At 32.0% G+C, this 125,956-nt stretch overlaps 7 protein-coding genes and 1 pseudogene across 9 annotated transcripts; 3 read left to right on the forward strand and 5 right to left on the reverse strand.

The window, feature by feature from the left end:
* Positions 1 to 21,767: 21,767 nt before the first annotated feature.
* LOC7493893 (septin and tuftelin-interacting protein 1 homolog 1) lies at positions 21,768 to 25,076 on the reverse strand. 2 transcript variants are annotated; one of them, XM_024583655.2, is made up of 3 exons: positions 24,910 to 25,076; positions 24,518 to 24,780; positions 21,768 to 24,421 (listed from the first exon to the last, which is right to left on the reverse strand). In XM_024583655.2, exons 2-3 carry the CDS (start codon positions 24,762 to 24,764, stop codon positions 22,068 to 22,070), a joined length of 2,601 nt encoding a protein of 866 aa, XP_024439423.1. In that variant the 5' UTR covers positions 24,765 to 24,780; positions 24,910 to 25,076; the 3' UTR covers positions 21,768 to 22,067. The 2 variants fall into 2 exon arrangements, with proteins under 2 accessions (XP_024439423.1, XP_024439424.1); XM_024583656.2 differs by having other exon boundaries at positions 24,518 to 24,794; positions 24,910 to 25,050.
* Positions 25,077 to 35,197: 10,121 nt separating this feature from the next.
* LOC7465619 (maltose excess protein 1, chloroplastic) lies at positions 35,198 to 38,944 on the forward strand. The gene is made up of 9 exons (XM_002319203.4): positions 35,198 to 35,528; positions 35,622 to 35,804; positions 36,037 to 36,327; positions 36,492 to 36,581; positions 37,048 to 37,149; positions 37,242 to 37,360; positions 38,092 to 38,154; positions 38,250 to 38,311; positions 38,489 to 38,944. The coding sequence occupies exons 1-9, from the start codon at positions 35,298 to 35,300 to the stop codon at positions 38,569 to 38,571; spliced, it is 1,224 nt and encodes a 407-aa protein (XP_002319239.4). The 5' UTR covers positions 35,198 to 35,297; the 3' UTR covers positions 38,572 to 38,944.
* Positions 38,945 to 48,691: 9,747 nt separating this feature from the next.
* LOC7493894 (uncharacterized) lies at positions 48,692 to 53,107 on the forward strand. Of its 2 annotated transcripts, XM_052446651.1 has the most exons (9): positions 48,692 to 49,289; positions 49,396 to 49,970; positions 50,348 to 50,398; positions 50,485 to 50,592; positions 51,971 to 52,066; positions 52,174 to 52,272; positions 52,358 to 52,417; positions 52,530 to 52,607; positions 53,069 to 53,107. In XM_052446651.1, exons 1-8 carry the CDS (start codon positions 48,788 to 48,790, stop codon positions 52,593 to 52,595), a joined length of 1,557 nt encoding a protein of 518 aa, XP_052302611.1. In that variant the 5' UTR covers positions 48,692 to 48,787; the 3' UTR covers positions 52,596 to 52,607; positions 53,069 to 53,107. The 2 variants fall into 2 exon arrangements, with proteins under 2 accessions (XP_052302611.1, XP_002319240.1); XM_002319204.4 differs by lacking the exon at positions 53,069 to 53,107 and having other exon boundaries at positions 48,693 to 49,289; positions 52,530 to 52,893.
* A 4,984-nt stretch (positions 53,108 to 58,091) lies between these two features.
* Positions 58,092 to 61,256, forward strand: LOC7493895 (probable folate-biopterin transporter 7). Its single transcript, XM_002319205.4, has 2 exons — positions 58,092 to 58,460; positions 60,014 to 61,256. The coding sequence occupies exons 1-2, from the start codon at positions 58,184 to 58,186 to the stop codon at positions 61,072 to 61,074; spliced, it is 1,338 nt and encodes a 445-aa protein (XP_002319241.3). The 5' UTR covers positions 58,092 to 58,183; the 3' UTR covers positions 61,075 to 61,256.
* A 977-nt stretch (positions 61,257 to 62,233) lies between these two features.
* Positions 62,234 to 63,158, reverse strand: LOC7493896 (DNA polymerase delta subunit 4). Its single transcript, XM_002319736.4, has 2 exons — positions 62,875 to 63,158; positions 62,234 to 62,579 (listed from the first exon to the last, which is right to left on the reverse strand). Exons 1-2 carry the CDS (start codon positions 63,047 to 63,049, stop codon positions 62,386 to 62,388), a joined length of 369 nt encoding a protein of 122 aa, XP_002319772.2. The 5' UTR covers positions 63,050 to 63,158; the 3' UTR covers positions 62,234 to 62,385.
* A 5,582-nt stretch (positions 63,159 to 68,740) lies between these two features.
* On the reverse strand, positions 68,741 to 70,520 carry LOC112326139 (cytochrome P450 89A2-like; annotated as a pseudogene).
* Positions 70,521 to 101,523: 31,003 nt separating this feature from the next.
* On the reverse strand, positions 101,524 to 103,261 carry LOC7465621 (cytochrome P450 89A2). The gene has a single exon (XM_002319738.4). It carries the CDS (start codon positions 103,199 to 103,201, stop codon positions 101,660 to 101,662), a length of 1,542 nt encoding a protein of 513 aa, XP_002319774.2. The 5' UTR covers positions 103,202 to 103,261; the 3' UTR covers positions 101,524 to 101,659.
* A 7,604-nt stretch (positions 103,262 to 110,865) lies between these two features.
* LOC7465622 (cytochrome P450 89A2) lies at positions 110,866 to 112,464 on the reverse strand. Its single transcript, XM_002319739.4, has one exon. The coding sequence runs from the start codon at positions 112,419 to 112,421 to the stop codon at positions 111,084 to 111,086; it is 1,338 nt and encodes a 445-aa protein (XP_002319775.2). The 5' UTR covers positions 112,422 to 112,464; the 3' UTR covers positions 110,866 to 111,083.
* Positions 112,465 to 125,956: the final 13,492 nt, after the last annotated feature.

Consider the following 125,956-nt stretch of genomic DNA (forward strand, 5'->3'; position numbering starts at 1 on the left):
TTTTATAGAATTATTCAAAAGTAAAAAAATGATCAGATCTTCAGGTAATAAATCCTCAAACAACTCTAAATCTATCTAATAGGATCCTAAAGAGTCTCAAATAATTTTATCTTATTATTGTCAATGTATGTATGATATTTAGAAACCCAGCAGTGCTATCAGAGCCATTTTTAGAAAATTATGGTTGTTGATTGTATGTTTTAATTTTTATTGGTGTTAATTTAGAATTCATTTTATGATACAAACCTCGTGATCACGTGGTCAAACAACCCACAATCAAGATTAAGATCTGATCCCGAAAAGTCAAAAGAGATCTGATAGGAGTGTGACATAATGGAAACATGTTTCAAGGCACCAATACTATTGGAATAAAGTTGAATGACACTATGAAGCCAGTTAATCTTTAATAAGTCAGATTCAGTTCGTTCAGAAACCAAAAAATATAAGAAGCTCTCTCACACGTTAAAACTAAAAATTTCAAAAGTATTATTCTTCTATGGCTCCTGAAATTTAGGCTTACATGTGTTTAAATAGTTCTAAAAAATTAACCCTAATGGATCTACCCTTATGGGTTGAATTGATCCACTTACAAAAACTAATCAAAAACCTTTAATAGTAAGCCCAAACCCTAATCCAAACAAGCTTTGGATCCTAGCTGAAAACAAAGTATTAATTAAGCTCAAACAAGCTTTGGGTTATAGCTAACAAAATAAAAATGAAGCCTATAAGTCCTAAGTCTTTATCTGTCATGAGAAGAAAAGAAAAAAAAACATTGTAGGTCTGATATAAAACTTATTTATAGCTTATAATGCTGCCTAATAATCTTAGGAACCAAAAGGAGAAGTTGTCGCCTTTTTAGTTTCCAAGTTAGAATAAGATTCTGATCTCTGCCTTGTATTTATCCTTCTTTCTGGAGGAAAAGAATGCTACATTTAATGTTCCTCTTTGCCACCTTTTGGTATCTTTTTATTATTAGGGAATATAATTAAGTTATTGAATTATTCTTCTTGCACAACAAGAAGACTATGTCAACCATGTGTTTCCTAAGTCAGCTTGGATTCCTTTGTTTCCCTTGCTATGTTTTCTCTTCACCCAACAAGAAAATAAAATAAAAATAATAAATCATAATATTTAAAGAAAATAATCAATGTTCCCATATATAATGGAAAATCCAATACTAGTTAGGACTCCAAAGAACACATGGAAATATCACATAACAAGGCTGGCCAAAACTAATACAAAATTGGCAACCTTATTGTCAAAACTCCATGGCCCAAATAAGGGTGGATTGGGCCCCTCTTGAATTAAATGTACTAAGACCTCCTCTTGATGCTTCAAAGGATCCTCAAGTTCAGCCTTGACTAAAACTTACACAATCGGTTAATTTGGTGCTTCTTTCAACGCCTTTGTTTTGGACATTGTGATGGGCCAATTTGGAACATGTAATGGGTCTTTGGTGTTCACAAGCTGATCCACATCATTCCTTCTCTCCTCAAAAGGAATTAACCTCAAATTAAAACATGTGTCAAACAAGTAAGATCAGCAACATTAAAGGTAGCAGTAACACCATACTCACCTGTAAGATTAACTTTGTAGGCATTATCATTGATCCTCTCTAAAACTTGTAATGGACCATAACCACGAGGTTGTAACTTTGATTTTCTATGGTTAGGAAATCATTCCTTATGCATGTGTACCCAAACTCAATCAACGGCTTGGAAAACAATATGTTTATGCCCTTTATTTGCTTTAGAAGCGTTAAACCTATTTCTTTTTTCTATTTGCATTCGAAATCCCTCATTGAATTGTCTCACCATCTTTGCCTTCTTCTCATCATCTTTTCCTTCTTTTCACCATCTGAACTTACTATTTCTTTCAAAGGTAAAGGAATTAAGTCTATAAGTGTTAATGGATTAAACCTATAAATAATTTCAAAAGAAGAAAAGTCAATGGTCAAATGTATAGTTCTATTATAAGCAAACTCAACAAAATGCAAGCATTCTTCCCAACTTTTTAAATTTTTTTGAATAACAACACGCAAAAGTTGGGATAAAGTTCTATTAACTACCTTAGTTTGCTCATCTATTTGAGGATGACAAGTTGTCAAAAATAAGAGTTTAATTCTCAACTTTCCTCACAAAGTCTTCTAAAAGTAGCTAAGGAACTTAACATCTTGATCTGAAACTATACTCCTAGGAATGCCATGCAAACATACAATCTCTCTAAAGAACAAGTTTGCAATATGAGATGCATCATAAGTCTTATAGCATACAATGAAATGCACCTTCTTAGAAAACCTATCAACCATAATAAAAATAAAGTATTTATCTTTCTTTGACCTAGGTAAACCTAAAACAAAGTCCATAGAGATATCTACTCAATGTTCAGTGGGTACAGACAATGGTGTATACAATCCATGTAGTTGTACTCTAGATTTTATCTTTCTACAAGTAATGCATTGTTCACAGATTTGTTGCACATCCCTTTTTCATCTTTGGCCAATAAAAATATTCATACAATACATCTAAAGTTTTTGAAACCCTAAAATGACCCATTAAACCATCCTCGTGTGCTTCACAAATAAGTAATCCATGCAAAGAACTAGTAAGAATACATAATCGATTCTCTTTGAACAAATAATCATCCTTCAAATAAAACTTACCAAAAGTTGAAGGTCCACATGCATTATATATTTTGGAAAAGTCAAAATCATTAGCATATAATGCCTTCACATATTCAAATCCTAGCAATCCAATACTCATAGTGTTTATAAGAACATACATACGCGAAAGAGCATCGACCACTATGTTCTTTTTTATATATATACTTGATTATATAAGGAAAAGTCTCAATAAATTAACCTATTTTTCATGTCTCTTATTCAACTTACCTTGTCCTTTCTGATGTTTCAAATACTCATGATCTGAATGGATTACAAACTCATTTGGCCTCAAGTAATGTTGTCATGTCTCAAGTGTTCTTACTAAAGCATACATTCTTTATTATAAGTGGTACAGTTCAAAGTCACTCCACTTAACTTCTCATTAAAATAAGTAATGGGTCTTCGATCCTACATAAACATAACTCATTTCTGATCCGAATCTCGAACCCTAAGAAATTAATGCTTGAATGAGTTGAGAATTTATAATTGATGTATTCCCACCCCAAATAACCATAATATGAAATTTGAGTCAATTCTGAGGTGTTTTGATAGGCTAACATGAAACAGACTTTATAAAAATTGAGTTTGGTCCATTAAAATTTCAATCTTCTTGATTAAGCCCAAATTAGGCTCCTGAACTTAAGCTTTTATCGATTAAGTCCCTAATAAATTTAATTTAACCCACTAAAAGTATAATTATATCTTTGCACCTAATTAAATCTTTTAATTTGGCCTATGATTAAATCAAACTGACCTATTAAAAATCTAATTAAGTCACTAGACTTGATTTCTATGCAGATTCATCCAACAATCATTTAATTTGACCTTGAATCATCATTGTCTCTTCAATCTTGAGTACAATATGATATGATTAGGCTCACAATTTTATCCAAAACTCCAACTTGATTCTTCTGCATATTTGAAACCCTCATCAACCTGATTTTACCAAGTTACCATTCTTCTTGTTATTATACTTTTATTTTTATTTTTTTAAAATGGAAAAAGGTAAATTTGGGGGGAAGAACCCAAAAATAGGTTATGACACTTAGGATGGAAGAGAAGTAGTAAAGTTAAGGAAGATGGATATCCAGGTGGATATAGGACCTGAAGGGTCGTTATTAGCTCAACTTAAATTACAATCTGTACTAAAAAATAAAGTATTAGAAGCTCAATTAAAGGAAGTAAAAATGAGAAAGATAGTGAAAAAGAAAAAGGAATGGATTGAGGTTCCCTTTTTCAATTTGCAGAGGATGGAATGGTAGCAATAGGAAGACGAGTGTATTTGCTTAATGATAAGAACCTCAAGGGTGAAGTGATGAGCGAGGCTCTTGAATCCAAACTTGCGATGCATCTTGGTAGTACTAAGATGTATCATTATTTGAAGAAGTTTTATTAGTGGAGAAACATAAAAAGAGAAATTGCAGAATATGTGGCTAAATGTGAGGTATGTCAACTAATGAAAATAGAGCATCAAAAGGCTATTGGACAGCTATAACCACTCTTGATACTTGAGTGGAAATGAGAGAATATTACAATGGATTTTTTCTAGATTACCTAGAGAAAAAAGGGTGATGATGCCATATGGGTTATTGTAGATCGGTTAACAAAATGTGTTTTATTCTTTCCTATAAAGATGACAGATTCAGTTGACAAACTGGCAAGAATGTATATGAATGAAGTAGTAAGATTACATAATGTTCTAGTATCTATAGTGTCCGATCGAGACCCTCGGTTTACATCATGATTGTGGCCAAGTATCTAGCGTTCTCTAAGAACAAAGTTGAATCTAAGTACTGCATTTTATTCCCAAACAGATGAACAATCAGAAAGATTTATTTAGACCTTGGAAGATTTGTTAAGGTCATGTGTATTGGAGTTTAGAGGAAACTAGGAGGATCACCTACCATTAGTGGAGTTCACCTATAATAACAGCTACCATATTACCGTGGGCATGGCTCCCTATGAAGCCTTGTGTAGAATAAAGTGTCGAACTCCGGTTTGTTAGGAAGGAGTCAGTGATAAGAAATTAATTGGCCCAGAATTAGTACAAATTACCATAGAAAAGATGAAGATTATAAAAGATAGAATGAAAACAGCTCAGGATAGAAAGAAAAGTTATGTAGATAAAAGGCGAAGGCCATACTTGAGTGTTGCCACAAGTTTCACTAGAGATAAAGCAGGACTTGACTTTAAAAATACATCTAATTTTGATATTAGACAAAAGTGAGAAGGAACTCCAAAATAAAAGAATTCTCATGGTAAAGATACTTTGGAAAAGTTCTCAAATCAAAGAGATAATGTGGGAACAAAAGTCAGAGATAAAGAAAATATATCTAGAGTTATTTCTAGATACATGTATGAATTAAATTTCAAGGATGAAATTTTGGTGAGAGGGAAAAATGTAAACCCCAGGATAAATAAAAAATAATAATATAATAGAAATTGAGGTGTAATGTAATTAAATAAGAAAAAGAAAAGGAGTTAAGAAGATAAAAGAATAAGAATTTATGGCTGAAAATGCATATTTTTTCATTAGCTAATATAGTCTAGCCATTTTTAAAACGGCTAGACTAATTTACAATTGGTAAGACCATTTTGGCTATTGTCCCTGTTATAACCCAATGATATGCAGCAAGAGAGGAAAGGGCCATTTCATTTCTTCTTCATTTATTTCATTTAAAAGGGCTAGAAAGTAAGGTTTAGGACTGAAAAGAGAGGGTTTTGGGAAACTCTTTATGGGTCGACTTTCAAAAAAAATTTGGAACCAGGTTAGATGTTTGGAAACCATCTATATTAATTTGAATAAGATTTAGTAGATTTTGAACAAAAAATAGCAAAAGTTGAATTAAGGTTCTTGAGATGAAATTGGGGAAACAAAGATTTCTTTGAAATTGAGCTTCTAGGACCTTTGTAGGTTGTTATAGGAGTGAAATCATAAAAGGATGATGAAGAAAAGTGATAGGTAAGAAGCCTATAGGGGCTGACCATATAAAGAATTAAATAGGAAATTATGCATTTATGATATTGTCCATTCATTGTGCTATAAATGTGTGTATTGATTCATTGTGCTATAAATTCTATGAATATTGATTTTGATTGAGTTGAAGTAATGAAATGATAAAATATTGAGTAATTGAATGGTTGGGCCTATAAGGATGAAATTGCAAAATTTTAGAGAAATTGTAATTTTTGCAATTTCATGGAATTGTGTAAAGTTGGTAAGAGTGGAAGGAATCGTGAAATTTTTTGTAATTAAGTTGATTTTCTTGTGTATTTAATGATCAAAAATATGGATGAAAAACTCGAATATAATTATAATGAATGCTACAATGAATAAGGAGTATGTTTTTATGTGAAAATAATGATTAATTGAAAAACATGTCAATACAGGGGAGATCGTTGGGGTGATTTAACACGCTGGTGGAGCCGCTCATAGTCAAACTGCAGGTAGGTACTCGGTACCTTGTAGAATTTCTTCTTTAAATTTTTTTTGCTACTTTTATGTGTAAAATTAGTTGATCTAAAAAAAAATGGATTGTGATATTGTTAGTAGACATAGAAAGATATATATACATGAAGTAAGGATTGATTGGCAACCAAAATGGATTGACCGGATTGATTGGTATTTGTTAAGAAATACTAAATTATTGGCTTTCGAATGAGAACGCTGAATTGATTTGCAACCAAGATGGGTTGATCGGATTGATTGGTATTTGTTAAGGAATACCAGATTATTGGCTTTTGAATGGGAATGTCGTATTGATTTGCAACCAAGATGGGTTAACTGAATTGATTGGTATTCATTAAGGAATACCGAATTATTGGTTTCTAAATGGAAATGCCAGATTGACTGATAACCAAGATGGGTTAACCAGATTGATCGGTATTCGTTAAAGAATACTAAATTATTGGCTTCCGAATGGGAACGCCGGATTGATTGGCAACCAAAATAGGTTGACTGAATTGATTGATATTCATTAAGAAATACCGGATTATTGGCTTCCGAATGGTAATATCGGATTAATTAGTAACCAGTATGGGTTATTGGAGTAATTGATGGTCATGAAAGAATACTGGATTGTTGGTTTTCATACGGGGATACCTAGATTATTAATTTTGTAATGAACCTTATGAGATTGTTTGGGGAATGAATGAGTAAATGTAATGAGAAGTGTTGCTACCCAATTTTTGACCTATGTTTTAATAATTTTTCAAAAATAAAAAATAAAAAAATAGAAATAGAAATAAAAAATAAGGGTTTACATGTGGCGATAACATAGAGCATCATGGCTAATATCAAGGAAGCAATATGTCAAGGAGATAATTATTGAATCATATATAATTACTGCAATATAAAATAATATATATATATATATATATATATATATATATATATATATATATGATTTGATTCGTGCTGGTTATGGAAAATAATCACTGCAATATAAGATACCATATATATATGATTTGTTGGTGCTGGTTATAGAAGACAATCTCTGCAATAATTATTGCAATATTTCCTTAAATATCACGTGTAGAGATTTTCTATATAAGTGAACATCCAGCCATATATACAGTGGGGGAGAAAAATTGAAAAGGAGAGCAATTTTTGTTAAGAGAAAATTAGGGTAACAAAAAAAAGACCTAAACCTAAAGCTATTTCTCCCTTCTCCGCCGACTCTCCCCAAAGACCAGCCGCTCAAGTCCCCCTAGTTTTTTTTTTTTCCAATCTTTTCCCGATCTTCTCCTCTCTCAGCCAAGATATTCCCCCTCACTCTCTTCAACCACAGCCGGCTACCCTATTTTCCTGTCATCTTCCCTCTCTCGGCAGTCTCTCCCCGCTGTCTGCCTCTCAATCTCTAAAATCAGAGCCACCCCCCCTTTAGCCGCCTTAGAGCATCCAGCCAAAACCAAAGAGAAGCCGCCGCTTCCCCCCCTTCTCTTGACAGAACAGAACCCCTTCACTCTCTTATCTCCATCGCCAGATCCCTCCCCACAGACAGTCGGCTCATCCTTCTCCTTCCCACGTTTCCCACTCACAGCCCCGTGTCTTGACCTCATTAGAATCTCCCTCTCTCGGCCAAGACCCTCAGCCGCTCCTCTTCAGTCCCTATCTTGGGCCAGCTCGTCAAGGCTGAAAGAAAACGGGTAGAGGGGTCCCCATTTCCCTCTCAACTGCAGACCTCGGCTTGCTTCATCGCCGACCAAAGAAGAAAGAGGGGTCGGAATCTATCCGTTCCAGCGGGTTTCTGAGGGCAGTCACTCCCTGATCTGCTTGCCCCTCTCTCGTCCTTCCCTCCTCTTTGTCACCAGCCATCTGAAGCAGAGGAGAAGAAGGTGAAACAAAAAAACGATCTGTAGTGAAACAAATCTAAAAGGAAAGAAGACCGAGAACATGTGTGCTTGCTGCGTTCCTTTTGTTTTGCAGGTCACCGCCGGCGAGAAAGAGAAGAAGGGAGGAAGCCAAGCCAGATCCCCCGTCCCCTGTTATTTCTTGTGGCGGCCGCGCGTGGAGAAGACGCGCTGCCCTGTTCCTGCAACTCCAGAATGCCTTCCTTGCAATTCCAGGACTGTTTTGGGTTTATTTGTAAATAATTAAATTGTTTAGTGTTTTGTTTGGTTTATTTTGAGTTCATATATTTTGTAAACATGTAATTATGGGTGTGAGTAAACATGGTAAAAAGTGAGGGATGTGTGTGTTTTAAATATGTTATTGAATTATAAAATCAAAAAGAAAAAAATGAATTTAATGTTTTAATTGGTATATAGTCAAGTATCTGAAGGACAAATAAAATCATGTTGTATTTCTCATGAAAATGTAAGAACACGTTTCTACATATATTCTGGGATTTAATAGCTGATTTATTAAAGCCTTAAGAATTTGACTAATATGACTTTAATTGTGATTAAATGTAATGTTTGTGTTTTTGATAAAGAAAAATATAAAAAAAATGTTTTTGTGTGTTGCATACGACCAATACCCTAACATCTTTTTGAATTTCCTCTTAAAAAAACAAAAACAAATATTTGAAGTTTTGAAAATGTTGTTTTCGCATGGATTTTTTAAACACAAAAATTATTTTCTTGCATTTTTGGATTTTACAACATGTTTGTAAAACTCCAAAGGGTGTTGGCCAATATTTCAAAAAATATAAAAATCTTATTTTGAGGGGAATTTATCTATTATTCACCGCTAATGTTTGGATAAAGAAATCCTTAAAGGACGAATATCCAAAATATTATTGGGAATAATTTATTATTATTCACTGTTAATATTTGGATAAAGAAACCCTAAGTGGTAAATATCCAAAATAATTTTCTAGGAATAATAAGTCATCACACATCCTTGAAAGAAGCCTCAATTATAATTGAGGACATTTCAACTTTTGACTCCACGGTTTACGAGCCGTGAAAGTATGAAATACTAAGGCAAAAAGAGGTTTTTAAAGCGCTCTGAATTTCCTTAGATTTCTAAATCTTCATCCTCCCTACTTGCGATTTACGAGTCATAAACTCTTGAAATACTAAGGGAAAAGATGAGCTTTTAAAGCACATGGAATCTCCTTGGATTTCTACCTTAATAAATTTAGTTTGAATCAAACTTAGAAAAACTGACGAGATTAGAAAGCACCAACACCATAGCTATTATAAGGCAAACCAAACACCAAGCAGCTTACCTTAGGTAGGGCGTATTAGGGGTGCTAATACCTTCCCTTTACGCAACCAGTCCCTTGCCTTAGAATCTCTGAAAGACCAGTTAGGTTTCCTAGTGACCATAATACTAGGTGGCGACTCCATTATTCAACAAAACCAAAAAGACCGCGAAATCAATCGAGGATCGTCGTGACGCCGCGCTCCGCTCGCGAGGGTGCGACAGGATGGCGACTCCACTGGGGACCGTTGGACTAAGCTTGGTAATTGTTTTTTTTATTATGCTATGTGTCGTTGTTTTTTACTATGAATGATAATTTGTTTAAAAGCTTTAGCATGCATCTTTACATTCTGTTATACATGATGTAGTCATTCATCACTTTATTATTATTTTCTTTTTGGAGAGCACACACATTAAATTTTAAGTTAAGTGGGGGACTAGCAGCTTGCCTTATGACTTGAGTCAAGGTTTAAGTTTGTGTAAACCCCAACTCTTTGCTGAGTGTTTAGACTGATAGTGATTGGTACATGTACCATCCCACTATCTACTGAACCCCCATATTGCCTTTACGAGGGTGATCACTAGGACAGCAAGAGACCCTCTTTAGAACCAAGTAGTAAACCAACCCTATGTCTCACATAAAGAAACTAGAACCTATCCTTAGGATGTATGCTCCATAATATCTTTTTGCATCCAAACAAGCCTAAGCTCAAAGCATCTTGAATCTCAAGACCTTCATTCAAAAGCTAGCCAAGAGAGAGATGTTCCAGAATTGGGAGACCCAAGAAGCTCCATTGGTGTTCAAAATTTAATCAACAATGCTTGTGTGATCATGATATTGTGTTGTTTGCCTTTTTCAACTTTTTAAACCGAGGTTTCAAATGTCAATGGGATTTTATCCTTGTTTTTTTAGCCAAACTTTTCCCTTTAATAAGATCATGCATTTTCAAAAGTTCATCTTGGTGTTTTTACACATCACTTTCCTTTTTCAAAGCGAATCTTCCATAACTACACCTGCACTTTACACTTAGAATGAATGGCCGGACTTTAAAGAATACATATTAGTTGTAAAAGAGGAAGAATGTTGGAAAATAACATTAGGGGATTCACAAAAATTAATAACACGAACAAGCTTGAAAACCCGCTAGAGAGGAGCTTGAAACCATAGATGTAGGCGATGAAGAAATCAAGAGAGAGTTGAAGATATAGACTTTGATCACCCCTAAAAAAAAAGAGTTGACTGCACTACTCCAAGATTATGTAGATTTTTTTTCCTGGTCCTACAAGGATATGCTTGGTTTGTATAAGGTACCACTAGTAGAAGGATGCAAATCGGTTAAGCAAAGGTTGAGAAGGACCAATCTGAATGTCTTGATCAAGGTAAAGACATAAATTGAAAAGCAGTGGAATGCTGACTTTCTAGAAATAGTCAAGTATCCGCAATGTGTGTCCAACATAATGATAGTACCCGAAGAGGAAGTTAAAATTAGAGTTTGTGTGGACTTTAGGGACTTAAACCGGACTAACCCTAAAGACAATTTTCCTCTATCACTCCTAGATATGCTGGTTGACAATGCAACTCGTAACCCCATATATTCCTTTATGGACCGGTTTTCGGGCTACAATAAGATAAAATGGCGCAAGAGGATAAGGAGAAGAAACCTTTGTAACACTATGGGGAACCTTTTGCTACAAGGTCATGTCATTTAGGTTAAAGAATGTCGGGGCCACCTACCAAAGGGCCATGATGGCTCTATTTCACGACATGATGCAAAAAGAGATTAAAGTATACGTGGATAACATGTTTGCTAAATCTAGAGAGAGAGAGAATCATGTCCAAATATTGAAGGAATTATTTGAAAGACTAAGGAAGTACAAGTTGAGGCTTAACCATGCAAGGTGTTCATTCGGGGTGAAATCTAGGAAGTTGTTGGGATTTATGATGAGTGAAAAAGGGATAGAAGTGGACCCTGGTTAAGTAAAGACTATTTAATCTATGCCAACTCCCAAGACTGAGAAGGATGTAAGGAGGTTCTTGGGAAGGTTGAATTACATTGCTCCGTTTATATCTCAATTAACCACGACTTATGACCTCATCTTTAATTGTTAAGGAAGAAGAATCTCGGAATTTGGAATAAGAGTGTGAAGAAGCTTTCGCGAAAATCAAGCAGTACCTACTCCACCCCTATCTATCAAGCTGAATTGCAAAATGGCAAGTTCTACTAGCTAAGTACGACATAGTATATATGACAAGAAAAGCCATGAAAGTCATTGCCGATCACCTAGCTGACCATGCTGTGGAAGATTATGAGCCGTTAAAATTTCATTTTTCTGATGAAGATGTGCTTTTAGTCAAGGAAGGGAAATTACATCGGTGGATTATGTACTTTGATGGTGTTGTGGTAACAGAGTGGGGGCAGTGCTAATCTCTCCTAATAAGAAACAATATCCGATTTTAGTTAAGTCGCAGTTTGGGTGCAATAACAACATAGGAATATGAAGCTTGCATTCTCGTTTTAGAGGTAGCATTGGAGCTGAATATCAGAAAGATAGATATGTATGGAGACTCGATTTTGGTTATTTGCCAAGTGAAAGGAAAATGGCAAACCAAGGACGAGAAGTTGAGACCTTACCAATAATACCTGTCTAAATTGGCTAGAGAATTTGAGGAAATAAAGTTCACCCATCTAGGAAGGGAAGGAAACCATTTTGCTGATGCTTTGGTCACGCTAACTTCTATGACTAGAATAGACTTTGGGCACAAGGTGCGGCCGGTACACATTGATACCAGAAATAACCCAGCTCATTGTTGCTCAGTTGAAAGAGAAATAGATGGAAACCCTTGGTACTATGATATCAAGAATTTCATCCAAAACCAGAAATATCCCATGGGGGCATCCAAAATCAATAAGAAGACTTTGAGGAGGTTGGTGATGGATTTCTATCTTGATGGGGAAACTTTGTATAAGAAATCATCTGACGAAACATTGTTGAGATTTGGATGTCGTGGAGGCAAAAGGTGGTAAAAAAATTTTGGAAAGAGATTTGATCTGTCGATATGGTCCACTAGAAAATATGATAACTAATAATGCCCAGAACTTCAATAGCAAGATGATAATAGAACTCTGTGCTAAATGGAAAGTCAAGCATTCCAATTCCTCGCTTTATAGGCCAAAGATGAATGGTTCGGTAGAAGCTTCTAAGGAAAATGTCAAAGAAGATTATTTCGAATATGGTAGTCACCTACAAGGATTGGCATGAGATGTTGCCATTTGCCCTTCATGCGTACCGCACCGCAATCCAAACTTCAACAGGAGCCACACCGTACACTTTGGTATATGGAATGGAGGCGGTGATGCCTTTAGAAGTGGAAACCCCCTCATTAAGAGTATTGGTAGAATTTGAGTTTAGAAGAGGTGGGATGGGTAAACGTTAGATATGAATAGTTGAATCTGATCAGTAAAAAGAGGATAGCTGCAATCTATCATCATCACGGATAACCAAATCATATGATAAGAAGGTCCCACCTCGAGGATTCCATGAAGGAGATTTTGTACTGAAGAAAATATAGCCTTTACCAGGAGAAGATCAGAGTAAATGGACGCAAAACAATATGGGCCTTTACATGGTAAAGAAAGCGTTATCGGGAGGAGATTTATTGTTATCTAGAATGGATTGAGAAGATCTAGTTAGACCTGTGAATGCTGACTCTATAAAGAAATACTATGCTTTCGGATCCATAAAATAAAGTTCGGCCATGAATTCTCTCTGTAAAAAACCTTTTCTTCATAAAGCGCATGATCTCATAGCATTCAAAATCTTTTACTAAAAAAACTGTTTTTACACATGACTAATAAGATGACTCCATCCATTCTCAAAATTGGAGGGATCCCAAACCAAATTTAAACTTGATAGGTTTTGTACACCACACTAGGGGGCAAAAAGTGCACATAGGGGTCTATTAGTGAACCAAAGCCCAAAGAGGTATCATTATAGAATTGTTGAAACACCTTTTATGAGAGTTGCTTAAAACAAAATATGATGATTGCATTAAAAGTTTCAGTTTTCATGAATAAAACCAGATCCTTGGAGTTTTCCTCTGAAAATAATTTCTTAAAAAATGGAAAAAGACGATTAAAACATCTGCAAAAGTATAATAAAAGACTATTCAATGGAGCAAGAAAGGGCCCCATAAGAAACTAGAGATCTCTTCACCAAGCATAAAAAGGATAGGACATATAGCGCATGGAGCATATTCCAGCTCAAGAGGATAGGTCGGGCAAACAAATGGAAACAGGAGCTCGAAGAAGGCTACAACGAAAAGGGGGACCTAGGTTTCCAAAAATAGGTAAACAAAAACATGCATGCTATATTATCATAACACTAACCTGTCAGGAAAGGTGTGACGAAAGCCAAATAGTTCCAAGTTTTGGGACTCGCTGAGATACGGAATCTCAAGTCAACGAAACTACGGAAAAGAATATGAATTGTGAACCAGCACTGCTTCATTCCTCGAGGTAAGATAATTTCTTTTGAAATTCAAAACGGGTAGGTCACCCATCATAATGAGACCATTATTTTTTCTGGGTAGGTCACCCATTAGAATGAGACCATTCTCCATTTTTTTTACCTGGGTAGGTCACCCATTATAATGAGGCCATTCATCCCCCTGGGTAGGTCACCCATAAGAATGAGACCACTCTTCCCCTTTTCCACCTGGGTAGGTCACCCATCACAATGAGACCATCATTTTTTCTGGGTAGGTCACCCATTAGAATGAGACCATTCTCCATTTTTTTTTTTTTTTTTTTTTTACCTGGGTAGGTCACCCATTATAATGAGGCCATTCTTCCCCCTGGGTAGGTCACCCATAAGAATGAGACCACTCTTTCCCTTTTCCACTTGGGTAGGTCACCCATCACAATGAGACCATTTTTTCTGGGTAGGTCACCCATTAGAATGAGACCATTCTCCATCTTTTTTTACCTGGGTAGGTCACCCATTATAATGAGGCCACTCTTCCCCCTGGGTAGGTCACCCATAAGAATGAGACCACTCTTCTCCCCTTTCCACTTGGGTAGGTCACCCATTAGAATGAGACCATTCTCCATCTTTCTTTTACTTGGGTAGGTCACCCATTATAATGAGGCCATTCTTCCCCTGGGTAGGTCACCCATAAGAATGAGACTACTCTTCCCTTCTCTCCACTTGGGTAGGTCACTCATCATAATGAGACCATCTTGCATTTGGGTAGGTCACCCATTAGAATGAGACCATTCTCCACCTTTTTTTTTTTTACTTGGGTAGGTCACCCATTATAATGAGGTCATTCTTCCCCTGGGTAGGTCACCCATAAGAATGAGACCACTCTTCCCTTCTCTCCACTTGGGTAGGTCACCCGTCAGAATGAGACCATCTTGCAATTGGGTAGGTCACCCGTCATAATGAGACCATCTTTCATTTTGGGGTAGGTCACCCGTCATAATAAGACCACACATACATTTTTGTATTGGTTTTAGTTAAAGGAGATTGCCAGATGGGATCTCAGGTTAACCCAACCACACACAGAGTTTAGCTTTGGTTAAAGGGAACCGCCAGATGGGATTTTAGGTTGAACGAGTTACACACCGACTTTGCTTCGGGTTAAAGGAGATCGCCAGATGGGATCTTAGGTTAACCCACTCAAAAGGGCAGGTCGTCCGTGAAAAAAGACCAGCGTGAGTATATGGGTAGGTCGCCCCTGAAAATAGACCATGTTTGAGTGTGTGTGGGCAGGTCGCCCGTAAAAATAAACCAATTTTTTTTAAAAAAAAAAAAAAAAGCAGGTCACCCATGATAACGACACCATTTTGTTTTAAAAATTGAAGTCCTTGGATGAGTGGATCACTTAGCAAGCAAGAAAGACCTTTTTTTTGTTCTTTTTCTTTACAAGCTTACTATGCAAAACATTGAGGCGTTTTGCTTCGTAAGCATTGTAAAGAGGGGGCATCTGTTGCTACCCAATTTTTGACCCATGTTTTAATAATTTTTCAAAAATAAAAAATAAAAAAATAGAAATAGAAATAAAAAATAAGGGTTTACATGTGGCGATAACATAGAGCATCATGGCTAATATCAAGGAAGCAATATGTCAAGGAGATAATTATTGAATCATATATAATTACTGCAATATAAAATAATATATATATATATATATATATGATTTGATTCGTGCTGGTTATGGAAAATAATCACTGCAATATAAGATACCATATATATATGATTTGTTGGTGCTGGTTATAGAAGACAATCTCTGCAATAATTATTGCAATATTTCCTTAAATATCACGTGTAGAGATTTTCTATATAAGTGAACATCCAGCCATATATACAGTGGGGGAGAAAAATTGAAAAGGAGAGCAATTTTTGTTAAGAGAAAATTAGGGTAACAAAAAAAAGACCTAAACCTAAAGCTATTTCTCCCTTCTCCGCCGACTCTCCCCAAAGACCAGCCGCTCAAGTCCCCCTAGTTTTTTTTTTTCCAATCTTTTCCCGATCTTCTCCTCTATCAGCCAAGATATTCCCCCTCACTCTCTTCAACCACAGTCGGCTACCCTATTTTCCTGTCATCTTCCCTCTCTCAGCAGTCTCTCCCCGTTGTCTGCCTCTCAATCTCTAAAATCAGAGCCACCCCCCCCCTTTAGCCGCCTTAGAGCATCCAGCCAAAACCAAAGAGAAGCCGCCGCTTCCCCCCCTTCTCTTGACAGAACAGAACCCCTTCACTCTCTTATCTCCATCGTCAGATCCCTCCCCACAGACAGCCGGCTCATCCTTCTCCTTCCCACGTTTCCCACTCACAGCCCCGTGTCTTGACCTCATTAGAATCTCCCTCTCTCGGCCAAGACCCTCAGCCGCTCCTCTTCAGTCCCTATCTTGGGCCAGCTCGTCAAGGCTGAAAGCAAACGGGTAGAGGGGTCCCCATTTCCCTCTCAACTGCAGACCTCGGCTTGCTTCATCGCCGACCAAAGAAGAAAGAGGGGTCGGAATCTATCCGTTCCAGCGGGTTTCTGAGGGCAGTCACTCCCTGATCTGCTTGCCCCTCTCTCGTCCTTCCCTCCTCTTTGTCGCCAGCCATCTGAAGCAGAGGAGAAGAAGGTGAAACAAAAAAACGATCTGTAGTGAAACAAATCTAAAAGGAAAGAAGACCGAGAACATGTGTGCTTGCTGCGTTCCTTTTGTTTTGCAGGTCACCGCCGGCGAGAAAGAGAAGAAGGGAGGAAGCCAAGCCAGATCCCCCGTCCCCTGTTATTTCTTGTGGCGGCCGCGCGTGGAGAAGACGCGCTGCCCTGTTCCTGCAACTCCAGAATGCCTTCCTTGCAATTCCAGGACTGTTTTGGGTTTATTTGTAAATAATTAAATTGTTTAGTGTTTTGTTTGGTTTATTTTGAGTTCATATATTTTGTAAACATGTAATTATGGGTGTGAGTAAACATGGTAAAAAGTGAGGGATGTGTGTGTTTTAAATATGTTATTGAATTATAAAATCAAAAAGAAAAAAATGAATTTAATGTTTTAATTGGTATATAGTCAAGTATCTGAAGGACAAATAAAATCATGTTGTATTTCTCGTGAAAATGTAAGAACACGTTTCTACATATATTCTGGGATTTAATAGCTGATTTATTAAAGCCTTAAGAATTTGACTAATATGACTTTAATTGTGATTAAATGTAATGTTTGTGTTTTTGATAAAGAAAAATATAAAAAAAATGTTTTTGTGTGTTGCATACGACCAATACCCTAACATCTTTTTGAATTTCCTCTTAAAAAAACAAAAACAAATATTTGAAGTTTTGAAAATGTTGTTTTCAGCATGGATTTTTTAAACACAAAAATTATTTTCTTGCATTTTTAGGATTTTACAACATGTTTGTAAAACTCCAAAGGGTGTTGGCCAATATTTCAAAAGATATAAAAATCTTATTTTGGGGGGAATTTATCTATTATTCACCGCTAATGTTTGGATAAAGAAATCCTTAAAGGACGAATATCCAAAATATTATTAGGGAATAATTTATTATTATTCACTGTTAATATTTGGATAAAGAAACCCTAAGTGGTAAATATCCAAAATAATTTTCTAGGAATAATAAGTCATCACACATCCTTGAAAGAAGCCTCAATTATAATTGAGGACATTTCAACTTTTGACTCCACGGTTTACGAGCCGTGAAAGTATGAAATACTAAGGCAAAAGGAGGTTTTTAAAGCGCTCTGAATTTCCTTAGATTTCTAAATCTTCATCCTCCCTACTTGCGATTTACGAGTCGTAAACTCTTGAAATACTAATGGGAAAGATGAGCTTTTAAAGCACATGGAATCTCCTTGGATTTCTACCTTAATAAATTTAGTTTGAATCAAACTTAGAAAAACTGACGAGATTAGAAAGCACCAACACCATAGCTATTATAAGGCAAACCAAACACCAAGCAGCTTACCTTAGGTAGGGCGTATTAGGGGTGCTAATACCTTCCCTTTACGCAACCAGTCCCTTGCCTTAGAATCTCTGAAAGACCAGGTAGGTTTCCTAGTGACCATAATACTAGGTGGCGACTCCATTATTCAACAAAACCAAAAAGACCGCGAAATCAATCGAGGATCGTCGTGACGCCGCGCTCCGCTCGCGAGGGTGCGACAAGAAGTTTAAAATGATCATAAGAATGGTTTAAAATATTGTATAGATGAAATTCCTTAATGTTCTGATAAACTTTAACTTGAGACTTAAATAATGACATTTATTTGTTACAAGTAATTCACATGCTCGTTAAGAATAGCTAATAGTTGCTACCTTGATTTAGATCTAGGAAATATGGACTGGCATGATGTATAATCTAACTTTTAGGGTTGTAATTATAGATATTTTACTTTATTATGTAACTAATTACCCGAAACTTGTAAAACTAAAGTTGTAAATGTATGTTATGCATGACATTGCATTTTGTGTAGAAATAATACAACTAATTTAACTTGTATATTGTTAATGTAAATTTTATTATAATCATCACGATGGTTTAGTAATATTATTGATAAAGTGAAGATTAATAGTTTTTAGTGGTATTGTGGATTAATTATACAGAGATCCAGGATGATTGGATCAGGAATAGGAATAGATTGATGGGTTTCGCATGAACATGCGGTTATCAAGTTTCTTTTTTTATTTTATTTTGTTTGATTGATGTTGACACTTGAAATGCCTAAAATACAAAGGAAACTCTGCCAAAATTTTGATAAAAATATTGTTAATTTGGCGTAATACCCAAGATAGATACTGATCAAAACTTAAGAGTAAGGTCCTGGTATATCCGGTCGACCAATTGAGTTTCCAAATAAAGTAGTTAAATGTTTTTTTAAGCAATGAAGAAAAATTACATTGTTTGTGGATTTATTATAAAAGAATTTGTACCTAAATGTTGGGGATGTTACAAAATAGGCTACCTAGCCATCTCTTTCAATAAGGACAAGCAACCTAGCCACGAAGAATCCTAACAGTTTTGTGTGAGGCAAACAAATCTCATGAGAATGTAAAAAGTCTCTTATTGGTAAGACAAACAACTCTCAAGTAAAAAAAACCTCTCACTAAAATCAAACCTTTCAGATCTTTGTATATTTAATACATAAAAACTTGTAGACTACTAATGGATCAACGTATTTTATACATGATTTGTTTGCTCAATAAGCCCATGATTGAAAGGGGGAAAGGCAGGGTGATAACCTAACATACCTGGGCTTGGCTACGCATTGACTCCAAGTATATGTGAGTTTGGCGTGCTGTTAAACCCAATACGTCTAAACTCAGCAACATGCTAAAGCCCAAATAGATATAGAGCTGATAATCTTTTTATGCCTCTTATTGGGCTATAAAACTTCATTTGTTTATTCTTATCATCATTAACATAAAATATTGAGGTAAAAAATGTTCATCTTTCAACACCTCTAAGTGTATAAAAATCTTTTAAAGACCTACCATATTTTCATTAGTAATAATGATGTGTAAGAGATATTTATCTCTCATTAATGATGTGTAAGAGATGTTTATCCCTTGTTAAATACTATTAGAGCAAAATAACACCTCAACCCCTCCTTTTCATAAAAAAATAAGACTCATGGGCTATAAATACCTCGTGAACCCTTTAGACGCAAAGTGGACAATCTCTTTATTCTCAATATTTTTTAGCATATATATTTTTAGAGTTTTTTCTCTTTAAAATATCATTGTATTTTTTCTCTCTAAAAAACAACACTTAAGCTCCTAAATTGCATTGATATTTTGGACATCATCACTATAAAATGAGACAACATTAACAACTAGCACCCTTCTCCTGTGTATACTGAAGATGCACCAAACAACTAAAAGCTTTATTTTCTGTCATGAAAAATCCATATTAATCAAAATCCTAATTAATCTTTCTGAGTTTTAATCTACATGTCATTTTCAGCGCTTATATGGCACAAGTTTCTGTTTTGGGAAATGAAATGAAAACTACTCCATTTCGGTAAATAAGAAATTATGAAATTTCAATATACCCTTATTTCTAATTGGTCGACGTAACTGCTTGAATTAGAAAAGAAAATTATATAAAAACAAAAGGTGGAAAATCTAAATTAATAAGAAAGAAGGCAGACTATTCTCTTTTCTTTTGGAATCTCGTGGGACAATTTAGCCATATAAAGAGGGAGATTGAGCTCTATTTTTATTTTATTTTATTTTTTACACCAGAAGAGGAAGAACACGAACTCTTTTTTAAGTTACAGAATCAGCTCAAAGCTTCTAAGATTATAACTGGATCTATATTATTTGCCAAGTGTAACGCTAGAAATTGAAATGACAAACCTATAAACAAGTGATCTAAAAAAGCAGCTCAAGAGAGTTGGCTTCTAATGTTCTACAGAACGCAAGCGAACTGGTATACCAAAATGTTTTAGAAAAAAAAAAGGGGGGGGCTTCCCGTGTATTTTTATAGAGTAAGGTGTAGCACTTTATTTTGGATTTGCATTGGCTTGTTAACACCCGCCGCCGCCAGCCGCAACCCCCCCCCGCGGGAAATTCTCGATCTTAGAGCCATGATTACAAAAAAAGGTGTTCGATCAATTGGTCACTAATATACCCAGAAGTCTGATATGAGCTCAGTAAAGTCAATCTGAAACCGGCACCTGCGCAAGTATATGTACGAAAAAAGAATCTGAAACCAAATTAGAGAGAGGCCAGGAGAACCAGCATAGGAATACAAAAACCGAACATGGATGATTCAAGTGATTTAAACTTGGAATTTCCCTCGTGGAGCTTCACGAATAAATCTTTGTTCCACTAAGGATCCCAATAGGAAGAAGAAATATATTCGTGAATCTTTTGGAGCTTCAAAACCCATTCGCTCCTTCCACTTCTACACATACTGCATTAGAAACCCTGTCATCAAATTCCTGCATCGTCTCTTCAACTGCCCATTCCTCATCAAAACCTCTAGAGAGTCGAACTACATGCATTCTAAAACATTCATCTGTCAAATTTAAACATATCTCAAGTTGCACACCAAGTCCACAACAAATAACCAATAATCGAAGTAAATAATGAAAAGCAGTTATAACCTCGAGGGAGAAAGTATAATCAGAGAGGAGAGACGACGACGAAACCAGATAATATATCGGCATGTTTTATGACATCATTGGAAGTTACTAAGTCCATATCATCTCCCTTAAAACTGTCCAAGGCTCATGCACCGAGACAAGAACAGTGTACCTTATAGAGACCAGAGCGATGGATGCTCCTTATTCCCTCTCCTTTATTCCAGTGACACAACAGTAGCCCCTCAGATGAAGCTTTCATATACACTTCATCCATGTTTCATGGTAGAGCTGAATCCCAATTCAGGCACCAGTGAAATATCTTCTTTTATATTCAAATGAGAATTCTGCATTCTATTCTATCTAGTTTATAAAAACACAAGTACAAAAACATAAGCAAGACAGTAAAAATAGAGCAGAAAAAAGATTCTGGAAAAGCTCGCATTACCAAGTATGTTAACATGAGACCTAGACTGTTAAATATTCCAACTGCTACTAAATGGTCCTCCTTTCCGGTTTAGGAAAACATGACAGCTCAAACAGCAGAATTTCCTCTCTAAACAATTTTCTCAAGCTCTACGCTTCAAAATATTTGTTCAAACCACAACACACTTCAAACTCACAAATGAGTCAAAAAAGTTACTATACAAGAACAATATCTTCCATCTATACATCTATTAACCCAAATTTGCATAAATTCAGGATTATAGATAAAAACAAAAAATGCCAACCCCCAAAACAACAAAGAAAAAGAAAAAAAAAAACAGAGATAAAGGAATGACAAAGAAATCCATGGGAAAAAGGTAAGAGGGGCTTAAAAAGCAAAGAAACAAAGAACATCCGCTGCAAGCTAAGTGAATAGAAAAGACCTATTATCATTAAGAGTATCATGGCTAAATATTTACAAGACCAGCTAACATGAAAATGCAACAGTTAAAATAAGTTAAGCAGTATTGCATCACAATAATGTCAGGAAAAAATGATATAATTTCTTACAACAAAGCCATCTCAGTCACCGACAAGCTCAAAGAATAAGAAATAGCTAACCTCTTCAATGCCTTTTATGCATAAAACATACAACCTATGAACTGAAGGAATGGCTACCCAGTCCGGCGTTAACCCCCACATCCTAACACATCTTCGAGGCTCTACTACTCACCGTCTCTTTTTAAGAGAATTATTATGCATCTCAAGCAAATTATCAAGGTTTGTCAGTAACCAATCTTCCTCCTTCTGGACATATAACCTTTCATGTATTGGATCCACATATATGCTCATGTTACCATACCCATATATCTGGTGACCATCATGCATCCTGCCAGGTTTTGGCTTAAAGAGCAAGCTGTGATGTTGTGCATGGGCCTCAACAACTTCTTTCAAAGTCATCTCAACTGCACCGCCACCAAAACCACCCATTTGCGTTGTGCTACCCATGCCAGCAGCAGTTTGATATTGAGAATGCATTGCAGCTCTTTGCTGGGCCTCAAACTGCCTCTGCTCCTGTGCCCTAATATAACTGAGGTTCTCCCTCAGACCAGGCTGGACCACTTCCATACCTTCAATAGCCCGATCAATCATGTTGAGTCCAAGAGTAAACTGATAACGAATATTTTCATGTGCCTGAAGCTCTTGTGGAAGAAGTCCCTTCCAACCAATGTACCATTTATGAACCTCTTGTAAGTTAGGATTTGAACAGAGCCAGTGATACAAAACCTGCAGCCATTTCGAAAAGAAAAACCTCTCCATCAAGTCAACCATGAGATGAATTGGAATAGCTGAAGCCCATGACATAACCCAATAGAACTGATCAAGCTTCTGATTAGCTGGGTTTATTTGGAACTCCTGCAATGCAACCTGCAACTTGGGAACTATAAATCTGCGCATAAGATTTTCCCAACTGGCTGCATCAAACACAGTTTTCCAAGGTGATAAGATGGTGTAAGCAGATGCGTCACTAGGGTGCCACGCATCAAGAACCATACTTAACTTCATTCGTATCATCTGGTACAAGCCCTCCAATTTCAATCCCAACTGCAGCAGCCATGGATGTACCCAAACATGAATGGGAACGGTTTCCCGACGTGGGTCCCATGAGTCCACAGCACTAGATAATTTTGGCATAACTATATTATCCAAGATGCTCTGAACAACTGCTGCAGGCAACAAATTCTCCCAAGACTCCAAAAATCTAAGCATGGGTTCAGGGTCCCTAGGCTCCCAAGTATTAATCCCAGATATTCTTACAGCAGGCAAAACTACTTCTGTTACTAACTGTGCATAAGGTGCAACTTCATCCCATATATCACTACTTTCCTCACCTTGCAGCACATTCTTCCATAATTCTACTACTTCCAATCCATGCAATGGATTTCTAAGAGGATCCCAGCCCTGAAATACTCTGATAAACAAAGGTAAAGCATATGAACAAGCAACGCAAGACAAGTTGCAAAGCTTATAATCTTCTGCAAATTTCCGCTTTATGTCTGTGAAATACTTTGCTAGTGAATCCAAGGTCAAAGTTCCTGAAGACTTCTGTTCCTCAATATGGCTCAGCACACCCATGATCTCCTCCACATTATCCAATTGCTTCTTCTGGCGTGCTGCCTCTGTTTCCAACTTCTCCTTCTCCTGCTGCAAGCTCATAGCAGTCTCCCTTTCATTCCTCAGATCTCTGTCAATCTTCTGTATATCAAGCTCTGCCAAATCCACGATCAACCTCACATTATGCTGAAGCTCTGGCATCGCAACATCATTCTCCTTCGCCTTCTCTTCTGCATTAAGATTCTCCAGATTTGTCAGCACCCTCACCTGCGGCCCTCGCATGTCAATCACCTTCTGAAAAACCTCAAAACCTTGTTCTTCCTTCTTTGCCAACAATTCATCTGCTGTTATATACTTCTCCTGCTTCTGCTTCTTCTTACCCTTCAACCATAGCTTCTCCTTCATTCTCCCCACCATCTGACCCTGGCTTTGGCTCACAGCTTCCTTCTCCTCAAATTGAGGCAACTTAGCTGATGTTTCTTTAAAATCATTGAACCCCATTCCCATATTTTTTGGCCTCATCTTTGCTTCAATTGGGGCTACAATTCCTTGCTGGTTCTTCCCCAATCCACCTCCCTTATAACCCATTTTCTCTAACAACTTCATCCCAATTCCTTTTACTGTATGCTTCTCAAACACCCCAACATCCCCATCTTTCACTTCCTTGTTTTTCCCCACTCCTTTTGCTTTCTTCTCCATTCTCTCCTGCTCTCTCCTTTCTGCCCCCTCCTTTATCCTTCTCCCAAACTCTGTTGGCAAAAAGTTATCTTCAGCCTCGTCACGACCATCATCCTCAAAATCCTCACTCTTTTTAACCCCATTAAAATCACCAAGCCCTGAATTAAACCCTAACCCAGTATTAAAACCAGACCCTATTCCAGGTCTGTTGTCATCAGCAGCAGCAAACATAACATCACTGTTCTTGTCTCTCAAATTCTTATCAATTTCTTGGTTAGGCATAACAGTACCTGCAAACAAACAAACAACTTTCATAAGCACATAATTTTCACCAACAAGCATTACAAGTCATTAAATTATCAGTAAGACATCTATCTCTACATTACCTGTGGAGACAAAATTGACAGGCTTAGTGAGATCAGCTTTTCGGGAGTCTTTTCTCCTCTTTCGCGAAGAGGAAACGTAATCATCATCGGAGTCATAATCCGCAAAGATACCATAAAGAACATCATCTTTGGATTGCTTTCGTTTTTCTTTCTGTTTTTTAAAGTAGAACTCTCCATTTATATATCGGCCGTCTTCGAAGTCATTCTCCATCCCAAATCTTTCCATTTCCTCCTGGTAATCATCCATCTTTGATTTTATGACTCTGTGAAACCAAATCTATCAGAGATTAAAATTCGAATGAGGAATGAAGAATTGCTTACCGATGAAATAATCTCTAGGGTTTTGCTCCAAATCAAATTTGCTAATGCTATAGAGATAACAATAAGCTTACCTTATACTGGAAATCGTAGCAATAGAAAACAGCAAACCCTAACGACCGATACTGTACTACAAAATCTTATAGGAACTCGGAATTTTTTTTAATGTTTATGATGATGATGGTCTACGATAGAAATCAGGAAGAGGTTCAGAACATGGACTTTTAAGGGCTTTGTTGAGCCCGGGATTATAATGGACCTAGGAGTTAGAGGCGCAGGCTTAAGTCCATTTTAATATGGTAAATTAAAAATTAACATTAAAAAAAAAATTCTCCTAGCTAATATTCATTGGAATGATGTAATTATGAAATTGCCTTTCAACTACGAAAACTTTGAATTAGATACCAAGATGGTTTTTTTTTATCATGATTCAATTATTATTTTTAAATTATATAGGTATAGAATAGTTTTTTTATTTTATATATCACAGTAAAAAGAATTTGTTATCCATGAAATTAAAGAATTAAAACTTGTAACGCACGCGCCGGTAAATAAATTACCGTCACACCTTTTAGGCAACACATATAGCCAACAATGCTCTGATTTTTTTAATTGATAAAACAAATTTAACTTACAACAAGCACACAAATCTAGTTTGTATTAATATGGAAAGTTTTGTCATATTAACAGTATTCATGGGTGATTTTTTTTTTGTTTAGATTTGAGATAAATCATGAAAAAAAACTCATTAAATTTTCTTTTAATGTATCAAATTGAGACAAAGGATGTGTTTTAAAATTGTTCAAAAAAAATTATTTTAAATTAATTAATGTATAAATTGTTCATGAGTACTCTTAACTTCAAAGGAAAAAAAAAAACTCAACATGAGACTTAAAAAAGATTTGAAATAATATTAATAATATATTTGCAACTATTAACAAAAATCTAAACAAGTTCAATGTTTCATTGTGGAGGCAAACACAAAACATTATGCATTGAAATATTATATTGATATGTTTGTTCTTCTAAAACAAAATCATTAAACTAGTTATTGGAAATAATACAATTTTTTTCTTTAAGGTCCATTAATCATTGTCATATTGATCGGGAATAGCTTGGTTTTTCGCATTTTTAAAAGTCGAGTTAAATGATTAAATTATCCTTAAAAGCAAAATTTATTTAAAAAGCAACTAGGGGCTTTTATGAATTTTTACTTTTTAATGCATAGTAAAATGACTAAATTACCCTTAAAAGTAAGATTTTTTGAATTGGCATCCAAAGGATTTTTTGTATTTTTATCCTGGTTTTTTAGTTATAATGAAGTGGACTGGGGCAATTTGATATTTTAATTAATATAAAATATTATTTAAAAACCAAAAATATTGCATGACCAGAAAGTGGAAGACGTATGCACTCTTTGAGTAGTGTGTGAGGTGTTAAGAGCATCTCGATGTCCTTTTCCTAGTGGTCAAACACATGTATATAGTAACATAATGGTTGAGCTATGGTGGAATTTTTTTCTTCTTCCTCCTCTTTTCTCTCTCTTCACCTTGGGTTTTGCATCTACTCTTCCAAAAATTAAATGTATCATGTCAGTTTGTATTTGTATCAATCTTGGTTCTTGTTCTTTTGATTGTTATTTATTTTGTTTTTTTAATTTTAGATGATTGAGAATTTTGCTTCATAATTTTTTTGTGTTTGCCTTTTATGGGGTAATCTAGGTCTCACGAATCAGGTAACTAGTTTCAAAGATTAGCTCAACTTGACTTTAGTTTTTTTTTAGATTATTTTTTAAAAAAGTGTTTATTTTTAATCTTATCCTTCAGTATTAGGTTATTAGGCTTTAAGCTTCGTGATTTCTTTTTATTTTTCTTTCTATGAGTTGTGAATTTGGGATGCTGACTTAAGTCAGGTTTTTTAGTTCTTTTTTAAAATTGATTTTTTCTTCAGTTCATCCTTCAGCGTTTGATTTGTTGGTAATTAAGCTTTGAATTCTTTTCATTTTTTTCTTTACAAGGTTATCTCGTTCTCATTCAATTTTTTCTTTATTATCAAATAAGATTGTTGAGACCTTTTACAAATATTTAGAGGGTATATTTTCGTAATACTAGCAAATATTTATTTTTTTTATTAGTCATTGTCATTTTTTTATCGTTTTCTTTTTTTATAATCATATTATTAAATTAACTCAGGTCCTAAATTTTTCTTCAACTTCAAAAATGATATCATCGTTTAGGCATCCTTTTTTAATGTTAGAAAAAATATAATCGGACCTACAGTTTAGTGCTGGCCACCGATTTGGTTTTGTACCTAAATAAGAATAAGAGTGAAGTTGTTTTAGGGTTCATTTGTGATTATGCTCAAAACTAGTGTTGTTTCTCTGGACAAAAAATATGACTCAATCAACAAATCACATCTAACTTGAGCATATTAACAAATAGAAGAGGAGAGGAACTCATTTTTCTTCTCTTCACAAAGTATTATTCCAAGTAAAATGTTTTTTTTTGTTTTTTTTTAATTTCATTCTTTAACATTGAATTTATTGAGAATTGAGCTTCATAATTTATTTTGATTTGCTTTCTATGGAGTTATCCAAGTCTCATGATTTGGATCACGAGTTTTGAAAGTTAACTCGGTTGACTCATGTTTTGTATCATTTTTTTAACTGATTCTTTTTCAATTGTCACCATTTCATCATTGGGTTCATTGGGAATAAGTTTCATAATTTATTTCGGTATGTTTTCTATGAAATTATCTCTGTCTCATAACTCGAGTCACGAGTTTGGTGGTTAACCACGGTTGACTTGATTTTTCTTTATATGTCAATTCCCCGCATCATAAGGTATTGTTCGTTGGAACAATACCTTTTTTTATTTTTTTTATTTTTTATTTTTTTTTTAATTTCATCCTTTAACATTGAATTTGATGGTGATTGAGCTTCATAATTTATTTTGATTTGCTTTATATGGGGTTATTTTAGTCTCATGATCCGGGTCACATGTTTTGTGGGTTAACTCGGTTGACTCAAGTTTTTTTGTTCTTTTTTTAATTGATTTTTTTAATTTTATCTTTTAGCGTTGGGTTGGTTAGAAATTAGACTTCATAATTTGTTTCAATATGCTTTCTATAAAGTTATTCTAGTCTTATAACCCGGGTTAGGGGTTTAATGGGTTACCCAAGTTGACTTGGATTATTTTTTTGTTTTTCTTTTTAATTGATTATTTTTCTTAATTTCATCATTCAACATTGGATTGATTAGGAATTGAGTTTCATAATTTATTTTGATTTGCTTTCTATGAGATTATCTTGGTGACTTAGGTTTGTCAAGTTAACCTAAATTGACTCCTTTTATTTTTTTGTCCTTTCTTTTAATTGATTTATTTTTAATTTTATCCTTAAATATTGGGTTGATTGAGAATTGAGCTTCATAATATTTTTTCATTTACTTTTTTTAGGTTATCACGATCTCATTATTCGAGTCATGAATTTGGTATGTTAACCTAGGTTGAGCCGGATCGATCTAGTATATTGTCGTCTCAATATTTTTTCTAAAAAAACATGTTGTCTTGAAATTTTATTGTGTCAAACTATGCTTTTTCTAGTTGTCCAAGTAGCCTTTGGACTTACCAAGTCGATCAGGTCAATCTTTACATATTTATTTTTGTATCTATTAGAATTAGCAATGATTGAACATTTTTTTTTACATTTAAAAAAAATTAATTTAACTTGTCATGTAGCGCGAGAAAATAATCTAGTATTTATCTAAACTTAAAAGAAAAGGATAAAACACAGCTTATGAGTTATCACCATGATACAGCAGTGTAGAGGCGATGCAAATTTGGCCATCCATTCCATAAGTCACATTTTAAAGAAAAACTTTGATTGTTTACCAATACTGAGATGCTGCTGAAAATTGGTTTCAATTAAACCCATCACCCACGACCATAATCTACATGGAAGCAATCAAGAAAATGAATGTTATGTTGATTCATTCATGACTGCAAAAAACTCAAATACTAGCAACCTCAATGATTTAAGGATAAAATAGAACTAACGAGGGATCCATGCAAAATATAGAAGCAATTTCCAGAAGCAAAGGTTAGAATGAATTATAAAACCAATAATCTAAATGTCTCTTTGGTCATAAGATAAGATTGGAACAACATAGATATTATATTCCCAAAACTGCTAGTATTGAGTACAATATAAATTGGTTAGCATGGTTTTATGGTTTTACTGCTCCTAAGCCCCCCTGATAGAATTTCCTTTTTAATGTTTTTGTTGTTTGAAAACATGAGTCCAATTATCAAAAAATCAATAAACATTTCTTTTTAATATCACATTATACTCGTAATCATAAAAAAAAAATGTGGTTTCAGAAAGAAACAAAGTGATGGAGAATATGGTAATTACAATATTATTATACCATCCAACAACCACAGTTCCCTTTAATAGCCTATCCTGCAAAGCCTTTGTTGTATCTCAGTTGATATCGTGACAATTAAAGAATGGTTTGTAATTTGAAAAATATAGGGAAAATGAGAGATTTAAAGTCACCACCTAGAAATTTGAGGGAAATAAGAATTCCAAAATTGACATTGATTCTAGAGATTTAGGCACTGAATTAGTTATACTTAAGAAAATAAAGACACTACCCTTAACACATCCTTTCGGACAAAGAGTTACCATTCCTTGTGTTTTCCTAAATTTATTCATGTGCTATTTATTAAGAGCTTGTTCACAATTTAAATGAGAATTGGGTTCTGAACCCACTTTGTCTTTCAGAACGTTCATGAAATTTAAGCCTGTGCAAGATCATGTCGACCCAGCCCGACTCACAGTGAAAAAAAATAAAAAAATATTTATAAACAAAAAAAATATATATTTGCATATAATGACAAAAAAAAGTATATTTTTTTTTATAGACAATAAAAATAAATGATGTCACAACACAAAAATTCATAATTAACAAAATCATGGTATATACATTTTTTTTTGTTTTTTTATGTAAGTCCAATGGGCTATTTTATTAGGACTAAGTTTTTAATAGGTTTGATAAACTTGTTATCGTGTCCAAAAACATGCAAATAAAAATAAAGATTTTTTTATACAAATGCTAAAAACACAAATATTTTTATGATGTTAAAACACATAAAATGATTTTTTTATGCTAAACATAATATTTAACAAAAATTAAATTATGCAAAAGATAAATTTTTATGCTTCTTCTTTTCCTTTTTTATGGTTGGCATTGATGCAAGTTTTTGAGAGAGAAAAGTTATGATATATTTTTTGTTTGTTTATTTATGTTATTTATTTCAACACATGCTAAAAATTAAAATCATGCATCTCTCTCTCTCTCTCTCACACACACACACACACTCATCTCCTTTACTAAATAACTCACACAACCTGCAATCATATATGTACAATTATCACAATTCCATAACAATCATAAAAAACACAAAATCATCCAAAATTTGAAGAACCCTTTCTAAAAAAAGGTTGGAATGGTCAGAGGAGATGTCGTTGTGCACTGAAGCTTCAAGAACAATAGCAGAACAATTATGGCACATGGTTTCAATGAGTCACTGCCACATTGGCACGTGAAATCACGAGTTGCCATTCATGGGAGGTCACCTAGTGGATTCGAATCGTCGTCTCCTCTTTTTTTCTCTCTAAGTCGGCAATAAGTGCCACGACTAGTTACAAAAGAAAACAAAATCACACAAGCACAATTAGTTTTTTTTTTTATCTCCTCTTCTCCCTAAATTTGTTTCTCTTAGTTTCATCCTCTCTATTATTGGTTAATGGATATTATGGTGGTGTTATTGTTCCCAACAATCAAAGCTAGAAAAGATGGCATGGTAAGGATTGAGCAATCATGGGTTTGTTGGAACTAAACTTGGTCGTAAGAAGGGTGGCTGTAAGGTCAACATATTACTTGTGAAAAGGAAGCGATGAGTTGTCGCTGCTAAGGGATTAATTGATGGTGGTTGTTGGTTTTAGGTTAAACATGTTGTGATAAACACTAAAAAGAACACTTAAGTCTAAGTCTTCACTTGCTATGTATCTTAGACATCTTCATTGATTTCTTTATGAAATCCTTTATGTTTGTTAATGTGATCTTCATATAGACATGTTTAAGACTTATTCTCAATCGCATGTATTTTTATTTTTATTTTTCATTTTATTGTTATCATCAAAATATATAAAAAACATAAATATGTGACTTAAAGGTCAACAATCCCCCTTTTTTTATGATGATAATAAATTGATAACTTAGATATGAAACAGTGTCTCCCTCTATCTTTTGCAATGCAATATATAGGAAACATTAATCAATTTTGCATTATCTAAGTAAATGTCAAAAGATTGTATCATATATGCATCATAATAGATTTCTTCTCCTAAATGTATGGATCTATTATTGAAACATATTTCTCTTTTTTGCAATGAAATTCATCAAACTTTATTTTCATATCTATTTCCTCCCCTTTTGGCATCAATAAAAAAAAATACCTGGTCGTTAATAATAAGAGAAAATAATCAATAATGAAAATCATAAAAGGAACAAAACATCCATGACACGATCTCTAAAAGAAAATATAATATTCATTACAACCATAAAGGAATAAAAGCATAAAAACATAAAAAGCGTAAAACAAAATACAAATGCTTTTGGTACAATCATCTGGGATGCTGGATATCGAAAGAGTAAATTGGTCATCATGCTCTTAATATCTTGCAAATCGCTGACTATATGGTCTTGTGTGTCTTGAAAATGACTTCCATTCGTCTTAATACATTGTAATCGATCTTCCATCCTTGATTGCCAAGAGCTTTAAGAAGCTGCTTCAGACGATGAAGCAAGCGATGATGATTTAAACATAGCTTTAATTTCATCACCACTATTTGTTTTCCCATTTGGTCTTAGATATCCAAAAACCATTTTTATTTAGAACATATCCCATCTTAGTAACAGATCTATTGTCTATCTCCATGTTTTTAGAATATGGTATCTTTTCCATACCCATCAACAATATCTCAAAATGGTTAAAGATGGAAGTTAGACACTAACCACAGGGAAAAGACTTATGTTTCTAGTCATGAGCCATTATCATGTTCCTCATCATAATATATGGTAGGTTTATAGGATGATCTCGTATCATGCAATCTATCTAGCACATGTTTGTGAATCTAACTTCATTATAATGCCCCTTTTTGGACAGAATATTGTGTGTAATGCTTCTATGCAACACTCTAGGTTGAAGCATTAAGTCCTGACTTTTACCCTTTACACCCGGTGCAAAGTCATGCTTACCAATATGTATGATCACATCCTCATCATACATAAAACCATTAATTGTTGGTATAACTTTGACTTCAAATACTATAGGTCCTTCATTAGATATACCTAATATCTTAGCTAAAGTTACACAGTCAAATTCGATATGTTTATTTTTCATATTAATCCTATGCTCCATATTTATTCTCATGTTTGCAAAAAACATCTAAACAAGCTTTACTTAAGTGGGGGTTTTCATGTGAAATAAAGTGCTCCAAGTTTTTGATAAAAAAAAAAATTGTCCCTAATTATGGTGCAAAGTCTAAAACTGAAGAAAAATGTCAACAAAAAAAGAATGAGATAGAGCTTCGAGAATTGAGATTAAGATGAGATCAATTAATGTCAAAATCAAGGCAGCAAGCTTAGAAGATCTCCATAAAGAAAGTGATTATATGTTTTAACACCCTTAAACACCATTCGAGCCTTATATATATCTCATTTTTTTCATAATCAGGTTTTCTAGCCCACATTACATGTTTTTAAAAGCTCTTTTTAATAATAATAAAAAAATAGTTTGTTTACGTTGATAAGTGTTAGCCTCTAAAGAGAGAAGAAAATGATTGTCAAGCAAAAATCATGACTTATTTATGGGCTGCATATCATCCTTTATGACATTGATTCATGAGTTTTCACTAATAAATGGACAAAATCAACACAACAAAAAGCAAGATGCTTTCCTTTTTAAAAAAAGTCAAAACTCTCCTTTGAAAACCAATTTGTTTCCTTACAACATAGCTTCATATTTATTGAAAAATCCATTCATGCCATTTCTAAAAAAATAGTCAGAAATTTAGGGATAACCTTTTCTCCATAAACCTATTTTCTCTTATTCCAACAAAAAATATCCAAAGTTGCATCTTAGCCTTTGAATGACATGTTTTGGGTTTTTTTACCAAAGAAACCTAAATGTCTATTTGTTAAAAATACTTTTAAATTTGTATCCCAATGATTTCATTTCAAAATTTAGATTTATATGAGCACAATCATTAGAATTTGCAGTTTGGTCTCGAAAACAAACAAAGAAAGATGATTTCATGAAAAATGTTTTACAATAAAATTCTCATTGATTGAATTTGTAAAATTCTTGGAAAAAATAGTGATGATGATGCAAGTATGCATGCCTTATGATGGTTACTGGAAGGATAAATACAACAAGATTAGTTGGGGATATTTTAGTTTAAAGAAACTTATGGCAACAACTATAGCTAGATGATGATTTGAAGAACTCCATCAGAAGTTGAAAGTAGTAGAGGCGGCAACTTCTTTATAGTGATGTTGAAAAATAAACAGTAATGAGAAGATACTCTCGTACTACACTTGGAGGGCAATGTCAAAAAGGAGTCAATATGGCCAAGATAATATGATGAATAGACCATACTTAATTAGTGAACAAATGACAAACTCATAAATAGCATTGGAGGAATTTTTTGTCACTTAAACAATTCAAGTAAGTTAGTATCTAGTTATTGATACTTATAAAATTGAAAGTCTTAAAAGGTGCAAATGACATTGAAAAAAAAGATTGGGCTTTCAAAATATGCAAAATTTATTTCCCTCTCAACCCTAGAAGGTATTATCTAAAAACAAAATCTAAATCAACCACTACTATCGAAAAGAAACTCAAGTCTCATGTTGAAGTTCTTGACTTACATTGCTTCAACAAGTTAAGGTTAGTCTGCTTGTTTAATATTATTTTTCAGTTTAATTTTTCATATTTTACAGGGGATCTTAAATAATATAAATAGGAATCGATTGACATATAAAAATTAAAATATAGAGAGCAAAAACCCGAAAGAGAAAGGAAAAAAACATAGCAATTCGATTTGTCCAGTAGAAGTAGCCTCATTCTAGACATTTTATCTCTCAGCTCCATTATGGAGGTGACCTCCACCACGAACACACTCATTTGCCTCCCCGACCTGGTGGTGCGGGCAACAAAGCTTCGAAAGCTAGGTGGTTGTTGCGCAAGTGCAGCCCACTCGTCAGGTCTGTTTTCCATCAATTTTCTTTTTATTCCAGCCAACTTTGACAGCTCATAAAGGTCAATTTAAATCACGCGACACAAGTTGCAACAAATGAAGAAAAGAAACAGTTCTTCGTCCCCCCATTTCCATTTCCATTTCCTATTTTGAGCGCATTGTGTTTAAATAGACTTCCTTTAATTTTATTTGATTTTAATTCCTTTTCCACCCTCATTCGGAGTGCTTCGTTCAAGATGTTGCGTGTCAACTGGTGCTTAATCTTTGTATTAAACAAATATTAATGAAATTAATTAATTTTTTATGGGTTTAAGAAGAAGAAAAGGAAGGTCAAAAATTCAATGCACATGTGAGCTGTGGCTGAAAGCAGCAGCAGCACCCATGCATGGCCGGAGATCCCATAAAAAAACCCATCATTTCTTCATTGAGATCCATCAATGGAGTCCCAGTCAACTCAACGAGGAGTAACTACCAAGAATCCTCCTTCCCAGTACCAGTTCTAGCTCAGAAAGACAAGATCCGATCCACCGCTGCTGGTCTCCTTTTCCTTTTCATTTGTTTACAGAAGAGGGTGAAAGAATATTTTGCTCTTTATTTTAAAAATAGTTCTAAAAAAATTAAAATATTTTTTTTAAATTTATTTTAATATACCATATTAAAAATAATTTTTTAAAAATAAAAAATATTATTTTAATATTAATTTCATGTAGCACTCTGTGCTATTTCTCTAGAACACCAATTATATGAATAGGCCGACACCCTATTTGCAGTAACTTTTAAAAAATTATTTTTTATATTAATATATTAAAATAATCTTATAAAATATAAAGATAATTTTAAATATAAAAATATCTCAAATTTTACCCCATCTCCCTTTGAGACACAGTACCAAGCAGGATTTTAATGTCAAGCATTACTCTCTTATTTACAAATAAAGAAAAGAAAGAAAAAAAGTATTTCATTATATAAAAAGTATTTCCCACCGTAAGGAAGGAGCCACATGTCACCTGGAGGTTCTTAAACACTCACCGCCCAATCTCAAGTCTCCACCTTGATTTTTTCCTTTTCCTTGTCTTTTTTAGTATATACAAGATTTTCCCTCTCTCAATCTCTGATTCTCCCCTCAAAAACGAAAATGGCAAATTCTCTGATACTAGCAGCAGCTGCTGCTAACAAGTCACTACTAGCAGCACCGTCTCACTGCCACTCTTTCTCATTACACTCAAATTGCCCTCCTCCTCACCACTCTCAATCACTTCCATACAAGCCCTTCCTCCATCTTCACTCACTCTCTCTGACTTCACTTCATCGCCGACTCATTCCAGTTCCTGCTCTTGACTCTGACGTCCCTCACCCTCTTGACCAGGTAATTTACTGCTCACTCTAAAACCTTCTGATTTGTGTTGATGGTGACGACTTTGTGTTGGATTAAGGATTTTGTTGTTTGTGTTTTGAAAAGGGTTCAGCAGTGAAGGTAAAGAATAATAGAAGTAAGGAAATTGAAGAATGGGACTCTTGGACAGCCAAATTCTCTGGAGGAGCAAATGTCCCTTTTTTGTTACTCCAAATGCCTCAAATCATTCTCAATGCAAAAAATCTTATGTCTGGAAATAAAACTGCCCTTTTGGCTGTACCATGGCTGGTAATTTTCTCCCTTTCCCCCTTCCTTTTCTTCTATTTATTTTACTCACTCATAGCTTCTTCATATGCCTGATTAATTGAGTGATACCCATAATTTCCCACCTTTTGTTTTATCTTTTTCCCTTTTATGATCAAATGGGATGATTGCTATCCCATGACCTGAAATGGGCATTTTGAGACGACTGTTTTATTAGCTGTATTGAAACGTGGAACTCTGAGTTTGCATAATGCAGGGGATGTTAACTGGGTTGCTTGGAAACCTTTCATTGCTTTCCTACTTTGCGAAAAAGAGGGAAACCGAGGTTATTGTGGTGCAGACACTGGGAGTGATTTCGATTTACGTTGTAATTGCCCAGCTTGCAATGGCAGAGGCCATGCCTCTGCCTTACTATATGGTCACTTCAGTTGTTGTAGCAACTGGCTTGCTATTAAATTTCTTGAATTACTTTGGAATGCTCAGTGCTGGAATCTGGCGCTTTTGGGAAGATTTTATCACTGTTTGTGGATTGTCGGTCCTCCCTCAGGTACCCCATTTTCTGTCTCACTTTTACACAACTCTAAATACCTATGCACCTATGCTTTTTCTCATCTTTATGTGTTCATCTTGGCTGTTGTGGGATTAAAAACATTGATACACTCTAAGTATTCATGGAATATTCTCTTAATGGTTTTGTAAATTTGAGTGCAGGTTATGTGGTCTACATTTGTCCCATATATACCAAACTCCATTTTGCCAGGGGTAATATCTTTTGTCACAGCAGTCGCAGCTGTTGTCATGGTAAGCTTTTCAGGTTTTATTCCGCCTTTGGTCATATTGATGTAATCACATGTCATGTTTGACTGTTAAAGATTAGCAAAGAGAAAGCATGTAGAAGTGGATGATTTAATTCTGTTTGAATGGACTTTGCTTCTAAGTTTACTAACTTAAGATCAAATGACGGGAGACGCTGTAAACACTCGTAAAGAGGACCGATTGAGCACAAATTTTATAGCTGATAGCAAATATGTGCACTGATTGGGTACCTGCATCCTACATGTCTATAATGGTTTTTAAGATTTTGGGCTTTTAATGAGTAATGACAATGAAATGATACTGAAGTAATCGCTCATGATGCCTAGCAAATCTGTTTGAAACTTGTGTTTAGATTTATAATTTTGCAATTTCCTTCCCCTTTCTTTGTTTTTCACAGGAAATCTTCCTTTTGATTCAGCACCCCTTTAGACTTACCTGCTAAGTTTTGCAGGCACGAACAGGAAAACTCTCTAAAGAAGGTGTAAAATTTGTTGGAGCAACATCTGGATGGACAGCAACACTTCTCTTCATGTGGATGCCAGTGTCACAAATGGTAATATATGTGGTCTTTCTCTGAGAATGTGGCTTATCGACTCAGGCATTTCATCTTTGCATCCCTGACCAAGACTCATGCTTCTTATTCAGTGGACAAATTTCCTGAATCCTGATAATATTAAAGGCTTATCGGCTTTCTCAATGCTGCTTGCTATGATTGGAAATGGACTTATGATCCCACGTGCCCTTTTTACTCGTGACTTAATGTGGTACTGCTTTTTACTCCTTCATTCTCTATCCCTCTCAATTTTCTACAGATAAGATATACCCATGTTTATGCTAAGCTTTCTAAAATTTCATAGTTATATGCAATCGCAGTTTGTCACTGTGATCATCTCACATTCTAACACCTTATTTCTAGAATAAGTATCGTTGATTTACTTCATTTTTAATACTCTCAACTCTTGAGAATTCTCAATATGCTTGCTTTTCTTGACTACAGAAGGAATCAGGAAAAGGGACTCCGACCAGTCTGCTACAATGTTTAGACATGTCTCAACATTGTATTTTATTTGACAAGAACTTTACTCATGAGTTGCGTATCACCACAATGCTTCATAACTGACAGCTGCTAACAGTAATTCATCACCAAGGAATACTAAAATGACATCAACACAAAAGTTTTTATTAAAAACCTGAAAAGACGGGTGGGGTTGCGGAAGAAAATGAGAGAAATGGCTTTTGTAGGTAAAGTTATTCTTTTTTCATAGTGAGAATAGTGAGGCGGCTGCTTTGTTGCCAGGTTAATAATGACACTTCTGATTTATAAATCTTAATCTATACACTCTAGGGGGGTACTAATCAAATTAAACACTTCTTAACCATGAGTTAGGATGATAATAAAAAATCTTCTTGATATGTCTTTGATATTTCAGTGCATTAGATTATCCATCTTCAGATTAATTTCCGTATCTGACAGATGCATGTTCACCTTTTGCAGGTTCACTGGTTCTACATGGGCTTCCCTTTTCTATGGTTATGGGAATATTTTATGCATGTACTAGTAAGTTATCTTCTGTTAGTGAATCTTCATCTGCAATTGCTAGCTATTTTTCTTTTTTCAGACTTGGCAACTGAAGAACTTCAATTATGATGCAGTTTCAACAGCGTTAGTGGGAAATTTCTTTTGGCAGCAACAGCTGGTTTGGTTTCATGGATAGGTAGCCCCTCTATCCTTGTGTAGCTTATGTTTGGAATTTAGCATAGATAACTCCCTGCTCTGCCTCTGCCCTTGCCCCGACCCCACATGCCCGGAAAATAGGGGGCAAGTAAGCAATATTCTACACTTATGCGGAGCTTGTGATAGCGCTGAACATAGAAGTTTCCCTTCATTACAGGTATGGCTCTATGGAGAGACACTGTAGTTTATGGATACAGCTCACCTCTTAGGTCTTTGAAAGAGTTGATTTTTGGCTCTTGAATTCCTAAGGCATGCTGCAATGGCGCTTAAATAAGATGAAGCAACCTGATCTAGCATCTTGACTGTTTTAAGTTTTATGAAAACTCATCTTCACCGATCACTGTTGAGATGCCAGTGCTCAGTTAAGATTACTACTCCAGCCCTTGGTTTACGTTTGCTACTAGTCTGGCTATGGAAATTTGAACTGGAGAGGATGCTGTATGGGAATCACATTCGTTTGCACTTTGAGATAAAAATTAGGATGAGTATGTTGTAATTGATATTGTAATAATACAAGATTATTGGTTGACCAATACCAAAGCGCATTGAAGTTACCTGAGAGGAGCAAATAATTCTTGCAAGTTAAATAAAATGTACAATTAATTTCAGATTATTGGTGGAGTGTTCTATCAAAGCTCCTACATGTATTTGTAATGTTATTGTTTCTTCAAATCCCAGGTTAGAGCAAGAGTGACGGCCTGCTACCCGAATACAAGCTGCTGATAATAACAGAGCTAACATCAAAAGCAGCAAATAGAATTAGCAATTGAATGCGTGGTGATCAGTAGTCATAAACTGAAGAATTGTTTGCCAAGTTCACTGAGCATGACCAATGGCTTCTGAAGGGAGACATTGGTTACAGATTTTGGCAAATATAGCTGCGGGTGATGGGCTTGAAACCGAATTGATGATGTTACTTCGAGGAACTAGGAAATAGACAGTAGTTCCAGGAGATTTAAGATACCGAAAGTAGAGTCCATAAAGGGCATCAGTTGAAGTGCTTCCTCCTCTACGTCAGAGAAATTATCCAAGGGAGGAGCCTAATAGTACTAGTAAATATGTGATATAGCATTGATTGATTTTATTTATGTAAAAAATATTTATTATTAATAATTTTTTTAATATTTATTTATATTGGACTAATGAATTTAATATTTAATTAATAATTTAGAGTAAAGTTAAAGTTCATATGATAAAAAAACTTTGTAAAGGAAATTATAAAGTTACAATTATAATATTCTTATTGTATTAAAGTATTGTTCTTAAATGTTCCTAACTAATGTTTAATTAAGATTGTATATTAATTAGAGTTATTGAGACTGATACATATTATGTTTCTTCTTTTATATATATAAAAAAAAACAGTTGCTTTCATAAACTAAAGTATGAAGGATATTTGAAACTAATATGTAAGTATTTGTCAAATGATATGTGCACTAAACTGACCCGCAAGAGAATTTCATATAGAAAGATCACCTATATCTATAGAAAAACTCACATGATATTACTAAGTTATCTTATATAGAGAATGTTATGCTTTGATTATGACCACATGTTGTCCTAATCAAGAGTAACAAATGGGTAGATATTGAGTATATCATAAATTATATGAAGATATTTAAGTAATTAAGAGATGATTTATCACCCTAGGTGAATTAGAGAAAATGTTTCATATGTTCTCAAGGTGGAATAAGTTTTGAAAAGAATTTTAAAATTTTATTCAAGGAATCATTGACTATAATGTTGAAAACTAACATGATTTAACAAAGCAAACATACTTCATGTTATAATATCTAAATCGAGACATTCATGATGAAAGGATAATCATTACATTGAGAAATTAGTCACTCAAAGGTTAAGTCAAATTACTTATGACTTTCTTAATATTTAGAGATAATGACAGGTAGTTAGACATTGTACTCGATCTTCAAATATAAATCAATTAATTGTTGAGTTGATAATAAATTAATTTGTTTAATTTATTTAATCTTATTTTATTTAGGTTTATGATTTATATCTGTTAGAGAATCTAATGGATTACATGTATAAAAATTATTAGTCAAAAATTAAGATGAGATGGTTAATCATGTGTGACTTGATTGTAAATAAATTTTAGAAAATAAGAACTAAAATGTAATGAAGAGTATAACAACTTTTCTTTTAAGTTGCTTATTCTGAACAAAATTATATAATTGTGAGAGTCCATAGGAGATATCAACATAGCAAATAAATAGTTGAATAAAAGAAAACATAAGAGGTGGAGTTGTTATTTATATATTTGTAATGTAGTCAATTTAGAAGTTTTAAGAAGTGTAGTGAGGTTCTTTTAATGAATTATCTTTATAAACCTCAATCAAAACCATTTGACTCGAGCTATTAAAGGGTAAATTTTGTTATAATCTTGCAGGTACAAAGGCAACAACCTAGTTGAAAAACTATGTGTCTAATAAAATCAGAGGTTTTTCTCAACTGTTTAGTTCAAAGAGAAAGTACTTGTAGCAATTAAACAAGACAATTCTCATATCTTGCATAAACTGACACGACCAAACAGCACTACAACAAGGAGAATGTGGAATCAATAACTTATCATGTTTTGTCATATATTTACATTTATTTTGGTTAGAATTTAGAGTGTAATCAATTGCATTTTCTTCATTTGCATCCCTTAATCTATAGATATAGGCTAAACTTTTATATCTAATAAGAAAGGGCATCTAGTAATTTTTCTAGGTCTTTCTATGAATTCTTTAGAGTTAAAATTAATGAGTTTCTATTTACCATATGAATCCTTGTAGTTAGAAGGTAAACATTCTCATAAAATGTCTAAAAAAGGGGCATCGACCTGAAAATAAAGAGATCACAAAAGAAATAAATAAATAAAAATATGGCATTCAAATATCATATCTCTGATACACTACGACATTCTAATTTTAGAATCTTATAGAAACTAAATTAAACAACAGAGTTCTTATTTCTTAACAAACCACCTTCTATCTAATTGCATGTTCTCACTGTTAGATCTATTACTAGTGCACAAGTGGTAACTACAATGCAATATGAAACTTCTCTGTGAACTTGCTGGTGATAGTTGAAAAAAAAGAGAAGTTATACATTAAAATGATAGTTAGCCTGAGAGATAATTACAATGCATGAAATTGTTTTCCAAAAATAATTATACTTGTATAAGGATGTTTAGTTTATCATAGCAAAAGCATTTAAAACATAGAAGATATTCTAAATTTTATAAAATTTTAAATCTATAAGCAAGTTAATTAAAAACTCATGGCAAACATGCTTTTAACACAAATATAATAATAAAATTCTAGCATACATACCAAGCATATATTCAAACTTGCAATTGATATCAAATCAAAGATGTAACATGCATACTAATAATATAATAGAATTCTAGCATACATGTGTGTGTGTGTGTGTGTGTGTGAAGTAAAACAAAGGTGATACAATCAAGACTGTACCGAAAGATCAATTACAATTTTCAATTAGGTTAATTACAGGATAAAAAGCAACGAAGCTCAAAGATGTATTAAATGTGTTTATTCAGAATATTTGGGCCTAGGTGGGTTTCATGGAAGATACATCAACAAGTGAATATAAGACATTAGTCAAATTAATTCATGCACAAGAAGGGTCCGATATATCTACTTCATGAGTTAATTAACTTCAGCAGTTCAAAGGCTTATTTTTTCTAATGTATAATTTTACTCTAACACACATAATTTTTTATTTGACCATTGTATTAGGCTAAAATTTTACCACAAGTTCTTAAAGGTCTTTTCTATATTATTTTAAAATTTCATTGCAATCAAATATCAGTAAGGCCTTATAATAAGATTGCTAAGCTACTGTATGATAATTGTATTAGTTTTTGTTGTTGATTTATGATTCTTTTTCTATTTTATTTAGAACTCTTTTATTATTTTTCTAGCATTATTTAGGATATTTTTGCATATTATAAATAGAATCATTTAGCTTGTATTTAGGTTTTTTTTTTTTAAGGAAAGACTTTGATTTCAACAATTATTATTGTGTGAGGTTTTGCTCATACTTTTCAATTCTTCATTTAACTACTCTGACTTATCAAATAATTAATCAAGCTTTATAATATTTTTTATACTTCTCGTTCACGTCTCTTTATAGGTTTTAGGTGAGGGTTCCGTTACTTATAGTATTGGTATCTAGGTATAAATTATTGTTGTGTCAAGCTCAATTACAAACTTGATCTTACCTTTTTTTGGAAGAGTTGATTTGATTGTGAGTTTTTGGATCTTTATATCCACGGGATTCTCATCACTTGGTATCAAAACAAGGCTCTAAATCAGGTTATATACCTTTTATCTTTGAGTTTTTCATATACTCCATTTTTGTCAAATTAGTTATCTTCTCTAAAAATTCGTTGTGGCATCTAGTTTTTTTTTTTAAAAATAGAAATTATTTGTAATCTTGGTTAAATAAAGTCTTATAAAAAAACAAAAAAAATCGCAAAAAAGAGATTTTTAGGGTATGCCTCAAATCTTGATTCTTGGGGTTTCTTAGAGTTAAATCTTGATTTGGGATATTTTATGTTTAATTAGATGGGTTTCTTGAAAATTACAACAACAATAACAAAAAACATATAGTTATTGCATCATTATTTTTTTTTTTGTGTAAGCCACCATATATATATATATATATAAAAAAATAATATATATATATATATATTATAAATATATAAAGTCTTATAAATATATATATATATATATATATATATATATATATATATATATATATATATATATGGTGGCTTACACAAAAAAATAATATTGATGCAATAACTACATGTTTTTTGTTATTGTTGTTGTAATTTTCAAGAAACCCATCTAATTAAACATAAAATATCCCAAATATATATTGTGTGTGTGTAAGTGCTTTTGTTATTTTGAGTCATTTAAATCTTATTCCATCAGTTTCTTAATTTTTGTAGTGTTTTTTTTTCTTTGTATTGTTCATATTTCACTTGAATTCGTATTGATACTCGTGTTTTTATATTTATAGTTTTATATTGATAGTTTTTAATCTTTATTAATTCTTGAGTCTTTACATTATTTAATTGTATCATTAAGATATTAATATTCGATTTGTTATGAGCTAGTTCTTTAAAGAACTGAAATCTTAAGAATTGAGTAGTAAAAGGCGAAGGAGAGCATATTAAAGTGAAAAGCTAAAACTTTATGTCAAACACGATATCAATTAAGAGTGTGTGTGTGTGTGTTGCTAGTAACTTAATTTTCAGCTTTTGACGATATCAATTAAGAGTAGATCATCACCACCAAAAAACAAGAATAATCTTGAATGAAGTTATTCGGTCATGCAATAATAATTAGAGTTGATGAACACAAGGTTTATCGAACTAATGAGTGGGATGATTGGTTTAAGAACCAAAATGGCTAGTTTTTTAGATGGGTCATACCATTGAGGTTTGGAAGGGAAAAAGGTTTGTGAGATGAGCTAATTCACCCTCAAAAGAATCTATAGTAATAAATATAGATGAGGAGGCCAAGGATTTTCATGATAACCATTGTGTTAGGTTTCGATCACATAGAAACCAAAAGCTTAAGGATGTGCATGTTAGGTTTCTGAATGTCATATATGTAGCGGATATAATAAAACAAAATTATTTGGGAGTCCCTAGGATCCCGTTAGATAGATCTAGAATTGTTTAGAGATTTATTATCTGAAGATCTGATCTTTTTCAGCTTTGAATTATTATTTTAAAGGTTAGGTTGTTGCAAACCACAAGCAGTCAAATTATTCGGCCTTCAACAGTAATTCACACGAACCACCAATGAGAAATCTTTTAAATCCCTATTTAGAAGAGAAGGATTGTTATACCTAGAGTGCTAGCTCTAATTTTGTGTTTGCATAATTTTTCTATCTAACTAACAACTCTTAAAAAATAACATGCACATCTTACTATTTATAGGAAAATCTAAAAAACCTTATAAATTGATAAAATATTAGTTTGCCCCTGAATAATATCCATATATTAATTCAGAACAATTTTAGAAATTAACTCAATCAAGTCTTTACTTAATTTTTTTTCTAGGTCTAGAAATATAAATTATATTTGAAGATGTTTTAATCAAGTCCCTCTGTTAATTATATTATAGTCCTTAATTTCTAAAATATATTTTAATTAAGTCATACTTAATCAAATCATCCAAATTTAATTTCTGACTAATGGTTCTTAATATGTGTGACCTATTAGGTTTCTAATATGTTAACCAAAATATAAATTATAATTATAATTAAATGAAATTAAATAAATTAAACAATTTAATTTCTTATCAATTCAACATTTGATTAATTTGTATTTGAAAATCAGGTATATCGTCTAACAACATGTCATGATCCCCCAAATATTACTTAATCTTTCAGTGACCGATTTCTTATTGTAATTAATATCTTTTTATCAACAATGTTCTTATTTAACATTAAAGCATGTAGTATGTCTACCATGTTAAATAATGTTTGTTCTATATATAATAGTTATTGATCGTTTGAATAAGATTTGAAACTCTTTTCAAATCTCATTCCATATTGGCCAATGATTTCTCAGTCAATACTATTTAAGAACAGATGATATATTTTTCTTAATTCACATAGGGTGATGAATTCTTTCTTGATCATTTAAGTACTTTTATATAGTTTATATTATACCCAATGTCTGCTTTTTCGTTACCTCAATTAAAATAACATGTAACAGGATCAAAACATAACATTATGTATACAAGATAATTTAATGATATTAAGTTTAAGGATCACTTACACAATCATTACGTAAGCTTTTTCATAGACATATATGATATCTCCATATTGAATTCTCATACGGTCAGTTCAGTATACATGTCTTATGACAAGCACCTACATATTAGTTCTAGGTATCCCTTATGAGAACAATTACTTCCTTTCATAAAAGAAATAATATAATATGTTTTAGTTTCTACGACTCTAATGAATGCCCAATATTTAAGAGAGTACGACCAGGAACATTTTAGGAACAATGCTTTGATGCAATAGAAATCTCATAATTATAACAACTTTATAATTTCATTTACAACGTATTTTTGTCCTATGAACTTTAACTTTACTCTAAATTCATTAATCTAATATTATATAAATATTAAAGATAAATTAAGCATTTATTAATAATAAATATGTATTTACATTAATATAATGACATGTATAACCAAATGATTGACTACATGACATATTAAACTAATAGTACAGTCACTTGAGTAATTCAGCCACAAGAGAGAAGATAGAAAGGATGGATTTTGGGATGGTTTGGATAGAGATTTGGGCAGTATTAAGATGAAGATTATGGCTTTTCAAGGCAAAAACAATCTGAAAGCTTATTTGGAGTGGAAAAAGAAAGTGGTGTTGATTTTTTGTTATCACTATTACTTTGAGGTAAAAAGAGTAAAACTTATTGTTATTATGTTTACTAACTATGCTGTTATTTGATAGGATCAACTTGTCTTATGAAGGAGGAGAAATAGAGAGAGACCCAAAAAGACTTGGAATGGGATAAAAGCACTTATGAGAAAGAAGTTTGTTCTTGGTCATTATTATAAAGAATTATATCAAAGATTGCAAATTTGTTTCATGGTTCTATAAGTGTGGAGGATTATCACAAGGAAATAAAAATTTTCATGATTAGAGTTAATGTTGTGGAGGATAGAAAAACTACAATGGCAAGGTTTTGAATGGATTGAATAGAGATATAGCTAATGTAGTTGAGTTGCAGCACTATATTGAGCTTCAAGACAAGATTTATATGGCTATCAAATACAGAGGTAGTTCAAGAGAAAAGGAAGTACATATCAATGAGGTAGTTCAGGTTGCATTTCAGCTTGGAGATCGAATTATAGGTGAGAGAAGATTGCCACATCAAAGCCAAATATTATAGGCAATAAAGCCAAATCATCTAAGGCTAGGAGAAAAGATTCGACCACTAAAATAAAAGGTAAAGCTAAGATCTCATCTAATCATAATCATGATATTAAGGGTTTCAGATGTTTGTGGAGTGGACATGTAGATTCACAATGTCCAAACAAAATAATTATGGTTATAAGGAAGCATGAAGATATGAAATCTGAAATAGACAAATCCAAAGAGAATGAGATGACACCATTTGAGGACTGTAATGATGTTGAGTATCCAACTGATGGAAAGATTTTGATGATTAGAAGAACATTTAATGTTCATATTCAAAAGGATAACGTAAAACAACAAATGAAGAACATATTCCACACTAGATGTCACATAAATAATAAGATATATAGCATGATTATTGATAGTGAGAGTTGTGTTATTGTTGTTATTACTATACTTATTAGAAAATTAAATTTGAACGTTATTAAATATGAAAGGCCTTATAGACTTCAAATGTAAACCCATGTTTTAAAATTTTATGGTTTTAAAAAAACATTGGAAATTAAACCCAATGATGGAATGAGTAAATTTAGAATTTAAAATGGAAGAAAAATAAATAATTGGAAAGAAATTTTTATTAAATAAATTTAAGTGCAGTATTTTAAAAGTGGACTAAGATAAAGTATTTGGTTAAATTAAAAATAAAACACATGAGGTAAACATAAAAGCATTGTAGTAAATAACTTAAATTGTGACTATATAAATGGCTATATCTTAAGCCATGGCTCGCGATTCAACAAGGAAGAAGGGTTAGGGTTTTTTTTTCACTTTTTCATCAAATTATGAGAGAAAAACATGAATTTAAGCTAAATTAAAAGACCAAAAGAGGTTTAGATGATCTAAACTAGAAATCTAAAGGCTTTTATTGAGTTTTTGAACTTTAAAGTGAGAATTTCAAAAGTTAAAGGCAGAAAGAATAGAAGGTGAAGAAAGTTTGATTTTCTTTGTAATATCTCTTTGATATCTTGTGTTTGGAAGGTAAGAATCACTTTCATCATGATTGGTTTTTTATTTTAGCATAAATTGAAGCTTAGTTAGTAATGTGTAGAATATTGAATTTTGAGTTTTATAAGTTAGATTACTTGAAATGGTGTTTTGATTTTATAATTATGTTCTTAGATATGAAAAACTAATGAAGTTAGATTTTTCTAAGTTTAAAGGTTCAATGGATATCATCGACTTAAAATCGAACTATCTAGGGATAACTCGATTCAATTAAGGTCAATAAAGTTAGATTTTTCTAGGTTTAAGGGGGAGGATCCCCTACATATCAAATTTGAGGCATCCACCTATGATGATCTTATGGAAGCACTTATTAATCTAAAGAAGGTTTTTTTTTAAGTTGAAAAGAAGCACTTAAAAGATCGAGTAACTCTATTACAAAATATCAAATCAAACTTATATAAAGCATCGAAGAGATAGAACACACATGTAGACCATATAAGAAAGGAACTTGAATTAAAAGAAGGAGATTAGGTACCTTAACTTTGATCATATTATCAAATAAGCATGCACTAGAAGAAAATCAAAAGTTTGCTTACAAATACCACAAGTTATTCAAATACAACCAAATATAGAAAAGGTGGCTTACCATTTAGAGTTTCTAGCTATGGCAGAGTATATCTAACTTTCCACAATTCTTTGATAAATGAAAATTGAAGTAAGATAGCTAAAAGGAACCTATCATAATACTAACCTTGAGGGCAAGGTTTTATTTAACAGGAGTGGAATTGTAAACATACCAACAAAATTTAGTCTTATTTAAATTCAAAATTATCAAATTAATATCTTTCAAATTTAAGCTTGAATTTATATTTTATTTTAGCATTAGCTAAGTAGAAATTATTCAAACTTTCTATTAAGTTATTAGAGACCTGAGTCACCTTGAATCTACCTAAAAATTCTCTTTTATTTTTTTTAATTAGTTTTTTGTGAATCAATTTTTTTATTCCAAAGTTTTTTTATTATTATCAACTTCAACTTGAATTTTCAAGTTTGTTAAATTTTTCTTAAAGAAGAATTCTAACATCACCTAGATCTATTAACTAACTAATTGAGCTATAATAATTTTTTTAATAAAACGTTTTAGCTTGGAATCATTATTTAATGAATTTTATTATTATTATTATTATTAAAATTGGATACATTCCAATTATTTATTCTTTATTTTTATTGATTATCCATAAAGGGACTCAATCAAACCAAAACACAGTAGAGGGATTCGATTTAAACAATTTGAAGAGTACAGTGAGGAAGAAATGCTTTCCATTTCCGGATACCTTCGAAGGCTTGACACTGTAATCGAAAGCCAGCTTTGGGCCCTATTGGGCCTGTTAGGGCTTAGAGAAAGAAAAGGTTGTAGAACCCTAGCAGACAGGTTTTTCTCACACTCTCTTCTTGCTCTCAAGTCTCAAATGATTCCATAACGAACACCTGAACGGAAAAGGTCAGAAAGGAACAAATGAACCCTAAATCATGGTCTCGCTTACTCCTCTATCAATCCCTGAAAAAACCTAGAAAACCTCCAATGCCCCAACTTTCCCGGAAAATCTCGACTTTCCCCCACTTTCCCAGCACCCAAACACTCTCACTCTCCCGTTTCTCCAAAACCCATTTCTCAACTTTCTCTGGTGCCTCCTCCAGTGTAGCCCGGGAACTTCTGAATGAGCTAGAGCGCGAGAAACAGAAGGAAAGAGAGGCAAGAAGGCGAAATGGTCTCGATACTAAAGACATTGATGCAGAAGATGAAGAAGATTACTTGGGTGTGGGTCCATTGATAGAAAAATTAGAGAAAAGGATTCAAAAGGATGCAGGGAAGCCGGAAGTTTATGATAATGAAGCTGCTGATTCGGATAGTGACGATGATAGCTGGTTTTCTACTGATGCTGCTAAGAAAAGAGATGAACTTTTTTTAAAGAAGTTTGACAAACACGAAGAGTTAGTCAAGAACTTCGCTGAGGCTGGTATGAATAAAATTGTTGCTCTTGATATTCGGTTTGTTATTTAAGTAATGTTATTGTGGATATGTAATGGGTTGTGATGATTTTAAGTATTTTTTTTTATTGACAGAGACACTTGATGATGCATTCAAATCGATGAAGAAAATTGACAATTTTGAGCAAAAACATTTTCGGCTTCGTCCTGAGTATAGAGTGATTGGGGATTTGATTAATCTTTTGAAGGTAGCAGAAGGAAAGGATAAATTTATCCTTCAACACAAATTAAACAAGGCAATGAGATTGGTGGAGTGGAAGGAAGCTTATGATCCCAATAATCCTGCCAATTATGGATTTTTTCAACGTGCAGGAGTGGGACCAGGTGGCCATGCCTTAGAAGATGCTGAATCTGAGAAGCAAAAGAAAAAAACACCAGGTGTGGATGTTGAGGGCAAGGAGGATGAGGATGATGGGGGCAAGGAGGATGAGGATGATGAGGACGAGGAAGATGAGTTTGATGACATGAAGGAGAGGGATGATATACTGCTAGAGAAGCTGAATGAGATTGACAAGAAACTAGAAGAGAAGTTAGCGGAGTTGGATTATACTTTTGGAAAGAAGGGGAAGGTTCTTGAGGAGGAGATAAGGAATCTCGCGGAGCAGAGAAATTCTTTGACAGAAAAGAAAAGAAGACCGATGTACCGGAAAGTAAGTACTTGCTTTCTATTTCTAGGTACCTATTTTATAGCTTCTTGAGCTATGTCAGTTCCGTCAATTTCAACCTTTAAGATCTTTGGTTGTGAATGCGGATTGTGTATCTAAGTTTTTGCATGAAGTTGTTACCCTTACAATTTTAAGTTCATATTTATGTGCATCGTGTATGGTGGTTGCCTTCGTCCTTAAGTATCTAGGCTGATTTATCTACAATAAGATTTCTTTCGATTGTTGCTTCACCACTTTTGGCATCATATTAGTCATGCTTCGCAACACTAATTCTTTATATTTTCATTTTTCTGTATTTATTTGGTATTGTTGGTAAGTTTTATGCTCCATATATGATCCGAAATGTTATTGAATATTGACAGGGTTTTGATGACAGAGTGATAAATGTGAATCGAACTTGTAAAGTTACCAAGGTATTACTGCCTTACCAGTTGAGGCCTTTGATTTATGAGCAGTCTATGTAGAATTGTTACTGAATTTATTTATTTTTTTGACCCAGGGAGGGCGAGTGGTCAAGTACACTGCCATGTTAGCTTGTGGTAACTATCACGGTGTTATTGGTTTTGCTAAAGCTAAAGGCCCAAGAGTCCATGTTGCTATCCAGAAGGTAATTCATAGTGTTGTTATTTTATTTAAAATGCTATTATTTTATTATAGTGATTTTTATTGCTTATTTTTTTACATGGCGCACACATTATTGCTAGTCTGCAGGCTTTCTTTTTCTTTCTTTGCCATTCTTTGGGCCTAGCATAAATCAGATTTTGATCTAAATCCTGTACATGTTGCTATGATTGCGATCTTCTGCATCATTATGACACAAACATAGAATGCTTGTTGTCCACGAAGGTGTGTAATGTGTGGATGTTTTGAGATACTTCTGAGCTTGGATACTCCTTCATATGTAGTATATGATGCCTCTTGGCTATTCCTAGGCTTTCTTGCTCTCCCCACTTACATTGGCATAGAAGAATATAATTGTATGAGAAACATAAAAAAGGGTCTGTAGCATACATTTTTAGTCCTTTTGTTGCAACAGTGCCTTCTCAATTGATGATGGATTAAAGATGCTTGCTGTTCATTGTTGGGGATTAGTGTTGCAGATTATATTTTGTGAGCAATCAAACAGAAAATTCTGCGCGCATGCTTGTGCATGCCAAAATGTGTTTTAGTTAGACTAGTACATGTCTCTCTGCCCACAGTATCTATATTCTAGCATTTCAGGATTGTCATGAGATTTACCTATTCTATCTTGATATCGATGTTCTTGGTTTCATTTGTGAGTCATTGTCATTCCGGCAGGAGTGTTACTTTGATCTGCCCTCCTATTTCTTCAAAACTTCTTGTTAATTTGTCTGTTTTGGAACTCGTGTTTTTTTGTTTATTGGATAAAGAGAGTAATAAAAATTTGGATAAGTTCTCCAAGGGAGTACGCCTCTACCAGTAAATGGCAATCAAGTTTTCCAAGTTCCACAGCACTTTGTAATTGTCAGTGCTTGGTGATAAATTTGATGCTTTTGGCCTTGAATAATGTTGCTTTTTAATGGTGAAGTAATTTGTTCTCCTTTCCCATGACAGACTAATATGCTTCATTATTTCATTCATCTAGTATCATATCATCAAGATTATGTTGTATTGAACTCATTCGTCTCTTGTAGCCTAACCTTCTTCAATGGCTTCTTGTAACCTGGCCCCCCTGATTCTACCAGTAAAGCCAGGGCAGCTAAGGAATGCATGCAGTTCTGATTCTATTTCATTTTGTTGCCCCTCTTACCCTCTTGAAAAGGCTGTAATCATTAAAGGAATGTCTGTGGAAAGAGGTTGCACCACATTTTAGAAATTGACCTATTTTGCGAAATTGGGAGTGTTCAGAGGCTCCTATCTTATTTTATTTTTGCTTTCTGTTTAGTTGTAATAGCCTGAGTTTTCAATTGCCTTAATGTGTCTGAGATATTTTGAATAGTGAACTAATTTGATTGAACAAACAGGCACGTGAGAAATGCTTCCAGAATCTCCACTACATAGAGCGCCACGAGGAGCATACAATTGCAAATGCAGTACAAACACAATACAAGAAAACCAAGGTTTTTTCTTTTCCCCATCTCTCATTTTCCGACTCTCTCTCTCTCTCAAGTTTATCCCTTTTCCTCTTTTTTACTAGTTTTTATCTCTGTTTGTCCGTGCCCCTTAGCTGTATCTGTGGCCTGCCCCAACTAGAACAGGCATGAAAGCAGGAAAAACTGTCAAGGCCATTTTGAATTTAGCTGGTTTCAAAAATGTTAAATCCAAGGTAAAGATCTTATAAGCCAAATCCGAGTCACTAGCACACCTCCTATACTCTGGAGTTTTAATTGAAAGCTCGGACTCTTTTGCAGGTCATTGGTTCTAGGAATCCTTATAACACTGTCAGGGCTCTCTTTAAAGCTCTGAATGCTGTAAGTAATCCAGTCTGCCTAGATGATGGACATCTCTCTCTCTCTCTCTCTCTCTCTCTCTCTCTCTCTCTCTCAGGGTTTGTGATCACTGTTTTATCTTTGCTATTTCCAGATTGAAACTCCAAAGGATGTCCAAGAGAAGTTTGGCCGGACTGTTGTTGAGAAACATTTGCTATGATAGCTGCATAGTGTAAGATTCTCATTGATCTTGCAATAAAAGAAAAAACAGTTACATTAGATGAAGAAACTTGAGTTCTTTTTTTTTATTTGTTTTTTGATTGATGGTAGATAGATAGATAGATAGATGTATTGGCCACTGCCTTCACTGTCTCAAATTTTGCATCTTCTGATGGTGGATAATTTGACAGAAACATGCTTTGCTTCTTTCGAATTACTTGTGTTTAATCAAGGAAAGGGGCGCCATTTGTGGCCTCACTGCCTTTTCCCAATGCCGGTTGGCCGGCAAATATTTTTCACATGGCTTTGCCTGCATTTGGGCTCCGTGTTTACCTGGGTTCCGGTTAATGAAACTAGAAATCCATTTGATATTTATAATCAATTAAGTGCATGTGGTCTGGTGTGAGTGGTAACTTCACAACCTCATTCCCTCAATCCATTTTTAAACAAATTCGGTTAATTTTGACTTTGAAGGGTAAGGAGGGAGACGTGTCCTGTATCAAAGGAAGAAGATGAGTCAAGTTTCATTCTTTTCAACGTAAAAATTTTGGAAAAAGAATAAAAAAATATTTAGAAATTATTTAATTTCTTATATACGCGACTAGCCATCTTTTATTTAGCGGTGAATATTATTATTTTTTTACGTGAAAAATTGATTGAATTCTTTTGTTAATTTTTATTTATTTATGTTGGCTAATTCGTATCTTTATTTCTAAAATTCTAGTTCTTGCTATCTGATTTTTAATTTTTTTTTTAAAGCTAAAGGAAAATGTTTTGTTGGAAATAACATTTTATTTATGAATTGCAAAAACCCCAACATGAAAAAATCAAAATTAAAATGAAAAATCATATCTCTAAAAAAGAAAAAAAAAACGTCTTGAAGTCATCAAATGTGTTTCATCAATGAATTCATTGTTTTATCATTTTAATTATTAGACCATCTTTTATTTATAAGATCTACATGATCACTACAATATTAGCTTAACTAGTTGCTAATAGCGAAAATAAGTTTTTAAAAAAATAAAGGAATTTGATTAATTTTTTATTTGTTCTTTTACTTTATAAGATAAAAAAAAATAACTTGCATAAATAAATAAAAATTTCACCAAAAAAATTATTTAATTTCTTGACCTTTTAAAATAAAGTGAAATTTTGTTTCTAGTGTAAATAAAAAAAAAGGTTATTTCCTTATATATGAAATTTGTTTTTTTCATTTATTTTTCAGATTTTCTTTTCTTTTCTTTTTTTTGTCGAAAATGGAATCAATAAAAATATCGGCATTTGTCCCATGTTGTCTTTATAAAACAAAATATATAATAAAGTGGTTTTAAGTGTTGCTTTAATGCCACGTGGCTGGTGTGAGCTAGCACTTATAGCAGGTCATGCAATGCAATTAAAAAATAAATTAAAAATTTGTTAAAACTCTGGGTAAAGATGAATGAAGAATCCTTCCTCTGGTACGAAGAACCCGTTTCACTAATTTTTTTTATATATATATTTTTAAATAATTTAAAATTTATGTTTCAATTACTATTTCTAGTGATTTTTTTTTATTTAATTTTTTTTATGTTGGTGTATATATTTAATTTTTAAAAAGTTATTCTAATTTATTATTTTTTTATCTTTTTGTATGCAAGAACTTTATTTTAAAAAATAAAAAAATTTATTTTCAAATAATATTTTTTTTATTTGCAGCCTTGCATGATATTTGTTTTCGCTTTTATTTTATTCAATAAAATTAATATGTATATTTATTTCTATTATAGTTTGATTGAATAAAAAATTATTTTAATAAATAAATTTAACAAACATAACCGGGTAAATATCTCATCTTATAAAATTAAATATCATGATCTATATCTGTCTCTTAATTTTTATTAGTTTTATTTTTAGTTATTATTTATAAATTTTTTATTTATTTATTAACACAATTAATTTTCAGTTTATTTAATTATATGTATACAAAAACTTTTTAGTTTTCCTTTAAAAAATTTTTAACTATAAAAATATGTTAAAAAAAACTTGTATAGAAAGTGTTTTTGTTGAGAAATAAAATATCTAACGCACGACAAATATCGGATAATTTTGATGTCGTCCACCGTCAATAGTAAAACAAACAGCTCCTTCCCCAAATCAAAGACCACAGCTTTCTACCACTTGCTCTCCCTAACCAACGCCGTCACGACTGTTCCTTTTCCGTCCATCGAAAATCCTAGCGACCTGCCCTTCCGCCTCCACCCTTTGACTCTAACCGACGCTTTTCGAATGACAAAAGCTCTTGCCGTTTGTTATATAACTTCCTTATAAATCATTCAAAATAAATATATTATTATTTTAGAATGACACGCGCATATGTATTTTTCAACTATTAATTAAATAATACTCTTTTATAAGTATATAATATCCACATAAATTTTTATCTCGTGTTGGTGTTAAGAATTACGGTATTCTAAAAGTATTTTTGAAAAAAATTAATTTTTATTTTATTGTTTTCTTTGCTTCAAAATAATATTGTTTTGGTGTTTTCAGATTGTTTTAATGTGCTGATGTCAAAAATAATTTTAAAAAAATAAAAAATATATTATTTTGATGCATTTTCGAGTAAAAAATATTTTAAAAACAACCGGAACCACATTTCTAAACAAATACACTCTTAATGTGATTTCAAAATTTAATGATTAGAATAGGAATGGCAATAATTACCTCTAGATTTTTATTTTGATACTTTGTGGAAAATAAAATTAATTATATTATATCAAGATATTATTTATTTGCTAGAGGATGTGTACAAAGTCAAATTGGACACTGCCTTTGAGATAGAGAGTGATTTTTTTTTTAAAAAAAAAAAACTGTAAGGTTTAAAGTTAATTGCTAGTTATTTCAGTAATTTTTTTTATTTTATTTATTCTAACCCTAATTCCAAGTGAGTGGCTGCTTACTTATCCCACATCACTTCGAAGTATTAAATAACTATCTTAAGTTTAAGCCTATTGTTTATACGGGGCAGCGGTAGCGGAAGCGGTAAAATCAAAGTTTTATAAAATTTTAATTTTTAATTTTTAATTTATTTTTTTTATTTTTAAATTATTTTGATGTGATGATATTTTAAAAAATAAAAAAAATATTATTTGAATATATTTTAAAATAAAAAAATATTTTAAAAAATTACCGCTGCTGTCACTGTCTTTAATATCCCTAACTTGTCTTCCAAGAGAGAAATTATAAATTTTGTGACGGAATATCCTTCCCTTGCTGTATGTGCTAACTGTTGTCTTGTGAAAAGAAAAGAAAGAGAAGAAATTATAAAGTTTGCAACGTAATTACACGAATATTCAATAGTCCTCCCTTTTATAATAAAAATAAAGTGCTGGAATGTTCCAGACTTAGGTCTGCCCTCATGTGCCCATGTGCAGGATATTCTACTACTGTTAATATCCTTTCGATATAATTTTAAGAGGTATAATTTAATTGGCCAGGTTCTAGATTTGTTCTCTAAAGATCACAAGTTTGAGTTCCATAAACCTTAGGACTACTAGAGACTTACATGATCGTTAACTTTAGGGTCTGTGAGATTAGTAGAGATGCGCGCAAACTGACCCGGATACTCCTGTTAATAAAAATAAATAATAAAAAAAAAAACCCTGAGGGGTGTAGCTCAACTGGTCAGGCTCTAAGTTTGCTCTCTAGAGGTCACCAGTTCGAGTCTCATAAACCTCAAGACCACTGGAGATTTACATGGTCGTTAACTTCAGGATCCGTGAGATTAATCGAAATATATACAAATTGATCCGGACATTTATGTTAATATAATAATAATAAATTATGATATATCGATAAATTATGATATATCGATGTTATCAATTAACAGAGGATATTCTTCATGATTTATTTATTTAGAAATAAATAAATAAATCACGGAGGATATATAGGTGTTATCAATTAACTTTTCTATTTAAATTCAATTTATTTATTTCTAGACAGTTCTGATATCAAAGGGCTCAACAATTTATTTTTCAGGGAAATTAAGTTTATTCATTTACTTGCAGAACCAAGGTTTCAATGATATTAATTGTTTATCCAATATTTAATGCAGATTATCTACTTGTTTATCCAAGCTCTATGGGTTATATATTCAAGAATTATATTATTACTAAATTCCTTCCTTTTCTTTGACGTGGCATTCTTGTTTGGATTTCTCTAACTTTTTATTTTACATAAACAGAAATATTTGAGTATTTATGAAGAGAGTATTTTTTTTATAGTATTCTCTTACTCGAAATACTTACTATTATTTTTTAAATCATATGCTATCATATACTTTTTTCATGCATAACAAGTATATTAAAGATATCGGGTCAACATGTTATATAGTTAAACTTAAAAAAATAAGAGATATATGTTTTGATTTGCATGCACCGCAATCCTAGTTTTTAGACCCAGTTCAAGGCCAGGGTTCAGGGTTTTGACCGGTTCACCGGGTGGCTCGGGCCAATGTTTTTAACAAAATAAAAACGACATCGTTTTAGTTAAAAAAAAAGTTAACGGGTTGCAACCGGGTTTTTGACTGGGTCGCTGGGTCACACCGAGTTTTTCCTTCCCCTGCTTTTTCTTCAACCCGGCCTGGTTCCAGACCCGGGTTGGCCGAGTCCCGGATCGACCCGCCTGGCTGGGGCAGGCCGGGTTTCAAAACTATGACTGCAATTATCTTATTTGCGATATTATTTGGTAATTATCATCTTCCTTTGACATTACTAGTTCTGTTGATTTCTTTTTCTTGTTTGTAGTGTTCTTAAATTATGGAAAAGAGAAAAGAAGGAAAGTGAAGTGAAATGGAAGGAAGTTGAATATCAAGTGTCCTTTTAAATAGTAAGATATTTCCTCTTAAATAGGAGGAAAAAGATGGAAATTGAAAAATTATAATTTAAAACATACTAGTAAAACACATAATCTATTAACTAATTAACTTCACTTCTTTTCTGTAACCGCAATGGAAAAAATTATTATGAGAAAATTTAATTTAATTTTTTTTAATTTTTTTTTATAACAGATATAATTAGTGGTTAGTTAATTCAAAGCCCCGTTTACTTTAGTATTTCAAAAATATTTTTGAAAAAAATTAAATTTTGTTGTTTTTTTTATTTTAAATTAATATTTTTTTGGTGTTTTCAAATTATTTTGATGCACTAATATCAAAAATAATTTTTAAAACATTAAAAATATTATTTTAATATATTTCCAAATAAATAACATTTTAAAAAACAACTTCTACCTTACTATCGAACACACTCTTAATATACTTAATATTTGCCGACAAGAAATTTTAATTCTCTTACTCTTATTTCCTTTACATAATTTATATTTTAGAAAGCATGTAGATATATTCGACTTCTGTTCTTAATTATATTATTAAGACAATAAAAAAACAATTAAAAAGAGACCGACACCTCACACGTGTCCATTCCCAAAAACCTCTTCGTGTGCATAATAAATTCATAGACAGCCCCCAAAATCTGTAAGGAAATAAAAGAAGGGAAAAACCTCCAAAACCGACAGCTTTTTTTAACTTAAAATTCCCAAAAAGAAAAAAAAATGGTATCTTCTCCTTCTCCTTTACCAGATGGTGGTAAGGACTCGAGCTTGATGAGGAGAATACTGGTTTTGGGATTCTGGGTACAAGGGTTCAGGTGTTTACCATGGATGGCTATAAACTTTTTCGTGAAAGATGGGCTTAATGTGGACCCTTCTACTCTTCAGCTCCTTCAGAACTCTGCTAATCTTCCCATGGTTGGCAAGCCTCTCTATGGTGTCGTTTCCGATGCTGTTTACATTTTTGGCCAGCACCGCATTCCTTATATTGCCATCGGTGGTAAGTGAATTAATCACAAAAAAGCACTCAAGCTTTTCTTTTCTTTTTTCTTTCTCTTACTCTTCTTTCTCTTGCTGTTCATTGATGTGTTTGATTGAATTGTGTTTCACTTGTTTGGTTTTATTTTATTTGGTTCCAGACCTTACCTGGGATCAAAGTAAAGGCAGCAGGGGTGTCATTTTTTATTTATTTAGCTTCTTCTTGATCTGATTAAGATATGTTAAAGTTTGAGTATTTTGATAAAGGGTTTATTATTATTATTGTTGTTGTTATGTTATGGAAATATAAGTTTTTGGACGTTCAATGTAGGGTTTATATGGAATGTTGTTTGTTTTATGAGTGTGCTTTTGTATTTGTACAAGGAGTTCCACTGGTTGTTGTTCTCTTAGAATTCAGTTAGCAAATTTACTTCTTTTTTATTTATAGTATAAAAAGAATTAAGGATGTTTCCAAGGTTTAGTTCGGAGTGTGTGGTTAGTTTGAGTTACATAATTTTGTTTGTGCCATTCTCAAGGGACAAGTTTCTAGTATTTTTTTGAAACATGTGCTGGCCACCATATACCTGTTTGAAAATTGAACCAGGTGATGTTTTTTATTTGGAGAGCTTCCTCAGTCCTTGCAATTTATTTGAGATACTGTTTGCGTGTGGGTAGTTAATTTTTAAATGGGCAACCAAAATCAGAGACTCAGGCTTGAATGGTCTGCACGAGTCTTGCTGTTCTCTGAAGCCTCTCTCTCTCTCTTCTTAGAGTCATATCTCTATAGGAACATTGCTTCCAAGAGTCTGCAATGTCGATCTGGTTATAGCGAAGAGGCTTCTTTCTGAGGCTGTGTGTTTCGATAGTTAGCATGCTTTGTTCTGTTTCCTTCCATTTTAGTGGCGGTGGTGGGGAGGGAGGAGGATTTCAATAGTTAACAGCTTCAAGATGTTTTCATTGCATTAGCTAAACTACTCTCATGATGATTTTAACCTATGCCTTTCACTCATTGGATAAGTTCTATATTCCTTGATAAAGAGGGCTTGCATGTTGAGAAATGATGGTTGGATCCCATATCAAACTACTTTTCTTGTCAGTAAAGGCTGACAGGCAGAGCACAGATGCATCTTAAGTTTCAAGAAACAACCTTTTTTTTGGTATTATTTAAGTTCTAAATACTATCTAACAGGTGATTTAGGATAAAACTGCTTGAATCTGTTTTCGACTTTCAGGGGAATTATCTCATCGCTTCTTCAAATTGTATTAACTTGTAATATTCCTGCTTCGCATGTTTATCTATTTGAATCACCCCAGCTGCCGCCTTCACGATAATTTTATCCTTATACTTTTGCTCATGGAACAACTTATATGTCATTTGATGAAGATAGCTATGAAATAGAGAAGTAATGAATTGCAACTTAAAAATCTTTTACTAATTTGCCTGCAAGGAAAAAGTTTGGTACCATGGAGAACTGATGGATATGATTCTACACAAATATGCATGGTTCTGTTATATCTCTTTCATGATATAACTCAAAATCGCTTCATAACATGTTTTCTCATCTGTTATTGCAGCTTTCTTGCAAGCAGTTTCATGGCTAGCTATAGCAATCCTCTCTCCATCAGGCATCTCAATCTTCACCTTGAGTCTATGTCTCCTCCTTAGCAATCTTGGTGCTTCAATAGCTGAGGTTGCAAATGATGCCATTGTTGCTGGGATAGGAAAGCAGCTCACCATGTCTCCTAAAACTTCTCAGTCATCTTCCTCAGGTGAGCTGCAATCATTTGTGTGGATTGCTTCCTCTGCCGGTGGTGTCCTTGGAAACCTGCTTGGTGGCATTGCCATTAACAGATACGGTGCCCAAGCCATGTTCCTCATTTTCAGCCTTACTGTTGCTCTGCAATTGTTTGTTACAATCACTGTCCATGAAAGCTCACTTAACCTCCCCAAAAGTTCATCCGGGGTTGGAATTAGAAAACAGCTTTCAGAGCTTTCAGTTGCATTACAGAAACCTGAGATTGCTTACTCAATAGCATGGTTGGCAGCATCTAATGCCATAATCCCAGCACTAACAGGAACCATGTTCTTTTACCAAACACAGTATCTGAACATCAATTCATCTGTGTTGGGGATCTCTAAGGTTTTTGGCCAGGCAGCAATGCTTCTATGGAGCATCATCTACAATTGCTATTTAAAGTCAGTCCCATCAAAGAAGTTAATTGCAGCCATTCAGGGAGTGATGGCAGTATTCATGCTTTCTGATCTGCTATTTGTTAAGGGAGTTTATCGGAATATGGGCGTGCCAGATTCGTTGTATGTTATAGTCTTCTCAGGCCTTTTGGAGGTTCTATTCTTCTTTAAGATTCTGCCATTCAATATTTTAATAGCACAGCTCTGCCCTTCAGGATGTGAAGGATCCCTGATGGCTCTTGTGGCTTCTGCTAATGCCCTTTCATTCATAGTGAGTGGATACCTTGGAGTTGCACTTTCGTCATTTGTTGGAGTTACTGGCAGTGATTTTTCAGGATTTCCTCAGGCCCTTCTAATACAGGCAGTCTGCACACTCTTGCCAATTTATTGGTCATCATGCATTCCTGACGATAAGCAGGCAAAAACCAGCACGAAAAAGGAGTAGGATTATAGTTGCGGTGATTTTCTACGGCATATTCTTTTATACCACATTTCCCGCTATGTCTAATTACAAGTATACTAGGTGTTTATTCTCCAGAAAAATGTATGCTTAGTGGTAGTTGCAGCCTTACATGAATTTCTTTGTGATATCTTGAATGCTATATATTGCGACATCGTGTTGTTGGATCTCTTTTCATACGTACTAAAGCAGAAATCCCACATCAAATGGTGTAATACTGGTCTTTCTTCTCCTCTTAGATTTCTAACGGAGCCAATCTTTGGTTTACAAAAGGACTTCTTTCTCTTCTGATAGAGAGGGAGGTGAAGTGGGAGCATTCAAATGTCTGGTAGATTGGCAGTGTTTTCTTCAATGACCAAACAACCAAAATAAGGACAAAATGGAAGGCATTTTGATCACTTGTAGAACTGGAGATTGTTCGAAATGGGGGATGCCTGGAGCAGATTGATGAGCCTTCATAAGTTGTCAAATCTCGAGTAAGATTATAATACCAGAAGAAAAGATTCCTTTCCTGCGCGAATGATGTTTCCTTGTGTTGCAAGCCTATTGCTTGTTGCTTCGTTTGGTGGTATTAACATATCGAATACATTCTCAAAAAAGGGAAAAGACTGGAATAGGGAGCGAATAACTTTGAATATCCTGCCCTAGCCCCGCAAGAAAATCTTCTCCTTGTGCCCATGGATTTTTTATATTTGCCACACGATGGGAACCAATAGCCAGAGCAGTCAAACAGCTGAAATATCTCATGAATATTGCTTGCAGACAATTCATTGAACAATCGAAAGGAAAAATTGATCATTAAATCGTACCTGTACTGTTCCAACAAGTCAGGAACGTGCTGACAAGTTCTTAAGGTCTCTTCCATCATCTGCTGATAACCATGCTCATTTATGTAGAAATTCCAGCATTCAATCATGATATTCAAAATTTAAACAAAAAATATAGAACGATATCTACTTTTTTGTTAAATTCTGATCACAAGGCTCTCTACGACATGCTAAAACAGAATAATGAGACACATTCATGATTAAAAAACTCTCCATGTTGCTCAACATCATAGATGCAAACAAGCCCTAGTTGGAACAGCACATAATCTCGTAATCCACACAAAGGGCCACTGGTCAAATGTTTACAACACACAACATTTACGTCAAGAAAAGCATTTGATTAAGATCAGCAAATTCACTAGTTCACACTAACACAGCCAGAGGCTGAACAGAACACTACAAATTAAAAGCACAACTTGCAGTCATACATTAGCTTCCATTGTTACACCAAAGCATAATACTAGAACTTCTAAACGCGACCATCCCACCAGCATTCTGATTGAACCATTTCAGCCTTCAACAGTCCCTCAAATTCATTCGGTGGGTTTAGACCTAAACGTTGAGCACGCTCCCAACGTGCAAGCCGAGACATCCCAAGACACGGCCCATATGCCATGTTCATGTCAAATTGTCTCAACAGTCCCTCATGTTCGTCATAATAATCTATTAAACACAAAAAAAAAAAAATCAACAAAACACAATAAGCTACATGTAGATCGATATTTTACAAAGAATATATCACAATGAAGAAGAAACCCAGATACGAATTTTCAATTTGAGTAAAAATAAATATGAAAAAATGTGATTAAAAACAAGGAAAATTATCTTCTTGGAATAAAAAAAAATCCACCATCTTTATTATTGAAAAAAAATACATCAATAATCAAACAAGAAGTAACAAGTTAAATGTAACAACAAAATAATTTTTTTTTTGAGAGAGTACATATGAAACAAAAACCTTTATGATCAGGAGAGCCATGGGAAACCTGGGCAGTTGGTTGTGTAATATCGGAGCCAAGAGAGGCAATGTGATGAAGGGATGATTTCTTGGACGATGTTGGTTTTGTGATACCACTATTCTTGTTCTTCTTTTGCCTGTAGAAACCCTTCATGTTGCTTGATGCTGTTGCCATCTCTCTCAAAATTTCAAATTTCAAATTTCAAATTTCGAATATATTTTACTGGTTCTGTCGGGAGGAAGAGAGAAAAGAGTGCTTTTAAAGAGAGAGATCACCAAAGGCAACGTGTCTGACCTAAAAGAAAAAAAAAATACATTTAATAAAAAAATCTATTTTTTTATTGATGTATTTCTTTTTTATTTAAAAAAAAACATTTTTTTGTGAGAAATATTATTTTTTAAAGTAAGAAATGTATTATGATTGTGAAACCAAGTCTTAATTATAAAATTATAAAATTTTGAATCAACATTCACATAAAAGATATTTAAGAACAATAAAATTAAGAAAATTATATAAAATATAAAAATAAATATTTAATTCTCATCAAATATCAATAAGAAAATTATACATATTAGAAAAATACATAATTATTTATAAGTAATGATAACATCATCACAAAAATCTTAATCTTTTTAAAAATAATGGCATAATCATTTAAATATTATTTTAATAATTTAGTTTAAAGATATTTTTATCTTTTTTTAATAAAGAAATATCTAAAAAAAACAAGCGTTTCTAGGCTTCACCTTCTAGTCAACCCTAGAAAAACAAGTCAGACACCTACCTATTGGCCTAGAAAGCAAGCCCACATGCCTTATTTTTTTTTTTTAATGGACGATTTTTCCACCAAATATTTTTTTTAAAAATAGCTGACAATGTGTGTCAGGTAAAGGTAAATGACTATCTAATCTTATTTTTTTTATTATTAACGTGGGTGTTCGGGTCAGCTTGCATGCACCTCGACTTATTTCACGAGCCTTAAAATTAACGATCATGTAAGCCTCCAATGACTATAATATTAGCAACCACAGGGCTCGAACCTGAGACCACAGGGGGAGCAAACCCCTTAGTCCCAAACTCTTATCATGAGTCACTATCTAATCATGTTTGATAGTTGAAAAGTTAGGGTCTAATATTCAGGATTCAAAATACATAATTTTCAACTTGTTTTACTCAAAAATATCTTGAAATATCATAAAAAAATCTCAATAAACTTATTTTAAACTCTAAAAAAGCATATAATCACTCTAAAATCTAAAATCCAAAATCCAACCAAATAAAAAAACTTAACGGGTCCTGATCTACTGTTTACAACATGTTTAAAGAAAAACATCACCTTCATTGAACTCCTATCTCCAAGATGAACCCACTAACACCAATATCAGTTTTTTTAATAGTCGAAATGTGACTAACAACTTTTTTTTTAGGCTACTCTCTGTCCTCTCAAATTCTAAAGAATAAAATGTAAAACAAATGGAATTTAAGATTAAAACATAAAACTCTAAAAATAGGGATAAATAATGAAAAAGTAAAAAACTTTAGGACCAAATCGTAGTTTTATGCTCTTTAGACATTGAAAAAGAAAACAGAGTTGCGTGTTTTGTTTCCGTGTTAGATTTGGTCCATGTTATTTTAATTTTTTTAGTTGATAAAATTAAATTTTATTTTGCAAAATCAAGCATGAACTCAATGTTAGGATATTTTTTGACAACATAGCATGCAAACTATTAAAATTAAGTGAAAATAGTGTGGGAGGATGAAATTAAAAAAAAATATTTGTGATCGAAGTGGATATTTGTTCAAGGATCAAAAAATAAGGGGTTAGACTCAACTTTACTGTAATAATCCATATTGCAAATGAGTGTTGAGAAACAATAAAAGAAATAGTGAAATACATTGCTCTTTTATTTTATACTAGTCAATAGAACTACGCTTTGTCACGGGTCATATCAAAAGTATTTTTTTTGCAATGTAAAAAAATATACAGGTGTTGTTAATGCAGTTTAGTGTATCAAGAAAAATTTCAATGGTGAACTAAAACGTTGATGTTTGCACTTAATAAATTTTATTGAGAATTATAAACGTCAATACATGTAAAAAAGAGTTGCTAATGTTAATTAAAGACGAAGTTTGGAAGTTAAAAGATAAATATAAATTAAGATATTTTATCTTGTGTCGTAAGGAGCTTGCCAAATTCTTTAACCTAATTATATGTCAAAAGATATATGTTTTTGCAAGAAGGGCACTAATTTAAATCCCATAAGAATATAATTTCTAATATAATTCCTCCTTTTTTAACTACTATTTTTTAAAAATACACTACCAGAAAATTAAAAAAAAAGCAATGAAAATGTTGATGAAAAAAATTCCATCAATAGTTTCTTATGTTGTGAGTCATACCAAAACTAATAAACTTTTGTTTACCAGAATGAAAACCAAATATAATGCCCTTATATTATAAGATTTTATCGTATGCTTCTTCAACTAATAGTATTAAAGGTGTAACATTATTTTCATTTTAACATTTCAAGAAGTCCTTTATGTTGTTTCTGAATCGACATGACTTGGTAAGAACCTCTAGTAGCAATAAAAAAAGAAGAAGCTTTACCACTATTAATTAAGGTAAATGCCTTATTATTATCTATAAAATATGGAAAAGATAATTTTCCATATATACTCAACTTAAAATCATCCTATACAGAGAAAAATCATTTGTAGTTCACATCAAAGCCGTCTTCATTTGAAAACTTTATTTTCTTAAGACATTATATAACAAAGCCTCGACTAACCATAACTGATTTAACTCATCAATCAACGATTTAACAAAAATATCTATATTCGTACCTGGATTGTAAGGATCAGGTATGACCATAGATAAGAATATAAATTCTAGCTTCATACATATTCCTGGGGGTAAGTTCTGAATTGTTAATATGACCAGCCAACAAGAATAGAGTGCAGGAAAGGATCCAAATGGATTAAATCCATTTGTACATAAGACAAGATGTACATTTTATGGTTTCATTGAAAATTATAGATGCACTCTATTAAACTATTTTCAAGCTTAACCATTGAAAGGATGCATAATGACTATATCCACCTCGTCATATGAATGATGCCATGTCATATGCTCAGCAGTCTTTGAAGACATAAATAACCTTTCCAACATATAAGTCATTAGGAAGTATCTCAATTTTTTGTATGCGATAAGTGTCCATGCTCTACCACAATTAGATTTATATCGAGCATGCTGACAGGTTTTGTACTCAATAAAATTTATATTTTCATACATGCACAAGTTTAGACACACCAATTTTTTAATATCCTTGGTCAAGAGGTTTCATTATGGATTTTACAGTATCGAAGTTATCTTTCAGCCTATTCCCTTCAGGTAACATGATTTTCACCCATTCGAGGATCTTATCATAATCGGCTTCATGCAACCCATAATCTGACTTGATGGTAAATAGTTGTGCAATGACTGATAATTTATTGTGAGTTGTACACCCTTCCCATAATGGTTCATCAGAATCTTTCAAAAGTTAAAAAAAACCTAGCTGCATCTGCATTTGATTTTTCATCTAAAGGGATGTTATATGAACCTTCACCTAAATAATTTTGATTCATTCACATTGCATCCATCATCATACTCCTATAAGGATTATTATTATTATTATTATCATCCACAAGCTCGTGTATGTTTCTATGTGCAACCCAATATAAATATTTCTTGACAAACCATCCTTTCTAACATGGTTTTGTAAGGAACATATGGGTCTCTATGTGCAACCCAATATAAATATTTTTTTGACAAACCCTTTCTTAAGTAGATATAATATCTTTATGATGAAACTTTTTCTTCTTACACTTCACATATAGACATCTAATTTCACCTTCACTAATATTCTTTAGATTAGAAAGTATAAAATTCATAAAACTCTTAACCCCTTTAAGATAATCTTACTTATACAACCCATTGGAAGAATCTCGGTACATCCAATAATGATAATTAATTACGTATGAAACCTATATAGAATATTGATGACAACATTTATTTATAATGCAACTATCCATTCAAAATTAAATTTTTTTTATTAAAATTAAATTCACAATCCAACAATTAATTATCATTTGCACACAAATTTAATTTTGTCTTAAAATGTGAACTAAACAATAAAATTAAAAAAAATAATAATCGGTACCCAATTAATTAATTATCCATCATTTATTCAATTCAAACTTATTCAACCTATATTAATATATTTTAATTATTATCAATTCCATAAAAAATCAATTTCCCCAAATTTTCTCACATTTCCAATCTGAGAAAAAATTGAGAAAATATAATTGGTACTCATTAAATAACTCATCATTTCTTCAATTATAAAACATTAAGTTACAAAATCAAACTCAATTTCATCAAATGACAAATAAAATCAATATTCTCAAATCCCAAACAAACCCTAACATACAAATCATGCATTAATACAACAAAATTTTCTTGGAGAAAGCTATAAAATACTTAAATATACAAGTAAACTACAAATACCATAATTTTTTAATAAATTAACCTAAAATATAAATGAATTACAAAAAAAAAAGATTTGCTTACTTGGTGTGATGAAGTTTCACAAGAAATTAAACTAAAAGAGGTTTATGGTTTCGTTACTATTTACGGTAGTGTTGATGCTTTTAGCCTAATTTAATTGATGCTTTAACACCTCTAAGGGCCTGTTTGAGATTGTGGTAGCGGTGACGGTTTAAAGTGTTTTTCGTTTAGAAATGCATCAAAATAAAGTTTTTTTATTTTTAAAAAATTAATTTTGACATCAGCACATCAAAACAATTTGAAAACATAAAAAAAATTTCATTTTAAACAAAAAAAATCAAATTTTTTAAAAACACGATTTACACAACATTCTCAAACACACTATAAGTCGTTAATAATATGTAAAGCTCATCAAAAAATATATATTCTCTTCCGATTTTGCTTGATTAAAAAACATCTACTTCCATTTTTGGCTTTGATCATGAAGATAAGATTAAAATCTTTTTTTTCTTTTTTTCCTAATTGATCTTAAAAATGCATCATTAATTTGATAAATCTTACTTAGAAGCTAACTCTACAATTTAATATAAAAAATTAAGAAAAAACCTTCCTTAAATAGTTACTTGTGTGTTTGGTATTGTGGTAACTTTTGTGGTTGTGGTTTGAAAAAAATTGTTTTATAAAAAGTACTTTTGACTGAGGTATGTTTGGTTAAAACTGTGGTTGAAATTGAGGTTGAATAAAAAATAGTTTAATGTGTTTGGTTAAACATGCTTTTTAAATTGAGGTTATAAAATAACTAAAAATGATATGTATTAATATTGATGGTTTTTAATTTAAATATTATAGATTTAACTACCACTATTACATCATTAAATAAATACTACTTTATATCAAATATTTTTTATTATTCCATTAACTTATCTACAATTTCATCACGTATGAAATTCATCCGATAAGGATTATAGTTTTCATGGTTTTTTGAGCGTGTAACAAAATCAGGTAAAATAAAATCAAAAACAAAATTGGAATTGCGATCAAATTTTGCAAATGCTACATCATCATGCGATGTCCTTCTAGTTTATGTAGTGTTATTGAATAATATTAAACACTAGTTTTTCGAGTAAAATACAATTTAAAAAAATGAATTTTTTAACGCGGTAGAGACACTGTTCACACGACAAATACCAAGTGAAATTCACTCCGTAATGTTCTTTTCAAGAAGTGAAGAATGACCAGGTAAATTAATTTATCTGGCATAGACACGGCAGGAGAAGAAGTAGCAGTTTCAACATAAAATGTTTGAGTCCTACATAAACAATAAATTGAGTTTTAATATTATCAAATATATTATTTACACAGTTTACTTTAAAAGCTAAACCTACCGCGTAAACAAACATGACAGCCTTTCTCCACAAGAAAGTCAACCCATTCCAATATTATTTATTAACTAAAATCATAAAAAAGAAAATAAAATTAAAAGACACCACACACCCTACACCTTGCTTCTCGACCTGCGAGATATGTGGGCGTGCAATGGATTCTTCATGGTCACAGCAAGCTGTTGCTTCTCAGACAAATCAATAACATCTCCATCCACAGCCTTCCACTCAAAATTCCAGACTAAATTAGCCACAAAATACTCCAAATGAAGCATGGCTAAGCCATATCCAGGGCAAATTCTCCTTCAAACTCCGAAAGGCATCATCTTGATCTCCCTGCTTCCTGTTATATCAAATGCTTCCCCTTCACCATTTAGAAACCTTTCAGGCTTGAAAGCCATGGGATCCTCCCACACCTTTGGATCCCACCCCATATCAGCCACCATGAAATTTACTGTCCCGTTTTTAGGAATCAGATACCCACCCAACACCGTATCTTCAGTCACAGCATGTGGCAGCACAAAATGCCCAGGTGGGTGTCTCCGTAGACCTTCCAGAATTATTGCTTTTAAATACGGCATCTTTTGCAGATCATCTTCCTTCACCTCTCCCTCTCCTTATCCAACGACCTCTTTCATTTCCGAAAATAGCTTCTCCTGAATCTGTGGATACTTGACCAAATTTGCCATGATCCACTGCAAGGCTGTGGTTGTAGTATCTACACCTGCTGCAAGGAACTCGATGCATAAAGTAACCATTTCGATCTCATTAAGCTTTCTTTTCTCACCAGGAAGTTGCAGATCCAGCAGCGTATCAACATAAGACACGACATACTCATCCTTCTTCCCCTCCACATTTGATTTTCCCAACTTCTCTTCCTTCAACTTCTTTCTTGCTCTTATCAATGGAATGATTACATCTTCTTGGTCCTTGCGAAGCTGCAAGAACTCTGCCCATTGCTTACGAAGCACTATATATCTTGCTCAAACTTGGCCAGAAATTAAGTATATTGAATCTACGCATATTCTCAATCATGCGACGCTCGACTCGTTCGATCTCCTTAACCTGTTTCTCCTCTAACTTGTCACCGAAACACATGAGTACTAATAGACAAAACATGGCAAACTGAACATGATCCACAACACGAACAGGATCTCCAGACCTGGACAACAAGTCAAATTGATTCTTCAAGATTTGCAGCACCCATTTACGCGCATGACCAAATGTTTTAACCCGCGAAGAATGGAGGATTTCTGATGTGAGGTTTCGACGGAGGAGGCGCCAAGTCGGACCGTAAAATGAAGAGCTGATAGTCTGCTGATTGCTATTAAGCACTCTGCTAGTAGCAAGAGCAGATGGGCGGTTACCAAAAACAGAACCGTTCAGGATCAAGGCTTGGTAAGCTAGGGAGCGATCGGAAATAAAGATAGCCGGGCGCGAGAAGATATGGAGGGTGACCATCGGGCCGAGCTTTTGGGTGAGGGAACGAAGGGTGGGCTCGAGGTCGGCGAAGGATTTGGAGAGCCATAAGATGTTGCCGATAATTGGAAAGGCTAGGGGGCCTGGAGGGAGTTTGTGAGTTTTGCAAGGGAAGAAGAGGTTGAAGAAGGCTATAAGGAATGCAGACAGGGACAGAGAGACGAGGATGAGGAACCAGATCTCCATGCTTTTGTGAGGCTGGCAAAACTGAAGTTGAGTAGTATAATGTTATTTTTTTAATTTAATGTGGATGTTCATAGCAGTTTACGTAAATTAATAAATTTTAAAATTAATAATTATATAAATTTTTAGTAATTATCATATAAATAATTATAAAACTTGAATATAAAAACACAGAAAAAATAAATTTTTTAGTGACAAATTTTTATTACTAAACACCACCTAAATGGTAAATGGTTGTAGTATAATGTTAATGATAGATGACAGGACTTGACCTGCATTTTATTCAGCTTTTTGGCTGTGGGATGATCTGTCGATAATAATGTCTCAGTAATTAAATGCATTTCGTTTTTAGCAAAAAAAAAAAAAAAAAGAAGAAGAAACAAATAAAATCTTATTTAATACTTTAAAGAAAAAGCGGTCATCTCAAGTTTTTTTTTCAAATCATATGTTAATTTTTTAACTAATTCTCTAGCATCATGAAAGCTTTTAATTGAATTTGAAAAGTTGAATCATTTGTTTAATAAAATAAAATCAAATAAAGATTATATAAACCAATAAATTATAAAAAATGGTTAATATTAACTAAATATAAAAATAAAAAGCTAAAAAATAGATATAAATAAGGATATTTTATGATGTGATGTTGGGTGTTCTTTAATTTTTTAGTATTTTTTTAATTTAACGTGGGTGTCCGGGCCAGCTTGCGCGCACCTCGACTAATCCCACGGGCCCTGAAGTTAACGATCATGTAAGCCTCCAGTGGCCATCATATGAGCAACCACAGGGCTCGAACCTGAGACCACAGAAGAAGCAAACCTCTTGATCCCAAGTTCTTACCACTTGGCCACCACCTAAATGGTTAATTTTTTAGTATTTAATAACATGGAAGTTTAGATGGATTTTAGTAATAAAATTAATAATTTAAATTCTGTATAAAAAAAATATAATTGTTAGTATAAATTCTCTTATTAATAATTTAATGTATTTTTTAATAAAAAAATACATATTTCTTTAACTATGTTGTTTAGTGGATAGAAACTAAACGCATTCAAATTCAATACTAAAGAAACATTAAATTAATATCAAAATTGTTTTTAAACAATTTTAAATGAATAAAAAATATCACTTTGATGAAACCTATTTCCCTTGTAAATGCGTTTCTTTTGTTTTACATTTTTCCAAAAATATTATCTACATTTTAAAAAATTATGCATACAAGTATCATATATAATCATTTGAAAAACAATTGTTATTATTATCATAAAAGACACTACTAGTATTATTTATAAATAATAGCATAATTGGATAATTATTTAAATATTATTTAAGAAAAATCTAATTATAACATGTGAAAAGAGAAAAATAATGAGATAAAAAAAAAATTAAAGGGCTAAACATGCATGAATAGGAAGAATGACCTAGCTCACATGAAAACTCAGGTGTGCTTGGACTTGAAAGCCCATGCACTATGTCTTTTGTTTTTTCAGTTTGGCACCAAACTTTATTTGTTTTTTTACATTTTTTTATCTATGTATCTTGAGAGAGGAGAGTGAGTCCACAAAAAATTTTAGAAGAGAGAAAGCTCTCGAGTGACTGAACTTTGACCATCAATAACTTTGACTTTAGTTTCTATAGATTCATTTTTAAGAGAGGAACTCAATAGAGACCGTCTTCATCTTCAATGATACCAAAAAAATAGTTAAGAGTTTGAAAAAAAAATTATTTGATTTTGAGTTCTTAGACCAATTAGAATGTGTTCTATTCTTAGAAGCGAGGTTTTTTTTTGTGAACATATGGTTGAAATCTAGCTTTCTAGGGTCTATAAACTTGGACTCAGATTTTTTTATCATGGAGCCACCTTCAATGATCTGAAAGGTTGTAAACGGATGGCGTATTGTTGGCTAAGTTTCGTGATGTTTAAAAATAAATCAATAAACAATTTAAGAAAAAATAGAGCCCCTTGCGTGGGTATATGATTTAAATGTTGGCTAGAAGCGTGGGCCTAAACTTCTAAATTATTTGATTTTGAGTTCTTAGACCAATTAGAATGTGTTCTATTCTTAGAAGCGAGGTTTTTTTTTTTTTTTTTTTTTTTTTTTTTTTTTTTTTTTGTGAACATATGGTTGAAATCTAGCTTTCTAGGGTCTATAAACTTGGACTCAGATTTTTTTATCATGGAGCCACCTTCAATGATCGGAAAGGTTGTAAACGGATGGTGCATTGTCGGCTAAGTTTCGTGATGTTTAAAAATAAATCAATAAACAATTTAAGAAAAAATAGAGCCCCTTGCATGGGTATATGATTTAAATGTTGGCTAGAAGCGTGGGCCTAAACTTCTAGCTTATATGCACATGACCCTTCAATTTTTTTTATTTGATTATTCTTTCATTTTATATTTTATAATTAAGTTTTGGTGAGGAATTGTCTATTCACTTTAAAAATAAATAAATAAATAAATAAATAAAGATGAATGATGTGTTGGCTTAAAAAAAATAGAGAGAAGAACATGATGATTATATTTCATCTATTTAATAAGTTTGCTTTATATCCAAAAGAGAGATGAACCTATTATTATTTGTTTTTAGAAAATGTCTAAATGAAAAATATTAATGGAAATTTTCAAATTCTTTTTTTCTTATTCCTCAGTTTACTGAGTATATAGAAAGAGTACTAAAGATGCTGAGTATTTTCCCACATTAACACAGTAAACAAACTTATTTTCCAAACTAGCATGGTTAGAAAAATAATTCTTAGCACATAAAATAATGGTTGTGCATTTATTACATGTATGACCTATAAGTGGTGCATGTAGCACATGCACAACAACTGGTAGTGCATGTAGTAAATGCGTGACCTATACATTGCTCATTCACTACATGTGCAACCTATTAAAATTCATAGTTCATAGTTGCACATGTAGCACATGCGCAACTAACAAATTCTCATTCTTATATTTCTTTTCCAAATAATTAACCCATGCAAAAGTCAACATATATTTTAATGGAGATCCAATGGCATGAAAACAAAAAAAAAAAAAACAAAAATGATCTAATGGTTAGGAAAAAAAAAGATGACATGGGAAAAAAAAACAAGAGAGGAGAGAGAAAAGAAAGAAAGAATGAGGCGTCAGAGATACACCAGAGCTCCGATGATGAAACTCTCAATACCACCAGAAAGATATTGATGAGATGAATCTATAGACACTATGGAAAGCCAATTAAGAAGCTAATGGTGAGTCATGCTACAGTCTAAAAACAACGACATGCTCACTTGTTGACATCTCATCACCGGTTTCGAAGTTGCTTTTTCACGGTATATGAATTTGTCTCGTTGATATCATTTTGATGGTACTAAGAGTTTTATCATTGAAGCTCTAGTGTGTCTCCAATGCCTCCTTTATTTTTTTCTTCTCTCTCCTCTCTTTTTTTTCCATGTCATTTTTTTTTTTTCTAGCCATTAGATCATTTTTGTTTTTTTTTCATGCCATTGTATCTTCATAAAAATGTATGTTGACTTTTGCATAGGAAACTTATTTGAGTAATGAATGAAATAATAAAATTTTATGAATTTTATTAGGTTGTACATGTAGTACATGCACCACCTATAGGTCGCACATGTACTACATGCGTGACTACTGTTTCTATTCTAGAGTGGAAATTATTTTCCCAACTGTGCTAGTTTGACAAATAAATTTGCTCACTGTGCTAATGTGGGAAAAAAAACTCTAATGATGCCGTTGTAATTTTTTATAACAACACACATTTCTTTTCTTCTTTTTAGGAAATAGATGAAAATAACCCTTAGAAAAAAGACGTCCCTTCTATTTTTCCTAAGATATTAATAATACCATAAAGTCTACGTGTTATAATTATAAGAAAATATAAAAGGCAGGAAAACAACACGCACATCAACCATAAAATTACATTTTTTCCCTTCTCAAAACAAATTAAATAACTAGTTATTGAGGGTAATATGATTTTTTCATGGGGGTCCATTGATCATTACTTGATGGGGAAAGATCAGTCTTTTTACTATTCTGATGCACAGTAAAATGACTTCATTACCCTTGGAATCAAGTAATGTCCAAGGGCATTTCTCTTTTTATTTTTATAAGCACGATAGAATGACATAAATGCCCTTAAAAAGAGAATTTTCTTTAACTTACATACAAGGGAATTATTGTCTTTTTTATTTTTGCTTTCTTGGTAATTATCATATTGATATAAGGGCTGTTTTGTGATTTTATAAATATAAATATTATTAAAAAAAGCTGATAATGTGTGCACTACACTTGTTAGCGCATGAATGGTCATTGTGCTTTCGGGCATCGTGTATGAGGTCATCCGGTGGCCAAACGTCGCTTTTCATAGTGGCATTTGAATTGTCTCTGTGTTCCTTTTGTGAGGAGATGATGTTTTAGGATTTCACGAGTTGTGAGTTTTAGAAATTGATCCAGGTTTAAAAGGTTCGCTTGGATTGTTTTTCTTGATTTTTTAAGCTCATGTTTTTTTCCCTTTCAGACTTTAACATCTATTCAATTGGAGATTGAGTTTCGTTATTTTTATTTATTTGCATTCTATAAAATTTTTCATTGATTTTGAAAATGACTTGGGTTATGTCAGTTCTTTTTATTTGTCGCTCTTTGTTTTTACAAATTTTTAAATTTGATATTTTTGTTTTTCAATTTCATCATTTAATATTAGATTGATTGAGATTTTTTTTTCCAGTTCCATCCTTGAAGGTTGGAATTTTTTAATAATGGGCTTCGTAATTTTCTTCAATTTCCTTTGTATTCGTTTATACTGGTCATATCACTTAGACTGTGGGTTTAGTGGATTAGTCTAGTTTGGTTGGGTTTTTATAGGATTATTTTTTTAAAGTTAATATGCTTTATCTCTTGATTTTTCTAGTTTTGTCTTTAGTTATCATTAATGACTTTGTTTTTTTATTTATTGAAACAAATAATATTGATTTATTTAATTACATGTGTGCACAAGTTTTTCGATTTAAACATAGTGAGTCTAAGTATGAAATTAAAAGAAGCATTTCTTGTACAAAGAATGAGTATGTGGATTGTAAATAATGTACTAACGGAAAGTATTTGTATGGTTCAGGGGGGACACCAAGGACGAGATCTTCTGTCGGTAGAGCTTACGCGAGTGGAGGAGCAGGTAAGTAAAGTCTTACCTATAATTTTGTGATATCAATTAAGTTTTTGGTTGTAACTATAAATGCTATGTATGAACTGAATCCAAATGAATTGTAAATAGTTACGTTAAATAATAATGTGATTGGATTGCTTTCGCTAAGGCAAAAGCCAATGTTGTGATTGTTTTTGAAGTTGTTCGGAAACCAATGTGATTAGGTTACTTTTGCCAAGGTGAAAGCCAATGTTATGATTGTTTTCAAAGTTGTTCGAAAACCAATGTGATTTGGTTGCTTTGGCTAAGGTAAAATCAATGTTTTGATTATTTTCGAAATTGTTTGGAAATCAATGTGATTGGATTTTCTTCGCAAATGCGAAAGACAATGTTGAAATTATTTTTCAAAGTTGTACGGAAATCAATGTGATCGGGTTGCTTTTGTTGAGACAAAAGCCAAATTATGGAGTCTGTGAAATTACTCGAAGACTAAATGTGTTTTTGTTGTTTTTACAAATTTGAAGGCTAATGTTATGTTATTGCCCAAAGCTATTTTGAGAATTATGGTAAATTAAGTTGTTTTCAATAAATCAAAGGTCAATAATAAGTCATTACGAAATATTTGATAACTATATAAATCAAAGTACACTAATTGACTTGAAATTAAGAGTAAGATCTTACTTATATTGAGTACGAATATCTAGATGTGTTATTAGTGTGAAATTTATGACCATGTTCATGAAATTTTCTATAAGGTTGGATAAAAAAGATAGGTGTTCGGACAAATTATATTGTAATACGAACTTATGCTTAATAAATTTTTGTTGGAGGACCTTCTCGTATCGGCTGACCTAATAGTTCAGTTGTAGTTGGACTTTAGATTCAGAACTTTTATTGTTCATTAAATAATTTTGTAGACCTAAATAAAAGCTCTCACTTACACTCTCTCCTTCTTCAATGACATTTTCTATCTATGTTTAGAATTGTGCATGAAAACCATATATATAATATAATTATGCAAGTTGGTGTACATCCTTACATAATTTTTTCATGGCATGCATCAATAATATAATCACGTTTTATGTTGGACACTAATTTAAACTCAAATAAAAATAAAAAGTATGCATAAGTAGCAAATGGATTAATTAGAGAATGAGTAAGGTAAACACAATATATACATTCATAGAAGAAAAGTTTAAAACATATGGTTAGACTGAGCTTTTTTTTATATAATTCAAAATATAAGTGTATGAGATTGGATTTATTACTCTTTTAGGTTTTATTTATAATTAAATTTATATGGGATGAACATGATGTAATTACTGAATGGTGTACGATATAATGAGGGTTGAAAGAATAGGTGGGGTCAATTATTGGTTGAAATGATGTGAAATAAGGTCTAAGACAATTGGACCATGTTTGTGATAATGACTTGTAATATGGAAGGAGTAGTCGATAACTTAGCACGTTTATATATAAAGAAAACTCTGCCAAAATTTCAATAAAATTATTAATAAATAAAGGAGCATGACTACGTGTATAAGTAATGACTACATGTACGATATAATGAGGGTTGAAAGAATAGGTGAGGTCAATTATTGGTTGAAATGATGTGAAATAAGGTCTAGGACAATTGGACCATGTTTGTGATAATGACTTGTAATATGGAAGGAGTAGTCGATAACTTACCACGTTTATATATAGAGAAAACTCTGTCAAAATTTCAATAAAATTATTAATAAATAAAGAAGCATGACTACGTGTATAAGTAATGACTACATGTACGATATAATAAGGGTTGAAAGAATATGTAAGGTCAATTATTGGTTGAAATGATGTGAAATAAGGTATAGGACAATTGGACCATGTTTGTGATAATGACTTGTAATATGGAAGGAGTAGTCGATAACTTAACACGTTTATATATAGAGGAAACTCTTTCAAAATTTCAATAAAATTATTAATAAATAAAGGAGCATGACTATGTGTACAAGTAAATGTAAAAAATAGCCATAATAAAAGTTCATTTTTTTTTTTTATGAAAATATGTAAATTTATTGTAAAATTTCATCTTTTAACATCTTCTAGTTGACGAGGGTGTTACAACTTAAAGACCCATGCCACTAAATAGAGGTGTGGTGAAGAGATTTTCATTTTATATACTTTTAAGACACTCTTTATTAATGCTCTTTTAATATAGTCTTTTTGTGTTGTCTTGGATAAGAAAAAACTATAAAAGCTCTAAGAGAAACACTCGGGGATCTATGAAGCACGTCAATCGAGTCCTAAACTTCATTTTTGAATAAAAAGAATGGGATACTACTAACCTATAATGGTGAAAATATTTATGGACTATGTTAGAAAATATCAAACTTTCAATTTCATGTCAATTTGATCAACTCATCACATGAGCCTTTACATCAGACAGTTACTTCTTGGTCTTTTAATGTTTGGGGACTTGATGTGGTAAGGTGACCAAAAAAGGTTAGGGGGAATCTTTACATATAGGTTACGACCAATTACTTCTCAAAGTGGGCTGAAGCTGCAACATTAAAAAAGGTCAAGAAAGAGATAATTATGAACTTCATCTTGACAAGCATCTTCTACTGTTATAGGGTACCACATTATATCATAACTGACAATAAAAATAAGTTCTATAATACTTTCATGAACAAGTCATATGTCCAATTCGATTTCAAACAACATAACTCTTCTATATACAATACTCTCTGGCTAATGGTTTGGAATAAGTGTTTAACATGATCTTATGTAATATTCTCAAGGAAGTGGTGAATTGCTCAAAAAAAGATTGACATTAAAGAATTGGAGAAGGAGTATGAGCTTATCGTACTCCTTTCTAAACATCAAATCAAGTTACTCCATATTTCTTGGTATACAGTGTTAAAGTCGTTCTTTCACTATAACATTAAATTCCATATTTAAGGAACACAATACAATAAGGACTCTTAAATGATGAAATTATTCGTCCATATCTTGAATAACTTGAAGCCTTAGAAGAAAAGCGTATTAAGGCACAATAACACTTAAAGTGCTATTAAGCTTGACTTTGTAGAACTTTCAATAATAAAGTATGACCACACGCATTCCAAGTAGAAGATCTTGTCTTAACAAATCAATGCCCAATAATTATGTCAAAATGCATGGGCAACAAGTTCCTCTCTAAATGAGATGAACCTTATATGATTTAAGAAGTCTACACCAATAGAATTTACGAGATCATCAATGAGAACAAATTGAGGATTGGGCCTTTCAATAGCAAGTTATTAAAAACATACTATGTTTGAGAGTTGACGTAGCTTCTTGTCCACACGAACTAAGTTATAACTTGATCCTCTATTCGTAAAGTTACATAGGTAGATTGAAACTTGTTTCTAATACAATCATACACGCTTAAAAAAGCATAAGAAAAAACTATGTTATGATTTGATCCTTTATCCACAAAGATACGTAAGCAGCTTATAAATTATTCCAAATACAGTCACATCATCCCTTAAAACTATTTTGACCCATATGATTGTTTGCATGGTGAAAAAAGAGAGTAAGTAACCTGACAACATCATCATAACATAAAAGCATAAGTAACAAGATACAAGCAAGAGAAAAAGATAAACTTTATTGATAAAGGAGAGTTCTACTATAAGTATTCTAAAAATAAATTCATAAGCTAGTGTTACTTTAACAAAAAAACATATTCCAAAGGAAAAGAAACAATAGAAAAGAAAAAGAAAATAGATCCAAGATATGAGAAATTGTAGGAATACTATGGTTTCCAGTCATGTCCTTTAACTTATTTTGTTTGGTCTCCAAGTCCTCTTAATTATTGAAAAATGGTTATGTAAGCTTCACTTATCACATGGAAAGTAGATATTATGTTGATCTCTGCTCGAATACCAAAGGTTACAACTTTTCTTTTAGAAAGTTTTTTTGCTCACAAGCCTTGAAGGATGACTTTGACTCGGTCTTTTTACGCTGCAATTCCTTGAGTTATTCCTCTATTTTTGTTATCTTAACATAGGTAGCGTAAAAATATCTAGAGGCATCCTCTTCAAAAGCTTTAGAGCTTTTGTACGGTCCTTTAAGCTTTTTATTTTTCGAGGCTCGCTTCTCTAATGTCATTATAGGAGATAATAATGACTTTAAATGGTTAAGTCTTTTAACATCTTCAATGACCTCAATCACCATTATTCTGATAGAGAAGAAATCAACACTTATATCTTTGATAGAGTGGAAGATCTTCTCATTTTTATTAGCTAAGTCAAGAATGTAATAGATTAGTGTATAGATGATCTTAAATTTGATACTCTCCCAACACTTAATAACAAAGTTAGATTTTATATCACCAACTATATCATCAGTACAATACCTAGGTTACTCTTGAAGGCTCAAAGGCGATAGTAGTTAAAGAAGTATACAAGATAATGCTTATAATATTGAGAATTGTTAAAGGTGGTGTCATAGATCGATGATTAGACTGCTTTAATGGCAAACTTGATAAAAGGATGAGAATTTTCAATCCCATTAGTTAAAAGATTAAAGAGGTTAGGGGTAACAACATAAATAACACTCATATTTAGCCTAAGATACATGTCAAATTCATTCCCAATGTCTTGTTAACCAAATTGAAACAAAGAACAATAAAAGAAAAAAAGGGTTAACATATGATATGTAATATAATTGAAGAAGAAAAAAAGTGTATAACCAATTTATCAATATTATTTGGCATTATTGATGTACTAGGGACACCGTAAAAAAGCTAGGTATGTAAAAATTGAACACCTTCTTGGTAGTTGGTATATTCTAAACGTTTCTAGTGATGATCATTATCTTCATGTTCACTATCTACAACATTAAAAATTACTTTAACATTGTCTTTTTCCTCTTCCAAATATATATCATTATAAGCATCTTTTAAAATTTTTTTGATGAAAAAGTGTAGAAAAGGCAAGTTTTCTTTTACCAATTGTTAAGAAAAGGATTGTGCACTCCCTTCCTTCGCCTCTAAGGTAGTAGTAGTGGATTTTTTCTTGAGTGAATCTTTTGAAACACATTATTTTCATACTAGAAATCATAAGTGTTGTCTTCTTTATTAGGGGCATATTTGTCCAAATTAACACCAACTACTTGTTTGTTTCTTATATGGGTAGAAGAAATCATTTTCTTCTTTGTTAAGATAGACACATCCTTTTCTTTTCCCTTCCTTAGTATTGAAGTAACATTTATAGGAATTTTAAGAATGATTTTCATCATTTAAAGACAAACTTTAGATCATTTTAAAGCCACCAGTCCATGTAGCGTTTAGTCACCAAAATGAAGCCCAACACTTGGGGGCAAGGGAAGCTTGCATTGAGAATAAGTGTAGAGTTTGGTAAAGTTATGTCAAAGTTGATACACATCTTTCAAAGTTAGAATCTAAGTTCTCCTTATGAAATCATAAGGAACATGTTGGAAAAAAATCTAAATTATCTATTGAACTTATTAGGATAATATGACTTAGTAGTAAAAGTATCATCATAGTGAAGAGTCAAATAGCCAGATTGAATACACATAAAGTATTCACTCCTGATGACCAATTGGTTGCCATCATCATGCAAAATAGTAACCCCAATTATAGGAAATAATACAACATGTATAATTTTTTAAGAATCCTAAAAAAGAGTACTGACCTGGGATTCATTAAAATGGTTTGCTAACTTCTTGTCAGCATATTTGGCCATCCTAACTTACTTGATATGGCTAGTAGCTATCCGATGGGCACAAAATGTTTCTATAAGCCAATTGCTGAGAAAATAATAGGAAAAAAGATGTCTCACGTAACCTCATCTAATATAAATTGGATCTCTCTTAGACCCTTGTAAATACTTGCTAGAACTGATATTGTAAGAGAATTTTCTTCTAGCTTCCATCATGGATGCTACTTAAAAAGTACTAGGATGAACAAAACTAGCATATTTGTTAGGGAATACAAATATGCATAGACAACATGAAAAAAAAGTCACCAAATAAACTTTATCTTGGATATTAGAGGAGATGTTAAGCTCTTTAAGAGGATACAAAGATTTTATAGAATGAATGCGAGAATTTGCAATTGAGCCAAATGGATAAGTAATCTTATTCGAATTATTAAACTTATCATTCTAATTCGTGTTATATCATAGGTCATCATGAAACACAGAAATCCACCTAATCATAAAAATTCATTACATGATAACTATTAACAGACTTACATTCCTCATGAAAGACAATAAATAGATACTTGCAGCTTTTTAGAAGAAAATAGCCTCATTTTTTATTAGCTTTATTAAAGTTTTTAGCAAAAGAGATGACCTCATCATAAAGGTGCTAGAAATAGAAAGACCACTAGATGCTTTCAATTCCCATAGAGAAACAAACTCCTCACCACTCAGAATAGAAAGCGTGTAAGTGGAAAGATTCCAATGGTTGTAAAAAAGAGCAGATAACATTCAGATGTCAGTCATATGAAAAAAAAGAAGCAAAAATAGGACCTAGAGTGTGTGTGTGTGTGTGTGTGTGTAATCTTTTTGAGTGTCGGTTCATAGTGTTTAAAAATATCTTTTATCCATTCCATATACTTGAGAGTGTACCCAGATGCATTAGAGAATGAGAAATAATCCTTACAAGTAGCATTGCCAACACGCTTGCGGTAATCTAGTTGTGGCAAATCAACCAGAAAAGATGTCGAATGTGGAAAAGATGATTGAAGTTGTAAAATTCATAAGAAGTCTCCAATGATCACGAAGTCAAATGCTTGATCCTTTGAAAGACTAGTGCTTAACGAATAGACCACGTGTACATGAAGACTCATACGACGATACTTCAATACCTAAGAACATTTTAGAAGAAAAAGAAGACCATTTGAAAAAATAAAAAGGTGCATGTTAAGTGTATATTTGAAAGAAGAGATAGAGAACAAGATTACAATTCCAATAATATTTACAAGTCTTTAAAAAAAATTGAGAACATACCTTGATTAAGAGCATAAAGAAGAGTGGTGCTCTAGCATTTGAAAGGTAGTTGTAAATCACTGAACCCGATAGTTCATAAAAAATAGTAACCATTAAGTAACAGTTTTTCAATCTCCACAACTGATGATAAATGACTCTTCAAGCTCCATAACAATTGAGAAACAGCTTATCAAGCACCATAAGCATTAAGTAACAGTTCATCAAAAGCCATAACTATTGATAAATGGTTTACGCACCAAGTCCCGCAAAAGCAACCACTGTTATGCTTGAAAAATTTGAATCACTAAAGTTGCTTGTGGAACCTCAAGTCAAGATGGTAAACTTATAAGCAACTTCCAAAAAAAGTTTATTAAAAACAGAAAAAAAAAATACAAGATTAAGGCTGCTTATTAATGTGCGCACCCACTTTAGGAACCAAGGGAATATTTAATACCCCAATTGAAGCTGCTATTTTTTTTTTGAACAATCTGGCTGTATTATCCATTCTTGAGTCAGACAAGGAGATCAAGCCAGCAGACGGGCTGAGCAGCGAAACGAGGCCAAGTTTATACAAAAAGGTGAGATTATGTTAGCATCTATACTACCAACACCAGAAGCGGCCAATAGAAGCAGTAAAGATTTGATATTTTCCATATGCAATAACAGAGCTATTGTACTGTAAAATATATAAGAATAACCATAGTTCTAAAACAATGTTCAATAAGCTTAGGAAGAGCTCAGGCAAAGACTGACTGCAGTCCTTATTTGAGAAAAAAGAAGAGAGAAAAGATACGCATGAGTTGAACGAGAAATTGTGAAGGCAACGCGAGGGAAATATGGGGAGCTGCTAGTAGGGTCGTTTACTGGACGAAGGACTGCTTGGTGATGCTGCACTATTAGTAAAGAGAAGAAAGGGCCGCGTGTGACTTTTAAAGCCACACCTCACCTTAATATATACACAAGGATCCTTTCATGTTTCCAAAAGAAGAAAAGAACAACAATTCCTATCTGGAAATATGCTGGTTTTCCGGCGAACCAAAAAGGAACTGAGGAAGTAGGAAAGTGCCAACCTCATATGGTTAAGAATGATCAAAGTTCTGAGTCATCGGGAAATAGTAATTTGGCCAACAGGGCAGTTAAAACTCAGGAAGCGCAACACTGAAATACAAAAGATAACACAACTGATAGCTTCTTCCCCAGTATATCCCACTATGCTTCCACTTTTAGCACGAGGGAAAATGCATGGTTGGGTGCAAACGATTCTTGTTCTTTGCCCAGAGGAAAACAAAAGTCATCCAGTCCTGAGGGTCGAAAGCGATCTGGATTACGTAAATTTCAGTACCATCCTATGGAACCTTCTCATGGAACAAATCTTTTGGCGAATTCACAGTCCATTCCTCGGCAGGTTTGCCAAGGGTTAAAAGGTCTTGACCAAGGGGATGGTAGTCATCCAAACTTTCCTAATCATGCAGCAAGAGATTCTATTGAAATAGACCAAAAGGCATTCTCCTATATACAAAAATATCAAAGAGGCAAGTAAAAGTAATATTTTCTTGATCTTTGGGAGCAATAACAATCTAAATATAACTATTATATATATATATATATATATATATATATATATATATATATATATATATATATATATATATATATATCAAGAAAGTAATAGTGAGATTTACCTGCCAATATCTCAAGCATTTGGTCTATGTTCATAGAAGTTTTAGAAGGTTTAGCCACAAGTTAGGATACCTCTGACAGGTGGAATGCAAGTAGAGTGCATAATTGTAGGAGATCAATAATCGTTCCTTAACTGTTTCTGTTAGGAAACCGTTTCTGTTAGCAATTGTAATGCTAATAGAACATGCACGTGGTATTATTATTATTATTATTATTATTATTATTTTATATATATATATATATATATATAGCCAAGTTCATTCAATAAAATGCAGCAGCAAATATATAGAGTTACAGAGTCTTGATTTGTTAGTGATCAAAGGATTCTCAACAATTGGTATCAGAGCCGCAGCTTTGAACCATCCTAAACACAGAGTGCAAGAGAGATGTCTAGCGAAGGAAATTTTGTGCAACCTTCCATTCCTCAATTTGATGGTCATTATGATCATTGGAGCATGCTTATGGAAAATTTCCTGCGTTCAAAAGAATTCTGGGGACTGGTGGAGATTGGCTATGATGAGCCAGCAAGTGGATTTGTGCAAACAGATGCACAAAAGAAGAAGACGGATGAGTTGAGACTGAAGGATCTCAAAGTGAATAATTATCTCTTCCAAGCCTTAGATCGTACAGTTCTTGACACGATTCTAAAGAAGGATACTGTCAAAGATATTTGGGATGCCATGAAGAAAAGATTTGAAGGAAATACAAGAGTCAAGAAGTCTCATCTTCAAGGACTACGACGAGAATTTGAAACCTTGGATATGAAATTCAATGAAGGAGTGACATAATACTTTTCTAGAGTCATGACAGTGGCTAACAAGATGAGAGTCTATGGAGAAAAGATGGAGGATGTGAAGATTATAAAGAAAATTCTTCGCACCCTCACAGAAAAATTTAACTACATTGTCTGCTGCATAGAGGAGTCAAAAGACATTGACAATCTTTATGTGGATGAACTTCAAAGCTCATTAATTGTGCATGAGCAGAAGTTTCGGAAAAATCATGGTGAAGAACAAGTTTTAAAGGTTTCTTTGGAAGAAGGGAAAGGCAGAGGACGAGGTAGAACTGCTTATAAGGGTAGAGGAAGAGGAAGGGGCAGTGGTAGCAACAGCTTCAACAAAGCTACAGTTGAATGCTATCGGTGTCATAGACTGGGTCATTTCCAGTATGAATGCCCTTCTTGGAACAAAGAAGCTAACTATGTCAAGGATATTGACGAGGAAGAGGAGATGTTGCTAATGTCCTATGTAGAAGAAAACAAAGCTAAAGGAAGAGATGCATGGTTCATTGATTCAGGATGCTCAAACCACATGTGTGGAGATAGAACCATGTTCAGTTGGCTTGATGATAGTTTTCGGCAACTGGTAAGGTTAGGAAACAACACCAGAATGAATGTGATGGGCAAAGAAAGTGTGAAGCTGTATTTGAATGAAATCATTCTTACTGTGACTGAAGTATACCATGTCCCAGAACTCAAGAATAATCTCTTGAGCGTAGGGCAGTTTCAAGAGAAGGGTTTGGCAATTCTAATGCAGGGAGGGGTATGCAGGATCTACCACCCTCAAAAAGGCTTGATCATTAAGACAAATATGAGTGCCAACAGAATGTTCATTCTGTTAACTCAATCACAAGAGACATCCTAGCAACAACACGATGAGTGCTTTCACACAAGCTCACAAAAACAGCAGAATCTATCACAACTTTGGCATCACAGATATGGACATCTAAGCTATAAAGGCTTAAGGACCATGCAGAGCAAGAAAATGGTACGTGGTCTTCCCACATTTACTGTCTTAGATGAATTGTGCACAGACTACATCATGGGGAAGCATCACCGTGATGCTATACCAAAGAAGAGTTCTTGGAGAGCAAGTCAAGTTTTGGGTCTCATTCATGTAGACATCTGCGGATCAATTACCCCCATGTCCTGTGGCAACAAAAAATACACACTGTGTTTTATAGATGACTACAGTAGAAAGTCATGAATATATTTCCTACTTGGAAAATCAGAAGCACTAAGTCATTTCAAGAAGATGGTGGAGAATGAGACAGGTCTACCTATCAAGTGTCTCCGAACAGATAGAGGAGGCGAATTCACCTCACTTGAATTCAACAAATTCTGTGAGCAAAATGGCATTAAACGACAACTGACGACTGCTTACACCCCTCAACAAAACGGTGTAGCTGAACGAAAGAATAGAACAGTAATGAACATGGTTCGTGCAATGCTATATGAGAAGAAAGTTCCAAGAACACTTTGGGCAGAGGCAGTGAACTGGAGCAACTATGTGCTAAATAGATGCCCAACCTTGATGGTCAAAAATATCACACCAGCAGAGGCGTGGAATGGAATTAAGCCTTATGTTGATCATTTTCGTGTCTTCGGGTGCATAGCACATGTTCATGTGCCAGAGGTACAAAGAACTAAACTTGACAATAGATGTGTTAAGTGTATATTTCTAGGTGTTAGTGAGGAATCCAAGGGCTATAGGCTATTCAACCCGATTACAAAAAGAGTAGTAGTAAGTAGAGATGTGATATTTGAAGAGGAGAAACAATGAGATTGGGATGAGAGTTTTGAAAAGCAGATGTTAGTGGATTTAGAATAGGAAGATAGCGATAGAGAAGGAGTAGATGGTGTCAATGACAATAACTGTAGAGAGGATAATGAGGGAAATGCATGCGCTGAACAGAGAGACAGTGAGGATAATGAGGGAGATGTATGCACTGATAATAGATAAAATGAGGATAATGAAGGAGGTATGAGAATGAGAAAACCTCCTACAATTATGCACTCTACTAGCATTATTACAGTTGCTAACAGAAACGGTTTCCTAACAGAAACAGTTAAGGAACGATTATTGATCTCCTACAATTATGCACTTTACTTGCATTCCACCTGTCAATCCTTCCCCTAAACTAACTGTGATACATAGTTAGTTTAGCTTAGTAGCTCTACACATTCCCATCTGACTCCTGAACCTTTGGAAAGATTCCAACTTCAATGGTTTTGTCATTACATTTGCAGTTTGTTCTTCTGATCCACAATGCAACAGTTCAATAATTCCATCGTTAGCAAGTTCTTTCAAGAAATGGAAACGGACATCAATATGCTTGCTTCTCCCATGCATGACAGGGTTCTTTGATAGTTTAATAGTGGAGCTATTGTCACACATAACTATGGTGCTTTTCTTCTGAACAACCTCTACCTTAGCTTTTATTTCATCATTCAAGTCATCAATGTACTTTTTAGGTATTCTCAATGACTTTCCACTCTATAATGTGATAGAAATGCATTCTCTTTACTAGACATAACTTGTGAATATAACTTTTTAGAACCTTATAATTCCAATTTACCAACAATACTAGCAAGTTGTCCTATGTATTTCCCTAAGGTTTTTTTTTATATATTTGACCTTGTTTTTTCTGCAAAAATTGCATCTTGTTTTGTTGCATTGACAAGGTATCAAAAGCAGGTGATTTCATCACATCCTCTATTGGCACACCACTATTAGATTTATTCATTTGAGGTGGTGGTGGTGGTCTAAGTTGATATTGGGTATGTCCTTGGTTAACACCTTGGTTTGTGATGCAAAATCACCTCTTTGATCCTCATATCTCAACTTAGGATGATCCTTATATCCAGGATTGTAAGTATTAAAATAGGGATCATACTTGTGTTATGGATATGAGATCATTCCCATAATATTAACTTGATTTGTATAGTCATCTTGAAGAGGTGGGCAAGTGTTAGTAGCATGCCCTTGCATCATATAAATTTTATAAGTCTTAACCTATTGTGAGTTACCTATCACTAAACAACTCACCAAAGAGGTTAGAGTATCTAGTATTTGCTCAAAATTAGAAGAATTTACCTCATTAATATGTTTAATAGGTGCGTTTATCCCTATGCTAAATTATTGAGTGTTAGCAGTCATATTGGAGATTAATTGTTTAGAGATCTCAGGTGTTTTATAAATTAAAGCTCCTTTATTAGCTGTATTTTTCTTGCTCATATCTTGAAGATTAAGTCTCTCATAGAATTATTAAATGAGAAGTTGCTCAAAAAATTGATGTTAAGGGCAACTAGCACATAATTTCTTAAACCTCTCATAATATTCATGTAAAGATTCCTTATTCATTTGCCTATCCCATAATTTTTTTTTCTTATACTTCCAAACCTAGACACAAGGAAGTACTTTTCAAGGAAAAATATTTTCATTTCTTCCCATGAGGTGATGGATCTAGAGGGCAGATAATATAACCTATCTTTTATCAATTCCTTTAAATAAAAAGGAAAGGCTCTTAACTTGGTTTTCTATATAAAAAAAAATGTACCATGGCCGAAACCTCTATAAAGAAAAAGGGTGAGAATTTTTTTGCAAAATTGTTATTCATTCTTTCTATTAATATCTATAACTTATGATTTCCCATAATGTCCAAACAATTTCATCAAATTCTCCAATTCCCCAATTTTTTCTCTTGGTCGAAACCAATAGTTTAAGGGGAGGAGGTTTTGTTTCTTCTATTCTTCAATTAAACACTTACCCAATCATAATTCATACTTTCTAATATAGTTAAATCATAATTTGCATCATTTCAAAGATTAATACCCTAAATCCCTAATTTTACATAATCATGGCAATTTAATTTCTTCATCAAAACATACAATTATAATAATTAATCACTTTGAATATATGTTTTAACTTACTTGGATAAGAATTCAAAGGATGGATGCAAGATATTCAAATTCTCTTCTCCTCTCTTTTTCCTTTAACCTTAGCTTTGAATCTCTTTCTTCAAAACAACTTCCAAACACCAATTCACCTCCCTCAATTGTTTAACTAGTTTTAATCAATCTATTTACACTTATCCTTTTTTTATGCACTTAGCAAAAAAAACAAGTGAAAATGCACACAAATTCTTCCCCTCTCTTATGGCTTCTAGCCGTTTGCCAAGAGAAAAAAAAAATAAGTATTTATATAGTCCAATCTTTTAAATTTTTCCCATTGACCCCTTTTTGTTTAGCCTTTTCCCAATTCATCCCCATCCTTTCCTTTTCAATAAATTTATGCCTTATCACTTTTTTTTTTGTTTAATTTTGTCCCTCACAACTCTTATTTTATCATCTTATTAATCAAACAATTATTATGGAGATCGATTTAGCGCCTTTGCTCTTGTTTTGTAGATTTTTTTTTAACTCTTCCTCGCTAGGTTGTATTTCTTCTTTAGAATTCAAATTGGATATACAGCCTACTCTAGTAAGCTAAACTAAGCAAAAACACAAGTTTGATTTAAGTACATAAGAATTAGTATCCTCGACAACGGTGTTAAAAAACTAATGATTGTAAAAGTTGTGCAAATATTTACCCTTAAAATTAATTATTCGGAGTATAGAAAGTAAAGATATTGTCCCATAAAGATACAAATGTTAGAACTTATTTACTTAATCAAAACAAGTTATATAAATTTAAGTTCAAGCAAATTGAGTAAATATACAAATTTAAATCCAAGCACACATCAAGGTCGAATGTATAACAAAACTACTAAATATACTAGTCCTTTTGAATTAACTAATATTCAATTTAAACAATAAATAATTAAAAGTGGGGTTTCGTTCACAAATTAAACTAACTAAAAATAACGTAGAAAGCTAAAAAAACAATCAATTCTGAAAAAGAAGAAGCAAAATCATCATAATGTAAAACATAAAGAGAAAGGTTTTTGACTTCATTTGTAAGAAAGTATTCTTCAATGATAATTAAACATCAATCATTGAATTTAGACATGTTTTCTAATATGATTTGTGATCATGAATAAATTAACCATGAAAAAATGTTTTTCAACCTATTGTTGCTTTTTAGTTAACCTAGCATTCGTGTATCAATTAACTCTAATCACATCATAACCTTTATTGAGTACAAAAGACTTAATGATTTGATGTCGTTAAGATTATGATAGGTCAAATTGATTTATGATAATTAAACACGCATGAGAGATTAATTTAATCAAGACTTATATTTTTCATGTAACAAACAATCAAACACAAGATCGAAAATTATATACTCCTGCTATATAAGTTAATTAGTCATGCATATAACATAAAGTAATCAACAAGCAATAGATTTAAAACCAAAAAATATATGATGTGTGTCATATAGAATTTCAGTCATCAATCATCAAGTTTAATCATAGAAAAACATAAGATATTCATGTAGCACAATCAAATTTGAAATCATTTTAGATGAAAATCCTCATGATAATTTAATATCCAAGATTATTAACCTCTTAAAATTTAAAACTAAAAAAAATTCATGAGTGTTGTAACTTTGAAAAATAAAAAACATGAAAAGTTAAAAAAAAAAAATTATAATAACAAAATCCCTCCCTCTCTTTTACTATATTTTGAACATGATCACTTTTTTTTTTAAGGTAGGGTCGGTTATGGGGAATCAGGAGGTGGAGAAGTTTTCCCGATTAATAACTAATTTCTAATCATATTACTTTTAAGTTCTTCTTATACTAATATAAGTTAATGACTTGTTCATTGACCTTGACCTTCTATTAGAGTCTTCTTAGTCATGTGATATTCCTTTCATGTCATTAATGAGTTTCCATATCACCATTCCAATATAGAAAGATGGGTTGAACTTATGCTAGTTTGTTGGTAGATTTCAAGCATGACTTCAAAAATATCATTATCTCATCTGGATGAGTTACTAAACCTCACATATATGGATGCAAAGCTTGAGATGTATAGTTTTCATCTCCACTAGAATTGTAGAAAGACTCTATTTATAGTTATATATATGGTCCAAAGAGTACATGAAGGTCAAGTCTAGTAGGTTCTACCACATCTTCACCTGAGCTTCTATGCACCTGCATACATTTTATTTATGCTTTGACCAATCCTAATCCCGCTATGATTCCTTGTTCAAGTTGGATTTCTAATGTAATTAGGATTTGCATTTCTTAGCTTCAATGACATGTCTTAATGTGCTATTTTTAGTCATTTCCTTGTAATTATGCTAAATATGTTTTATTGAGCTCCCCATTTTACACTTGTGTCTCTATAGAACTATTAAGTACAAAACAAGTTAAGTAAGTTATTGTAAGACACAAAACATGCATTAAAGACTAAAAGTAAGGTACCAAAAAGATAGAATCATATATATATATGTATCAGTCATTCACTATACATCCAGACTCAAGTGTACTGTAAACTGCACAGTTTATATGAATAATTCAATTTTTTTCTTATTTTGGTCATCCAATTTTATTTCTTAGCAATCTTATTTTTCAAGTTATATAAGCATGGTTTTATGAGTCAAAAGTTGTTTTCTCTTTGCATGCTTCACATATGCAAAATGTTAAGGAATATTTTAGTGTTAAATTAAATATCAAATTTTCAAAATAGAATCTTAGGTTATAGTTAAGAAAGAAATTCATAGAATAAAGACCAAAATAAATAAAAACATAGACCCCAATGTTGAAAAGGCATGGAAAACTTAATTCTAGTCCTTTGGTTTTGAGGTTATGCATTGTTTGGTCCCTATATATTTTAGAATATTACACTTCAATCCCCAACTTTAGTTTTTTACACATTTCAGTCCCTGAATATGAGAAAAGAGAGAGAAAGTGCTCGAATGGCCACAATATAACAAGTTAAAAAATAGGTTTTTAAAATCCGTAACCTAAACCTAATATTTTAGTTGTTGAAGATGATTGGTGGTCAACAAGTCTTCTACCATAATAGATTATGTGTTATCCGTTAAAAAAACAAATAGAGCGAATGACGCCCGTGTCGTCCACTCTTTTAAAAAATATTTCATCAAAAAGTTTTTAATTTTTCATTATTTTTATTTATTCAATTTTTAATTGATACACTCTTTTTTATTTTTTAAATTGTTTGGTTTAGTTTTTTGAAATAATAATCAATCTTTTAATTGTTTTTTTAATTTTATAATACTTCAAAAAGATGATTGTTGTGATTTGTATTTAAAACAATATCTTATATTTATATAATGTATTTATAAAAAATAAACATTGTTTGTTGTTAGCAACCAGAATTAATATCTAAAATAAAATAAATAAAAATGTATAAAATAAAGAAATAATTTATATAAAATATTTACATGCACGTTTATCTTTTATTTTTGCTAGGGAAATCAACTTTTTGTTTTAATATCTAATTAATTTTAACAATTCTTTTCAATTTATCAGTCATATATATTTTAATTTATTTTATTAAATACAAACTTTTGAAAAGAAGAAGAAGAAAGAAGAAAAAGATAGTAAATAGTGAATAAAATATTTATAATGGGTAAGACTATCGGGGAGTGGAGCGTTCCACTCCACCTCATAATCTTGTCTTGTTATAAATTTTTCTTTGGCCCTTTTCGGCTCTCTCCGTTCAAACCATCTTTTTATGAATTATGAACTTCAGTCCTCCAAGTCCACCCATCTTTTTATGAATTATGATCAATCGTGACGGCTTCTCAATGAAAATTATTTCTTCTAGATGATAAAATTTCTACGCAAATGCTTTGATTTTCTCCAAAAAGAGATGTGTCATTGTCGTTTTTAAATATTTAATTAGTGTCAATCTCGTATTCTTGATTTTTCAAATTGTTTTTTTTTCCTTACCCGGGTATCTTCACACCCTTTTAAATGGTGAGACTAGTCCCGTTCGCGATTCATAGCTGTCGCGGGCTTATAAAACAAATGTATTTGATAGTGTTATAATTATGGATCAGCGCTAGATAAGTAATAGAAGTTAAATGTATGACAGAACCAATATTTTATGACGGAAAAAAAAGTTGTGTTAATGATAAAAAAAAACTTAGAGACTGAACAAAATGATTTGTAGCAATCCACAGTATTTTATGAGAAAAGATACAGCACTTTCCCCACATGATTTAGCTTTTCTGTTAATAAAAAGCAAAAAAATTACAAACTAAATTCTCTACCAACATAATATTAAAAACAAATCGACAAAGATAATTTTGGAAGAAAAAAAACCCATGAGAAAAAACGTTGTAGCAATTGATAATGTTTTGTGAGGAAAACTACAGTGTTTTCCCTAATAAAATCGACAAAGACAATTTAAAAAAAATCATAAAAAAACCATTTAGAGAAATACTGTAGCAATCTACGGTGTTTTATGAGGAAAACTACAACGCTTTTCCCATATGATTTAACTTTATTATAATTATTATTCTTAACCAACTCAATATTCAAAAAAATAAAATCGATAAAGATAATTTTGGAAAAAATCATCAAAAAAATCATGTGGGAAAATACTGCAACAATTCACAGTGTTTTAAAGAAAAACATTACAAAGTTTAATTCTCAATCAGCTCAATATTAAAAAATAAAATCAACAGAGACAATTTTAGAAAAAAAAATATAAAAAAAAAACAGGGAAAAAAAACCATGTTGGAAACACTGTAGCAATTCACGATGTTTTGTAATGAAAGCTACAGTGCTTCCCCACATGATTTAGCCTTATTTGTAATTACTAGTAATTCTAATTCTCAACCAGCTTAATATTAAAAAAAAATGACAAAGTTAATTTTAAAAAAAAAATCATAAGGAAAAAAACCATGTGGAGAGACACTATAGCAATCCACAGTATTTTGTGAGTAAAGCTACAGTGCTTTCCCCACATGATTAAACTTTATTACAAAGTTAAATTTTAACCAGTTCAATATTAAAAAAATAAAATCGACAAAGATAATTTTGTAAAAAAAAATATTACAAAAAAAAAACACAAAAGAAACTGGAAAAAAACCATGTGAGGGAAAACTTTAGCAATCCATAGTGTTTTGTGAGGAAAGTTATAGCGTTTTCCCAACATGATTTAGCCTTACTTATATTTACTTGTAATTGTAATTTTTAACCAGCTCAATATTTAAAAAATAAAATTTGAGGAAAAAAACATAAAAAACAAAAAAAAAACCATGTGGGAAAAAACACTGTAGCAATCCACAGTAATTTGCGATGAAAGCTACAGTGCTTTCCCCACATATTGTAACTGTAATTCTTAACTATCTCAATATTAAAAAATAAAATCGACAAAGATAATTTTGAAAACCAAACAAAAAAAAACCATATAGAGAAACACTATAGCAATCAACAATGTTTTAAAGAAAAAAATTACAAAACTAAATTCTCAATCAGCTCAATATTAAAAAAATAAAATCGACAAATATAATTTTAAAAAATAAAAAAATAAAATAGAAAAACCATGTAGGAAAACACCGTAACAATCCATAATATTTTAAAGGAAAAAATTACAAAGCTAAATTTTTAACTAGCTCAATATTAAAATAGTAAAATTGACAAAGATAATTTTGGGGAAAAAACAAAAAAAAAAGAAAAAAAAGAAAAGAGGGCAAAGTACTATAGGAAAAACCAAAAACAAAAAAGAAAGTACTGTAGCAATCCACAGTAACATGTGAGGAAAATTACAGTACTTTCTCCACATGTTTTAGCTTTATGTATAATAAAATAGAAAAACATTGTGGGAAAACACCGTAGCAATATATAATATTTTAAATGGAAAAATTAGAAAGCTAAATTTTTAATTAGCTCAATATTAAAAAAGTAAAATTGATAAATATAATTTTAAGGAAAAAAATGAAAAAAGAAAAAAACACTGTAGCAATCCACAATAACATATAAAAAAAGCTACAGTACTTTCCCCACAGGTTTTAACTTTATATATAATAGTTTTTTTTTTGAAACTATTGTTTTTAAATATATAGAATAAACGATAACAAAGTCAAGTTCAATTAAAAAAACAAATCCCACCAAATTTATAAGTCGGAACAACTCGGGTTACCCTAGCAAATAGATAAACTATTTTAACCCTGTAAAAAGACAAAATAAAAAGAAATAAATTACAAAACTTAATTTTCAATTACATCAATATTAAAAAAAATAAACAAAAACAAATTTAAAAAAAAATTAAAAAAAAGTGAAAAAAAAAAGGAAAAGTGAAAAAAAAGTAAAAAAAATGAAAAAATGACAAAAAAAATAATGTACTGTATATTACTATTATAATACACAATGCAATATGTGGATAAACAGTGAATTCCCCCACGTTTTAGCTTTATATATAATATATATATTAATCAGTGATGGTTACAAATTATAGCGACGCTGAGAAAAATCTCTGCATCCATCACTGTAAATAAGGTAAATTAAACAAAGATATATTATATTGTTAAATTAATGAGATTTAAATCTGGACCACACATGAGAAATTGTGTGATCCAGATTTCAACAATTTAGTTTGAAAAATACATACAATTCTAGAAACTCGATTAATTAACTAGAAGTATAAGAGAATATGAATAGACCGATTGCCTTGTTAGAGTGGCCCTTTAATTAAAGTCCCCAAAACCACAAGAAAATATGAACTTGCATGTCGTCGAAAATGCTTATCTGTTCCATTTTGATTGCTTCTGTAGTCTATTTTATATTCGATGATTTACTACCGTGTTAAAGAAAGAAAACGAAACCCTAACGGCAGCCATTACAGATCTAGATTGAGATTCCCATACTAGGATTTTGTCTCTGGAGAAAGATTTTGTTGTCTGGTTGTTTATTTGTAATGAAAGGCCGAGAAGTCAACAAAGGAGAATAAAAACACTGGCAGCTGGTGGGCTACCAATAGTACCAAAGCTACAAAATACGCATCTATTCTCCAAGATTTAGCGACATAATTGATTCAAAAAGCTTTCACCTCTGCTTCATTTGATTCCATGACTCCAGTGCTTGGGCATGTGAAGTTGCACACAATCCTCCCTTCCAAGAAGCTGAGGACACCTGCTCTCCCTAGTTTCCCTAGAGATCGATGAACCTTCAATATTCTATTTGACGAAACCTGGTGCTGGTTTTTCCCATCTGGTTGTAGGCTTCTTTTTCATACTATTACTCGACTTCTTGATCTTAAAGTTGTGTGTTTTTCCTTAGGATTCACTTTTTTCAAGAATTTTAATATTTGGTCCAATAAATCAACTCTCTTATTAATATTTTCTAAATTAATAACATCAGTTATATTAATAAGAGTTTAATAAAACTCTTGTTATATAAATACAGGTTTTTGATCTCTAAACTTATACACTGAAGTATAGTCTTTTGCCTCTAAAAATATACCATAAAATTTAAGTGTGTCAGAGTTTGGAAATACCAAAATCTTAGAAAAACAAAAAATTTATAAGTGTTTTTCATAAATGGCAGGAGGTATAATTTGATTTATTTATTTATCCGTTTCAAATCTAAATGTAAATTGTTTGAAAAACATATTTTAATCTGTCAAGTCTAACGGTTGATATCAAAGCTACAATTATAATACATCTATCTTGATATTTGTGTTGATATATTTGTATAGGAATTGTTGTGCTCAAAGAAATTAATTAATCGGTTTAATTATATTTGAAATAGAGTTAGTTAGTGGTCAATTGATTTCTTGATTTCGCCATGTTTTATGTACCTTAAAAACTTTTAGGAAGAACCTTGGTTTTTAAATTGAATTAACGATTAACTTGACTTTATTTATGGCTTAGTTTAGTTTAAGGTTGAATGAATTTTCAATAATTGCCATCAATATGCCTTGTAGCGTAGGAATAGATTAACTTGACTTTATTTTGGCTTGAAAGTTTAGTTTAAGGTGGAATGAGTTTCAATAATCGTCATTAATATGATGCCTAATAGTAAAGGAAATAATTTCCATCAATATGCCTAGTAGTGTAGAAATAAATTGAAAATTATTTGTGCCAAAAATAAATATTTTGGGGTTTTTATTTTATGAGTTGTTTTGATGCTTCGTATGATTATAAATTATTAAAAAAACCAATTTCTAATCATTCAATATTTGGGCTATCTATTTTATTTTCCTTCAAGCTATGTAATTTTAATTTGCGGGTTGTCACTTTGATTTTTGTTTTATTTGGTGTTTGTTTTATGAATTATGACAAAAAAATAGCATGCTATTTTATGTTATATAAATTATGCCTTATGTGATCTATATAATTTTGAACAATTAGGAACTAGCCACAACATCTTTAATTAAATAAAATTATATATTATGTAATGTTAGGATCACATAAAGAATTATAGATGTTGTAATTAATTATACAAAATATAATAAATATTATCCCAGAAGAATTTTTTATTATATTTATATAATATATTAGAATAAAATATCAAACTATTTTTATAATATACCCACAAGAATTATAAATTAATTAAGTAATTTGATAGTTTTATTGTAAGGTTTAGGATAGAATATTAAATTATTCTAATAATATATACCAACAAAATTATAAATTAAGTATATAGTTTGATAATTCTATAATATGATATGTTTGAATATGTTTGAATTACAAATTCAGCCCACAAACAATTTTTATGTCATTGGATTCAATTTTAGCATGAATTACATTGGTAAAACATGAAATTTTATTTATTCCTCAATTTTGACATAAGCATGTACTTTAAACTTATTTTTACAGTTATACAACCTACTAATTTCTCTGATTTTTGTTGTGATATTCCTGATCTAAAAAGCGATAACTATAAATTATGGAAGGAAAGAATTCTCTTTCATTTAAGATGGATGGATGAAGATTATGCAATTAGAAAAGACGAACAACTTGCAGTTACTAATATCAACACTTCAAAGGATATTACACTTTATGAACGATGAGAGTAAACTAATTACATCAATATGATGTTCATAAAAACTAAAATATATGCTGGTATATGTGGTTCGGTTGATCAAAATGAGAAAGTCCGCGATTTGCTAAAAGGAATCGACGATTAATTCATCACTCTATATAAGGCATTAGCAAACACCATAATCGTGAAGTTCTCATCCATAAGGCTCACTAGTGTGAGAGGTGTGCACAAGCACATCATGCAGATAAAGGACATCGTGGCTCAATTGAAGAATCTTGAGGTTGAGATGTCAGAATCCTTCATTGTGCATTGCATCCTGAATACTATTCCACAACAATACAGACCCTTTAAAATCTCATACAACATACATTAAGATTAATTATCAATTAATAAACTCATGACCATGTGTATTCAAGAGGAAGGGAGGTTGGTAATGGAATTAGGAGAAAATTCAATGCTAGCTACACGAGGGAAGGACTAAACTCAAACCAACAAGAAGGGAAAAGGTAAAATGCCTTCCCAAGTTGACATTAAGAAGGAATCCATATGTTTATTTTATAAAAGAAAGGATATATGAAGAAAAAATATGCTAAATCTCATAAATGGCTTGAAAAGAAAGATATTTCAATCTCATTTGTTTTTTATGAATCTAATATGGTTGATGTTAACTATAACATATAATGGATTGATTTTGGTTCTACAATTCATATTTTAAATACCTTGTAGGGTATGTGAATCCTAAGAAAATAAGTGGGAAGTGAGCAAAACATATATTCAGAAAACAAGATGTATTCACATGTGAAGGCTATAGAAACATGTTATTTAACTCTAAGTAATGGTTTGGTTTTAGAGTTGGAAAGGACTTTTATGTTCCAAAATTTTCTAGAAACCTAGTTTCAGTTTCAAGACTTATACCTTTTGGATATTCCATTAAATTTTCATAACTTTCAATTTGTTTTATAAATCTGATTATGTTGGAAATGGTATTTTATCTTATAGTCTTTATTGCATTAATTTTCAAAACAATATAACTTATAGTTCAATGCATGTCCACACTAGCATTACTAGATGTGTTATTAACTAGGATTCTTATATATTATAGCACCGCAGATCAAAACATATCTTTGTGAAGAGAAGTAAGAGATTAGTAAATGATGAGATACTTAGTACTCTTGATTTTACTGACTTTGAAACTTGTGTGGATTACATTAAAGGAAAACAAACCAACAAGTCAAAGAAAGGTTTTAATAGAAGTTTAAACATATTAAAAATCATTCATACTGATATATGTAGTCCAAACATAGACTCATATGGTCAGAAATGCTTTATCTCTTTCATAAACAAGAATGAAGTATTAAATGCTTTTAAGATTTTTAAGGCTAAAGTAGAGAAATAATATGTTTTCAAATAATATGGGAAACAAATTAAGATTATGAGATCAAATAGAGATGGAGAATATTATGGCAAATACATAGAGGATGGACAAGCACATGGTTTGTTTATAAAGTTTCATCAAGAGAATGAGATAGTTGCCCAATACATCATGTCTGGTTCACTATACTAGAATGGTGTAGCAGAAAAAAGAAACTGAATATTATTGGACATGGTACGAAGTATACATAGCAACTACAATCCATTTAAATCCTTGTCGATTAAAGCACTAAAAATAGCAGTGTATATATTAAATCGAGCTCCAACCAAGTCTGGTCCAAAAATGTCATTTGAGTTATTAAAATGTTTGAAACCGATTTTGCACCATGTGTACGTTTGGGAATGCTCGTCTGAAGTAAGAATTTATAATCCACAAGAAGAAAATTAGAGTATAGATTTTATTGTCCATCTCACAACACTAAAATTATGGAATCAATAAGTGGGAGCGATCAAAATAGGAACATAGTTTCTGAGAATAATCATTCAGAATCATAACCTTTTATATCAAATGATATATTGGTTATTATCCATAACATCCCTGAAGTACAAACTGATGTTGAACATCAATCATTAAATTTCCACAAGTTGTTGACAACATTCTAGTAGATCAAGTAGTTCAATCATTACTAAGAATTTTTGAACAACTAGTTGAACCAAATACTTCTCAAGAAGATGAGGGTTTAACATTGAGAAGTTCTACTAGAACGAAAGCTCAACAATTTCTAATGATTATGTTATGTATCTACAAGAATCTGACTATAACATTGGAGTAAAAAATGATCCTGAATCATTTTTACAGGCCATAAGTTGCAAGAAAACAGAATTCTAGTACAATTCCATGAAGGAAGAGATGAATTCTATGAAAAGTAACGGAGTCTAGGATCTTGTTGAGTTGCCTAATAATGCAAAAGTCGTTGGGTGTAAATGGGTCTATAAGATAAAGATAGACTCATTGGGGAGCATTGAAAGATATAAGGCAAGATTTGTTGCTAAGGGACTCACTTAAAAGGAAGGAATTGATTACACCGAGATTTTCTTCCTTGTATCTAAGAAAGATTCTATGCATATTATTTTGACATCTATAATATATTTTGACTTGAAAATGCAACAAATGGATGTAAGAACTGAATTTCTTAGTGGACATCTAGAGGAGAAGGTTTACATGAAACAACCTGAAGGATTCTCTTCTAGTAATGGTGTGCATTGGTCTCAAAACTTAAGAAATCCATATACGGTTTAAAACAAGTGTCCCGACAATGGTACTTTAAATTCCATGATGTAATTCTTCATTTGGATTTTTAAAAAGCATCATGAATCAATTTATATACCAGAAGTCACTAGGAGTAAGATTTTTTTTTTCCTTGTTTTATACTTGGATGATATTCTGCTTGAGACTAATGATAAGAATTTGTCAAATGAGATGAGACAATTTCTCTCTAAAAATTTTGACATGAAGGATATAGGTGAAACATTTTATGTCATTGGCATTAAGATCTATAGAGACAAATTTAAAGGTGTTTTAAGTATATCTTAAGAAACCTATATCAATAAAGTTTTAGAGAAATTTCATATTTGGGTTTAGAATCATGGATTTTATTTCTAGCTGTTGTTTATATATCGACATCAAGTATTTAGCTATAAGAGAACATGTTAAGGAAAAGAAAGTGGTCATTGAGCATATTAGTATTGAATTGATGATCGCAAATCCTTTGACTAAAAGCATGCCATTATTTAAATTCAGTGATCATTTAGTGAAAATAAAATTTGGTTCCATTATATAATTTTAGTTATACAAACTATATTATTTTAAAAAAAAAAATCTACTTATTGTGATGTTTTCTCATAATTATGTACATATTATTTTATTTGAGAAAAATCATATATATAGGACCAAGAATAAATATAGGGTTTATTGGTTAAGTAAGGTCACCACATGTTAATATTCATTCCATGTATTTAAAATCATTATGCCCGTAAAATAAAAATAATAATATACTCGTTTGATTTATCTCATCAGTTAAATTGATATGTTTTATAAATAATAAATAAAAATAAAAACTACAAACATTATACTTCAAACATTACAACAACTATTAACATGTTAATATCAAAAACATTCTGAAACAACATATATTCAACTTTTTGTTTTATTATTATTTCGTAAGTAATACAGCCGCCTTGTCAAAACAAGCCACATGTAGCTAGTGACGATACACAAAGATGTTACTGTATACATATAGATAGCCACACACCCTAACTTCTGCTCTTCAACTTGCAACTCTGCGAGATAAGTGGGCGCGCAGTGGATTCTTCATTACAATGGTAAGTTCTTGCTTCTCAGACAAATCAATATCATCTCCATCCACAGCCTTCCACTCAAAATTCAAGATCAAATTAGCCACAAAATATTCCAAATGAAGCATTGCTAAACCATAACCAGGGCAAATTCTCCTTCCAGCTCCAAAAGGCATCATCTTAATCTCTCTACTTCCTGTTATATCAAATGCTTCCCTTTCACTATTCAGAAACCTTTCAGGCTTGAATGCCATGGGATCCTCCCACGCCTTCGAATCCCAACCTATATCAGCAACCAAGAAGTTTACAGTCCCATTTTTAGGAACCAAGAATCCACCCAGCACCGTATCTTCAGTCACAGCATGTGGCAACACCATACGTGCAGGCGGGTGCCTCCTTAACCCTTCTAAAATTATTGCTTTTAGATAAGGCATCTTTTGTAAATCGTCTTCTTTAACCACTTCCTCTCCTTCTCCAACAACCTCTTTGATTTCCAGGAGCAGCTTCTCCTGAATTTGTGGATGCTTAACCAGATTTGCCATGATCCACTGCAAGGCTGTTGTGGTAGTATCCGTGCCGCCATTAAGGAACTCGTTGCATAAACTAACAATTTCGAGGTCATTCAGCTTTCGATTCTCATCAGGAAGTTGCAGATCCAGCAGCGTATCAACATAAGACAAGACATACTCATCCTTATTCTCCTCCATATTTAATTTTCTCAACCTCTGTTCCTTCAACTTCTTTCTTTCTCTTATCAATGAAAGGATTACATCTTCTCGGTCCTTGTGAAGCTGCAAGAACTCTGCCCATCGTTTACGAAGCACTATCTTGCTCAAACTTGGCCAGAAATTAAGTATATTGAATCTACTTATATTTACCACCATGCGACGCTGAACTTGTTCGACCTCTTGAATCTGTTTCTCCTCTAATTTGTCACCGAAACACATGAACACTAACAGACAAAACATAGCATACTGAAAATGATCAACTACACGAACAGGGTCCCCAGACTTGGACAACAACTTAAATTGGTTCATCAAGATATTCAACACCCATTTACGAGCATGACCAAACGTCTTAACCCGCGAAGGATGGAGGATTTCTGATGTCAGGTTTCGACGGAGGAGGCGCCAAGTAGGACCGTAGAATGAAGAGTTGATGTTATGCTGATTGCTGCCAAGCACTCTGCTTGTAGCAGGAGCAGGTGGGCGGTTAGCAAAAACTGCCCCTTTCTGGATCAAAGCAATGTAAGCAAGGGAGCGATCAGCTATAAAGATGGCGGGGCGAGAGCCCATGTGGAGGGTGACCATCGGGCCTAGCTTTTGGTTGAGGGAGCGGATGGCACGCTCCAGCTCGGAGGTGGATTTACGGATCCATAAGATGTTGCCAATAACAGGGAAGGTGAAGGGGGCTGGAGGGAGGTTGTGAGTTTGGGAAAGAAAAACATGGTTAAAGAGGGCTTTAAGGAAGGCACAGAGTGAGAGAGAGATGAGAACGAGGAGCCATATCTCCATGTTTTTAGCAAATTAAAGAAAACTGGACAAGGAATCTTTATCTTTCTTGGGAGCGGTAGATAATCCTATTTATTGAACGAGGAAGTCACCTTTTCTTATGGAAATTAATTAATTAATTATTTTTTATATGTCAGAAATACATATTCATATTTTGACTATTATTTATATAAAATTCAAACTCTCTACAGACAGAGAAAGTTCAAAGAAATAATGTTGTTTATATCCTGTTTCGATTTGTATCCGCCTCACTTTATGTTTACTGTGTAACTTCTGTAAACTAATAACCTCAATTAAAGAAATTATAAATCCAAGAAGAAATTATAAATCCAAGAAGAAGAAGACGTCGACTTAGATATAACTAGCTAGTTGATTCACGTTTTAAATTAGATAAAATATTTATTTAACACAATAAAAGAATATATAATGCATCGTTAATATATTTTATAGCACAAATAAGATAGGTTATTATGAATTGAAAATTTAATGCGTTCACTTAATAAAATAAATCTAAAATTATATGTATTAATAAGTTTTTAAATAAATTATCAATGCCAACTAAAAACCAATTGGGAAGATGAGTGATGGATGTTAATTATGATTTCTAACCTCGTTTTGTGAAGGTATCCTCAAATCTTTTTATTTAATTATATGATTGCTAACAATTTTTTTTAACAAGAAGAGTAATAATTTAAATTTCTTTAAACAAAATGATTGTTAGTATAATTCCTTCTTTCCTTCTTTTTTTTTATATGAAGAAATATAAATTTTTTATCATGTGTTCTCAATTTAGTAAAAATCAAAAGCAATCAGAACAAAAAATTAAAAATAAACGATATGAAATAATGATAAGAAGAGTAGCTTTCTAGTTAAAATCCCTCTCTCTTTCTCTCTCATCAACGTACACCTTTTTTTCTTGGTATTTTCTTTATCTAAAATATATTTATTTAGAAAACATCTCATCATAATCATAAAATCAAGTTTTAATTACAAAAAAAAAAACATTCTAATGATGTTGACATTAATGCATAAAAAATATTAGAACAATACATCGCATGCACGTTGCTGTGTAGAACTTTTTGGTTGTGTCACCAAAACTTGCTAGGCTTGGATAATCAACTTGGAGACCACAAAACTGGACCTTTTCTAGCACAAATTTTAAATTAAATTAGGTGATAGTTGATTTAATGTTGCTACTCCATTGACCTGAACATGACCCGATCAAAACTCAATTTATTTATAAAAACAATTCAAAATGAGATTGTTTCAGCCTGTTTTTGAATATATTGAGAGGGTTAGGTTTTGAATCAATCCAAGCTAGTTCGGATTAACGTGTCATGTCCATGACATAAGTCATGGACTCGATTAGGTTTAATAATTTTTTTTTCAAATCTGTTATTTATTTAATCATACAATAATAAAAATATACATGCACAAGAAAGTCACAGAATAAAACTTAGGAAAAAAACGCATTATAAAAGGCTGTATAAAAAAAACGTTGGTTAATGTTAAAAAGAATGCTACAATCTTATTTAAAAAAAAAAGTAAAAATTGAATGGTATTTGATAAAATAATATTCAAAATAAATATTTAATTTATTTATTTTAATGTATTATAACTAAAATTAAAAGGGTGAAGACAAAGGAGGAAAAAAAGGGTAAGGATTCAGGGTCTATATAGACCAATGCACATGCTAGTTAAAAATGAAGGAAGGAGTATTGGCCTACAAAGCCAGGCCAACCCATGCTTCAAGTTTTTTTTCTTTTCATTTTATTAGAGTTGACGTATGACATGTCATCTTCTTATTTATTAAAAGCAACAAAAAAAAAGCATGATGATATATCATTTGCAATTATTGAAAAACAATTTTGCACGCTTGCCCAGATTTTGACCATAAGAAAGGTGACCAAAAAATTAGGGTGGGGTTTTTTCACTATAAAAAACCATTTTTAAACTTGTTTCCACATTAAAAAAAACTATTAAACACAATAACTACCTCAAAAAACCTATTTATCAACTCAAAAAACCTTTAAATCAATCCCAGAACACAAAATCAAACTAAAAAAAAATAACTTCCCAGACATAATATACTTTTTTAGGCGATACGAAAACTCAAAAACATCTACATGGCACTTATCTTGTCAAAAGAAACATATTGACACTAAATTTGGCATTTTTGTTCCTAAAATCCACCTAATTGACTACTTTTTCTCTCCTCCATCATTTTCAACAATTCTCTCTCTCTTCTCCCTTAAACTTAGAAATTGAAATATGAACAAAATAAAATTTTGGATTAAAACATAAAAGCTTCAAACCTAAATAACAAAAAATAAATAATTGAAAACTTTAGGGACTAAAATTTAAATAAACTCATGCCTCATATATAGTTATAAAAAAAAGAAAAGAAAAAGAGGAAGATTTTTTCCTCCAGCTTCAAAATTAAGTTCTTAAGTCTCAATTTTATTAAATGATAAAATTCATTCGAATAGTGTTTCTCTTTCTGATCCCTAGAGTTTTTTTTATGCATTTATCCCTTAATTTATTTTTCTTCTTATTTGGTCCCTTAGCATTTCTTTGATTTGTGATTGGACTTGGTGATTTGTTTTTCAAGCCTATTTATAGGGATATCGAGGTATTAGAGAAATGTTTCGTCGCTCGATTGATGCTAGGTTCAACAAAATAAAATTTAATTTCATTGATTTAAATAATTAGAGCTTAGGGGACCAAATTTGAGGCTTAGACAAATATGTAGTCCCTTTTATGTTAATATCATGGACTAATTTGTATAGTCATGAGAGATTTCTTTTTGTTTTTCATTCACTCAACTTTTCTCTTTTTAATTTTATCCATTCACATTGACTTTATTTAGGATTTGACTATGTAGCTTGTTTTGGTTGTCTAAAATTGAAACTAAAACAAATATAGTAGACTAAGATGGACATGTAGGCCAACTAGGCGAGCTTGTGGATTGCACATGCCAACATGTAGAGAAGGAATGTCGTATTCAAAGGACGTTTATGGCCTTCTCTAGTGGCCAAAAACAACCATCCACGGTGGCATCTCAAAGATCATATCGAGTTTTGCTCATTATTCTGCTCGTGTTCACTGAAATAAATTATTTACTTATTTTTTATATTGCTTGAAGAATGATACTTTACCTCTAGTCTATGATTCTTCCCACTTGTTGTTGTGAGAGACTTTGCACCCTCTAATACTATTTGGAGAACGTCGATTTTGCCTCTCAACTTGGGATCTTGTTGCATTTTTTCTTATCATTTTAACCTCATATAAGATTTCTTAAGAAATCATAACTTGCCTGTAGTTTATGACTTTGCTCCCTATATGCTCATATGAAAACTTGACACCATTAACTATCGCTTGGAGAATGACATTTGCTTCCCCCAGTTTACTATTATGAAAAACTTTGATTTGTCACCATCATAAACTACCAAAACTAATCTAATTGTTCATCCTCTAAGAGGCTCACATGCATTAAAATAATTCAAAGTTTTTTAAATTGAAATATTACTAGCTAATCTAATCGTCTTTATCTTCCTATTCGCTATCATGATTCTCATATAATCACCCTCAAACTGATCTGACTACTCTTCTTTCTTGTAACCAATCATGAGATGCACATGCATCAATATCATTTTTGCTAAGAACTTTACAAATTCATTCATTAATTTTTTTTTGTTTGAAAATCATCTTTTTTTTTTGTTTTGGTATCAAACTATAAATTTTGATGATTATATTCATTCAAGTTTAATTGTTGAAATGAAATCATTGAGAAGTAAATTTGATAGTATTTTTATGAAGATCAATTTTTTTTGGTTGAGACCCTAAAACTCGTCATTCAATGATAAAATGCAATTTTATAGGTATTTTGCTGACAATTAAAGAGGTATATACTAATTCGGATTGTAAGAAAAAATGGTTATCTCAAAATTTGGTTATGTAGGGGTAAAATGATTTTTTTTTCCCTAATAGGAGTTTATTTCAGAAAGGAAAGGTTGAATTCTAAAAGTAGCTTTTTGGCTTTCAAAATAAGATCATCTTCCTTCAAGTTATGTTAAGCTTATCCATTTATTTGTCTAATAACATAATTTAATGTCATAAATAATGATATATGGCATAAAAAAAAGACGTGATTTGGTTTGGAAAACATTTTTCTTCTTTTTTAGAGGCTAAAACTTAACAACGTAAGTCAAATTATTATTATTATTATTATTATTATTATTATTATTATTATTATTATATGAGAAATGTATTTTAAAAATCACATAATATAAGCGAAGTTTCAAGTTTATGAAAGAATGAGATTTATAAAGATCAAAAGGTTTTTAAAGGATCACCTATTCATCTGAAGAGATCTTTTAGACTTGGCGCCTTGATCTTGACTTTTTAGTGATTGATCTTATTACAACTTTAATTCTTCAAGTTCTCTCGTGCTTTGTTATTGACATTGAATTTTTCGGTTTTGCACTGTTGTGATGGATGCTTTGGGAGAGTTTTCCATCTTTTTTCTTCCTTTTGTTTTCTTTTTTGGACTTGATCATTTGAATTTTTACATGATCATTTGTTAGCTCTCTTTTGTATCACTTCTATCCCTTTCATATTTTAATTTTAATTATTTCTTTTTATTCTAAGAATTTCATTGATTGCTTGAAAGCTTTCAAAATATGCTAGAAACTTGTATGGATTATATTAAGAGAAAGCAAACCAACAAGTCAAAGAAAGGTGCGAATAGAAGTTTAGACATATTAGAAATCATTCATACTGATATATGTAGTTTAAACATGGACTCACATGATTAAAAATGCTTTATCTCTTTCATAACAAGAATGAAGTATTATATGCTTTTAAGATTTTTAAGGCTGAAGTAGAGAAACAATGTGGGAAACAAATTAAGATTGTGAGATCAAATAAAGATGAAGAATATTAAGGCAAATACAAAGAGGATTGACAAGCACATGGTTTGTTCATAAAGTTTCTTCAAAAGAATTGGATAGTTGCCCAATACATCATGTCTGGTTCACTATACTAGAATGGTGTAGTAGAAAAAAGAAACTGAACATTAGTGGACATGGTACAAAGTATGCATAGCAACTATAATCCATTTAAATCCTTGTCGATTAAAGCACTAAAAATGGCAGTGTATATATTAAATCGAGCTCCAACCAAGTCTGGTCCAAAAATGTCATTTGAGTTATTAAAATGTTTGAAACCAATTTTGCAACATGTATGTATTTAGGGATGCCCGTCTGAAGTAAAAATTTATAATCTACAAGAAGAAAACTAGAGCCAACGACCATTAATGAGTATTTCATTAGATATGTTGAAAGATCTAAAAGGTATAGATTTTATTGTCCATCTCACAACACTAGAATTATGGAATCAATAAATGCAAAGTTTCTTGAAAATGACTTGATTAGTGGGAGCGATCAAAATAGAAACATAGTTTCTAAGAATGATCATTTAGAATCATCACCTTCCACATCAAATGATAGATTGGTTATTGTTCATACCATCCCTAAAGTACAAACTAGTGTTGAACATCAATCATTAAAGTTCCAAAAGTTATTGACAACATTTTAGTAAATCAAATAGTTCAAGCATTACTAAGAATTTTTTAACAACTAGCTAAACCAAGTACTTCTCAAGAAGATGATGGTTTAACATTAAGAAGTTCTACTAGAATGAAAAGCTCCACAATTCCTAATGATTATGTTATGTATCTACAAGAATCTGACTATAATATTGGAGCCGAAAATGATCCTGAATCATTTTCACGAGTCATAAATTGTAAAAAATTGAATTTTAGTACAATTCCATAAAGGAAAAGATGAATTATATGAAAAGTAACAGAATCTAGGATCTTGTTCAGTTGCCTAATAATGTAAAAGCCATGGGTGTAAATAGGTCTTTAAGATAAAGATAGACTTATTGGGGAACATTGAAAGATATAAAGCAAAATCGTTGCTAAGGGACTCATTTAAAAGGAAAGAATTGATTACACAAAGATTTTCTTCCTTATATCTAAGAAAGATTCTATGTATATTATTTTGGTATTTGTAGCATATTTTGACTTGAAATGCAACAAATGGATGTGAAAACTACATTTCTCAATGGACATCTAGAGGAGAAGGTTTACATGAAACAACCTGAAGAATTCTCCTCTAGTGATAGTGAGCATTTAGTCTGCAAGCTCAAGAAATCCATATACGGTTTAAAACAAGTGTTCCAATAATGGTACTTCAAATTTCATGATGTAATTCTTCATTAGATTTGTAGAAAACATCAGGGATCAATGTATATACCAGAAAGTCACTAGGAGTAAGATTTTTTTCTTGTTTTATACTTGGATGATATTTTACTTGAAACCAATGAAAATAATTTGTCACATGAGGTGAGACAATTTCTCTCTAAAAATTTTAACATAAAAGATATGAGTGAGGCATTTTATATATATCATTGGCATTAAGATCTATAGAAACAAATTTAAAGGTGTTTTAGGTATGTCTCAAGAAACTTATATCAATAAATTTTTAGAGAAGTTTCGGATGAATGATTATTCACCAAGTGTACCTCCCATTGTGAAGGGTGATAGGTTCAATTTAAACCAATGCCCAAAAATTATCTTAAAAGGGAACAAATATAGAGCATTTCATATGCTTCTGTTGTAGGAAGCCTAATGTATGCTCAAGTCTATACATAGCCTGACATTGCTTTTGTTAAGGGAATGTTTGGATGATATCAGAGTAATCCAGGTATAGACTATTAGAGAGTTGTAAACAAGGTAATGAGGTATCTTCAAGGAGCTAAAAACTACATGCTTATGTTTAGATGAACACATAATCTAGAAGCAACTAACTACTCCGATTTAGACTTTATTGGCTATGTTGATTCATGCAAATCAACATCAGAATATATTTTTATAATGGTTAGTAGAGTTATATCTTGAAGAAGTGTTAAGCAGAATTTTACTACTACTTTCATTATAAAAGCTGAGTTTGTTTCTTGTTTTAAGGCTACTACATATGATATGTATGGTTAAAGAGTTTCATATATGGGTTTAGAATCATGGATTCTATTTCTAAGCCATTAAGAGTATATTACGACAATTTAGTTGTTGTTTTTATGGCTAAGAACAACAAAAGTGGTAGTCAAAGTATGCATATTGATATAAGTATTTAGCCATAAGAGAACGTATTAAGGAAAGGAAAGTGATCATTGAGCACATTAGTATTGATTTGATAATCACAAATCCTTTGACTAAGGGGCATGACACCATTTAAATTCAATGATCATGTAGTGAACAACAACTAAATTGTGAGTGTTTTTTTTTTGTATCAGATTTAAATATAAATTGTTTTAAAAATATTTTTAAATATATAAAGTCTAACACTTGATCCCATCTGAATTCCACATTATATAAGAATGATCTGTGTAAACAAACCCTTCATTCCAAACTAATATGGAGTGAACTGCATGAAAGAACACTAAGAAATACTACGTGCCATCCTAATCCAATTCATTGTCATTAAACACTCCCTCCACACCTTTCCTTGTATTATCACAAAGGATTTTGTCTCATTTTTGTAATATTTAAAATCATTATGCCCGTAAAATAAAAATAATAATGTATTCGTTTAGTTTACCTCATCAGTTAAATTGATATGTTTTATAAATAAAAATAAAAATTACAAACATTATACTTCAAACATTACAACAACTATTAACATGTTAATACAAAAACATTCTGAAACAACATAAATTTCAACTTTTTTTATTCTTATTTCGCAAGTAATACAGCCGCCTTGTCAAAACAAGCCACATATAGTGACAATACACAAAGATAGCCACACACCCTAACTTCTGCTCTTCAACTTGCAACTCTGCGAGATAGGTGGGCGCGCAGTGGATTCTTCATTACAATGGTAAGTTCTTGCTTCTCAGACAAATCAATATCATCTCCATCCACAGCCTTCCACTCAAAATTCAAGACCAAATTAGCCACAAAATATTCCAAATGAAGCATTGCTAAACCATAACCAGGGCAAATTCTCCTTCCAGCTCCAAAAGGCATCATCTTAATCTCTCTACTTCCTGTTATATCAAATGCTTCCCTTTCACTATTCAGAAACCTTTCAGGCTTGAATGCCATGGGATCCTCCCACGCCTTCGAATCCCAACCTATATCAGCTACCATGAAATTTACAGTCCCATTTTTAGGAACCAAGAATCCACCCAGCACCGTATCTTCAGTCACAGCATGTGGCAACACCATACGTGCAGGCGGGTGCCTCCTTAACCCTTCTAAAATTATTGCTTTTAGATAAGGCATCTTTTGTAAATCGTCTTCTTTAACCACTTCCTCTCCTTCTCCAACAACCTCTTTGATTTCCAGGAGCAGCTTCTCCTGAATCTGTGGATGCTTAACCAGATTTGCCAAGATCCACTGCAAGGCTGTTGTGGTAGTATCCGTGCCGCCATTAAGGAACTCGTTGCATAAACTAACAATTTCGAGGTCATTAAGCTTTCGTTTCTCATCAGGAAGTTGCAGATCCAGCAGCGTATCAACATAAGACAAGACATAATCATCCTTATTCTCCTCCATATTTAATTTTCTCAACCTCTGTTCCTTCAACTTCTTTCTTGCTCTTATCAATGGAAGGATTACATCTTCTTGGTCCTTACGAAGCTGCAAGAACTCTGCCCATTGCTTACGAAGCACTATCTTGCTCAAACTTGGCCAGAAATTAAGTATATTGAATCTACTTAGTTTCACCACCATGCGACGCTGAACTTGTTCGATCTCTTGAATCTGTTTCACCTCTAATTTGTCACCAAAACACATGAACACTAACAGACAAAACATAGCATACTGTAAATGATCAACTACACAAACAGGGTCCCCAGATTTGGACAACAACTTAAATTGGTTCATCAAGATATTCAACACCCATTTACGAGCATGACCAAACCTCTTAACCCGCGAAGGATGGAGGATTTCTGATGTGAGGGTTCGACGGAGGAGGCGCCAAGTAGGACCGTAGAATGAAGAGCTGATGTTATGCTGATTGCTGCCAAGCACTCTGCTTGTAGCAGGAGCAGGTGGGCGGTTAGCAAAAACTGCCCCTTTCTGGATCAAAGCAATGTAAGCAAGGGAGCGATCAGCTATAAAGATGGCGGGGCGAGAGCCCATGTGGAGGGTGACCATCGGGCCTAGCTTTTGGTTGAGGGAGCGGATGGTACGCTCCAGCTCGAAGGTGGATTTACGGATCCATAAAATGTTGCCAATAACAGGGAAGGTGAAGGGGGCTGGAGGGAGGTTGTGAGTTTGGGAAAGAAAGACATGGTTAAAGAGGGCTTTAAGGAAGGCACAGAGTGAGAGAGAGATGAGAACGAGGAGCCATATCTCCATGTTTTTAGCAAATTAAAGAAAACTGGACAAGGAATCTTTATCTTTCCTGGGAGCGGTAGATAATCTTATTTATGGAACGAGGAAGTCACCTTTTCTTATGGAAATTATTTATTTATTTATTTATTTATTATATGTCAGAAATACATAATTCATATTTTGACTATTATTTATATAAAATACAATCATAATTAGGTTAGTTGGTCATGTAGTTACTCTCCCTACACATTTAGATATTTTTGTATTTTAAAACAAAATTATTTTTTATTTGTTTTTTCTTTACTTCAAATTAATATTTTTTTTTAGTATTTTTAAATTATTTTGATACGCTGATGTCAAAAAAAATTTTAAAAAAATAAAAAAAATATTATTTTAATATATTTCTGAGTGAAAAACAATTTAAAAAACAACCGCAACCACACTCTCAAACACATTTTTATTAATAGTTTAAGATCTCAAACACATTTTTATTAATAGTTTAAGAAATTACTGTGGCCTACAATGATTGAAATATTGATTAACATTTACAAAGCTTGACGGATTACAAGCCCTCATCCTTAAAATTCAACCTCTCTAGAGACAGAGAAAGTTCAAAGAAATAATTATTATATTATACATAAAGCTAAAAGGTATGGGGAAATCACTATACACCCACACCCATTGCATTACGTATTACAATAGTAATCCATGGTGTATTACTCTTTTTTTCACTCACAGTGTGTTACTTTTTTTTTCTCCCTACAGTACCTTCCTCTTTTTTCTTTTTTTCTTTTTTAAAAAAATTATCTTTGTCAATTTTAATTTTTTTAATATTGAGCTGATTAAAAATTTCGCTTTGTAATTTTTTCCCTTTAAAATACGGTGGATTGCTACAGTGTTTTCCCATATGATTTTTCTATTTTATTTTTTTATTTTTCAAAATTATATTTGTCGATTTTATTTTTTTAATATTGAGTTGATCGAAAATTTAGTTTTGTAATTTTTTTCTTGAAAACATTGTTGATTGCTATAGTGTTTCTCCACATTATTTTTTTATTATTTTTTTTATTTTATCCAAAATTATCTTTTTTGATTTTATTTTTTAATATTGAGCTGGTTAAGAATTAGAGTTACAATATGTGAGGAAAGCACTATAGCTTTCCTCGTAAATTACTGTGGATTGCTACAATGTTTTTTTCCACAAGGTTTTGTTTATGTTTTTTATGTTTTTTTCTAAAATTTTCTTTATCAATTTTATTTTTGAAATATTAAGCTGGTTAAGAATTACAATTACAAGTAAATACAAGTAATGCTAAATCATGTGGGAAAAACACTGTAACTTTCCTCACAAAATACTATGGATTGATACAGTTTTTTCTCACATAATTCTTTTCCAGTTTTTTTGGTGTTTTTTTTTTGTAATATCTTTTTTTAAAATTATCTTCGTCAATTTTATTTTTCTAATATTGAGCTGGTTAGAATTTAACTATGTAATAAAGTTTAATCATGTGGGGAAAGCACTGTAGATTGCTATAGTATCTCTCCACATGGTTTTTTTTTCTTATGATTTTTTCAAAATTTTCTTTGTTAATTTTATTTTTTTAATACTGAGCTGGTTAAGAATTACAATTATAAGTCATTACAAATAAGGCTAAATCATGTGGGGAAGCACTGTAGCTTTCATCACAAAACAAAGTGAATTGCTATAGTGTTTCCAACATGGTTTTTTTTCCTATTTGTTTTGTATTTTTTTTTGTTATATTTTTTTTATGAAATTGTCTCTGTCGATTTTATTGTTTTTAATATTGAGCTGATTAAGAATTTATCTTTGTAATTTTTTTTCTTTAAAACACTGTGAATTGCTACAGTATTTTTCCACATGATTCTTTTTATGATTTTTTCCAAAATTATCTTTGTCAATTTTTTTTTAATATTAAGTTGATTAAGAATTATAATTACAATAAAACTAAATCATATGGGAAAGCGTTGTTGTTTTCCTCACAAAACATTGTGGATTGCTACAGTATTTCTCTAAATGGTTTTTTTATAATTTTTTCTAAAATTATCTTTGTCGATTTTATTGGGAAAAGCACTGTAGATTTCCTCACAAAACATTGTCAATTGCTACAACGTTTTTTCTCATGGGTTTTTTTCATTCCAAAATTATCTTTGTCGATTTATTTTTAATATTAAGTTAGTAGATAATTTAGTTTTATAATTTTTTTTGCTTTTTATTAACAGAAAAGCTCATATGGCGAAAGCAATGTATATTTCCTCACAAAACATTGTGGATTGCTACAAATCATTTTATTCAGTCATTAAGTTTTTTATCACCAACACAACTTTTTTTTCCATCGTGAAATATTGGTTCAATCATCATTTAGTTTCTATTACTTATCTAGCACTGGTTCACAATTATAACACTATCTAGTACATTTGTTTTATAAGCTCGCGGTAGCGCGCCGGTATGCCATCTCGTGTTGTTCATATACTGTTTCGATTTATAGCCGCCTCACTGTATTGTTTACTGTATAACCTCTGTAAACTAATAACCTCAATTAAATAAATTATAAATCCAAGAAGAAGAAGACGACTTAGATATAACTAGCTAGTTGATTCATGTTTTGCATTAGATAAAATCTTTATTTAACGCAATAAAAGAATTTATAATGCATTGTTGACATGTTTTCTAGCACAAACAAGATCTGTTATTGTGAATTGAAAATTTAATGCGTTTATTTAATAAAATAAATCTAGAATTACATGTTCTAATAAATTTTTAAACAAATGATCAATGCAAACTAAAAACCAGTTGGGAAGATGAGAAATGGATGCTGATTATGATTTCTAACCTCGTTCTGTGAAGAGTCTCCTTAAGTCTTTTTATTTAATTATATGTTTGCTAAATCTTTTTTCTTTTTTTACAAGAAGAGTAATAATTTAAATTTCAACGTACACCTTTTTTTCTTGGTATTTTCTTTATCTAGAATATATTTTTTAGGAAACATCTCATCATAATCATAAAGCAAGCTTTAATTACAAAAAAAAAAAACATTCTAATGATGTTGACATTAATGCATCAAAAAATATTAGAACAATACATCGCATGCACGTTGTTGTGTAGAACGTTTTGGTTGTGTCCCCAAAACTAGCTAGGCTTGGATAATCAACTTGGAGACCACAAAACTGGACCTTTTCTAGCACAAAGTTTAAATTAAATTAGGTGATAGTTGATTTAATGTTGCTACTCGATCGCCCCAATCAAAACCCAAATTGTTTTTAAAAAATATTCAAGATGGCATTGTTTCAACCTGTTTTTGAATATATTGAGAGGGCTAGGTTTTGAATCAATCCAAGCTAATCTGAATTAACGTGTCAAGTCCATGACCTAGGTCATGGACTCAATTAGGTTTAATAATATATTTTTTAAAATCTGTTATTTATTTAATCATACAATAACAAAAATATACATACACAAGAAAGTCACCGAAAAAAACTTAAGAAAAAAACGCCTTATGAAAGGCTGTATAAAAAGAGCATTGGTTAATGTTAAAAAGAATGTCACAATCTTATAAAAAAAAAGTAAAAATTAAATGGTATTTGATAAAATAAAATCCAAAATAAATATTTAATTTATTATAACTAAAATTAAAGGGGTAAAGACAAAGGATAAAAAAAAAAGTAAGGATTCTAGGCCTAGATGGACCAATGCATATGCTAGTTAAAAATGAAGGAAGGTGCATTGGCCTACAAGGCCAAGCCAAACCCATTCTTCAAGTTTTTTTCTTTTTATTTTATTAGAATTGGCGTATAACATGCCATCTTCTTATTCATTAAAAGCAACAAAAAAAAGGTAAGATAATATGTCATTTGCAATTATTGAAAAACAATTTCGCACGCTTGCCCAGATTTTGACCATAAGAAAGGTGATTAAAAAATTAGGGTGGGGTTTTTTCACCATAAAAAACCATTTTTAAACTTGTTTCCACATTAAAAAAAAAAAACTATTAAACATCATAACTACCTCAAAAAACCTATTTATCAACTCAAAAAACCTTTAAATTGATCCCAAAACACAAAATCAAATTGAAAAAATAATAACTTCCCAGCCTTATTAATATACTTTTTTAGGCGATATGGAAACTCAAAAACATCTACATGGCACTTATCTCGTCAAAAGAAACATATTGACACTAAAATTGACCATTATGCTCCTAAAATCCAGCCAATCGACAACTTTGTCTCTCCTCTATCATTTTTCAACAGTTCTCTCTCTCTCCTCCATTAAAGTTAGAGATTGAAATATGAACAAAATGAAATTTTAGATTTAAAACAGAAAAGTTTCAAGTCTAAGTGACAAAAAATAAACCATGGAAAACTTTAGGGACCAAATTTAAAAAAAAAACTCATGCCTTATGTGTAGTGATAAAAAGAAAAAAAGAAAAAGAGGTAGCTTTTGTCCTCCAGCTATTAAAAGATAAAATTCATTCGAATAATGTTTCTCTTTCTGGTCCCTAGAGTTTTTCCTGCATTTCTCCCTTAATTTCTTTTTCTTGTTATTTGGTATCTTAGAATTTCTTTGATTTATGATTGGACTTGGTGAATTGTTTTTCAAGCCTATGTATAGGAATCTCGGGGTACCAGAGAAATGTATTGTCCCTCGATGGATGCTCGGTTCTACAAAATAAAATCTAATTTCATTTATTTAAATGAATTAGAGTTTAGGGGGACCAAATTTGAGGCTTGGACAAATATCTAGTCCCTATTTTGCTAATATCATGGATTAATTTGTATAGTCATGGGAAGATTTTATTTTATTAATTTGTATGTAGTTTGTTTTTGGTTGCCTAAAATTGAAACTAAAATAAATATAGTGGACTAGGATGAACAGGTAGGCCAACTAGGCTAATATGTGGATCACACGTACCAATATATAGAGAAGGCATGTCCTATTCAAAGGGCATTTATGGCCTCCTCTAGTGGCAAAAAACAACCATCTACGGTGGCATCTAAAGCATCATATCGAGTTCTATCCATTAAGGTGGCGTGTGTCAGTTGATGGTCAGCAGTTAAGTGGTGGCAACATTTTTTTCTTCTTCCTCTTTTTCTATCTTTTCTTCTCAAGATTCACTAGTCCAATCAAATTAAAAAGTGTCTTATCATTTTGTTTGTATGTTAATTTTAGTCTTATTCTTTTGGTTGCAATTTTTTACTTTGGGTCTTTTTATAAAATTGATTTTTTTTTCAATTTCATCTTTTAATATTGGGTTGGTTCAGAACTGTCCCTCGTGATTTCTTTTTATGGGGCGATCCCGACCTCATGACCTGAACCATGAGTTTAAAAGGTTAACCTATGTTGATATAGGTCTTTTTTAGATTTACACTGATTTTTTTTATTATTATTTTATATTTCAACATTAGATTTATTGGAAATTGAGCTTCATGATTTATTTATTTTTGTAGAGTTAACCCGCCTTATGACATAGGTTACAACTTCGGCAGGCTAGCCAGGGTTGACTTAGGTTTTGTTTTTGGGTTTTTTTTTTAAGATTTAATTCTTTTGGTTTTGTCTTTTAACATTTGGTTAGTTTGAGAATTAAACTTCATATTTTTATTTTTATTTTTTCCTTCTATTAGAATATTTCATTCGCATGATCCAACTTGTAGGGTTTGACAGACTTGCCTAACTTACTAGTGTTTTCTAGTTCCTTTTTTTTTAATTGATTTTTTTCCTTGATTTTATCCTTTAAAATTTGGATTGTTGAGAATTTAGAATCATAATGTTTTTATTTTTTTATGGAGTTGTCCCAATCTCAAAAGCTGAGTCACAGGCTTGGCATATTAACTTGGGTTAAGAAGGGTTACTTTTTTTTCCTTTTTTTTTTTTGTTAATTAGTCATTCAAAGTTGGGTTGTTAGAGAACTAAGCTTTGAGTTTTTTTTCCTTTTGGCAAGTTTTTTTTTTTTGTGCAGGTCATTATGATTATTTTTTTATAAAAATTTGATTCATTTAATGTCGTTACTTCTTTTTTTATCATATAATTAAATAAAAACAGCTTATTAGAACCAATTAGGTGTATGACCCAAGTCATTTATTTTTTTTACTTCTTTGAAACACGCTAAAAACACTTGAATATTTTTTTGATGTTTTTTTAAAAATTTGATTCGGCCCATAGCATAGCACAAACCACCTATCTAGTATTAGTTAGTCGAAGAAAATAATATATCTTATCATGTCATAAGATAAAAAAAATTATGGTAGCTAGAAAGTAACTAAAAATAATCATCATATGGTCTACTTTGAAGAAAAAAAATGATACAAAAAATAAAATACATCAAGACCCTTTCTTTTTTGTCTCTTTTTAACCTAATTTGGTGTGACTTCCACTATTTTTTACTCTTTTACAAACTAACTAGTTAGTTATTCAGGCGATGTTGCAAACCATTTTTCAAAATCTAATTTTATATAGTTTGTTTTATATAATTAAAATAGATATTTGTATGAAAGGCAACAATTTAAATTCTAGAGAAAAAACATGTTTTGTATGAATAGTCATCATATGTCCATTTTATTATATAGTTTCTTTTTAATACTTATAAAAAATAAGTAATTATCAGCTTTAAAAAAATTATCGTTCATGAACTTATGTTGCAAATCTCTTCCTATCTTATTAAACCAAAAAAAAAACACTACAAATCATGTTTATAACAATAAAGAATGGTCATATAGGAAGCTAGAATACAATGGAAAACCTAGATAACAAAAACAAAGTAGAATTTGGGGGATAAGGGATGTTACACCTGATATCGCGATAGCATGCCCTCTTTTCTAAGAAGGTTTAAAGAGGGGGAAAAGGTTTAAAACATGTGTGATATGTGAAAAATTCACCACTTAATATTATGGTCACTAGAAACCTTAATTGATCTTTTAAATTTTAAAGTAAAGGACTAGTTATGCTAAAGAAAATTATATTATCACTCTAGAGCATCCTACCTGAGGTAAGTTACATTGCTACTTGTCTTATATTCCGAATGGGTTTGTTGTGCCTATCATATCAGTGGTCTATCAACATGGTTATTTATGGTCAAATATAGGTGTAACATAAGGGATTAGACCTAAATGTGGCTAGTTGGGCCAAAGTTTATCCTTCTTAAAGTCCAGGTCATTTTTTTTACTCCCAATTGCTATTAGAATAACAATCAATGAATGCTTATTTCTTCTGCCAATAATTAGTGAATTGACATATCTAGAAAATGACTAGTTACTCTTAATGGAGACCTTTAATTAGTGGTTGTTTTTATAGGAACATTGGTGGAAGACCAGTTACTCCTAATCAAGACCTTTAACTAGTGGTCGCTTTTATATAAAACATTAATTGATAACTATAATAGGCCTAGGGGCTTAGACAACCCAACCCTAAACCTAGGAAATATGGTGTTAAATATTTTTTATGCAACCAAGGTTCATAGACAACAACTAATGAAGTTTCATTAATCCTACGAAGAAAGTATCACTTATATTTTGTTTAATGGTATTTTACACTCCAGTCATAAGTGTCTAAATAGAAACCATTGATTTTTCATTTATTTAGAAGTAGGATCTAGTTGTATTGGATGTCCCTTATTGGACTAAAAGTTTGGATAATAACCTATAAAGGTTCATTTATCCTAGGGTGTGTTGTTATATTAATAATCAAATTTATTATTCTATCTTTGAAGTGTTGCCCTTAATCAATAAATGCACATACTAGTTGATGAAGTCTCATATATGTATATCCATAATCAATGAATAATTTATTTAAGAGTCAATATATTTATATCACACATGAATAGACGATCTTGTTACCTCCATTCGACACGTAAAAGCAATAAAATTTAAAGGTTCATTTATGTTAGGAATTGTTGATGGATATTTGACTTATGCATTTCAAAAGAAGATTTTGATTTTTGAAAACCAACTATAGGATGAAATTGTTACTCTCAATCAATGTCCATAGTAATGACTTGTTATAGTTCATTTACTTTAAACATTGTAATTGAATAACATATTGACAATTGAGAATTTTTCTTGGAAAGTTAACAAATATGATTGAGAACCAAATAAGGAATTTTTTAAAAAAGACATTTGAATATCAACCATTGGAAAGCCTTTTTAATATGGGTCGAACCTTTAATGAGCTTTACAAACAAGCTACAAAACACAATACAAATGAATGTATGAATATGAATACTATCCTTTTATATTTTCTTGACCGAATAAGAATGCAAACTCGTGCATGGATACTTATACATAAAGATGGAGACATTATAACATAAATATCAGGAAGATGCAAGCTTTAAAGGATTCATCTTAGATGCATAAAGACAACAAAAGCCAAGAACACTTGAAAACACATTGAACATATGAACATTCATACATAAAACACATGATATTGGAAAATTAAATATAAGCAATTCAAATGTCTATACACACATATACAATTAATCTTAAAATTTTTTCAATCTAAAAAACTTCATCACAATACACATCAAAATCAACCATAAACCAAAATAATCATTCAAAATTGTTTGAGTTTGAATTTGACCTTTTAGATTTGCTGAGATAGACCTAAAAAGGCTAAAACAATATTTAGAGTAATGGCAATGGTGCTGCATTCTGACACATGTTGGAGAAGGAAATGATTGTTAGTGTATCATTCTATACACCATCAGAGTCTAATTGATACATGGTGACACGACCAAAGAGTTGATGTCTTCTTCCAAGTGTAGGAGTGTCGAAGTAATAAATAACCCAGCAAGACCGTGGTCGAACCATAGAAAGGTTAACTGTATAAACTACAAATAAAGAAATATATAATAACAAAAAAGGAGTTGAAGAGAGTTTTAAGATGTGATATTGATATAAGGACTAAACAAGGATAAAATAATTGTCAATGTTAGAGGATCCACTAATGGTATTTCAAACAAGTATAGTATAAACTCTTTTTATTACTCAACTGGAAACCACACACAAAGAAGGTTCCAATCGGATTATAAATTGTTAACATGATTACATTAGTTATCTTATTCAAATAATACTAATACTTGTAAATGTTGTCAGGTATTCATGATTATAACTTATGTTAATAACAAATCAAGTTCATTTCATAGCACAGGTGTCAGTTATACCATACGGTTGGGCTATGAAAGTGTCAAGTATTTGTTGTACCAAGGGTTATACAACATAAATCTAGATTAACCATTTAACAAGCAAAGTATTAAAAGTGAACAAGATAACAAATACAAAATATGTTAGTATCAAACATTAAAGTCCATGTTGAGTTTATACTATACTTATTCTTACACCATTAGTGTAACCTTTTCACCTTGACATAACAAACTTAACTAAACATAATGAAAGAAAGAAACATAAATAAACAAGATAAGAACATAAATAAGATATAAGTTAACTAAGTAAAGGAAAGGAAATGAAAAGCATAAACAAGATATTAATATAAACAAAACTTAAGCATTATAAAAATATAAAGAGATAGAGCAAGAACATGATCTTGATCTAAAAACCAAAATGCCTAGATGCATGGCAAATGCCTCATTTTATAAGCCAAAATTTAGAACTATTGATTTGATGACTAATTGTTGAGTGGGTGGGCCACCTCTTGACTTAGTAACCATCTTTATCTTCTTGTCTGCAAAAAACATCATTTCTAACATCAGAATTTAAACAGATAGTCTCCATGAAAGTTCTGGGGAATTGTCTCAACTTTCCAACAAAACAAGAATAAGGTCATTTGGACTTCTAGAACTCGAGATATGGGCTGAACACTGAACAATGTCTAGGCTGTAGGACAGATTCCGACTTCTCTATTGTTGCTACAATTTGAACTTGAAAACGGTCATTTTGAATCTTGGACTCTTCATGAAAGTTTTAGGTCTATGTCTTAGCTTTCTACCCATATAAACCAGACCTAAATCCAAGTTCTACAGCTCCAATTATGATCCAATAACTGAATGATGTTCCATTTGAATTCAACCAGCATCTCTTTTCTAAGCTTAGCCCTCTTTTTATCTTCTCAATTTCAGTGGTTAAACTCATCAATCAATCCTTTGATTTATATGATATGCCTGCATTTAAAATAAACATTTACCATAAATTAAAGGTATCTTATAGTATCAGACTTGTTATTATAAAATATGTTTTAGTTAAAGAGTTATTAATACTTCAAGTGCAAAATGATGATATAAAACCTTGATAAAAATGCACTTTTAAGTACTAATCACATGGATAGGGCCACGGGGTGCATGACTTCTTGGTTTTCCTTCTGGTGTTAGTGGTGTTATCCACCACCATCCATGGGGAAAGATCGAAGTTGGTGAAGTTATGTTTTCCTATTTCTCTCTTTATTAATTCAATTTTCTCTTTTTAGTTACTCAAACAAAAGCCATTGGATGACAAGGCTTATATGATTGTGCAATATTCATTAAGGAAAGAAAAATGGCATAATAGTGCCTTGTTTAAAGGTTAGAAGATAGAGAAATTGATAGAAGTTTTGGTGACCTTTTTCTCTCTCCTCGATTTATGATGAAGCAATAGTTGTTAGCTTTAATTGATGAAGGGATTTTGTAGAGAATTTAGAGATGAAGACAATATTAGTTGTCTTGCTAAAGATGAATATCAAAGGTGAGATTAATAGAGGAGAGAAGTTTTGGTCGACTTTTAGTCTCTCAACGGCACAGTGGTTGTCAGAAGCTAGACTATTAGAAAAGGTGGTTATTATTAGTGGGTCATAGCTTTTAGTGATACTATGGCTGATCGATTAATGCCACCAGCGATGGAAAAAAAGGAAAGTGGCTAGGGTTTGTCTTAGAGTTTTAGGAAAGTAAGGAGGAGGTAATGCTTTTTTATTTTAATTTTTATGTTTTTCTTTCCTTTTTTCTAGCACAATAATGGCTAGGGTTTTCTCTTTTCTCTATTTTCTTATATTTCTCTCATTCTCTCTTCATATGGTGGCTAAGGCTTCCTTTTTTTTTTTTTATGGCTAGGGTTTCCCCTAAAATTCACTTATTTATTTATAGCCCATAAATTTTATCATTTTCTTTTCAATTGCTTACTCCCTAAGAAAATCCATTTTATTTTGATCCCTCATGTTTTTTTCACTTTAGCCAATTTGTCCATTTTGCTTTCTATTTTGATTTTCTCAATTTTTATATTTTGGCTTTTTAAAAAAAAAATGAAGAAAACATCAATTCAATAAGAAAATTAACCTAGAATTATAAAATATATGCTTTGATGGCCAAATTGCATTAAAAGCATATTTTCAAATCTTGACTTTTCAAAAAGACATTAAACATTATAAAATGGGAGCAAATATGTCAAAAACATATTATTTTAAATTTTGATTTTTTGGAGGAGACATCAATAAGAGAAAAATAGTTGAAAATCATAAAACATGTGTGTGAATGGTTGAAAATGTGATTTTTTAGAATATTTTCTTTTTTTTGGAAAAATGTTTTTAAAAAAGATGTCAAAATTGAATTGCGACAACTGCTCCTCTTTACAATACTTATGGTACAAAGATCTATAAAAAAAAAATATTTTCATAAGCTTTATATAGTAAGCTTATAAAGAAAAGATGATGTTCACAAAAAAAAAATTAAAAGCAGCAAATTCAAGAGGTGATTTAGCTAGGGAGTTTTGATTTTTGGTCAAACGTAGAGGTGACCAACCTTATTTTTAAATCAAAAGGCAACCAGCATTAGTTTTCTGAAATGATCAAATTGAAAAGCGACAAATCTTATAAAATTCTGAAATGGTCAAATCGAGAAGTGACCTATCTAATTTATTGAAATGGTCGAACTAATAGGTGACTTACCTCATTCTTTTTAATGGTCAAATTAAAAGGCGACCGACCATATTTTCTCAAAATGATAAAATTAAGAGGTGAACTTCGTGGGAGATTTTAAAAAGTTGATCATTTCAAGAGTAGACCTACCATAAATATTTTTGAAACTTGGTCATTTTGATAGGTAACCTACCTTAAAGATGTTTTTTAATTGTAGAGTTTAGTTTAACTTACTTAATTATGAGATTATGCTATAAACCTTTTGATTTGCGGGGTTTAAATTAAAACTTCTTGATGGTATAGATTCTCCTTCCATATTACAGGTTAGACCTCCTGATGGAAGAGCTTGATCTTTTGATTACAAGGTTTGATCTCTTCTTCATGATTATAGGTCTAAGGTTGTTTCTTTCTGATGACAGGGCTTTTTCTTTCTGATTAAAGGGCTAAATCTTATTAATGGTTGGGCTTTTTATTTTTAATTATAGGGTTAACTTTTTGATAGCAAGACTAATCTCCTAATTACAGGGATGAACTTTCTAATGATAGAGTTGCTTCTTTCTAATTACAAGGCTTTTTCTTCTTGATTGCAGAGTTGACTTCCTGATAGCAAGGTTGATATCGTGATTGTAGGGATAAACTTTCTAATGACAAGGTTGCTTATTATGATTGTAAGGCTTGATTTCTTCCTAATGGCAGGGCTAAAATTTTTTATTATAGGGTTGAATTTAAAGGAATCTTACAAGATCTTTGCTAGAATTGAATTTACTAAAGTCTTTATTGGATTAAAATTTTGGAGCCTTATTGGACTTAAAAAGAATTCTCATATAGGCCTTGTAAAACTATTTTGCAAATCATCAAAAAATATTATATATTATAGGTTAGAAAACCCAATAAATACTTACCTGTTAGAAATATAAGTCATCTTTTCCAGTTTTCCCATTGATAATCTGAGTCTGTTACTTGTATTTTGGTATCATATAGTTGATTAACTCATTGTTCTGCTTGAGTTCATCGAGATAAAGTATTTACTCATTTTTTATATTGCTTGAAGAATGATAGTTTGCCTCCAGCCTGTGATTCTTCCTACTTGTTGTTCCGAGAGACTTTTTGGAGAATGTCGATTTTGCCTCTCAAATTGGGATCTTGTTGTATTGTTTTTTTTTTTTTATCCTTTTGACCTTATATATGATTTCTTGGAAAATCAAAAGTTGCCCCTAGTCTATGACTTTGCTCCCTATATGCTTTTCTGGAAAACTTGACACCATTAACTACCACTTGGAGAATGACAATTTGTTTCCCCCAATTTACTATTACAAAAAACTTTGATTTGTCACCATTATAAACTGCCAAAACTAATCTGATTATTCATCCTCCAAGAATCTCATATGTATTAATATAATTCAGAGTTTTTTAAATTGAAATATTGCTAGTTGATCTAGTCATGTTCATCTTTTTATTCGTTATCATGATGCTCATAGAAACACCCCCAAACTGATCTGACTACTCATCTTTCCTG

This window comes from Populus trichocarpa, chromosome 13 (genome assembly GCF_000002775.5).
Source record: "Populus trichocarpa isolate Nisqually-1 chromosome 13, P.trichocarpa_v4.1, whole genome shotgun sequence".
NCBI classification, from domain to species: domain Eukaryota; kingdom Viridiplantae; phylum Streptophyta; class Magnoliopsida; order Malpighiales; family Salicaceae; genus Populus; species Populus trichocarpa.

Coding starts and splice junctions, on each gene's coding strand:
- LOC7465621 (XM_002319738.4), bottom strand. CDS start 103,201: ATGGAGATATGGCTCCTCGTTCTCATCTCTCTCTCACTCTGTGCCTTC.
- LOC7465619 (XM_002319203.4), top strand. CDS start 35,298: ATGGCAAATTCTCTGATACTAGCAGCAGCTGCTGCTAACAAGTCACTA. Junction 35,529..35,621: donor TCCCTCACCCTCTTGACCAG/GTAATTTACTGC, acceptor TGTTTTGAAAAG/GGTTCAGCAGTGAAGGTAAA. Junction 38,312..38,488: donor TGGTTTGGTTTCATGGATAG/GTAGCCCCTCTA, acceptor CCTTCATTACAG/GTATGGCTCTATGGAGAGAC.
- LOC7493896 (XM_002319736.4), bottom strand. CDS start 63,049: ATGGCAACAGCATCAAGCAACATGAAGGGTTTCTACAGGCAAAAGAAG. Junction 62,580..62,874: donor TGGCTCTCCTGATCATAAAG/GTTTTTGTTTCA, acceptor TGTGTTTAATAG/ATTATTATGACGAACATGAG.
- LOC7493894 (XM_052446651.1), top strand. CDS start 48,788: ATGAACCCTAAATCATGGTCTCGCTTACTCCTCTATCAATCCCTGAAA. Junction 49,971..50,347: donor GAAGACCGATGTACCGGAAA/GTAAGTACTTGC, acceptor GAATATTGACAG/GGTTTTGATGACAGAGTGAT. Junction 50,593..51,970: donor TCCATGTTGCTATCCAGAAG/GTAATTCATAGT, acceptor TTGAACAAACAG/GCACGTGAGAAATGCTTCCA.
- LOC7493895 (XM_002319205.4), top strand. CDS start 58,184: ATGGTATCTTCTCCTTCTCCTTTACCAGATGGTGGTAAGGACTCGAGC. Junction 58,461..60,013: donor TCCTTATATTGCCATCGGTG/GTAAGTGAATTA, acceptor CTGTTATTGCAG/CTTTCTTGCAAGCAGTTTCA.
- LOC7465622 (XM_002319739.4), bottom strand. CDS start 112,421: ATGGTCACCCTCCACATGGGCTCTCGCCCCGCCATCTTTATAGCTGAT.
- LOC7493893 (XM_024583655.2), bottom strand. CDS start 24,764: ATGGATGATTACCAGGAGGAAATGGAAAGATTTGGGATGGAGAATGAC. Junction 24,422..24,517: donor TGTCAATTTTGTCTCCACAG/GTAATGTAGAGA, acceptor GTTTGTTTGCAG/GTACTGTTATGCCTAACCAA.